The sequence below is a fragment of the Erythranthe guttata genome, chromosome 6, assembly GCF_056151865.1.
Source record: "Erythranthe guttata isolate IM_541 chromosome 6, IM_541, whole genome shotgun sequence".
Lineage (NCBI taxonomy): Eukaryota > Viridiplantae > Streptophyta > Magnoliopsida > Lamiales > Phrymaceae > Erythranthe > Erythranthe guttata.
The window spans coordinates 17,350,100-17,466,178 of record NC_142538.1 but is presented as its reverse complement, the minus strand read 5'-3'; the positions used below and the strand labels follow the sequence as shown (position 1 = coordinate 17,466,178).

Below are 116,079 nucleotides of genomic sequence, written 5' to 3'. Positions count from 1 at the left end.
TTAAAATGTATGAACTATGCTAAATTTAACAATCAAGAGCGCGTGTGAGTGACATTACTGAAAGTTATTTAAATCTCTTCGTGCGATCGCTATATGGACCGATGAATTTTAGAATGTTTCACGATTCCAATTTAAATTTAATTTAGGACATATTCAACAAAACAATTGTTTAGTTATGAAAAATATAAATTAAATCGATGGATTTGAATTGGTGGTTTCCAAGTCGGGAAAACTCAACTTTTAACTAAGTCATTTACTGTTAGTTTATATTATTTTACATCAGGTGAAATACATTGAATAAACATTGATATGTCTAATTGAGTCAACTTAATGGGCCTATAATTTATTTACCTACTGGTCCACGAGTTCAATATTGAAAACCACTACCACCGATGCCCAAACACTTGAAATAAGGTTTGAGGTTTAGGCCCGACAATCTCAACTAGGGTATAAATAAATATTTGAACTCATTCCTTAAGGTACGTGCTATTATCTAAGCAATACTACCAACTGTATTATATGGACTATTTTCATTATCCGCACGTCTGACTTGAGTGTCGGAGGGGTTTCCGCTGCATCATCCCCGGCCTAGTTCACGTGTTCTATGATCACAGGTATCTCAAGGTCATCAAGCTCGTGAGCCAGTGATCCACTTTGCTCTTCCATCTCATCCTACTACAGCTTTCTAAAGTGATCTAACTCTAGCATCATCAAACATATATAACAAAAACATCCACAATGGCGTGTATAAATCAACTATCAAAATTCACCCACCGTTTTTCCATATACGTAACCCATTTGCTTAAAAACCAATTCTTATTTTGAGTCGACAAATAGTTGACCCCCTTGTAAAAAAAACACAAATAGTTGACCGGATTAAGTGGGTCGTTGACCATATGACATGCGGTCATATATTTAGGATGATTGGATAATAAATCGAAACAAGGTGGACCATATTGATATACATCTAAAATAATAGCCTCGAAATGAAATTACTACACTCGAGTCTACCGTATACACTATACAGTACACACACTAACTCCCATTCGAAAACACGCACAAAAGATGATGGGAAGATGCTGTTCGTCGATCCCGTCGGCAAATCCGAGCGAAACGAAGTCGTTTCAGACCATAAAAGGATTGCAAAACCTCGCTGAATCTCGCCGATTCAAGGTATTGCTGTACTTTCGTTTTTTTTTTCCGTCGAAATCATGTAATTGATACTTTTTTTTTTTTTTTTTTTTTTTTATTTATTTATGATGCTCCTTTTGATTTTCTAGGTTTAATTTTATTATTCAGTTGTGCGTTTTGCAATCCAATTCAATTGGTTACCGTATTGTGTTTGTGATTAATTAGATTTTTTTTTTGCTCTCAATCTATTTTTAAGAACTTTTGCTTTTGCTTCTTTTAAAATAAGTAATTTTAAGCTACAATCTGTTAAGCACTGATGACCCTATTTTTTTCTGTTTAATTTGATTTTCCAGTAAGTTTGTTAACAACCCCAACTTTTAGAAATAAACACTTAAAATCAACTTAACTCGCAATCCATAACTTCTGCTTTTAAATAAGCTTTTGCAAACACTACGTTAGAAGCATAGCTATTTTACTTGATTGTCAAGTGAGGCAGAGCACACGAAAATCGAAATAGTAGAATGCTTATTTTTTTTACTTGCTTTGGCTTCGTGTTTGGGGTATCTGTTAATGATTTCGGTAAATATGTTAAAGCCAATGTCATCTATATTTAAAAATTAAAATTAGTATTTAAGTTAAAACTCGTGGAATGGTGTATTTATTTATTTTAATTTATGTTTTACGATGACATGGGAGCAGGCATGGTTCTTGGATCAGTTTGGAGTCCTACATGACGGGAAGCAGCCATACCCAGGTGCCGTCACTACATGTATGTTTTCAAATGTTAGCTTTCGCATTTTGGTAAGGTTGATTTTTTTTTGTCAATAACTATTATCTCTGTAACTTTACTGGCAAAATCGACTTAAGATCTTGTGATCTTTTGTGGCTATCTTTATGTATGCATTCGAGTACAGTAGAAAAGCTGGCGAATTGTGGTGCAAAGATGGTGGTCATAAGTAATTCCTCGAGGCGTGCATCAACAACCATCGAGAAGTTGGGTAGCCTTGGGTTTAATCCGTCTCTCTTTTTGGGAGCCATTACCAGTGGGGAGTTAACTCACCAGTACCTTCTGAGGTACAGTTGACTCGAATAAATTTTATTTATATTGCAATTGTAGAAGTTCCTTTTGAATTTATTTTTTCTTTTTCTTTTTTTAATTTCAATTTCTTTGATGTACTAAGTTGAGTTATACTTCGGGGCTAACACGACATGCCTTAGTCATTCTTACTTTTGTTGTCAAACTGTTCTGATGTTAATTCTGCTTGGGCGTAAATATAGTGGATAATGCATTGAATCGTACTCCTTTGCATATTCTACTTGAGAATACTGCTGTTGCAGAAATTAAGGAGGGTGATTAATTATCCCGACTTTGTCTTACAAATTTAATATTATAACTTCCAAGTTTAGCATGTACGTATCAACCACATGTTTCACGTTTAATGACCCTAATGACTAGTTGGTGGGTTTTGCAGTTTTCTCGACATGTTATTGTTTTTTTCCTCATAAAAATTCTCAAGTCTAAATGTTTCAACTATTATGCTGAGGAATAATACAGCGGATGAACTTTGTTAGCATGATTTGAAACCTTAAGTGGCCAAAAAGGTCGTATTTATTTTTTATTTGTTTAGCCAAAAGATTATTTATTAGGAAATTGTTTTAAACAGGAGAGACGATCCATGGTTTGCTGGACTAGGAAGCTCCTGCATTCACATGACCTGGAGTGATCGGGGTGCTATATCTCTTGAGGTATGCTAAAATGTTTTCTTAAACTAATTGATTTTCAAGCTAACCTTTTCACTCTCACCGTTTCTTGATCAAATGTTATTAGATTTCTCTTCCTTCAGATTATTCGGAAACAATTGATAAATGATAAAATCTTCTGTCCTTGATATTTATTTCCTACGTTTTGTTCCAGTATGCCTGCCACTTCGACTTCAGTCTCTAAAATTTAAGAATTGTTGTATAGGTAGTGTTTTTCATTTTCAAATACCAATCACGAGTATTATGTTCAAATTTTCTATTTCCGGAATTTGTACGAAAGTGTCGGAATATTTCTGTAACCTCCTAATTCTTATTTGCTGACTTTTGATGGTTAAATATATTTGTTTTAGGGCTTAGGGCTCCAAGTAGTCGATAATGTCAAAGAAGCAGAGTTTATTCTGGCTCATGGTACTGAAGCCTTGGGGCGTTCATCTGGAGATGCACTTCCGATGAAACTCGAGGAACTTAACAAAATCTTGGAGCAGTGTGCTGTTAAAAAGATTCCTATGGTTGTAGCAAATCCAGATTTTGTTACCGTTGAGGCTAGAGCTCTACGGGTGATGCCTGGTAAACGATTATTAATCTGTCCAAAGTATCGTCTTGTCTTAATTTGATTATTAATCGGCACCCATTTTTTTTTTTTTTTGTATTCTAACAGGAACACTGGCAGCTACATACGAGAAGCTTGGTGGGGAAGTGAAGTGGATGGGCAAGCCCGGTGAGGTAATTCTTTACTTGAATGTTTCAGACACATGCTTTTTGAAATATGCGTAAAATTGATGTTACTGTAATAAAAGTGGATTTAGTGTGAAAAAAATGTTTGTATGGCAAACAGATCATATATAAATCAGCCATGGAAATGGTTGGTGTAGATGCTGCTGACTGTATTGCTGTTGGAGACTCGCTACATCACGATATAAAAGGCGCAAATACAGCTGGAATATCTTCGGCTTTCGTAACCTGTGGGATCCATGCAAGTGAACTTGGATTGGATAAATTTGGAGAAAGTGCAACAGATTCTTCGGTTAATTCTCTTGCCACGAAATACGATGCTTATCCTACATATGTGCTTCGTTCATTCACATGGTAACATCCGTAATATCGTGGTAAGAGCATTTTGGCTTTCCCAGATTTCGAAGAACTTTTAGTTTTTACGTCAACGATCTGTTTTTATCGGTATCGATTCACGTTTTATTTTAATACGCCGAATGGCTTTCCTCTGTGTGGAATCTTGCAGGTCCACCTCATTTTTTTTAGTTCAAGAGCACATTGACTCCGTTTTTTGTTGTTCACGATATTCTTGCACCATTTCATGCACTTGAGCTACTTGTAATTCACCGATGATTTAAGATATTTATGAGGATAAATTAAAACTACTCTTCTCTTCACGGGAGGTGTAATTATAGTTAGACCTCCTCATGTTTGAAAAATAATATATAGTTTAACAAATACCATGGGGTGTATGTGCAATTACACTTAACCTCGATTACACTAGACGAAAAGAACGATGAGTGTCGTTTACCCTATTTCATATTATTCCTGCTTTCGTCACATGTTGAAACAAATGCAAAACAGTTTATATGTTCATTCAAGTGCAAGCTTAGGAAAATTGAACTTCGAACGAGTGTTTCGACAGCAGTTGCCTCCATAATGAAAGATTAAGCCAGACTACACAAATGTGCATTCAACAAATACATGGTAAAAATTGATCAATACAAAAAAAATACTTAAATATTTAGGTCAAATTTTGGCCCAAAAAGATAACATGACAATTACAGATCACATCAACAAATGCAACCATTGTCAACTTATTGGATGGTGTGTAAGAAAAATACAAAGTAACCGTTCACACATCGATCACTATTAACAACAGACGAAAATGGGCACAGCCCGATCTGAAATAATTAAATAATACACACACAAACTTCGGCCGTCCGTTTCGAAAAGAAAAAAAACCTCACGATTTTAGATGGAAAAACCAATAACTTTTAGAATAAACAATATATATATAACTAAACCTGCACAAAGCTTGCATATTTGGCACCTAGAAAGAGCCTTTGGATGCAGAGCAAGGCATTCTTAGTAACCTCTGCATTCTCATGGTTCATCAATTTCATAACCCGATCCTTGGCTTTGAGGTCGGTCACAATTATTCGACCAGCAGGATGGTTCTGAATGAACTGCGACAGATCATAGCAAGCTACAGCAAGTGTTCTTGGATCAGATGATGTGTCCAAGATTGTGATCAGAACCCTCAGAATCTGCACAATTGTGTTAAAAGTTAAAACCATCGATTGCGAGAAGGAGAATGAAAAAAAAAAATTGAATAAGAATAGAAAGTTTCTTAGGATGCATTTGATTGCAAAATCCGAACGAGCTACAACGTTCAATATTCGGAAACTGCTCGTAGCCATTCGCCATTCAGATATTTATTCAGAATTCAACACTTCATCAACTGAACCACCTTTTGAGGCAAGTACTGCTTTCCGTTTTCGACAATTCCACCTCATTGTTTTAGACTTTTAGTACTATAGCTGACATATTCATACCTATTTTCTTGATTGGCTCATTCATCAGATACTTATTTTTACACTAATATAGGAGTCTGAGGTCTGTAAAAGGCAGTTTGTAATATAGAAATCGTTTCATTGGTTGTTAAAACATTCAAACATAATTGAAGATTTTTCCCCTCTTATATAGCACATACACACCATCTAGTCACATGTTTCATAATTACTAGTAGTACATTTATGCCAAGAAGGAATGGTACCTGAAAATCATGTTCTTCAAAGCTCGTAATGTTTTCCCGCCAGAATATAAGATCTTTATGCATAGGTGACCAATCCAGATGTCCGAGGAGGACTTCCTGCTTATACTTATCGAATGAACTTAGCTTCTTGATGTTATCTTTCATTCCTTCTTCCAGTTGATTCAGAGATTCCAGCAGATCCTGTGAAGAAAAATGCAAGTTTGGCAGTTACATATCAAGGGCCTTGAAGGTACTGGGAAAATCATCTAAGCATAAAAGAAACAACAGACTGCGAGTAAGATATACTATGTCAGCATTGAGTAAAGTACAACATACTGAAAGCAATTGAATAAGCGTACAACTGCAGCACTAGTTGAACTTCAAACGTAGGGCCTATAAAGAGGAGAATTTTCTTTTTTACCACTTAAAACAAGGCTATAGTTAGCTTCTTATGTCATTTGACATCCCAAACAGAAAAATCAGGGACAAAAAGAGCCCATAGAAAAAAGGAAAATAATGAAATACTGCATGCACTCGTCATTATTATCTTGACACTTCGCATCATTTCCGTTCTTGCTAAAACATACTGTGTTGCACATCCATGAAATACTAACTCATGAAAAAACATTATCACATGTAAATCAATATTGGCATGTTAAAAGTATACACAGCTGCTCAGGCAGAAAAAGAATATACAGGCACCAGAAGAGAGAACTTCGGCCATATTCCAGTTGTATTTAGTTATGAAATAAACAAACCCTTTTCTGACATCCTGTTTATTTTACCACTTTATTGTGGAAAAAATAAAGAGACCAATATAAGGGACGCAAGGAACATATTTTCATACCTCGTCACTCCATGCCTGAGCTTTTAAATTCTGAACAACCTGAGGCAATCCCAGGTCTACCATCTGAGCACCAAATGTACCTTTGTGCAGCAAATTCCTAAGAGTCAGAATAACTACCCTGACAACCTACATAAGTTGATGATAAGAAATCTCAGAGGCATGTTTGAGTTTTAACAAGAGAAAAATCAACACAGAAACTCGGGAATACATAAACTGAAGATACGGCAGACCATCAAACTGATAAGAAGGCAACCCATTGATTTGACTAAAATACATAAACTAAGTAAAGATTTAAAATAGGAAATACAGGTTAATATCAAGAAATAATAACAAGAGACTAAGGTAAACCATTGATTAGACTAAAATATAAACTTGGTGGACATTTTAAAAAGGAAATATAGGTTCATTGCAAGAAATAATAACAAAGAAACGTACTTTTTCCTTTGTCGAGCCTTTAACAACTTCAATCAACCGTGGCAAGGATCTAGAAGTGGCCAAGTACTCAATTGCAGGTTCATAGTATGATAGGAGCCATACACAAAGGCAGGTTTCATAAAGGAGCTGTTTCAAAGGTAAAAGTAAAGGTTATCAAGCTATACTGATAACACATCAGACATAACAGTTACAAAGCCAATGTCAACTTCCCATGATCATATATAAGAATCAGAAACCGTTACAACAATTGAATAGATTCCCATATGTAAGTTGGGAATACAAACTAAACGTTTTTCCATTCAGCAATCATGAAGTACCTGGATGGATTGTTGATTGGCTGCTGGAGTAATTAGAGGAATCAGCAACTTCACTCCATCTGCTTGAACAAATGAAGATCGCACAACAGGCTCTTTCAGTAAAGTTGCAAGGCAATTAATAGCTGTTGGAATGCCACGACTGGGATGAGATGGGTTCTTCAGCTGTGCAAGCAGAAAGGTTTAAGTGTAAGGATCTCTTGCTAATAAACTGACATCAAATTACAGCAGCAAGGTGTAAGAATAAGGATCTCATGCCGATAAATGACATAAAATTGAAGTGTTTCCTTGTTAAGAGAAATATATTGCAACGCTCACCCATATATTCCTGAATTGAGTTGAAGATAATACCCTCAATCACCGATATAACTGTACGATTTACCTTCCAACATTTTTTTGTGATGGTCAGCTTATAAGCAGCAAGAAGTAATAAAAAAATGCCCCAACCTCAACAAGCCCATTTGCTCTTTGCCTCTTTCTTATTAAAAAAATGGGATCACCTAAAAGTACTCCTATCTTTATCATTCTGCAAATGGTTATTAGATAAGACTCCCAGGAAATCTTGAAACTTCTATTTTCTAGTGCTCGAGAAACCTAAACAACTATTCCATCACTAAGAAATACCCACACATCAATACCTATGCAATGGCCAAACCATTTACAATTTGTAGATGCCTTTCAGAACTTAGTTTACCAGCTTCTTTTTATACGCTTATTTGCTAGGATTTCTATTTCTCTAGTCATCAAGTGAATAATTCTATGACTGCTTGTATAATTTCCACTGACATTAGCATTCCCTCTAACTGAAATTCTTAAGATCTAATTTGCATTGATAGTAAGAACGAATACAGACTAGCACCCAACTTTTTGTAAGATACGCCTTTTCGAGTCTACTAGAACATAACTAATTAAATAAAGAATGGAAAAACAAACCTGTGTACACAACCACTCAACTAGTCCCTTCAATACATCATTTATAGTAGTGGTTGTCTGCTTTGAACTTGACTCCCCATTAGCATTGGCATCTTGGGATTTTGGCCTTCCGCTGGAATTAACAAACGTAGGAATGTCACAAAGAAGACAAACCATTTGGCCATATGACAAAGACATGGGAGTAGTTCACACCTTACTATCAAAGAGAGTATCTTACAGCTCTTCTCTTGAATAAACCAGTTACCTTTCCAGAGTAATCTGCAAAAGAAAAAAGAGTGACCAGTCAGATTGTCATCATTCTAAGGACGTGGAATAACTACATCACAAAATATGTAGTAGTTTAATTAACAGTTTAAATAAAGAACAGTACTGAGACGTGAGAGAAGTTTACAAGGTTCCTTCGTTTCATAATGTTTTTCAATTATATTGGGTGGGCTAAGTGTTGTTAGGTGACCAAGGATATTTGAATCCAGAGTAACACTTACAGGAGATTTTAGCAGAATAATAAAAACTAAAAAGCCTCTACTAAGAAACCTAATTAAATGCAATAACAATAGGGTGCAACAATTATCAAGGGCAGATCATTGCCTTATGAAAGGTTCGTATAGATCCTCGCCAGCAAGAGACTTGTCATGAAACAGTCTTGCTCTTTTGGGGTTTGCTGCCATGCAGAAGAAGGAGAAAAAAAGAGATTAGCTACTTGATTGTAAAAATTAACTATATCCCATGTTGAAAAGTAACTTACCAGAAAGCATTTCATCAATCAGAGCCAAAACATACTCTACAGTTTCTTCCTTGAATATGTCACGCAAAATGCTAACAAAAACATGAATATAAGCCGGACCATCCTGAAACAATTTTATCACTGGTCAAGTACACAGGCAATGTTTATATCTAAGCCCTTCACAGAATCCAACTTTATTGTTCTTAATCATCAAAAAACAATAAATAAGAACCTAAAATCATTTGTAACTACAACGAAACATTTGCTTACACCACGGCAACAAACATATGAAACTAACTATTGCCCACAGCTTGTGTGCATCAGTGCAATAAATCACGGTTCCAATTGATAGAAAATCACAACTAACTAACTGACCTACTTGTAAGACCTTACCATAGTGAAACCTATTGAGTTCAGAGTTGCATAATCCTAGCAGAGGGAGCAAATCTTTTAAAATCAAGTACGAAGCAATTATTCATTACAAGCTAAAATTTTCACCCAAACAAGCCTAATAAATGACCAACTTTCTTGTGAAAAAAGCAACATATATATTTATTCAGCACCAATGCCTCAAAAAAAAAATCCAACACAGTAAACATATAGCAGTAAGAATTGTACATCATCAAGCAAATCAGCCTTCTTGTTCTCGGGTTTCTTATCGTATCGCCGCAGCAGCTGAAGCCCTGTCCCCGTGATCAGCTTAGTAGTCATATAAGTTTCCCATGGAATATCTCTACTCAAAACCTTGGAAACAACATAAACACAGTCAACATCCAAAATCAAACAGTTAATTAAAACAAAAAACCAAAAAAAATTCCAATGAATCCAACAAATAATTCCGACTTCAAATAATGTGAGAACAAAAAAGATGAAAATGATAAAATTAAACTTGGTTATAATTCCGAATTCAAATGATGTGAACATGTGATTATCAAACTGATGCCGCAGATCGTCGTTTGTGCCATCGAGATTGCATACCTCGTCGGTGGTGATTTCGGCTTGATCGGTGGGCATTGCGGAGAATCGATGACCGGGTAATCGGAAAATTGCTTGCGAATGGATCGAAATCTAGAGAGAGAAACGTCGGACTCTAGAGAGAGAGAGAAGAGCGTGATCAGCAGAAACCAAAATTAAATAAGATAAGTGGATGGAATAAATAATAAATAATAATTAAAATAAAAAATGGAACTGATACGGGTCGGGTTCTCGAGACTCGGGTTAAATATGAGCCCCGTTGGCATATATTGGGCTTTAATAAGCCCAATAGCTAAAAATAATATTCGTACATTATTACTCCGACTGAATATTTTTTTTTTCAATTATACACTTCACTATATAAAAAAAGAAAAACTCCACAATTAAAAATAAAATAAAAAAGATTAAATAAATAAAACGAAATGGAAACTAAGAGGAAAAAAAAATCGGAGGCAAGAGGAAGAAGACGCTCCACCATTATCGTCGATGTTCGTCCCAACTTTTCGCCTTTGCAGTAAAAATACTCGATACTTACTCATTCTCGTTTATCGTCGAAATTGATTTCTAACCTTAATTTTCGTCATTTCCAACGAAGAAGACGACATCTTCGGTACTAATGTTGCTCAGTTTCTCCTATACTGAATTATAACCAAAGTTTCTGCACCGATTTTTGTCTTATTTTTCAGTACGGAATATTTTTTACCATTTCCACTCAACACACACGCTGATGAAAGAAAGACGGCGGCTAAGGATTATTTAGTGTGGTGCGCTCTCGACGTCGGTTCTCGACTCCGAAAGGCTAGTGAACGGGCGGCAGACATGGTGGAGTACATATTTCTTTTCCGTAGAGCTTCCTCGATGTTACTTTCTTCGTTTCCATATTTTTTTCGTCTTAAATATTAATAATACATAAATAAGGGTATAATTGGAAGAAAAAATATGTCGACGGTGAAGTATAATGAGTAATTTGGTGGAATCCAAGTAGCCACAACCCAATCATGATTCATGTTGGTTTTTTCACATTATTAGCTCAAAATTAAACAAATTTATATTGGTTATGTAACATTATATTACTTTTAAAAATGTACTAATTAATATAAAAATAAGCATATTGAATTATTTTGTCCAATAGTTAAAGAACTGATCACTTGAATTACAAAATGTATTGTAAATGGTTATTTTTTTTTTAAATTATAGTTTTTTTAATCTTATATAATATGATTTAATATTATCCAAAAAAATAAATAATGGATATTTGAAAATAATAGCGCGGCAGCTGCAAATGCAATTCAATTATTCAGCTCAGAGAAAAAAGCTCCATTCTCACTCTCGAGGAAGAACAATTTTCCCCACACAGATCTCGGAAGCATTTTCTTCAGGTAAATTAACCTGTTCTTTTGTGTTTTGCTTTTAATATCTGTGATTTATCAGTGAATCTGTGAACGAATTTACGAAAAAAAATTGTAATTAAATATTTTTTAGGGTTTGAAAATTTTACGGAAGGAATTCGATGGATTCAGCAGTTGCAAGCCCTTCTACTCCGAAATGGAATGTAGATCGCCCTTTCCTAACGGGCCGATTCCACCAGGTTTTCATTTTTCAGTAATCACTTTCCGTTTTGGATTTGTCTTTTGAATTTATGTAAATTGTAATTTTTTTTTCTAATAGTTCTTACCGAAATTGATTTTTGTAGGAAAAGAAATCTGCATCTGGGGTTGCTGAATCAAAGGGTTTCTCAATGGATATTTTTGGGTATATGGGGGCAGATCCTGTTCGAGTTTTTTTCTTTTGTAAATTTCCAGTGTTCAAGCAATATACACTTCAGTGACTTTTCCTTTCATTATTTGTTCGATTTTTTCGTTACGAGTTGTGTCTTTTGTTTCCAGAAATATTCAATAAATTTGTTTTTCCATGCAAAGTTGTAATTGCCACTAGTGCACATCTATCATCATTTTATATAATGTTGTTGCTGTGTTGATTTTTTTTGCACGCAGTCCTGGCGTAGACAAGCCCATCGGTTGCTACCATGCAGCGATTCAGGTAAAGTTAAAAAAAAAAAATTCCTTACAACCATGTTTAATCCAATAGTTATTTATTTTTTGTGCTTTATAATACACGAAGCTGAAATTGATGGATTGTGTGCCTGGGATTATGTAGTGAAGTTAAAAAGTAAACTAATTACTATGGACACTGAGGCTTAACCCGCAGTTGGTCACCTGTTCTCGTTTTCTTTAGACCCATTTCATGTTATAGACTTTGTGCAACTATGAACATTTTCTGGCATTATATGTGCAGGAATTGATTGTTATTGATGATCTCTTGTCAGCTTTGGTTGGGATTGAAGGACGGTATATTTCAATTCGAAGAGTACATGGGAAGGAAGAAATTATAACATTCCAAGTTGATGCCTCTATGGATTTGGCACTTCAGGCAAGAAATTCGTGCTTTGCTTCTTTTCAGCCTAAATGAGATGAATGTGTTGCACTTTCTGCGTAAACAAATGTGTAATCGTGTGGTGGTGTGGTACTTCTGTTAACTTATTTTTATTATTCTAATGATTGCAGGAATCTGCAAAACGGATTTTTCCTCTGTGTGAGAGCTACTTACTAATTACTCAGTTCGTCGAATCAAGGTCCCAGTTCAAGAGTGGTCTTGTCAATCATGCTTTTGCATCTGCACTTAGAACACTGCTCCTGGTAGGTTCCTCTCTTTATTACTTTCTTTTTTTGGTTAATTTTGTTAACCTTTTCTTCTATAGCAGTCCGCTATTCTTTAAATTTGTATGACGCTCCTTTGTTTTCTGGAATGGCTTGTGTATACAAATGACGCTTTTCATTGGTTCCTACCGCTGTCAGTAAGCATATCATAGTTTGCTTGTCTTACCATTTGGCATGTTTGTAGGAATGTGATTCTTAGCAAAGTTTAGTGGGAGATAACAAAAGAGGAGGGATGTCACTCACCCTGTCACTGTTATCTGAAATTTTGCCAAGAAAAAGAGAGATTCATATTTGTTTCTCTACTTATGCTTTGGATACGGGCCTTGTTTAATACGTTTGTGTGTAATACTATAAGCTAGTTCATTTGTGTCTTCCTCATGTTCAACTGGTATAAAATGTGAGTGGTGCAGCGTATGTGATCCTATATGGATTATTACAGGAAGAGAACTAATATCTATTTAGTAAACATGATTCTAGGATTACCAAGCCATGGTGGCCCAGCTTGAACATCAATTTCGTTTGAGAAAACTTTCGGTTCAAGGATTATGGTTTTATTGCCAGGTTTGGCTTCTAAAACCTTTTTTTTATGTCTGTTTTGGCTCTTTAGTATCAGGTTTATACCAACTTGTTTCATCATTTCTTATAGCCAATGATCGGGTCAATGCAAGCCTTATCCATAGTGATAAGGAAGGCTTCATCTAATAATTTCATTGGCTCTGCTGTTCTTAACCTTTTGCAAAGCCAGGTACGGCATTACAAACACATTAATAGTCTAGAAAGCATAAAAATAACAGTTTTATGGTTTACTATGACAATCATATTTACTTAATAATTTCAGGCCAAGGCCATGGCTGGTGACCATGTGGTGCGATCTTTGTTGGAAAAGATGTCACAATGCGCAAGTCAAGCATATCTTGGAATATTAGAGAGGTATTTATGACGTGGTTCTTGAATGGTTTTACCAATATGGTATTGTAGTAGTTAGAAATGTCAGATTGGATTGGCTTGGCTAAAAACTTAACTGAGTGAAAAAACTGTGAAGTGTCAGCAAATAAAGAAATCAGCTTGTGATAGAGAGTCAGGAAAAGTGCATTTGACATTTAATAAGGAAAGTATGTTTCTTCAGTCGCTTAGAAGGCCAGAATATGTTTTTTAAGTTCAAATTAGTGACTTAGAAGTTGCCTATGCCAATTGGTAAAACTGTATTGGAGAGTCTTTAGCACTTCAGATTTTAAATGCATTTATGTCTTTCAAGGTAACAGTAAATTGTTATGCTGTAACAACACATCTCTGGTGGAAAAAATACAAGTGCAATATGAATGGGATGTACCATATTTTAGAAGAAACTTCTGGTAATACACATGCATAATTCAGGATCGTATATATACCAACTAAGCTTTAGTCTAGTGGTACCAAGAGCCTCTTCCATAGTGGTGTTTGGTGAAAGTTCGGAGGTTCGAATCCCTTCGGGCGTGTGTTGGGTGTGTGCGTTGTAAGACGTATATAAGGCCAAACTTTTTTTTTTCGTAAATTAAAAAAATTGAGGATCATATATGCCCTTCTGCATTATTTTGTTCACTGTAGTTAGTATTATTGCTGATGGAATATATTTTAATTACAGGTGGGTTTATGAGGGAGTGATTGATGATCCATATGGCGAATTTTTTATTGCTGAGAACAAGTCTCTTCAAAAGGTATGGCCTCATTTATAAGTGCATGGTCCAGACTTATGCTGTGGGAGCTCCACCTCATTTTACTCTTGACAGGAAAGTCTCACACGAGATTATGATACAAAGTATTGGCAAAAACGGTACAGCCTGAAAGATGACATTCCTAGTTTCCTTGCAAATGCCGCTGAAACAATTTTGACGACCGGAAAATATTTAAATGTTATGAGAGAATGTGGGCATAGTATTCAGGTTTATTTTGTGAAACTTTTGTTGTTTAGTTAATCCCTTCACTTGAATATTATAGTGTACACCCTTGATCAAATTGTTTTGAATAGGTTCCTGTATCTGAAAATTCAAAGTTAACGACAGTAGGGTCTAATCATCGTTACCTTGAGTGCATCAAAGCTGCTTATGATTTTGCTAGTGGAGAATTATTAAATCTCATAAAAGAAAAGGTCTGTAAAGAGATTCAATTTTCTCTTTCACTGCTTCCATTCCAATCCCCGTGCGAGATTAATTTATTTATGTTTTGTATTAATGGCAGTATGACTTAATGGGGAAACTGAGGTCAATCAAGCACTATCTTCTTCTTGATCAGGTATGACTAGTGTATAGATTATCAAATTATGGTTCATTATCAGTTCAGAAATGAGATTCAGAAGTTTCATGTGTATAATGGATATGCTTTAGAGAACTAATTGATATGGGATGCTAGGTGTTGTTATTTACTTTACTGCTAAAATATCTAAAGTAGTAAGAATGGAAGCATTTTGCAACTAAATCTTTTGCCGATTATCATTTGAGCCGATTGTAGGTGGTTGCATGCTACAAAGATCTCACCGCCGGCCTAATCTTTTAGAACTACAAAGCCAGCATTAAGAAGCTAATATATACCGAGTTTTTATATCTTTTCTTCTTCCATTTTTTGATATTGGTTGGCATTTAAAATTGGCTCTCTCCCAAATTGTTAGATAGTATATGGTTTCTGGCTATACCTTTCTTTTCTGGGTAGGGTTTGATACTGACTTTTCCCGTAGGATTATGGTTAGTATTAGAGGTTCATTGTGACAATTTAGAAAGACTGTTCATTTTTTTTCTCTTTTTCTTTTAAATTGATATTGCAGGGTGATTTTTTGGTTCACTTTATGGACATATCTCGGGAGGAGCTCATGAAAAAGCCAGATGAAATTTCTGTTGAGAAGCTGCAGGTCTGTCTTTACATGTATTATATGCAAATGGAAATTATGTTTCTCTTCTAATTTCTTGTAAGAATCTAGTATGAGTAAAATACTTGTCATACTCACTACTTGTTATACAAATTGTTTTCCATGTCCTATATAGTCTCTCCTGGATCTTGCGTTGCGATCCACAGCAGCAGTAGCAGATCCATGCCACGAGGACTTAACATGTTGTGTGGTTAGTGCTTAACCTTTTTTATATGGTTACACTTGTATGGCATGGAACTGTATTGCCGAACTTGCTCAACAAAAAATTACCGTATGCTACCAGGAAAGAACCACTCTGATGAAAAGGTTGAGTACACTCAAAGATCTTCAAACCAGCCAGACTGTTTCCAGTAGCAGTGATATTGAAGAACCTATCAGCATAACAGGCTTGGAGACATTTTCTTTGAGTTTCAAGGTTTGTAGTTGCTGTAAGAGATCCTCCCTTGTTCTGTATTTTTTGTTCCTTCTCCTTATATCTCAATAAAAATTAGTTTTGATTTCAGTGATGTTGTTTTATTTGCAATTATCTTAGTTTCAACCGTTGCATGGGATACATACTTTCGAGAATGAACTTTTCCTCAGTGTCTTTGTTGTCTCTGTGAGATAGATTTTGCCGTTACTCTTACTTGACTGGATAATATAATATGGTACATGGTGTTTTAAAAATTCAGGTAGTCTTAGCTCTACTGGTCAAATTTGTAATGATATTTTGTTTTACTGAAATTGTCTTTGTGCTGCTGAAACAACCAGTTTATTATTTAGGTAGTATATAAGAATGGTTTACATGATTTCTAAACAAAGATTTTTTAAATCAGTGCTGGTGTAGGAATTTCAGGAGTTTTGGACCATTTAAGATGTCCACTTACTGATGATAATCTCATTATAATTAAGTATTTAAGTCTCGTTATCACGTTACTGAAGTATGTCTTTCGTATTCAGGTCCGATGGCCATTATCCCTTGTTATCTCAAGAAAAGCTCTGACAAAATATCAGCTAATATTTCGGTTTCTATTTCACTGCAAGAATGTTAATCGGCAACTTTGCGCAGCATGGCAACTACATCAAGTATGAATCTTGAATTTTTTTTTGTTAGTCTCTCAGTAGCTACTCAGTTCACCGATTTTTATCTAAGATTGTGTATTGTAGGGTCTTCGCCGAGTTGATATGCAAGGGATAGCTATTTCTGTCTCATCTTTGCTGTGTCGAGATATGCTTAAATTTATCAATAGCCTTCTACATTATTTGACATTCGAGGCAGGTCTCCCTTATTTCTATTTAGAAGTGCATTGTTAAAATTATTTAGTAATTACCTAATTTTTTTACGCTCCCTAATCTGTTATGGGACAACTGTGTTGCTAACTTTTTCTTCAATTATATTTACGATCACTTTCAGGTTCTTGAGCCGAATTGGCATGTCATGCATAGTAGACTTCAGACTGCAAAGAGTATTGACGAGGTAGGATGAAATTCTGTTCATCGTAATAATATCAAGTAACACACCCTTACTATAGATTGCTATTAGTAAATTTCCATCTCCACTAACTCCACGATGCAGGTTATACAACACCACGATTTTTTTCTCGAGAAGTGTTTGAGGGAATGTTTGCTTCTTTCACCTGTTCTTCTCAAGGTATATTCGTCTCAACCATCACTCGTATTTTATTACCTTTTGGATAAGTACTCTAAAAATCTCATATTATGCGATTTGGGAGTTTTATTGTTGAACATTTTTCGTTTTTGTCGACAAATCATGTTATTGAATGATGAATTTTGTTGAGTACAGAAGCTGGAGAAGATGAAATCGATATGCCTTCAGTATGCAGCGGCAGCTCAATGGTTGATTAGTTATTCAAGTGACACTACAAATAGTGACAGCCCCAATTTGGAAAAATACAAACAGCTGAAATTAAGGACCCCATCTCAGAAACTGAAAGTAACCTCAGAAAATGCACAAGTTATTGAATCTATTCTGTATGTTCAACTCTCTCTCTCTCTCTCTCTCTCTCTCTCTCTCTCTCTCTCTCACACACACACACACACACACACACACACACACACACACACACACACACACACACACACACACACTGACATATACGATGTGCAGGAAATTTGAGAGGGAATTTTCTGGTGAGCTAGAGAGTCTAGGACCGATATTGAGCAGCAGTTCTCGTGCAGAGCCGTACTTGACTCATCTAGCACAGTGGCTTCTTGGTGTGGGAAGGGACTAAAAAAGTTGTATCTATCTATCTATCTATCAAGATGAAGATGTATGTATATAAGTTTGTTGATCGTGTGAGGATTTGCTCATTTACATGCAATTTCGTTCTCTCCGTGTGTTTTTTTCGCGCAATTTGTTTTTGTGATTTAGTTTTCTTCGTAACCTTATTCTTTGTGTCCCTGTGTTGTTGGAGCCTTATTGTTACACGAAATATGGATTCGATTTAAGATCTCTTTCGGCTGATTGGTTTTTCAGATGTGAAACTTTTCTCTACTGTCCAATTTTTAGTATTTGTGGTTTGGTCATGCACATAACGAGGAAATTAGATGCTACACCTGTTTATTTACGTCGGGTGAATTTGAACTGTAGATCTACACATAATCACACATACATACTCATGTGTATGTGTGGTTAGTGGGTAGTTACTTAATCAAATCTACGATTCAAATCCACCCGATATAAATAATCAGGTGTAGCATCTAACTCCCCGATAGTAGTAATACAAGTGAGGAAGGTTATATATAGATCCAAGATTTGAGTATTTGATTAGAGGATTGTGATGTAGCATAAGGAAGGGCGAAATGCATATAACTTAAAGTAGGAGGATTTATTTACACTTCTAGTCAGATTAAAATCAGTTCTAAAAAAAACTTTTCTCTTGTCTCTTGCCCAAAATACCCTCACAATATAATTCACATCAATTTCATCCAAAATGTCCCAATAGCAAATATTGCACTCCGATTTTAACAAATATATAATATTAACTCCCATTTTTACATTACGATTAACTCGGATGGAATCGTCACATGCGTCTTCGTATGTGATGTCTGTTTGGCAGTTAAACATGAGGTGTAGTGATATCTCATTCTCTTCCTCTATTTATATCCCAAAATTCTTAATTCCATAAATTCCATTTGAACGTAAACCCTACTCCGCAAATTTTTTTTTTGTCCTAAAATTGCGTAATGCAAGGATTCACACTTCACCTTTAATCGCACATATTAAGTGATGCAAGACTTTGAATTTTATATGAGATTGAGAGAGAAATCTGGTGGGCGACTTGATGACATAAGAAAGAACATCGGTATTCTAGGGTTTCAATGAAAGAAATTTTGGGAATTTGCGTGAGATAAACAAGGGAAGAGAATGAGGTGTTCCATCTCGATTTTGATTGCCAAATGGACGTTGCGTGACGATTCCATCGAAGTTAACCGATAAAACTTGACGGCCGAACAAAAAATTATCAAAAAATGGCAAGTTTGATGACTAATTCATGGTGGTGAAATTTTGAGGACTAAATTCATTTTAGTTGTCAAATATATGGACCAAAAGTACAATTAAGCGAGGTTTCCAAATCCGGATCCACATCCGCATTTAATCCGAATCCGATTTAATGGGTTTATTCGACCCGACCCGACCCGATTTACTTGTGGTTGACCCAATTTGGACTAAATAAAATATCTGAAACACAAATGAAGCTTCTATTCCCACTCCCGCGGTCTCTCTCTCTCTCATTTCGTTTTCTCTCTCTAGCTCAACCTCTCGAGCAGCACCAGGTTCTCTCTCCAAATCTCTCTCTCCCTCCTTCTTTCCATATATATACTTAATATGTATGTATGTATGTATGTATGTATGTATGTGTGTGTCTGTGTGTGTGTGTATTTGTGTTATAAATTTTACACAGTTGCAGATATTTTAATCCTTGTGCGTGGTTTAGGATTGGGATTGGTTGCTGTTCAATTTGAATTATCACGATAAGAAATTCAGTTCAACAAGTCATTATAAGTGTTGTATAGTTTCAGAGATTTTTTTTTAATCTTATCTTGTTTTGATATGCTTTTCATTTCGGTTGTAGGAAGGGGCAGAGTGTATATATACCTCAGTATCTTTGTGGAATCAAACAACAAAAATCTTTTTCGATGTTCTTACTATCGTATATCTCCCCATACAACGTCCCTTTTCCGAATCAGTGTCGCTCTGTATCGGCATCTCATGGTAGCAAAAACGAGCTTTTACGTAATAGTAATTGTAATAGTAATAGTAATAGTACGGCCGATCAGCCGATAAACTCCACCACAGTTGGCAATTGGCTTCAACGTTGTTCTAACGTTCGCGAGATTAGGGAAGTGCACGCTGTTGTTGTTAAGCGGTTGAAAGATCCGTTAGTGTTTGTCGACAATAACTTGATTAGTATGTATGTGAAATTCGGAGATCTGGCGGCGGCGCGTAAGGTGTTTGATGATATGTCTGAGAGAAACGTTGTTTCCTGGACTGCAATGCTTAATGGCTACCATAGGCATGGTATAGATTACGAAGCTTTGAGGTTGTTCATTGAGTTTGTTAACAATGGTTTCCGTGGGAATGTACAGACGTATGCTTGTGTTTTGAATTTGTGCGGCAGGAGCTTTGATAACGAGCTTGGAAGGCAACTGCATGCTTGTGTAATAAAGAGTCGGTTGAGTAATTTAATACTAGATTGTACTATTTTGCAATTCTATTCCCGATGTGGTGATTTGGACAGCGCTTATGAAGTGTTTGACAGAATGCAAGAAAGGGATGTGATTGCTTGGACAACCATGATTACAGCTTGTTCACAACACGGACGGGGGTACGACACATTTGCCATGCTGTCACAAATGTTGTACGATGGAGTTGACCCGAACGAATTTACCGTTTGCAGCGTGTTGAATGCTTGTGGGGAAGAGAAAGAACTAATATTCGGTGAACAACTACACAACATTGTTATCAAGAAGGCGTACGATTTGGATGTTTATGTTGCAACTTCATTGGTGGATTTGTATGCTAAATGTGGGAAAATCGAGAAATCGAGAACAATTTTTGATGGAATGAGAAGAAAAAATGCGATCACTTGGAGCACTATTATAGCAGGGTACGCTAGAAATGGCCTCGGAGGAGAGGCCATAAGTCTCTTCCGCACGATGAAAAGATTAAAAATGTTTGCCAACAGCTTAACCATGGTTAGCATACTCAGAGCCTGTGGTTTGATTAGGTCAGTGTCGACAGGTAAAGAAGTGCATGCGCAAATCTTCAAGAATTTTTCACCAAGCAATATTTTCGTGGGAAGTGCACTTGTTTGGCTTTATTGTAAATGCGGAGATTACGTTTCTGCATCTAAGGTGCTCGAGTATTTGCCTGATAAAGATGTGGTTTCATGGACTGCGATGATTTCTGGTTGTGCTCGGCTAGGTCACGAGTATGAGGCTCTTGAGTATTTAAAGGAGATGTTGAGTAAAGGTGTAGAACCGAACCCTTTTACTTATTCTTCAGTACTGAAAGCATGTGCGAAACTGGAAAATATAAACCAAGGTAAACTCATCCATTCCTCCATAAATAAGAGCCCTGCATTGTCGAACGTGTTTGTAGGCAGTGCTTTGGTTCATATGTATTCAAAGTGTGGGCATCTTTCGGAGGCAGCTCAAGTGTTTGAGAGTATGCCCGAGAGAAACTTGGTTTCTTGGAAGGCGATGATTGTAGCTTATGCGAAAAACGGGCAGTGTGGCGAGGCTTTGAAGCTCGTGTATCGAATGCAAGCTGAGGGAATTGGGGTAGATGATTACATCCTCTCGACTGTTCTTACAGCCTGTGGAGATTTTAAGTGGAATAACGAGTCGTCGTCAGAGCATTGTTTGCAGTCTTAAAAGATTTCGGGGAAAAAAAACAGAGTATGATTTTGTAGGTACGGAAAATGAATTTCGAAGGGCAGCTCAGTTTTTTGAACTTGGGGATTTGTTCGACTCGGTTCATGTGTGAAATCTCAGCTCGATGGAAATATGTATGAGGTCGAAGTTTGTAAAGTAAATATTCGTGTATAAATCAATTGCAGTTCATATCAGCGGAGTCAGGTTCATTTTTCTCCATCACTCGATTAGCTTAAACATTTAATTCAAAGTCATGACCGTTTCGACCTTCGTTTGTACTTATATCACACGATTTTCATACACATAACACAACTCAATAAGACAAAGCACTTCATCCGAGTGTAAAAGACAAAAACCTAAGAAGAAGAAGGATCATCTTTATTACATCTCATCATAGAAGCCTTCTTGTACCTAACTTTCTCAATCTCCTTCTCGAGATAATCAAGAACCGTATCGGTCACATGATTCGGCGCACACCCATCATCCAACATCTTCCTCAAAAACTTGTAAGCATCCTTTAACCGTCCGGCCTTACTATGCACCTCAATGAGCGTATTATAAGTCACCACATCGGGGTTTATTCCACTACTTTTCATTTGCCCAAAAAGCTCGTTCGCCTCATCCAACCTCCCATCTTTCCCAAGCGCGTTGATCAACGTATTGTACATCACAATATCCAAATATCCGCCTTCTTCCCTCAATTTCTCGAGAACCGAATTCGCAAGATCGGCCCTACCCATTTTCCCTAGCCCTTGGATGATCACGTTGTAAGTAGCTACATCCGTCGGATTTACCGTTTCACCCATCGCGTGTAGGACCCCCCAAGCCTCCTTGAAGTAGCCCTTTTTCACGAACGAGCTCATGATCGAGTTGTAAGTGTAGCTCGTGGGGTCCACGCCCATGTCTGTGAAAATCTCGAATAGCTTACACGCCAAACTAAGCTTCCCCTTAGCCAAGAAAATTGATAAATAGGTATTTACCATGTCTATATCGAATGAATCTTCGCCTTTAGCCATAACTCTTACCCCTCTAGACATCGAAAAAGATTGCGAAGGAGTATCACGAGAGACGAACTTATTCGCCAGCTCATCCATGTACGGCGAGGATGACCACTCGTCCTTTTCAACCTCCACACCTTCACAGTGGGTTTCGGAGGATTTCGCAAGATTCAAAATCTCGGCAATATTGCTAATTGGGGGGAAAAATGGAGTGAAGTCCCGTTTTTTGCTCTGTGGGCTTCTCAATGAAGCTTCCATTGATGACTTCCACTTGAGAAGGGAAGAAACCAAATTCCTATCTCTAATATACTTCATCAGCCCTTCGGTCGAATCCCACTGGCCCCGCCTGTAAAGTGCACTCAAAAGTGAAGTAATCGTAACCAAATCGACCACAAATCCACGAGCCTCCATTTCCTCCACCAATCGCACCGCTTCTTCGAGCTGATCTTCCCTACAAAGCTGCAATACTACAATGCTGTAGGAAACACCGTCGATAAAGTTGTTGCCTTTTCTCTTCAAGTCACAAAACATAGTATACGCAGCTTCAGCCCTCCCGTTTTTGTACAACCCGTCTATGAGAATATTATAAGTCCAGCACGTGGCTCTCGCACCATCATCATCCGCCATTTTCTCAAAAAGATTGCACGCTTCGACCAGCTTTCTTGATTTCAGTAATCCGTCAAGAAGTGAGTTGTAAACAACCGTTTCGGTTTTTATACCGTTGTACTGCATCTCGCTGAAGATTTTCACTGCCTCGTTTATTCGGTAAGATTTACAACACCCCTGTATGAGAATTCGGTAAGTGAATGCATCGGGCTCGTGGCCTGACGAAGCTTTAAGCTCCTCCCATACAATGAGGGCATCTTTAACTTTGCCAAGCAAGCAAAGAACATGTATTAGGCTGTTGTACGTACACAAATCGGGATTTAAACGGATGTTTGTTTCCCGCTTCATTTCTTTGAAGAGGTTTAAAGAAGTAGACAAGTCACCCCAACATCCTAGCGTGTGGATGCATATGTTGTAACCACATCTATCGAGTGGGTAAAGCTTCGTTTTTCGGAGTTTGGCGAAGACTTGTTTGAATTCGTCTTTCATGTCGGATTTCTTGAGAGCGACGAGTAATTCATTACAGGCGATAGCATCCGGGATTTCGGAGGAAGAAGAGTCCAATAACTTGAGGAAAATGGATAAAGCTATGGATATTTGATTCTTTCTTATGAGAGCTACAATGACAGGGCTGTATATATCAGGGCTGAGTGAGGTTGTTTGAATCAAATCTCTTTCCACACAGTCCAAAACTTCCAGAGCCGAATCATACTTGCCGGATCTGATGAAGCTGTTGAGAATCAGTTTAAGAGTCGGCGAATCGAGCGCCGCCGCATCGCCGCCGCTCGCCATCGAGGCGACGAGTTCGAGAATGTCGCTGTGGTGGTGGCGCGGGGAGAGGCAGATGGATTTGAACATCTGGTAGTAGGTGCCCGCCGAGTGTTTGAAGTTGGGCCTCAGAGAGCACCATCGGAAGAAATCCAACTTCCTGGCGGCGTCGAGGGAGCCGCGGCGGAGAACTTGGAGGACGAGATTCTCCGACAAGGGAATCGAGTCGGCGTCCTTCTCCAGAGAGTGGATTCCGCCGGGCTTCGACAGAGTTTTAGCTATGGCGGCAACTATTAGCAGGTTACCGAGCTCCGATGCAGTTCCGGATACGGCGCCGTTTGTCGATTTTGCTGCTGTAGTAAACCTAGATTTTGGGCAAAGGGGTCGTCGGAGAAAAGAGGCGGAATGGTGGAAAAGAGCCATTCTTTTTTCTCTCCGGCCATGGCGCATTATCCGTATACAGTAGTAGGGTAACAACTTAATCATGACGTACTACCGGCGAAGCCCTTGACGGCGGCGGCTCCGCCTGCTACGGCGGCGAACAGGTCCTCCATGGGCTTTATTTATATCTCTGGCCCAACACATAATATTTATATTTGCATTTTCATTTTCCACTAGATTTTATTATATTTTCATTTTGAACGCACTTATGGTGTGATTTTTCACGGTTTTCTTTTCATTCCAAGATTTTTTTTTTCGAAAAATGTCGATTCTACCCTTGCAAACGGGAAATTTCTTTATGTTAATATTTGAAGGCAAAAAAATTTATTCTTCTTAAATAACACCTTCACAATTCTTTAGTATTACCTTTACTCTTCCGAGGGTAATTTTTGTCTTTAAAAAGTAACATAAAGAAATGTCACGTGTGCAGGGGTAAAATTGGCATTTTTTGAGAAATATTACCTGTAGTAAAAAGGATTCCTTGAAAAATCACACCATCAAGAAGTCGGTGTAGGACTGAAACAAACGTTAGGGTAATTTTGATAATTACGGATTGATGGTCGTGTTTTTTGTAATTTAGCCTAGCTTCAGGGGATTTTCATAATTATTTACCCTAATTTCTTTTTCACATACATTACTTGGAGTGGGGACTGGGGAGCAGAGGAAACTGTAAAACACAGACTAATTAATTAACAACTGCATGCCCAAGATATCATAATTAGTAACTAAATTATAAAAATAATAATAGTAATAATTAAAAAAATAAAAAAAATAATAATTAGTTACTATGTTCATACTGTCATAATTGTAGAGTGCTAAACAATTAATTATTTAAAGCAGTTGATTTTTTTTTTTTCAGACAAGAAAAGTGGGCTCTTGTCTTCTAAGGCAAGTTTAATCATTTCTAGTAGCAAACTCATTTTTTCAACCTTTTCCTTTTTTTTTCTGCACTTTAATTACTATTCTACCCACCTCTTTCTATTTTTATTTATTTATTTTACATTATATATATTTTCTTGGTGTAATTTCTCTGTGTAGTGTAGCAATAGTGGTGGTTAAATTCTGTGCCAAACAATGATTGCTAATCTGGGATGATGGTAATATCTATCTGAGATTTTTAGTTATCTCCCTTGACAAGTGACCTGTTCTGAGAGAGAGAGAGAGAGAGAGAGAGAGAGAGAGAGAGAGAGAATCAGCTATGCGGCGGCTGTTCGTCTTGTCTCTGCTGGTTTTCTGTCGATGGATATATGTTAGTGATGCTACGACCAATCCACAAGATGGTAAATATTCAGTCTTTACTACTTCCGTCGCAGCTTAGCGACGATATTTCCGTTTCGTCGCGAAGGTTTTGATGCAAAGGCGGGATTTATACTTTTGCGACTAATGTGGTAGAAAACGTCGCCAGAACTGTGTTTTGGCCTAGTGAACATTTTCAAGAATGTGTACTCGTGTGTGCGTTTCTCCGTGTGTGTTCGTGTGTATATGTATTATATATATGTATATGTATGTATGTATGTATGTTGCATTGCATCCCATTCTAATTAGGGACTTAATTTGTTGCAGTTAATTTATTGCGTAAAAATTCTTCTGACTAATAAACGTAAAAAAAATAAAAATTGTTCGTCTTTTTGATTCAGCCGCTGTGCTCCGATCACTAAAAGACCAGTGGGGGAGCACGCCCCCTAGTTGGGATAAATCCGACGATCCTTGTTCAGATTGGGAAGGTGTTGCCTGTGACAAATCAAGAGTCACTTCTCTGTAAGCATATCAAATCCCATTATTCATACATAAACTTTTTTTTTTTTAATTAAATATACGAAACATCATTGATTTTTTTGTGTGCAGCGGCTTATCGACAATGGGATTAACCGGTAAAATGAGCGGTGACATTGGAGGCCTAACCGAGTTAATCTCGTTGTAAGTTCTTCACCTTTCAAGATTACAAGCTATACGAACATAAATAAATTTCTATATATATTTTTTTTCTTCAGAGATTTGTCGTTCAATCGTGGCCTCAGCGGTTCGTTGTCTCCTAGGCTTGGAGATCTGCATAAACTGACCATATTGTAAGAAAAATTTAATAGAAATTCATCGTAAAGTTCGAAAAAATAAATAGCGGAAAAATCCCTCAAGTATGCACTGATTTCACATTTGGCCCCTCATGTTTTAAATATTCAACGTTTTTAGTCCCTTTCCGTCAATTTTACGTTAAAAACTAACATAATCAAACGTGTTCGCATCACTACCTTAACTGACGTACTAACGGTAAATTGACGAAATGACCAATAGTGTCAAATTATTGAAACACGAGGGACCAAATGTGTTTTTTTGGAACATGGGGATCAAATGTGGAATTGTTGCAAACTTGGGATGAAAACTGTAAATTTCCGAATAAATAGCTAACATAAGTTTGTTTTGGCATATGTTGTTTGCAGAATTCTTGCTGGATGTAGTTTTACTAACAGCATACCAAGTGAACTCGGAAATCTTACGGAGCTAACTTTTCTGTAAGAACTTACTTATATATATTTTACGGCAATAATAATATTTAATTTTTATTCGATGAATTCGTGTTTATATTTATACGTGAAATGTGAATCGACGACAGAGCCCTGAATTCGAATAACTTAAGTGGCGAAATACCGGCATCTCTGGGTAGACTTTCGAAGCTGTATTGGCTCGATCTTGCGGAAAATCAGTTGACCGGTCAAATACCCGTTTCATCGGCTTTCGGTCCCGGATTAGACCAACTTAAAAAGGCCAAACACTTGTGAGTTATTTTATTTTATTTGCAAATCGACAGATCAGATCAGAAGTAACATTCTCGATTTTCCGAAAGTTAGAAACTATTGAATCACAATAGACGGAACTCGATTTTTTTTTTTATATACAAATACTAATAATGCATTCTTTAATGAATATAAAAGCTTAATTTATATATAATTTCGATTTTTTCGGTGTGCAGCCATTTCAACAAAAACCAGCTTTCGGGCGAGATTCCGAGCCAGCTTTTCAACTCGGACATGTCACTGATACATGTGTAAGTCAACGCCAAAAACAAACATGTTCTTCGATTTGGTCAATGATAATTCCGTTCTCGATTTTTCTTCGTTTAATTCCTATTTTTTAAATTATTCGGCAGACTATTTGACGGTAATAACTTCGAGGGCAGCATTCCCTCTACAGTTGAACTTGTACAGACACTTGAGGTTCTGTGAGTAAACTCATCATCTTACAACTTCATCTCGATTTTATTTTGTATTTTCCCAAACGAATAATTTAACGTCGTTTTTTTCTTTTCTTTTTTTATTTTTCCGATGCATGTATTCAGTCGGCTTGATCGAAATTCACTGAAAGAAAGTGTTCCATCAAACCTCAACAATCTCACTAACATCATAGAATTGTGAGTATATATCTTTTCAAGAAAATTCACTATATATAGCCTTTTTTTTTGTCTATTATTATTATTATTATTATTATTATTATTATTATTATTATTATTATTATTATTATTATTATTATTATTATTATTATTATTATTATTATTATTATTATTATTATTATTATTATTATTATTATTATTATTATTATTATTATTATTATTATTATTATTATTATTATTATTATTATTATTATTATTATTATTATTATTATTATTATTATTATTATTATTATTATTATTATTATTATTATTATTATTATTATTATTATTATTATTATTATTATTATTATTATTATTATTATTATTATTATTATTATTATTATTATTATTATTATTATTATTATTATTATTATTATTATTATTATTATTATTATTATTATTATTATTATTATTATTATTATTATTATTATTATTATTATTATTATTATTATTATTATTATTATTATTATTATTATTATTATTATTATTATTATTATTATTATTATTATTATTATTATTATTATTATTATTATTATTATTATTATTATTATTATTATTATTATTATTATTATTATTATTATTATTATTATTATTATTATTATTATTATTATTATTATTATTATTATTATTATTATTATTATTATTATTATTATTATTATTATTATTATTATTATTATTATTATTATTATTATTATTATTATTATTATTATTATTATTATTATTATTATTATTATTATTATTATTATTATTATTATTATTATTATTATTATTATTATTATTATTATTATTATTATTATTATTATTATTATTATTATTATTATTATTATTATTATTATTATTATTATTATTATTATTATTATTATTATTATTATTATTATTATTATTATTATTATTATTATTATTATTATTATTATTATTATTATTATTATTATTATTATTATTATTATTATTATTATTATTATTATTATTATTATTATTATTATTATTATTATTATTATTATTATTATTATTATTATTATTATTATTATTATTATTATTATTATTATTATTATTATTATTATTATTATTATTATTATTATTATTATTATTATTATTATTATTATTATTATTATTATTATTATTATTATTATTATTATTATTATTATTATTATTATTATTATTATTATTATTATTATTATTATTATTATTATTATTATTATTATTATTATTATTATTATTATTATTATTATTATTATTATTATTATTATTATTATTATTATTATTATTATTATTATTATTATTATTATTATTATTATTATTATTATTATTATTATTATTATTATTATTATTATTATTATTATTATTATTATTATTATTATTATTATTATTATTATTATTATTATTATTATTATTATTATTATTATTATTATTATTATTATTATTATTATTATTATTATTATTATTATTATTATTATTATTATTATTATTATTATTATTATTATTATTATTATTATTATTATTATTATTATTATTATTATTATTATTATTATTATTATTATTATTATTATTATTATTATTATTATTATTATTATTATTATTATTATTATTATTATTATTATTATTTATTTATTTTTAATATTTTTATGTAGGAATTTGGCTCATAATATGCTGTCTGGTGCATTACCAAACCTAACTGGAATGAACTCCCTCAATTATCTGTAAGAATTACACATTTTTTTGCTAGCAAAATAAATAAATAAATTAAATTAAACTAAACTCATAATTTAGTGAAGAAACAACTCTCGAGTTCATCACACGCATTTGTCGTTTTTTCGCAGGGATTTGAGCAACAACTCTTTCAAGAAATCCGAATCACCTCACTGGTTTTCGACTTTAACTTCACTTACTACATTGTGAGTATTCAATAAATTACCGACGGAAAAAATAAATAAACGTTAATTTAAACATGTTTTTTTTCTTCTTTTTTTGTGTGTGCTTATAGAATGATCGAATACGGACCGTTGGAAGGATCGGTCCCACCCGAAATTTTCAGTTTACCTCAGATTCAGCAAGTGTAAGTTGTATCTATCTATCTATGTGTAGTAACATTATTTTTTTGGCATTGTTAAATTCAAATTAAATAAATAAATAAATAAATAAAGGATCATTTAAATTTCTGATTTCGAGTGTATTAATTCTATACATTCTTGTACAGAAAACTGAAGAACAATGCATTTACTGAGAAATTAGACATGAGTGTCAACATCAGCCAACAACTCCAACTCGTCGATTTGCAGAACAACGACATTTCGTCACTAACGATCGGCTCGCAATACAAAAGCACTTTACTGTAAGAATTATTTGATCAAGAAGATATCTTATAGAAACATATATATGCAGACATTATATGATAATTAAAAAAACATGGGTAAATTACTAAAACCCCCTGAACTTAGGTTAAATAACGAAAAACACTCCCACCTATTCGTAATTACCAAAAAACCCTTGAGGTTTGTTTCCGTCTTACACCAACCTCTTCCAGTGTAACTTTTCACGGAATTTTTTTTATTACAGGGAATAGACTTTACGCAATTTCAGATATTTTCTTTTATTTCTCACCTATTTAATAAAAGTATAATAGACTGTACACATTTTCTGTTAAAAAACTCAATCAAAAATCAATCAGACGGACGTGTGGGGTGTTTTTCGTTATTTAGCCTTAGTTCAGAGGGGTTTTCGTAATTTACCCTAAAAAAATGTATATTTCTTTAATTGCAATCTTTTGGGGGGTGTTTATGTCTTTTTATGATTGGTCCAAGAGAAAAATCTGAATTGAGTTTAGTGTGCTTCTAAAAAACCATAAAACAGAGGGATTTTTGCTAGTTTTGTTTAACATAGGGACTTTTCTATAGTTTGCAATAAATTTAGTGGTACAAATTGCAATATACTAAAAAATATGAGGCCTTTTACAGATTAATTGGAAATCCGGTGTGCTCGGCTTCATTAGAAAACACAGTCTACTGTCAAATCCAGCAATCGGCGAAGCCTTACTCCACCAGCTTCGCAAACTGCGGCGGCCAAATATGCACCGCCGATCAGAAACTCGACCCGCAGAGCTGCGGCTGCGCTTACCCGTACGAAGGCACACTGTACTTCCGTGCACCCTCGTTCAGAGATTTGTCGAACGCAAGTTTGTTCCATTCGTTAGAAATGAGCCTTTGGGTGAAATTAGGGCTTTCTCCCGGCTCCGTTTCTCTGCAGAATCCGTTCTTCAATGTCGACGATTATCTCCAATTGCAGCTAGGGCTTTTCCCCTCGAATCAAAAGTTCTTCAACAGATCGGATGTTCAGAGGATCGGATTTTCGCTGAGTAATCAAACTTACAAGCCTCCGAAAGAGTTTGGGCCTTATTATTTCATCGCTTCGCCTTACGTTTTCGGAGGTAACAATTTAGGGTTTGTTTTATTGCATTCATGATTCATCCATGATGAAATTCTTTTTAGCAAACTACCCCTAAAAAAAATGAATCATAGGGGAGTTTTTTGGCAATTCGATATAATTAGGGGTGTTGAATGCAATAAACTTGGTGATAAGATATGTGGTAACTTTTAGTAGTTACATTTCGACATGTAGTTTTGTAACTAAGAGAATGTAGTACCGGAAAATTTTCAGGCGAAAATGGGGGTGGCCAGATCAGCAGAGGGGTGATTGCCGGAATAACGAGTGGATGTGCATTGGTGGTGGTGGTGCTAGCGGGATTAGGGGCTTACGCTATTAGGCAGAAACGGCGCGCGGAAGAAGCTATTTCACTGAGCAAGCCGTTTGGTGAGTTTTTACCCGTGAAAATGAGGGGTAAAATAGTTTATCCTTTTTTTTTTTTTGAAGAAATTGGATATTAAACGGGAATATTTGATAGTCGAATTCTTGATTTGATTCTTGTGGCAGCATCTTGGGGCCCGAGTGGGAAGGACAGTGGAGGGGCCCCACAGCTAAAAGGAGCAAGATGGTTCTCTTATGATGAGCTCAAGAAATGCACTAATAACTTCTCTCATACCAATCAGCTTGGCTCGGGTGGCTATGGCAAGGTTTGTTGCTTAAGCCATTGAAATACACACACACACACTGCACACACGCGCTCATGGTATATATATATATATATATATATATATATATATATATATATATATATATATATATATATATACACGCACACCCACACACTCATCTTTGTATACTTGCATGTTTTTGTATTTCTTGATTTCAGGTGTATAGAGGGGTTGTGTCAAGTGGACAAACAGTGGCAATAAAAAGGGCTCAACAAGGTTCCAATCAAGGCGGGCTCGAGTTCAAAAACGAAATCGAGTTGCTCTCGAGGGTTCATCACAAGAACCTCGTTGGCCTTGTAGGGTTCTGCTTCGAACAAGGTGAACAAATGCTGGTATATGAGTTCATGGCTAATGGAACACTCAGAGAAAGTTTATCAGGTAATCTAATTAATCTCACATTTCACATTAAAATCATCCCAAAAAAGCAAACATCAGCAGAAACAAACAATGCATGCTAATATATATTGTTGGATGATAATATGCGTATTGTGATATGTATTGTGACTGACAGGAAGGAGTGGAATAAATCTGGACTGGAAGAGAAGGATAAGGATCGCGTTGGGGTCCGCTAGAGGAATAGCGTATCTACACGAACTGGCGGACCCACCTATAATTCATAGGGACATCAAATCGACGAATATACTGTTGGATGAAAATCTCACGGCTAAGGTGGCTGATTTTGGATTGTCTAAGCTTGTTTCAGACAGTTCTAAAGGGCATGTTTCCACTCAAGTAAAAGGCACTCTGGTAAGCGATCACAGCCTATGCAGTAGGGGTGTAAATCGGGACGAATTTTTCGAATTCCATCAACTTTGATTAGAAAGTTTCTAATTTAGAACGATTTTTTCATTCGATTTCTAAAATTTTGATTTTCGATTTTTTTTTTCAATTTTTTTGGATCAGAATTGGAAATATTTATGAAATTTTCCATCCTCCAGTTCAAAGTTTCTAAGTTTAGAATGATAGTTATTTTTTTCGATTTCTAAAATTTCTATGTTCCGATATTTTCCGTCAAAATTAAAGTGATATATGAAATTCTGATTCTCGACCCAATCTTAATTTCTGAAAGTAATTCTATTGTTTTTGAAATTCTGTTCTCGAAAAATTACATTTATAACATTAATAAAATTGTGTATCTGAATAAAGTTTCTCAATTTTAATGATTCTGATCCGAAAATTAACAAGTTGAAAAAATAAAAAGATTCCATTCCAATTTCTAATTTTGTCAAAGAAATTCTGTTTTACATTTGATTAGTTTCTTACTTCCAAAAAACTCAAACTTTTCCCAAAATATGCTAATTCTCATCCGATTCGTTCAATATCCACATCTAGTACTCTATAGTCATTGCCTCGTTTGTAACTTCATATTTATCTCGAAAATTTGAATTATTTTCAGGGCTATTTAGATCCGGAGTACTACATGACACAACAACTAACAGAAAAGAGCGACGTATACAGCTTCGGCGTAGTAATGCTCGAGCTCATCACAGCCAAACAACCCATCGAGAAGGGAAAATACATTGTTCGCGAAGTGAAAATAGCATTCGACAGAAACGAGGACAGATACTATGGATTAAGGGAAATGATGGACCCCACCATAAGAAACACACCAAGTCATGACCTCATCGGATTCTTAAGGTTTGTTGAGCTGGCAATACAATGTGTTGAAGATTCGGCTTCGGATCGTCCGATGATGAGTGAAGTTGTCAAGTCCCTCGAAGCTATATTGCAGAATGACGGCATGAATATGTCAGCCTCCACGTCAGCATCTTCGTCTGCAACTCTTGAATTCGGAGCTGGTTTGTGTAATAAAGGTGCAATTAGATCACATCCTTATAATATTAATGGTGCTTTTGATTATAGTGGTGGGTATACACTTCAAGGTAAAGTTGAACCCAAGTAATATAATTAATGGGACAATATATATATATAAAACTATATTTTACTTATATATATTAGTTCTTTAATTTTTTGAAGATTTTTTAGTGAAATATGAAGAATGTTGTTTTGCTAAGTTGTGTTGTGTGGATGCGTTATTGCAATTAGTATCCCTTGAGTTATATGAATTGTTAAAAAATCACCCCATGTAATTTTTACTTGCAAAACCCCCCCTATGATTTTTTGTTTTTTGCAATTAGTACCCATGCTTGTTTAGGGGTTGTGTGCTAACTCATAGGGAATTTTTTGGCCAATAAAATAACATGTGAGTTTTTTTAACAATTCAAGCTAATACAAATGTACTAATTGGAATAAGGGTAAATTACGCATTAATCCCCGATGTATGTTAAAATAACTTTAAAGTTTATGTTGTATAATTAAAGCCACACCCATGGAATAATTACTAGAGCAAGATTTTATGTCATGTGGGTCGATATGCAATATATTTGTTTTCCGTGGAGCCGCTAATGCTATTATATACGGAAAATTATAAATCTTATATAAAATAATAAGGGTTTTAAGAAATATTTAGGAGAGCCACGTCACCCCCTAGTTCTATGTTGTTTTTGCCACTTACTGAAACTAATAGTCCGTAACAACTCTAACGGAATAATTTATCCAATGCATTATTTTTTAGGGTTGTTTGTAATTTCCGATACTACATGGACCTTAAAATTATTTTACCGTAGCTCAGGGGTGTAGGTGTAATTTGCCCTTTTTTGAAATAATATGGATGCCCCATTAATTACCCAATTGAAAAATAAACCGGGTCTAGACTCTACCGTAGAGTGTAGCCGCCCCTCCGGGTCAGCCTTTAAAATATCAACTCCAAGTGGGAGACCCTTTGAGCTTCAACAATGTTAATCTCACCCACAAGTGTACCTCCTCTTCCAACAACTAACTAACCTTGAATATATGGTTATTATATTATGAAAATATTGCCAAAAATATATTAATGTTTCACAAACATATGTGCAAAAACATATTTTGACATAAGCCGGTGGTAAAAAATAATAATAATAAAAAAAAAAATTAAAATCGACATTTTTTTTTGTATTTCTACTTTATTATTGAATGTTCGTAAAACTAGATTTAGAGCCCGTTTGGCTAAGCTTATCTAAAACATTTTATAAGTTCGTATATCTGATAAGATGTTGTAGGAATTGATAAGTTGTTAGATATTATTTTAAAAGTTATTTTTTAAGGTGTTTGGATATATAACTTATAAGCTACTTTTAATTTTTATAAGTTTGTTCAAGTGTTTTGAAATAAAATGTATGATTATCGCTATATGACAAAAAAGTACATGACATTACATTTACCTATCTTAAAATAAGTCGTATAGTACACCCTCGAGAGTAAAATATAATTGTAGTATAGTACAGCCTCGAGAGCAAAATATAATTACACCTACGTAAATAATTGAAAGTTGTATAAAATATTTACGCTCTTGTTATATTTTTATCTAAGTTCGATTTTGTCCTCTTTAATTATTTAAAATACTTATTTCTATTTGAATTATTAACAAATTGTTTCAATATACAAATCATAACAAATTTGACATCCGTGCATCGCACGAGTGATATACTAGTTTTTATAAAATTTTAGTATCAAAATCTATAATTACTATTTTCATTTATAGGATGTTTTAAAATATGATTTTTATCTTATTTTATAATTTATAATAGCAAATCATTTTAAAAGTCTTCTTAATTAACTAATATAACAATATGATACTTTTGTAAATATAATTAATTATTTATATATAAATTATGATATTATTATTATTATTATTATTATTATTATTATAATATATTATTTCCAGATTTAGTTGTTCAATAGATTTATGCCATATTGGGCGACTGTTAGCATTTAGCTAGCCAGCTTAAACTACAGTTTTTCTCTATCCCTGTGTTTGGAACCTAGAATCTAGAGAGAGAGAGAGAGAGAGAGAGAGAGAGAGAGAGAGATGGCGACGGCGGCGGCGGCGGTGTCACAGTGCCCAATCACCGGCGTAGAGAAGAAGAAAAACCGACTACATTTCAGCAATTTAAGCAGCAGAGTTCAATTTGGGGGGATTAATTTCAGGAACCACAAGCAATTACTGTTAGCCAATGCAGCGGTTAATGGCGGAAGCTCGGAAAATGGCGGTGCTGTTTCCGTCACTCGGAGCTCTTCTCCTTCTCCGCCGCCTCCCCCTGCTACCACTCGGTACATACATTTCGCGCGCGTCTGTCTGTGATTTTACTGTGCATGGATAAAATGATTTATTATTAAATTTTGTTTTAATCCTGAAAATTGGTTGGTGGCGTACTGTTTAATTGATTTTATTTATTCAATCAGGTGTTTGAATTGTAAGATTCGCTTGTTTTGTAACCCCAAGTGGGGTTTATTTAAGTAGTATGATTGTTTTCCTTTTTTTAAATTTCTTAAAAGATTTCTCTGTTTTGTAGTGATTGGCTTGGATTATTGATTTTGGCATTTGGTGGATTAATATTTAAACAAGATCGTGCTTCTCTGATGGAAAGAATATCTGTACTTTATTATGTTGTTTTTTTCTTAGAACTGTTTGTTGGTTTGAGGTTATATATTTAATTTTCCAGGAATTCAAATTTAATCTTGGGATATTATATTGTTGTTGGTAGAATATTCACGGAATTTGAATTAAAATCTCAGGGCAAAACGTCATACAATCTCAGTATTTGTTGGGGATGAAAGTGGTATAATAAACAGAATAGCCGGTGTGTTTGCTCGTCGAGGCTACAATATTGAGTCTCTTGCAGTTGGTCTGAATCAGGACAAGGCTTTGTTCACCATAGTTGTGTCTGGAACAGAAAAGGTTTTGCAACAAGTCGTGGAACAGCTCAACAAGCTTGTGAATGTCTTAAAGGTATGTCTCTACGTGTGAATTCATAATGCGATTCGATAATATAGTCCAACATACTTTCATTATGTAGAGCTCTTTTGGTTGTTTTCAAGAAAATTTATGTTATGTTATCTTTCGGTTAACTATCGGAAATTTATGTTGTGCTATGGGATTTATCTGTGTACAAGCACAGGCGGGGAAGCAACTTGACTGTAGTTAATGATGCTTAATAATGAAAATTGTGAGGGTTTTATTGTTTAGTCAATCTGAGGCATCTTTTCATATTCCAGGTAGAAGATTTGTCGAAAGAAGCCCAAGTAGAACGTGAACTAATGCTAATAAAGTTGAATGCAGATTCTAACACTAAAGGCGAAGTATGTGGAAGTTTTCCTTTCCTTTTTGTTTTAATTTTTTTTTTCTTTTTCAGGTTGGCTGTTCTTCTATTTTATCTGATATGTCTGTTGTTTTTATGCTTGGACTTGATTTTCAGATTATGTGGTTAGTAGACATCTTCAGGGCAAGCGTTGTGGACATATCAGAACACACTTTGACTATCGAGGTTAAGATTTATTTTATTTTCCATGTTTCTTTACTGAAGACTTGTATTATTTCACAATTGTGGAGCTAGTTATCTTAAATGTCATCCTCTAGTCTACGTTCGTGATTGGTGCATTTATCTTGGATCCTATCATTTTGTAACCTTATGCTATAATTCAGAGATTCTTGCTTCTGGCTGATATAGGTCACTGGAGATCCTGGAAAAATGGCAGCTGTCTTAAGAAACCTCAAAAAGTTTGGTATTAAAGAACTTGCAAGAACTGGGAAGGTATATCATTTATTTGGTTATGTGCATTAAGCCATTAACTGATAAACATACGAGTACGATTCTTACTTTTGTTTGAGCTTGACTTTAGCTATTGTATGGATGATAATTTCTGCATTGGGGGGTGGTGGCATGGATGTGGGTTAGGAGGATTATTCCATAACATAGTATTTGGAGTCTGGCAAAGTATTCCTAAAGGCCCACGCGTGCCATGATTTTAGGAGACTCCCTTATTATTCTTTAGTCTAAAAATGTTAAATATCTTCAAAGTATTTGTCCTTATCCCCCAAATTTGTAGTAGCTAATAGTTTTAAGTATATCTCTATATATGACTTTTAAAATTAATGGCACTTATAGATTGCATTGAGGAGGGAAAAGATGGGCGAGACAGCTCCATTTTGGAGGTTTTCTGCAGCTTCTTATCCAGATCTTGAAAGAACTGTACCCATTGAGGCTATTTCGGACGTTGCTGCTAAGCAAGTAAATGTTAAACACACTAATGGCAGCTTTATTCCTTCCTCGGGGGTACGTACTCAGAGTTAGTGTCTTACACTATTTATGTAATTGTGCATTTTTCTTATTCATTGCCTCTAAATGATCAGGGCGTTTGAGTTAATTTCAACTTTTGAGCATGAATCTGGTTCACATTAATAACTGTTCCGATTTTCAAAACATGGAACTGTTCACCGCAGTATCTTTTTTCCTTTGTTTTTGACCATATAAATTGTAAATCAAATTTAGCTTGGGTTGGTAAATGTTTACAATTTTATGCTTTGCCCCGCCATACAGCTTTTTCATTTTGGCGATTGTCAGTTAAACTCTATTACACCTTGAACTCACTGTCGTGTTAAGAGAAAAGTATTATTTTCCACAAAGAAATGTCATTCCACAATTGTTCTGTTGTCTAATCGGTTTGGCTCTGTTGTGCAATCATAAACTGTTTTGTTAGTGTGAAATCTGTAGTTTGGTATTTGCTATCCTCGGAACAGATGCTATTTAATGGTTAATGAGTGTATTAGGCAATCAAAATTTTCACATTTATTTTCTCCACGAGTTGCATTTTTCATTTAAATTGAGTTTCATGTGAATTAAGATATGTTCGTGATTGAAGGGTGATGTTTATCCTGTCGAACCTGACGGTGGCTTCTATAATCGAATTCTTGATGCTAACTGGGGAGTTCTCTACGATGAAGATGTAAGAATTTTATATAGTCATTTATTCATATGCTGAAACTTTTAACGTTCATGACTGTGATAGTATTGACTTATGTAGATCATATTTAAAAAAAAAAACGTTAAACTTTTGTTCTAATGCAACAGTCAAGTGGCCTTCAATCACACACTTTATCCATGGTCGTCAACAACTCCCCCGGAGTTTTGAACTTGATAACTGGTGTCATATCTCGAAGAGGATATAATATTCAGGTCAACTTGGTTCAATTTAATGCTCTGCTTTCGTTTACTGTAATATATATTAGAATCTTACACGATTTGCTTCATTTCCATGAAGATTCTCCGATTGTTGCCTAAATTAATTTGTGTGAAATTATGTTCAGAGTCTTGCTGTAGGCCCCGCAGAAAGCGAAGGGATTTCACGCATAACAACTGTTGTTCCTGGAACAGATGAAAGTATTGGAAAATTGGTTCAGCAATTCTATAAGTTGGTGGATATTCATGAGGTGAAGGATTTTCGTTTTCTCAGTTCTGAATTATTTAATAAGCTTTTCTGAATAAATTTTACTTCTCCCATTACGTAATTGGTGCCTTGAGATATATTACACTCTTCACAAACTTATCGTTTGTAGACTTATTGTTTTCATATTTGCCTCAACTAAATTTTTCTAACTGCTACAGTACTAGCTGATTTATTTCTTTATGTTATTTAATTTCTGAAAGGTGTTTATTTTTCCCATTTTTAACGAGAGACAAAAATAACTAACGAAAGAAATACATTGATGAACTGTTTCAGGTTCAAGATATGACACACTTGCCATTTGCCGAGCGTGAACTAATGCTGATTAAAATTGCTGCAAATGCTTCTGCAAGAAGGGATGTTCTTGACATAGCGAACATTTTCCGGGCTAAACCCGTTGATGTCTCTGATCATACAGTGACATTAGAGGTAATAGCTTTCTTTCGTCTCTCTAATTTAACCACTAATTTATTAATTTCTGGTGCATGAGACTGTTGCAAGTGTACTTGCTTTTGTTAGAGGTGGGGATATGTATTTTGTTTCCGAGTGACGCTAGCATGCGTGCATGATTAGGTTTGTGGAAAAAAGGAACTAAAAAGACTGTATTTACTTGTAACATTCTCAACAAATTAGTTGTGAAATTTATGAAGTCGGAATTTTCCTGTGGTGCGATTTGTAATTTTTTATGAATGAATATTTCAATTTATTTCTTCCAGGTGACGGGAGATTTCAATAAAATGCTTGCACTCCAGAATTTGTTGGAGCCTTACGGTATTTGTGAGGTGCGTTTTCCGAAATAACATCCTAATCGACTTTTTCCTTGCATGACTTCGATTTCTTAAGTATCATTTTGATTGTGCCAATTAAATTGAAATATTGTGTTTGAGAAACCTCGACTTGCGAAAATTGCTGTGTCACATTCTATAGATTATTGTAAAATTGAAATATTTCATTTATATCAAGGTGGCTAGGACCGGAAGGGTGGCGCTGGCTCGGGAATCTGGCGTAGATTCCAGATACCTCAGAGGATATTCTATTCCCTTGTAATAACAAGTAATGTATCCCTAATTTTATCTTTGCTTCTTTGTTTTCTCTCTCTTAACTTCCCACAAGCAAGAACTGCTGTTGTTTGTACAACAATAATAATAGATTTAGGCGAGCACCGTCGTCTCTCATGGTTTCTGATTCGTCGGAATAAAGAGATAGTTCCGAAAATGTTATTCTTGTTCTATTACTGATTAGGGTATATCACGGCCAACCTCCTGAGGCAAGGTCAAATTACGAAAACCCCCTCTTGTTTGGGTGATTACAACCACTCCTCATCTATGAATCTTCTTACACGTCAAATTCAACAAAATCTTCTTGATTCAGTGGAATGTTCTCTAGTTTGTACTCGTTTTGTGAAAAAATGGAGTTTCTAATGCACCACAATCTGATATATACAAGACAATAGACACATCTTATGATCATCTTGTTTCAGCGGTAAAACGGATACAAACTGAATATTCCACATAATCTAGAAGATTCCACTAAATTCGACATCGGAAGGATGGACATGTAAGAAAATTCATAGTGAAGGGGATGGTTGTAATTACCCGAACATGAGTGATTCTTTCGTAATTTGACCTTATTTCTTAATTTACCCTTGCTGATTATCAATAATAATATTTTTAAAATTAAATCTAATGGATATAAATTTATACTTATGTATGATGAATTGATGATTACTTTACAGGTGCATGCTCATCAGAAATATTACTTGTATTTTACATAGAAGCAAGATCAATTATAAATTTTTGAAAGTAATACAAATAAAAACATATTTTTATTGAATATGATAAACTATAAGTAGTACAAATAAAAATAAATGCATATTTTATTGAATATAATAAAATGAAAAATAATAATATGATAAATAGACAAATAAAACAGATCTCTCATTCATGAGCTACACAAATAACCTGCTTGCCAATATTTTTGCCAGAAAACAAACCAGCAAATGCAGAAGGCCCACTTTCCAATCCTTCATTAATATCTTCTAAATAAGTAATCTTTCCTTGTTTGTAAAGACCTCCGACTTTTTCGAGAAAACTCGGAAACAAATGCAAATAGTCGTGCTGCAGAAAACCCTGCATTCTTACGCGCTTCGAGATCAGATTGAATAAGTTTTTGATCCCTTTTTCATCGGACATTCCTTGCTGAGAAACCATCCCACAAACTGCGATTCTGCCGTGGATTCTCATGTTGACCAAAACTGCCTCCAGCATTGACCCCCCCACGTTTTCAAAGTATATGTCGATGCCTTGTGGAAAGTACCTAATTTCGTATTTCAAATGAATTCGTTAATTCAATGTGATGTGAGAGAGAACAAATGGTTGTGTCGATGGATGGATTTTCGTTTCTTCGGATTCGAAAATTTTCAATTATTTTCTTGAAATTCTAATTTGATTCATCCGATATCAGTTCTAATAAAATAATCGTAAGGTCAAAAAAAGGGATGCCGTGTTTATGTTTTTCTCGAGATTTATAACTAACCTTTTAAGAGCTGCATCAAGATCCGGTTCTTCCTTATAGTTGAAAGCTTCGTCGAATCCAAGCTTATGCTTCAGGAGATCAACCTCGACAAATCACAAGAATCAATAGTTTTTTAAATTCAAATGTATCACTAAATTCTGTATGCAACAAAAAAATACATAGCATTTTACACTCACTTTCTGGCTAGACCCTGCACTCCCAACAACGTAGCATCCGTGTAATTTTGCCAGTTGACCGACGAGTTGACCAACAGCTCCAGAGGCAGCAGAAACGAAGACATACTCGTTTTTCTTTGGGGCACAAACCTCGTAAAATCCTACGTAAGCTGTAAAACCTGGCATGCCTGTAATGAAGTTCTTGATCAAATGATTTCCCCAAGTAGTAGTATATAAAAAGCGTCCGCGCGCGCGCGCACACACACACACACACACACAACGTAAGTGTATAATGAAAGCAAAAGCTATTGTAGTTCAAGAGGACCGTCTAATTCTTAGGAAAGGACCATCTGTGAAAATCGGACGGATCGGATTAGAATTAACACTTTTGAAAAATAATTGAAAGAAATTGGAAATCGGAATTTCTGAAATGAGAATGCAAGAACTTGTTCCAAAATCGGAAATTTTCGAATTTGAATATGTGGAATTGGGAATTTCCAATTTTTTTTTTTTTTATCACCTATAATATATCACAAGTCCGGAAAAAAAATGGAATCTTTTGGAAATTAAAAATGAGTTTGGAAATCGGCATCTCATATGTATCCCAATTCCTTTGAGAAAACGGACATTGTAACTTTCGGAATTCGGTATAGAAAAATATTGTTCCGGAATCGGAAATATTCGGATCGAAAGCGGTGGAATATACCGAGGAGGCCAATAAAATATGAGAGAGGCATATTATCCGGCTCAACTTTCCTCAACTGCTCGGGTTTATGGATTAAGGTGTATTCTTCCCAACCCGTAAAACCCGAAACTATATCTCCTGGTTTGAAGTTCGGGTTATCCGAGTCGATTACTTTCGACACTCCAAATCCTTCGATAACCTATTTTTCCCCAAAAAATAAAATAAAAAAAATCAATGGTTAGGTATTGGAAGTGATAAAATATATATATAAAAACCACGGTATCGAAAGCTCGATTGCTAAACAAACCATGCTCGGACACATTTTTTCGTGATATAAAAATAATCAAGATACTCGAGCTCGATTCTTAATCAAACAAAATGCAAATACAATTTTATAAACTTCGTAAAAATTTCGAACACGTGTAAACAATCATACATTCAGCTCGACTCCGACCGATCAAACTCAAAAAGATACTAAAAGAAGTGCAGACACTAAACAATAGTCACCAAAATTAACTTATTCTGAAACCATTAACTAATGTTCAAGATTACAAACAAAGAAGTAAAATGTGTGTGTGTGTGTGTGTATGTGAGAGAGAGAGAGAGAGAGAGAGAGAGAGAGAGAGAGAGAGAGAGAGAGAGAGAGAGAGAGAGAGAGAGAGAGAGAGAGAGAGAGAGATTCTTACAGAACCGGGGAGAAAGGGGGGAATGTAGGAGCCATGGAAATCCCTCATACGACCACGCATGTAAGGATCACAAGAGAGATAAAGATTCTTGACCAAGAAAGAACCAGACCCTTTTGGAGCCTCCATTTTCATCTTCTTCCCTAACCTCAACTCCATATCTGTTTCTTTTGGTGTTCCTTGTATGTACCCTTTGAATATTATCTGCTTATTCTCTACTGTTTCTCCCACCATTTTCCCTTCTTTCTTTTCTACCTCCCACAATTAAAAAAATTAAAAAAAAATTGAAAATCAAGCAAGAAACTTTGACAACCTTGTTGAAGATTTTTGTATTTGTGGGAGGGCAACACTTGTTTCCGTTCGAATCAATTGGATTTATAATTTGGTACTGTGAGTTAGGTGCACATAAGAATTATCTAAAATTGTAATTTTTGCCCCTATATTTTGATCTCTTTAGGAATTTAGTCCTATAAGTTATCATATTTCAATTTTACATGCAATAATTATGCAAAAGTAGTATTTTTAGTCATATTTCACTCGAATTTTGAATTTTAGCCACCGTTTAATGATGTACCTAACAAACTCGTACGTTTATATGGACACTTAAAAACTATAAATACTCTTCTAATTTGAGTTATAGAAGAATCGTGCCACATAATTAAAGTTCTACAAATGATAAGTTAGATGTCAAATTTATAAATTTCCAAGCGTCCATACAAGTAAACTGCGTCAGGTTTATTTGTCGCGTCATCAAATTAAAAATCATGCAACAAATGACTAAAAATACTATATTTGCAAAGTTATTGCATGTAAAATTAAAACATGATAAGTTAAAGGATTAAATTCTTAAATAGAAATAACACAGAGGACCAAACTACAATTTTCCCTGAAAAAGAATTCAGATGACTCCAATTAATTGTCATTATTTTTACTTGTGTCGGTACAACTTACTACGTGGCGAAAAGTTGTTGGAAGAAGGAAACTACTACAAAGGCTAAAAGTTAGTTGGGATAGGAGTAAGATAGTACAATTTTTTAATATTTTCTTTTTTCTCGTAAACTCAGCATGTTTCAATTGACTCAAGTTCGAATCTCTTTGCCAACGATCCTTAGGTCGAACTTATCGTACTTGAATCATGATATACTTTAGATTATGATTTTCGATCCTATTTTGATTTTGGGAAAAAAACCAAAAAAGTAGTATTTCCCGAAAAATATTATTAATATGTATGCTTGGTTAGTTGACCAGCGCGAACATTGCGGATTTCAATCCGAAAATTTCTAATTTTGAAACATTTCTTTTCATTCCAATTTCTAAAATTTCCGACAACGGAATTGGAACTACTTTTTTTTACTTTTGAAAAATAGACATTTTAAGAGTTTTCGTTAGATTTCATCGTTAGTTTTAGGAGGTAAATTTAGTTTTGCAAATAAGAGGGGAATTTTGTAATATTGACATAACCTTAATGATTTATTTGTAACTTATATGTTTTCTTTAGGGGCAATTTGAACATTTTATACTTATTAGTATCTGTTAAGAGTTTTTTTTTTTTCCTTTCTTTCTGATTGTTGAAAAAACTGCTGTTTATATGCAAAAATAAAATATTTACAGCAAGGGCAAATTACGGCCACACCTGATTTATGGTCAAATTACGAAAAAACTCCTCTTGTTTGGGTAATTACAGCCACCACCTCTTTTTAAATATTTTTACATAAAATTTATGTAATTCGTTTAATTACCGAACCAAATCGTATATTCAGTTCGGTAAACGATATGAAATGTTGACGTACCAAAATTTTGGTTCGATTTTACCAATTTAACATCCCTAAATTTACCTCTTGAGTAGTATCTTCATAAGATAATACATAGTTGAAGGGAGTGACTGTAATTATCCAAACATGAGGGAGTTTTCGTAATTTAACAATAACTCAGGTCGCCGTAATTTGCCCTTACAACAAAGATAAAAAATGATAAACAAAATCTCAACTATTGAATTATTTCAATTAATCCCTATCCACATCACTCAATTGTACACACACACACACACACACACACACACACACACACACACACACACACACACACTCACTCAATACAAATAAAAGAAAAAAAATCAAATGACAACACAAAGGCAGAGAAAAACTAAAACACTTTCTCTACCCAGGCTGTTTGTTATTTAATTCATAAAAAATTACTCTTACAACAAATTTCACTTACCTCTGTCAGCAAAAACCACTCTGTATTCCTCCTAACTCAAACCTCAAAAACCAACTTCCCGAACGTTGCTACTGAAGAAGATCGTATATACATCCTATATACACATTTGCTTCCATACGATTGGACCAAACGAAAAACGAGTAAAATAGTGAAAAATACTATCTTCAACCAATAGAACGGTACAGTAACAAAGATTCGAACACTCTGTCCATCAAGGACTATCTAGATTTATCAAGTGGTCAACAAAATCACAAGAACCACTTAGTTGTTGAAAATCGGATCGGTGAAGCATATTTGATTGGACTGGGACGGGGGTATTATCGTCTTTGCGGATCATAGGTGTCAGTTTACCGGTAATGCTGTAGCGCACGCGTATTCGATGGAATTTGGGATCTACTGTGCATCTCCCTTGCACTTTTACTAATAGAACTACTTCCTTGTCCCTCGAATCTTCGCACCAAAAGTTTTGTGGGACCCCGTCGACGAATTCTTCTAAAGTTTGGTATTCGTCTGCACGGATTGATATTTCAGCGATTTGATCTGCTTCAATAATTCCAGCTGCAGGGCTGACCTGTTTACATATGAAACTCATGATAAATAATATGAAGAAAAAAAAAAGTATTTAATTTTAAGGGTAAATTACAACCACCCCTGAGGTATGGTCAAATTACGAAAAAACCCCTCCTATTTGTATAATTACATCTACCCCTCAACTATGAATCTTCTTAGATCTCCACCCTTATGGTGTCAAATTCAACATAATCATCTAAATTCCGTGGAATGTTCTCTAGTTTGAACTCGTTTTGTGCAAAAATACAGTTTTTTATGCACAACAATCTGATATATACAAGCCAAAAAACACATCTTATGATCATCTAGCTTCAAAATGTGGAGCTCGAATGGGACAAAACGGGTCCAAAATTGAGAATATTCCATATAATCTAGAAGATTCCACTAAATTTGAAACCGCAAGGTTGGACGTGTAAGAAGATTTATAGTTGAGGGGTGGTTGTAATTACCCAAACAAGAGGGGGGCTTTCGTAATTTAACCATACCTCAGGGGTGGTTGTAATTTACCCTAATTTTAATCATTCCGGGCAAGTGGCTACATATAAAAGATTATAAAGTGTAAGACCGTATAAATTAGAAAATTACCTCAAGCCACATTGGGAAGCCAAAAGAACCTCTTGGGCGATGATCGGTTGCTTGTCCATCCTCGATAGTAGACAGACCTTCACAAACGATTTCATATAGAGCTCTGTCTTTCTTCGATTTATTACTGATTCGCAAAATGGATATGTCCTGGTTCTGAAGGATTATGTTATTCGTACTGACAAATGCTTCTGGGACTTTGGTTAGTTCTTTAATCAAACGTTTGATTTTGTCGTTTGATTTAATGATTTCTCCAAACTCTTGTCTTCTTACTGTCTCGTCGACTCGAGCCACCTCCACATTTAATATGCAACGGACGGGCTTGTGGTCGCTATCGGTAACATCCATGCAGGCTTCGTACCTGTCGAAAGATGTTAGCCTTAAAACGAGTAGGAAAATAAAGAGACGATTTGTAATAATTTATGCAACTGAAAATAGGATGATAATATGATTTTTTTTCACGAGCAACTTACTGCAATATTGAGGCGGCCACAGGGCAGTCTAAGCTGCAGGTAGATGCTGAAGTCGAACGGCTATCACGATATAAAATTCTATCGCACCAAGCAGGAACCCGTTTCTTCTCTCCAGAATCGTACCCTTAGCAAGAATTATCGAATCAAAGTCAGACTTCTAAAGAAACGAAGAAAGATAAACAGAATTTTGCCCTAATATAGATATGTACGCAATTTATTGTCGAATCGAGAAATTTCTGGATCACCTGCCAAACCAGGTTGATTCCTTTCAAATTTGTATGTTGGAGGAAACTTGATAACAGCTTCCCGCATTCCTTGGAAGACGTGTCCAGCTTCCATTTCTGCTCGCAACTGATCCTTTTCTCTAAGCCAGTCGAAGCATCTTTGCGAAACGAAATCCCTCGCTTCGTCGTAAGATATGCCATCGAGTCTATAATTGAAGTCCCCCAGAAACACAACCATGTCTGCCTCAGAAATCTCTGGCGTTCCTTCCACGGTGTTGATCCCCATAGTCTGTATAATCAAATACGGGTTATATTAGATTATATAATAAGCATAGAAAACCTGAAACAAGAAAGTTAAGAAGGAAACATACGTTTGTACGAAGCATTTGAACTGCAGATGAAACACCAGCTGCAATTGAAAGGACCAATGGGAGGCTCGAACAGTAAAACAAGTGATAAAAACAAAATCAAGCAGGCTAGGAAAAAAAATATAAGAGTAAATGCAGCACCGTACCAGCCACAACGTTCAAATTATTAGACGGCCGACTAAAAATCATTGTTCGATATACATGATCGAAATCCGCATTCCGGCGATTAATAGCCTCTAAGTGCGCGGCAAAATGACAGTTCACGAAGCACATCACTCTACCATACACTCTCATCCTCAGCCCAACAGCTCCCTGCCAAGAGAACCTTAAGTTTTCATAACAAAGATGAAGAAGCAGCAAATCATTTGAAAATAGACTCTTGAGATAAAAGGAATAATACTTTATTTCCGATAGCTCGTCCGAAACCACAAGGAACTGCTGCAACATCAACATCCCCAACATGGGCCTGGATGTTGTTTCGAACCCTGAAACATTATGAATAAACTGAATCTGGCATCATTATGAATTAACTGTTCCCAGATCAAACACCTATGAGTCGAACTGACAAACAAGATATGGAAAATGGATTTAACTTTGAATGGCACAATTAATGCAACAGTACTAACCACACAGAGATAAGAAGCCCTGCCAACTGCCGGGAGCCAACACTTGAAAAGGTAGAACCCTCGTCCAATGTTTTTGCAATCATATCTAGCCACCATTGTCCTGCAGAACTACCCTCAAGACCCATCTGCAAGTGTCGCATGAGTAGACATTAACATGTTTGAAAACAAAAGTGAACCGAATGATCCACAAGAAAAAGGATAAGGAAGAAGAAGGCAGTATTTGAAGCTAACAGCACCTTCAAACCATATTTTACCACTCTTGATGGAACATTTGATCGTATAAAAAACTTCAGATTTTGGAACAATATTTTTCATTCCGAATCCCGGAAATTCCAATTTCCATTTTTTTGAATCAGAATTGGAATATATATACGAGATTCCGATTTCCAATCAAATTAAATTTTAAAAAATAATTCTGAAAATTACATTTTCTCCCAAAAATTACGCTTACAATATTAATATTATTAGTTATGTTATATTATAGATGAATAAAAAATGGATTTTCTATTTTTGTTTATCTCGATCTGAAAAATTCTAATTATGCAATACATTTTTTAGATCCAATTCCCAAAATGCCAATTTTTATTTTTTCGGAATGGAATAAGAATTAGTTTTTCATTTCCAAAAAAAAAATGGAATTTTTCCGAAAGTGCTAATACTGATCTGATCCGTCCGGTTTCCGAAAACGATTCTTAGTTTGTGAGCTAGAGTCGAAATGCGAAATTATATGGGATCAAAATAATTTTGCACTTATATGCACAGCCACTCAAGACTTGTACAGATTGTAAAGATTTCTTTTACCAATTAAAACAAATGAACTAAAACATAAAAAAATGAAATAGAGGTACCATACAGTTTCTTTAGCAGCCGACACGGCGAGAAAACCAGCACCCATTTCCACCTCCTGCAACCCAACGACTATAATATCAACGTCTGCAGCAGCCGAGCCAAGCCACGATATAAAGGAATCCGGAGCTGCTCTTTCTTGTCCAACATTCCATGTTCCAGCCAAGATTTTCAGATTCTCGAGCCTCGTGTATAAAAACTCCTTTCCAGCCAACTCTGCACGAAACACGTTATCAAGTGGTCCGGGAGAGGTGATGCTCCACCCTCGTATACCACCATGATTAGCCAAGGTAAAAACATAACCAGCCCCAACAGCTAAATCAATCACAGGGCTACTATGAGCTACCCATTGTCCAAGCACATCACCGTTGAGATCCAAAACTTGCACAGTGCCACTCGTGTACCCTACCCATATTCGAGCCCCAACTGTGCAGAGGCTTTGAACTGCAAAAGAATGGTGTTGGATATCTTGCAAGCGGGTCCCGTTTCCATCCCACTGCAGAAGTGAACCATTTGAGCATCCGATCCAAATCATTCCGTCGGACGTTGCCACCAGTGCTTCGACCCTCCGGCTGTCATCTCCAAAAGCTCCTTTTACTGCAGCTCGACGAACAGCATCTGCTGCTCCTAATATAACGTTACGCGATCGTTGAAAGAAATTAAAAGAATTTTGTGTCTTTTCCTTTGAATTACTAGATACGTATTTCATCCTCATCTCATCCTCCGCCAAAGAATCGAGTGACATATTCTCAATCTGGCCGTCAATGTTAAATACTTTCAGTAACTCTCGGGTTCGAGCATCCCTGTTAAAGAAGAATGGAATACATAACTACTAAAAACACGCAAAAGTACTGTGAACTGATGCTTTAAGCACTCATAACTGTGAACTACACCACTTTATCCACTCTACAAACTTCATTTTCTTCACCAATTATCCATTTTCGTGAATATAGAAGAATCTCAAGTTTGAACTACTTGTTCGACTGAGAATGCTCAAGAACATGGTAATCGTGATTTGAAGTTGTACAAAGCACCTACTCAAGAAAGAAATAGAATCACATATTACAAGCAAATGTCCAATTTTCTTTTTTTTTTTACTACAATGTCTTATCAGCCACTAAGAAGAGTCCGAGAAGATCCAACAGATTCTCTATTGATGCATTGAAGCATATCCTAGTACTGATTTTCCTTAACAATACTAGACAATAGTAATCCACACAACCACAGTTACCAGATGTGGTAATTAGCATAAAACCCAATTTAAGATTAATTTTCTATCAGCTAATAATTATAGAATAATGACTTTAATAATGACATACCACAAAGCGAATGACTGATAACCGGCAGTCCACACCTTGGCCACAGAATGATCCGATAACATATACTTGACATCTGAAGTAAATATGTTACTGTAGATGCTATTCTGGCTCCTGAGGTCAATGTATGACCTTTCTACCGATAAAGACGCCATGTGCCTTTCCCCAGTTGTCAGTGCAAGTGATTTCTCAATAGCTTCCCAAGGCCAAATCTTAATCGCACCACCCTCAGACCCGCACCATAAATCCCCTGGACAAAAAAGAAAAATAATGCATGATCTATGAATATTACTTTAACTTAAGATAGTTAAAAATCATTTATCGTAATTTCAATACCCAAAACAATTCTTGGAACAATCATCGACAAAACAAATGTGGGAAAACGGAACTTCGTGATGTAATACCTCCTAGAACAAAGCCAAGAAGATCTATGGTTCGGCAATAAATTACTTGTGAGATACAAGGAAGATCCAAACAAAATGTACTGTGTAGCAAGGAGGCATGAATAAAGGGAGAGAAAATCAACTGAATATTGTGCACACAAGAAACAAAGGCCCTAGAATCTTGAATTATCTGTTTCTCTCTCTTTGAGATAAAGTTCCTTAACAGTTACAGATGAATAGAAGATACTTAATGTTCTTTAATTTCAACTCGAAGCTTGACAATATCCCCTCCACCGCTCGATTTTATCCAGCAGCGGCAGGCTCGCAAAACATCAAATTGTGCCATTTGTGGAACACCAATCAGTGGAGAGAGATGCAAAATTTGGCCTAATGTAATGACTAAAGATAAAACCCAACAACAAAGACATTCCAAACTAACCAATTCAACAAAATTCACTTTTTTACTCGTTCCAAAATCATTTCTCAGCACGGATGCAATCAATTCGAAGTTCCATAACATACACGAAGCTGAACCGAAAGAAACAAAAAAAATAGCAAGATTACCATAAGAGCTTACAACCATGGAGAGCACAGGCCCTCGGTGCGCCTGCCAAGACAACAACTCCTGAAACTCGTTACCCGAATCCCCATTCCCCCGACCGTTCGAAAAATCCAACATCTTCCAACACATAATCCTCCCATCCTTATGCCCACTCCACACCAATCTATTTCCTCCATCACCCACCACACACAGGGCGGCAGCCGCCACCTGTGCCGACTCCCGGAATCTAACTGTTCCGTCCTCTTCCCCCTCCACAATCCCACCATAAATATCATTCTTCAAATCCCATACCCGGAGACCACATTCCGACCCGGCCCACAATTGTGACCCATCACCATCGCTTACGCAAACAACATTCCTAAGGAATCGCCCCACTTGAGTTTCTCTCAAAGGGTGTGGCCTTATCTCGAGACTAACCGGCCGGTTCGGGTGGACCGGGCCCCGAATTGGGGGTTTGAATACCCCGATCCCGCCGCCAGAACCAGTGAATTCCGGCAACGGCTGGCTGTTGGAGGAAGAAGTGGACAGCTTCCGGTCGAGGAATTGGAGCATGTAGTCCAGCCGCCGCTGGTAATTGGAAGAGCTGGCGGCGTCTTCCTCATCGTCCTCCTCCTCCGACGACGAGTTGTAAAACCGGTCGAAGATCCGCGGCGCCTTCTGGTGATTCGACGAGGCGTCGTCGAAGCTGAAATTAGCGCCGCCGTCGGCCGATTCCTCGTCGGAATCGGAGCGGAAAGCGAACTTCTCCGAGTAGCAGTGGTAATTCGACCCGGGGAGCAAAGCGTCGTCGTTTTGGCCGTCCATTGGCAGCGGGAATATAGCGATTCGCGGATGATTTTTTTTCCGGACAATCGGAGCGATTACAGCGGAAGAATCGGAAGAGAATTTCTAATTTTGTCAAGGGCTTTTCAGTAATTTTACGTTTCAGCAATGTGAGCTTTCTCTAATGGCGGAATAAGACGACGTCGTTTTCAGGTTGAGAGACCCGCCAAACTGAAAGAGCAACAAACTACCACGCGCCGGCCAGGTGTGTATGTATAATGTCAACTATTCACCAAACTATTAATTACTTATTTTTATGATATGGTGGGTTGATTGGATTAAATATTATTTGGTTGAATTAATTTATATTGAATTGATTAAAATAATTTCATATTTACTAACTAATTATTTAATTTTGTATATTAGAACTGTAATAAAATTAATGTAGCACGGACACGAGAACGAGGACATGGGAGAAACTCGTTTTTCAACAAGTTTGATACATGAATGTGGGGAAACGTGTAAACAGTAAAAATATGTTGATACATTTGCGATTTCTATACAATATTATAACGTTTAACTTATATATAATTTACAAGTTCCAATATCAGAATTATCATTCCACAAATTACAATTAGGGCATACAAATGCATTTCAGCATCAATTAGCATCTACAAACAATATTAAAACACCACTAAAAGTGAAAAGGAGACATAAGATTTAAGATTTCTTAAGCGTAAGCAATTCCGAGTCTTAATTTAAAATGGGTTTTGGAATTTCTTTTCTCGGTGGAAACGGACACTCATTACTACAAGAAACGTCCCCAAAACTTTTAAAATGTCTACGAAAACAGCCTCAAAATATTTTAGACATGTATTATGGTGTTTCGATTTCCAAAATATATGCGACGCATGTGTATAAAAGTTTCAGTGCATCATACATAAATTAGAATATTAAATATGCAAAACCAATTGAATTGTGACGTAGGCCCTCACATATTTTGATTTATATGGCAAAAGAGAAGTATATAATAATAGTTGAAATTAGGGGATTCATTACTTTTCAAACATGATTTTGGTTAGTGTCCCACTTCCTAATGTGGATAAGAAACACTAATTAGGTAAATGATAGCAAAATTTATTGCCCCATAGCATTACATGTAATATTACTTAGAATTTTGAAGCAATATTTCACTGTTAATTTGACCATTTTATGGGAAGCAAACATGTCATCTTCTCCATTGTTTGATATTTTGATTTAAAAAAAAAAAATTGAAGTGTGCGCGAGTCATTAATTTGCGAGAATATAACTAGTGCGTTCAAAACGAGTTTATAATGTGCAGGTTTACAATATGCTGGTGTATAAGTAGGTTCGTGGTTGAGCTCTGAGTAAAAGTAAATTATCAGATCATTTACATCTCTTGTATGGTTCGCGGAGCTTCTCCATGAGATCGAGTGGAGGTTTACTAACCAATGTATATGGTTGGTTGTGTGTTCATTTATTACCAACAAAAAAAAAGTTTATTAGGAGGGCCGATTTTCTTGTGAAATTAAACAATAGTGGGATTGTTAAATTGTTGTTTTTTACAATAATTCATAAATATATGCAAAAAAAAAAAAAAAGTAATATTTATAAATTTTATTTAAAATAGTATAAGTTTTAACCATAATATTTTATGTTGTAATGATAATATGAAAAAGTAAACAAATTTACATGACAATATGGAGAAAATGAAGAAAATTGAAGGGTCAAAATCATATTTATAAGAGATTGGGGGTCAAAACCTATATTTTAAAAATATTGAACATTAGATATGACATAGCTGCAAGAGGGGTTTAAATTTTAATTAAATTGCTAGGTAGGAGTTTGGTCATCAAACTAGAGGAATTCTAGATGGTTAATTTTCTAAGTGATTATTATTTAATTTGTATGTATATGGAATGTAAATACCTACATTGACTTTTTGTACTATGTCGACTGCTCTAGATTCAATTATTTCTTTATTGATGAATTAGAAAGTCAATTATTAGGGTCTTTGTTTGATAGGTAGCACAACTTTTTAACGTTTTAGTGTTTCGATCATTTCGTGACGAAAATTCGAACACACCTGCCAGACAATTTATGGGTCATTTTATAATTAATAAAAAGTTAGAAACATGTTTGGATAGTAAATTTTTAAATATTTTTGTTGTTTCCCTAATTAATTACATGATTTAATGATCAATTGCAAATTGATAGTTGATAATTTAATTTATTTTGAATATGTAGGTATGAAAATATATAAAAAGAGTTTATATATAAATAAAAACTTGTACACGTTTATATAGTTTATTTATAAATATACCCTTATACTTTTAATATTTACATGTTTCCCTCAAGTTTCCGTATCTCCATTTTCGGGACATGTCGGTTCCCCGTGTCCGTTACTCTGTTTTCCCGTATCGCCGTTTCTGTATCCGTGTTACATAGCTTCCTTGTATTAAGTTCGTATTAAAACCGTTAAATTTAATATTAAATGTGACTTTCAATAATATCCCTAACTTATCAATAATTATATCCTACTTTATAGTATTTAATACAAAATTGTGATGTTTATTTATAGTCATTATCTACAAAATTAATCGTTGGTACTAATTTTATTGAAAGCAAAACTTTGGGTAAATTACAACCATTTTCCTGAGGTAAAGTGCAATTATAAAAATACATCCATATAAAATGGTGTTAATGTAAGAAGTGTACAAGTAACAGCGGATGGATGTAATTATGAAAAAAAAATAGAAGATTTTTCGTAAATAGATATTACCTTAGAGGGCGATTGTAATTTACCCTAAAAATTTAATGCGGACATGTGTAAGGTTGAAATTTACCGGTCAAAATCAAGATTTGAATTCTTCCTCATTCATCGTATAATCTAAAGAAATTATTGTAGAATCTCGTAAATTTAATAACGTTGCTTAAATAATAATTTATTCATGTCCCGATTCGTTAAAAACGTACTACATTATTAGTTGGATAAATCAATAAAATTTTGCAAAATCAATAAAAAAAAAATTAATCCAATTATATTTATTTATCGAGGTTTAACCGTACAATATTTAGGTATAATAAAGCTAGTTTGGGAAGGTCATGATGCTGCTGCCTGGTCAGGGCAAAATGGGTCAAATGTTGGGCCTTTTGTTTGCTGACCCATTTAGATTTTCGGGCTCAAAACATAATTTAATTGGGCCCGAATTAAGCAAATGATAACCTTGTAAGCCCGGATAATATTATTTCCGGCCTCGTTTGATAGCCGAAATAGGATTATACTACATAAAATAATTCTTACTATAAATTAATTAGACACGTACTTCTGGAATTTCGATTTCGTACTTTTATAAAATTATTTAAAAAGGTTCTGAAATTAACTAATTTTACCAAAGCCTTCCTCGTTTTGTTGGGGATGTTAATAATTGTTGTTAACTAAATAATAGAACTTTGTATGATATTAGAAAACTTTTTTTCTTACAGATTCCGATAACATAATTGAAATGAACCCGATAACATAATTGAATTTTCATTAAATTATTTAATGGTATCTGAACTAATTTTTATTTAATTATAATACCAATTTTGTGCAAGGTGGAAAAAATTTCAATAGTAAAATCCAATAACTGTTGAAAAAAGTGTATACACACTGTGAGCACACGCACAAACATGTGTATCTGTGTGTGCGCGTGTCGATCGGTGTCTCTGTGTGTATCTTTGACCATGCAGTAATTTTGACTTACTGAGAGAGATATATAGAAAGAGAAACAGCAACAAGAAAAAAAAAAGAAAAAAAAAACACCTTCCAACTCAGCAAAATTGAGTGTGTGTGTGTGTGTGAGAGAGAGAGAGAGAGAGAGAGAGAGAGAGAGAGAGAGAGAGAGAGAGAGAGAGATAATACAGCACACAGTACACACAAATAGTCTCTGCATCATAAGCAACAAAAGTCGTCCACAGGATAGTTGGTGTACAATTCACATATATTTATATATATTAATTTATTATTTTAAAATAAAAATAGTAATAAAAGAAAATGAATTTCAAAAAGAGAGGGAGACAAAAGGGATGTAGTTGTAGTAGTAATTAAGGAAGAAAGAGAGAAAAGGTGTAAGAGAAGATGTATTCCTCTCATGATATGTTGTTTTCTCACCCCCCCCCCCCCCCCCCCCCCCTTAATTCCACCCCCACCCCCACCCCCTTAATCCCACCCCCACCCACCCCCCACCCCACCAGGTTGGTTGTTATTGCCTATTAATAATTTTGTAGGAAAATGTGCAGTGAAATGCCCAACTCCAAGAAATTGAAGAATAGAGAAAGGAATAGTCAAGAGCCTGCAAGATTTAATTAATTTGCATTTTCTCTAGAGAGTGGGAAAAACAAAAAAAAAAAAAAAGTACAAGGATTAGTCAATTCTAAAACAAAATAAATCATATATTGAAACCTAGCCAGCTAGTATAAAAGTTTGGATCGTCGATTAAATGTGCATTATATAATCGCATAAAGCTTTTGACTGTTTTGACGAGCTCGAGCTCTTCGAGTATTATTTTTTTTGAGTTCGAGTTCGAGTCTGAGCCCATTTAATACATTTTTTAAGGGTTAAATACAAAAACACCCTTGTATTATGCATTTTGTATTATGTACCCTCTTGTACTACACATAAATACAAAAATCTACATACCATTACATTTTTTTCAAAATCTGATGAAAATACCCCTGCTAAAGCCGATAAATATTACGGTTTGTTTGAGCTATTTTCCACTATATTTTTAATTTTTTCTGTCAATTTTACTTGTTAATTTTGGTATTTTTATTTTTTTCCAACAAAACATCTAATTGCTTAGATTTAAAAAAAAAAATTCTGAATAAAACCTTTTATTTTTGTCATTTTGAATTGCTTCATTTTTTTTAAATGTCTTTCGGTAGTTTAAATTCTCAACAATCATAAGATTGTAAAGATGTTTGTAACTTAAGATATTTGAACTACCGGAAGACATTTAAGAAAAAAAATAATAAAAAACTCATAATGACGAAAATAAAAGATATATTCAGAAAATAAAAAAAATAAAAAAAAAGCAATTAGATGTTTTGGAGAAAAAAAATATAAATACAAAATTTCCCAAGTAAAATGGACTGAGAATGTTAAAAATATAGTGGAAATGGCTCAAACAAACCCTTATATATATATATATATATATATATATATATATATATATATATATATATATATATATATATATATATATATGCTCTAGGAGGGGTAATTTCGTCATATTTTTTTAAAAAATATAATAGTATCGGGTTTTTGTATTTATGTGTAGTACAACTGTACAAGGGAGTATATGATACAAAGTTCATAGTATATAGGTGTTTTTGTATTGGGCGAATGGCAAAAAGGCCTATCACATGGGACTTAAATGCATTTTGGTCCACAAAAAAAACAGTCTCTCAATTAAACCCATCCCCATATCTTTAGTCTAAAATACCCTCCATAATATAATTCTTATTAATTCCACCCATTATGCTCTAACTTCCTTAATATTACACTTTGACCCCGGATTTAAACAAATATATCACATTAACCCCCAATTTTTTTTTTTCAGAATTTTTTTTTTTCTGAAATATTTTTTTTCCGGCCAGATTCCGGCGTTGACTTTTTTTTTTTTTTCTTTGAAAACTTTTTTTTTTCTGAAATTTTTTTCCGGTCGGTCAACCACCGTTGACCGCCGGTCTCCGGCGTTGATTTTTTTTTTTTGAATTTTTTTTTCTTAGAAATAAATATTTTAATTAATATTACTATCTTGACTACTAAATTACTGTCTCAGACAGTAATATTATGAATATTAGTTTCTTGAACAGTAATATTATTAATATTATTGTCTAAGACAGTTAAATTACTGTTGGAGACAGTAATTTAGCAGCCAAGGCAGTAATATTAATTAAAATAATTTATAAAAAAAAAAAAAAAAAAAAAGTCAATTAACAGTTAAATTACTGTCTCCGACAATTAAATAACTGCTGGAGACAGTAATTTAGCAACGAATACAGTAATATTAATTAAAAATATTTTTTTTAAGAATAAAAAAAGTTAATTAACAGTTAAATTACTATCTCCGACAGTTAAATAACTGCTGGAGACAGTAATTTAGTAGCAAAGACAATAATATTAATTAAAATATTTTTGAAGAAAAAAAAAAGTCAATTTACAGTTAAATTACTGTCTCCGACAGTTAAATAACTGCCGGAGACAGTAATTTAGCAGCCATGACAGTAATATTAATTAAAATATTTTTTTTAAGAGAAAACAAAATTATAAAAAAAAAAAAAAAAAGTCAACGCCGGAGATCGCAGTCAACGGTAGTTGATCGGCCGGAAAAAAATTCTGGGGAAAAAAAAAATTTCAAAAAAAAAAAAAAAGAAGTCAACGCCGGAGACCGACCGGCGGTCTCCGGTGGTGGCGGGTCAAAATTTGGGTCAAAATTGAAATTAGGGTTAAAATTGGTTAATTGATGAAATTTGGCTAAATTGTGGTGTAAATTATGAAATTGGAGTTAAATTGAGTTTCAATGAATTGGGGGTAATTTTGGTATATATAAAGGGATTTTCCTTATTTGCAAATAAGTTTGAATGGGCTGGATTTTTTTGAAAGACAAAAAAGTTGGATGTCCCTCTTTTAATTAAGTTCCATTGTCATGGGCTTATTTGCCATTTACCCTTTTGTATTTAAACTTTTTTCTTAAATATGTATTAATATTATGGCAAATTACGGCCAACCCCTGAGGTATGACCAAGTTACGAACAAATCCCTCTTATTTGTTCAAACAGTATGAAATGTTGGCGTACCGAAATTTCGGTTCGATTTTACTGAATTAACATCCCTTAATTACCTCTGGAAGGGTATTTTCAGGGAATATCTATGCTACACCTGGTGAATATAATCATGCACCCTAATTGATAAGATTTCCACTACGAGTTTAGTTATGGCCCATGGGGTTTTAGAAATATAATTATAAAATAAATAAAAAAAGGACACATGTCAAGAAAAGAGCCACCCGGTGAAAATCACCGGGTGTAGCATCGTATTCCCCGTATTTTCATAAGATAATACATGGTTAATAGGGGTGGTTGTAATTACGCAAATAAAAAGGAATTTGCGTATACTCAGGGGTGACCGTAATTTGCCGAGAATATATATATATATCGGAACTAAAAGGTTACTAACCATTTTTGCTAGAATTAGCGTTCAGTTATTTGAGACCAATAGAAAATAACAACCTGGTTCTCATATCAATTCAAAATTAATCATTACATCTATATATATATTTTAAATAGGAGTATATACATACATACATACAAATTTTCAAAATGTATATTATATATCGAGATTATTATCCATCTCTTTAGAGAGAGAGAGTAGAGAGAGAGAGAGAGAGAGAGAGAGAGAGAGAGCATGGTACGTGTTGGCACTGTCCAATAAATGCAGCTAGCGATGGAGGGGGGTCACTGATGAGTAGTGCAAAACGGATGTAAGTAAATTCTTTGCATGATATGTAATGTAATGTCTTGTAACTTAGTGCTGCTGCTGCTGTATCTGTATCTATACATATATATATATTGATATAGAGAGAGAAAGAGGAGAGAGAGAGAAGGGAGGGGGGTGATTGCAGAGGGGTGGGGTGGGGGTGGGGGGGGTCAGAGGGACAACCCGAAATAAATGCTACTTTTCCTTTTGGTATTTGGCTTCGTTAGGCGTGCATCTGTCGGGATATCCCCCTACCTTTAAAACCGTCCCTTTCACTTCATGCACACACATTTTATATATTTTATATTTTATATTATTATGTACACATGCACCGATATCAAACACACACTCAAAACTTTATCTTTTTACTTTTTTTTTTCCTTTTTTTTTAGAGTAAATTACAACCATCTCTCGAGTTGTGGTCAGTTACAAAAAACTCTGTTCTGTTTGGGTAATTACAACCTTTTCACTAACAAAATTATAAATCTTCTTACACGTTCATCCTTGGGTTTCATATTTAGTAGAATCCTCTAGATTATATGGAATATTCTTAATTTTGTACCCGTTTTTATCTCATTCGAGCTCCACGTTTTGAAGCAAGATGATCATAAGATCTGTGTTTTTTTGGCTTGTATATATCAGACTGTGGTGCATCAGTATATTTTTGCCAAAACGAGAACAAACCAGAGAACATTCCACGGAATCTAGATGATTATGTTGAATTTAACATCATAAGGATGGACGTTAAAAATAGTTGAGGGGTGCAGTTGTAATTATCCAAACATAAGGGGTTTTTTCATAATTTAAGCATACCTAGGAGGATGGTTGTAATTTACACTTTTATTTATAAGTATAAGATTTCAATTATTTTTATTTTTATTATTTTATTTTTAGGGGCTAGTATGAAAATCACCCCTAAAATAATTAGTATTTCGTTCAATTTACAAATATACCCTCACATTTTTGTCGATTTAAAGTTCATAGGAATAATGCATCCCGTAAATAGTACGGGTGCGATAGTTAACCCCGTAGAAATTTAACCATTACATCTATATTGTTAGTCGTAAGTTTCTTCATTCCATCTCCTCAAATAGGAGCCAATGATTATTTATATATACGAGAGTGTAAGTTTACCTACAGTTGACTGCGAGTTCCTTCATTACAAAAAAAAATACTATGACCATTTTGCAACCACATCCTCGAAATAATGGTTCCTTCATTAACATTGTTACAAATATTTCAGTGTTTAAGTAAAAAGAAAAAACAATAGTCTTCATTACGAATTTTAGTAATTAGAATGGCAAAGGAAATTAGAAGAATCAAAATCAAAATTATAAATCTTGAGTCAAATTCAAAAATAACTTTATTCAAATGCTAATTCAAAATTATTGTTTTTAATTCTTACCCATAAATATAGCTAGAAACTATTTTTATATTATTATTGGTACTAATAATTTATTATTTGCATAAAAATAATGGGAAAAACATAAATAGAGGAATGTGGTTGTCAAATAATGAATACCAAATTTTTAAATATTTGAGGCGGTTGTTGAAAATATTATAAATCAAGAAAGAGGGATTTCAAAATTTAAAATTAAATATTTGAAAAATATTTTATGCAAATTACCTATATTCCCTGTGTTTGGAATTTCACAATAAATGCAAATGTGACATTTCACCTAATTAATTAGAGTCGTGAGAGATTCTGCGCCCATATGGAGCTTTAATTGTTACAAATAAATGTGGAATTCAATCCGTTATATTCCCGATTTTCTATTAAATTAAATTCACCTCTATAACTTGTATTCGATTCAATACTAATTTAATAAACGGTTTATACCATGCTGCATCGGAAGATATACATCGAGTGAATCTTCACACAACCATGCATATAACCCACATTGGTGCGTGTAGACCAACGAAACAAATCTACACGATGTAATCAGCAGGTGTAGTACAAAAATAACCCTAATTAAACCCTATTTCGATCTGAAAAACTAATGTTGCAGTCGATCTTTTGACCAATTTTGACCGAATCAGTAGGTAAACTATATTTAATGCACTCTTAGTACGATATTTTAGACAAAGATGTTGAAATATGTGAGTATATATATATTCTTAACATGAATTTGGATTATTTAGTTTTTCTTCTAATAAATTGTGAAATTGATCAACTAGATATTGATTTGATAAATTAAACACAGAATAATCTTGTTTAACGTGTTTTTTGTATTCTCTTGCGAACTTCATTTCGTTTACTTTAGTTAACTATTTCAAGATTCTTCGTATCGCAATTCGATCGTTTAGATAAAACTTAGGATATAATTAATTATAATACAGTACTTAATAATTTAAAAAAAAAACACATAGTATATATTCGATCAGTCATTTTAATTTAGATTAAACAGAGGATATAATTAATTACAATCACCGTACTCAATAATTTACGAAAAAACACATGTTATTCGATTACAATGATCGCAACGCTCTACAACATATAGAAATAACAACCCAAGAAAATATGGAAGATTTTTTTTTTATTATTAGAATTCTCAAGGCTGTGTATTAATAAATTTCCAATAACACGTATTTAAAACAAAAATAAAAATAAATAAAATAATAAAAAAGTAATAAAATGAAAAAGGAGTAATAACTAGGAACATATATGGGTCGGACCCATATACCAAAACAAACTAATAGCTATGTTTTAGGGTTGTAAGTTTCTTACCCAATCTCTCTCTCTCTCTCTCTCTCTCTCTCTCTCTCTCTCTCTCTCTCTCTCTCTCTCTCTCTCTCTCTCTCTCTCTCTCTCTCTCCCCATAACATTCGCTGACCTAACATAATAACACCAACCACGTACCCCCCAACCCACCCCCTACCCCACTGAAAATACAAAATGGACTCTTCCTGTTTGTTCTCTTTTAATAAGTCTCTTCTGATCATAGATCAGATCAATGAAACTCGTGCAGTATGTACACACACACATACACGCTCATGTAGGTGTGTGTATGTATACTATACTATACACACATACAGAACACACACACGTACAGTAGCGCCACAGAGGAGAGAGAGAGATGGGAAACAATGGCGTGAGCAGTAATACCCCTGATGTACATGCATAGTAGAGAGAGAGAGGAGAGAGAGAGAGAGAGAGAGAGAGAGAGACCCACTGGCGAATGCATTAAAAGCTTGTGCATCATTACACAGGTACGTCATCATTGTCCATGCATTTGTATTTTGTTTTTCCTAATTATATATATGTTTTTTTAAATTAATATATTATACTTAATTAATTGGTGGAAATTGAAAAAATTAAAGAAAAATATACATATAAATTATAATTGTAATATTATTCAAGAGTAGGTTAAATTAATTAAATGAATAAATTAATGGGCAACACATTCGGTTTGTTCCTTGTTTTTGGCGAATTCGAGCTCTTATTTGTTTTTTGGTTCGAGTTCGAGTTCCAGTTCGAGCCATTTTGTGTTTTTGTTTATTTATTTATTAGTATTGTTAGAATTTTATCATATTATTATAAACTATAATAAATTTGAAATAAAAAATGACCTCCAATTTTTTATTTTTTTAATTACTTTATGAATTTATTTTTTATTTTATACTAATTATTATATTTAAAATAACAATTAACAAGAAGCTCACGAGCTTACGGACAACTAAGAATGAGCTCGGGATCAACTCGTTGGAAAAGTTCGAGCTCAAGCTCGAAAAATTCGAGTTCGAGTTTTTATCGAGTCGGTTCGTTAGTTGGCTCAGCTCCACTATAACCTAATAATTTAATATCATATTAGCGAAGAAACTTAGGTTATTAAAATGTGTAAAATAAAATAACTAAACAAAAACAAAAATATCTTCTATTAAAAAAAAGTAAAACTACCAATTTTCATTTCTACTTAATAAATTTTGATTGAACAAGCTATTTTCGTTCTTTACATGGACGAAACCAAAACCGAAACTGGATTGAAACCGAAACCTGAAAACCGCTTATCGTTCGTTGAACTGGCTTATATATAAACTACTAGGCACTAGCTTATGTAATAAGTTTGTATCATATTTTTTATGTACATATTTAATTATGGATCTACTAGAAAAAATATAAATCAATCTATTAAAAAAATATTAATTAATATATATAGATATTAATAATCCCGAATTATATTTTTCATTAGATTGACTAATTAGAAAATTAAATTAAATTAAAACGAATAGAGATATCACAAATATATAATGTTATAATTAAACACTAAAAAAACAAGAAAATTAAAATAACGAATAACAACAACAATTAAATAGAACAAAGTTTTTTTTTTTTTTTTTTTACTTTTTTACTTTTACCTATATAATCCCGTTCTTGGCTTTTACTCACTTACCGGTGATAACATAAATCACCCTAAGAGGGTTCAACCGGCGTCCGGCGACCATCCGCCGCCGCACCCGCCGCCCTGGTCTGCTGAAACCCACTCAGCTGCCCAATACTGGCGGACATATTCATAGCAAGTAGGCTTCCGGCGGCGTCGTACCCATTTCCGCCGTCGAAGGCGGCCCTGATCACCTGGTGGTTCTGGTGGTTGACGGGGAAGAGCTGGTGGTGGAAGTGGTGGTGGTCTCGGGCGCCGCCGCCGAGGAGGTTGATCCCCTGGTGGTGGGCGGCGGCGGCGGCGATGAGGCCGTGGCTGGAGATCCCGCCGAGGTTCTGGTACTTGGAGAGCTCCGACTTGGCGCAGGTGAGATCCATCTGCAGCTGCCGGAGCTGGTGCTGGAGGAGGGAGATTACGCCGACGCAGCCGTACACGGGGTCGCGCAGCCGCATGTCCGCCTCGTAGGCGAGGGAGTTGACGGCGTCCTCCCTCTGGTGCGGCTGCAGCTCGTTGAGTAGCTTCGTCACGTTGCTTGCGCCGAACACTTTGTGGACGTTCGCGAACTTCTGCGGCTGGTCCGGAGGGAAGTATGGCGCGAACACGCACTCCGGCTGGCATTTCCGCCGCAGGAACTTGCACGCCGCGCATGGCGATGTCGACGAAGAGGCCATTTTAATTTCCGCCGCCTCGACTCGATCGATCGATCTCGTTAATTCTGCGTCTATATATATTATATTTGTCTTCGTAATTTCTTGGATCTATTTCTCGAACCTTAAACCAAAAAAAAAAAGGTTACAAATAATAATTTTTTAAATTACAGAAATTAATAAAATTCCAACCCAAAAAAAAAATTAAGAAAAAAAATAGAGCAATATTGAATAATGGGGAAGATGGGTAATTAATTAATGAAATTTTAAATTAAATATTTTGTATAGGGTAAATAAATGAAAATATTCAGGGCATGATTGGTAACAAACAGCTAGGAATTTAAGACATAAAATTAGCTAGACAAACCAAATCATTGACAGCTTTAATGAAACAAAAAACAATAAAGGTTGATTGGAAATTAATAAAGATGGAAATTAAATTACAGAATTAAAAATAAAATAAAAAATAAAGAATCTGACCCAAATCTGGAAAAATTAATTGAATGTATTGATCTACCTGCCCTTTATATGCGTAGTAGGATCTCTCAATCTTTCTGTATATGTATATATTAAATAAATTGATTATAGCTGTAATTATGTTATATCTATAGCTTCTGTATTCTATATATTCATATTTATATATAGATAGATACACACATATATTTCTTCCTGGTAATTATAAGCTATGAAAAAAAGAAAAAAAGAAATGTTGTAATCAATCCCCGAAAAATACGGGTTTCAAATATTCTTGAAATATTATTTAGAAATGGTGCTGCTCTTAGAACCCTAAAGAAGTTTTTCATGCCATTGTTTTAGAGAGAGAGAGGAGAGAGAGAAAGGGAGAGAGAGAGAGAGAGAGAGAGAGAGAGAGAGGGGAAGCATTGTATTGTAATTATTAGGGTTTTATTAAAATTAAGAGAAGAAAGATTTTGGAATTGGATCTCGTGAAAGTGAGGGTCTATTAATTATTTTATTTTTTTAAATTAATTATAAAGATGCTACTGATATCAATGTTAGTCTTGTAATAATCAGAGAGATCTTGCTTAAAATTCATTTCATTCTCACATGTTAGCGAGTGACCAAGAAACTATAAAAAATACATACACACACATAATATATACATACACATCTCTCTCTCTCTCTAGAGAGAGAGAGATTGCTTCTGTATAAATATATTTTACCTATGAAAATGAGACTTTTAAGAGAAAGCCAGTTGTTTCCTTTAACTTGGATATTGCAAAAACACACACACACACAAGCAAGTAGTAGATAGATATAGAATATATATATGTATGTATGTGTGGCCGTGCGCAATGTGAAAATACTACATATTCAAGAGAGAGAGAGAGAGAGAGAGAGAGAGAGAGAGAGAGAGTGAGTGGTATATACCTAGAAGGGATAAATAAGTTTGTTAAACAGCCGTGTAATTCTCTTCTCTTCTCTTCTTTCTTCTTGGCAAAAATAATAAAAAATTAACAGTGCGCCTCGATTTCTGCGGTCAAATACTAAAAATTTCCACACTTTGACAAAAAACAGATCAAAACCCACTTCGGATCTTGCCCTTTTTTCTTCAACGAGGAGAGAGAGAGAGAGAGAGAGAGAGAGAGAGAGAGAGAGAGAGAGAGAGAGAGAGAGAGAGAGAGAGAGAGAGAGAGAGAGAGATTATGCAGAGGCACAGCCTTTGGTGAAGAAGAAGAGATTTTGCAAAGTACTGACCTTTTTTGGGTTGTCTGTAATACCCTAATGATATGATAATAATACTATAGATCTTCTTTTCTCTTTTTTTTATTCTTAGAAAGAATCATGCAAAAAGGGCCTTTCTTTAGTGGGGGGTGGGGGGTTTAATTGCAATCTTTTGGGAGAGAGGGAGCAAAAAGAGAGAAGTTGTGCATATAAAGATGGTGCTGCGGAAGAAAAGGAATAGCCCTTATCTCATGAGTGAAGAGAGAGAGAGAGAGATATATGTAGAGAGAGAGAAAGAGAGAGAGAGAGATGTTAGAAAGAGACAGAATGTGTGTGTGTGTTTCCACTGTGTGTAAATGTGTGTTTTTTGAGGTGAAGGCGGAGGAAATTCCCCCAAGACCAGAGGCTATGGAAACGGGGAGAAAGCAAATAACAAATTTTAATTTAATTTAAATTAAATAAATAAAAGAACACACACACACACACACACACACACACACACACAAACTATATAGCTAGCAATTAGTAGTAGGAAATATAGCAAAAAGAACAAAGCTCACTCACTCACACTCACAGTGTATGTATGTATTTCTAGAGAGAGAAACTGTACTGTATTATATATATTGTCTCTCTGTGTGTATGTATGTGTGTGTGTCTTCTTGTATGTATGTTATAATATGTATGTATATATCCATAGAAGCAAAGGGTTGAACTTTGAAGTGAATTATTGTATGTTATGGGGGTGGGTGGGGGGTGGGGGTGGGGGGTGGAATTAAGGGTATAAGTATAATCACTATGACTATCTTACAGATTTCAGAGTGCAGAGATTTGAGAGCGAGTTGTCTACTGTCTTGATATGACCTTTCCTTTTACAATTTTTTTTTTATTTATTTATATATATTTTTGTGTTTTTTTGAAATAATATTTTTGTGGGGGGGGGGGGGGGGGGGGGGGGGGGGGGGGGGTAGGGTTAGTATTGTGGGATGTTGCCCTTTATTTTGTGTTCTGGCCTGGGGTTTGAGTCATCTACCCTAATCCCTAAATGCCTATTTATGGCAATTGAGGTTTTGATGCCTAACCTATTACATCATTTTTTTTAGGGCTTTTTTTTTTTTTTTTTTTTTTTTTTGGAGGGAATTAGTTTGCATATATGTATCTCAATTGAAAAAAAACATCATAGTATAAGTTACACAAAACGAAACTATGTGCGCGAGTCTCGCAACGGTGAGGGGACCGCGCCCGACGAAGCTAATTGTCGATTTCCAAATACTTGTTATCGTTAATTTTTAGAAGTTCGTTGACTATTTTCAGCCGTGTTACTCAAATTTTTGCAAGTGCACTGTGAAAATTAGTTCATTGCTATGTTGTTCCGTGAAAATTAAAAGTCATATTTATTAACATTGAAATAAAGGACAAAAAATACGAAAAAATAGGGTAAATGACAAACAATACACACTTAAATCCCAATCCAATAGATTCTATGAACAACTCAATTTGCAGAATTGAGATTTCATTTTTCTATTAGAAATGATTACATTTTGAAAACTTACCTAACATCGGAAAAAATGCGATTTGAAGGCCTAAACGACGTTAAATTGCATAAATCGAATGTGCTTCAACAGTTAAGGTATCGAGTTTGGTACGGTACATTTTTGTCGTTTTTTCTTCAAATAAGCTTAAGCGCACATCAATTAATCATAAGGATAAAATAAAGGGTAATGTAAGCGTTAAACATATTTAAATACTAGTTAAATGACTTTTAGCAAATGAAAATTCACTAAAGGAGATTAAGCTTAATATAAAAAAAAAAACGTTAATTTGTTGTTTATATTTTTGGTAATGAAGAAACGGCAACTAACCATATAGGTAATCGGTAAACTTACAATCTAGTGCAATAGCTCGCAATCGTACCAAAAGATGTAAACAAAACTATGTTAAATTATATGTGACAAGTTCGGCCTAAAGAATATTGACAACAAAACTATTTTTTTCTATTTGAGTTCTATATCAGGGAATAGTAGGTAATTTTTTCTTGAAATAATCAATTATGATATTAACATTGTAGAACCAAATAAAAAAAAACAATGATTCCAACTGTTAAATAAAATATTTAAGTAAATAGTAAAATCATGTTCTAATATTAGAGAAATTCAATTCAATATGGGGTGGGTAGTTGAAATTGGGCCGGGTTTGCGTTTTCTTTAATGTTGGGCTTATCTCTATTATGGGTTCCATGGGCCCAAATAATATAATATAGTGTCACATCCGAAAATAAATAAATTAGAGAAAATAGCTAAAAAAAAAAAAAAAAAAAAGAAGAAAGAAAAAGAATGATAATTTAAACCCACCCCCCCATATATATATAATATAAAAAGAGGATCTATGCCCTCAATGATTGACATGTGGCAAATGATGATGTCATTTATCAAAATTGCTTAGTTGGAGTTCAATTGATGAGGTGGATTCTTCAATTGATGTGTTGTCAATTTTATTTTGGTATGTATTTAAGTTATTTCCTATTTAACATTTATACACTCATTTTAACAATTACCACGTGTATATATATTATTTCCGAAATTAATATTTTATAAATTCGAAATAAAAAATCTTATTTACATTTCCAGTATTTCAAAATATATTTATTGGTAGTCTTTTTAAAAAAAAAATCAGAATATTCAAATAATTTTCAGAAAAAAAAAAACATTTTTTTTAATATTCAAATATTAAAATAAAGAAATACAATTTTTTTTTCAATATTCTGGAATATTCGAATATCCATTCAATAAAAGAAATTAAAATAATATATTAATATTGTTTAATAATGCATTAAAATTCGATTTCAAATTAACATATTAATAATATATTATGAAATTTATAATTTTATTATTAAAATAGAAAAAAAGGACAAAAAAAAAACGAGTATATTTTATTTATTTTAAAATTTCTAAAGTAAGAATATACATTTTATGATATGAAATTTGATTTCTTACCTATTTAAGATGATTATATTTAATGATATTGTTAGTTTAATGAAAATATTCAATAACCATAAATATTGTTTAATATTTTAAAATTAATTCCTAATCAATAGTAATCAAATCATCCGAATTGAATTGATTTGATTTCTTACCTTTTTTTTCCCACCTATAATTATGTTTGAAATTTGAATTCAAAAAATTTCCTAATTACTATATACTTATCAAAACTATATAAACCCCCATCTATTTATTTCACCATACACTATTCTTCTTCATCCATTCCATTCGAGTTGTTTTTGTTTTTCGTTTTTCGTTTTCTCTTTTTGGTTTTTTTTTTTTGTAATTTTTTTTCAATTGATTTTATGCATTTATCGTATTATAATTTAATTTAGATGGTTTAAATCCGTTTAATATTTTTATTTAACAGCAGAACTATGCTAATACTTTTTCTTTATGTATTTCTTGCAGGTGTTGTTTACGAATCCAACTTATGTCATATGTGCTACATTGTTATGGTTTGCATATAATTTTTGTAATTTCATTTATTTATTTTTTCTATGTAAAAGTTTGTATTTTGTTTTTTTACTTTAATTGACTTATATATTTATCTTTATCCAAAAATCGATTATTGTTTTGTCAAACATAAATGAAAGAAAATCGACATTGAATCATGTATTACATGTGGAAACGTGGAAATCAAAGAGTTTTTTTTTATTTTTCTTTGATTTTCAATTTGAAAAGAGGATTGGACAATATTGTTGCATGTACAAGTTTCACCACAATTGACATGTATCATCTTTTGAATGTTTTTTTTTTTAATAATAAAGACAAACAATTTATGTACATTTGCTTAATTAGTGCTATTTTGGAGTTTTATTTTATTTTCTTATAGTTAACATATTTTACATTCATTATACTTTTCTATTTTATGTTTCAATCTTATTTTTTTTGGATAAATTACTACATTAACATTAAGAATATTCAAATATATTCGTTTGAACGTCTATTTTTTATGAATATACATATAAATTTTAGGAATTTTTTTCATTGTAATAATCGACTAATTTTAATAATTAAATATATACATATTTTTTTAATTTTCGTAATCATAGAATATCGGAATATGCATTCAATAAATTATATTTTTTTTAAACTACAACATATAAATATTTTTATTATTTCACTATTTCATTTCATAGAATATAATCATATATTAATAAAATTCAATAATGTACAATAAAAAAAATTCTTTCCTTTTTTCTGAAAAATATATAATATTTTTTTTTGCAATAGATAAAATTTCCATATGAGTATTACTTTCTCTTTCAAAAAACAAAACAAATATATATATATATATATATATATATATATATATATATATATATATATATATATATATATATATATATATATATAAATATATTCAATTAGCTCTATTTTAAGATATGATTCATTCAAATCAACTTTATTTTTTATTTTTCGTTCCAGATTATCTGTATATATCAAATCATGACAATTTTTACATATTTTTTCATAATTATATTTTTTTTTCCATATTATATGGATCATAAAATAGGATAAATTATGTATTTTATTGTGGCTTCACTTTTCTCGGATTAGGTGGCTCAATTAGTTGTCAATTAGTAGCAGTAGAATTAGAATCATAATTAGCATTAGTATATTAAGATTAGAATTAGTATTGGCATTAGAATTCGCATATTAGTATTAGTTTAGTATTATTATTAATACTAATATTTGTATTAGCATTAGGATTAAGATTATGATTAGCATTAGCATTACCGTTAGCATATTACAATTAATATTAATATGAATATCAGTATGCATATTAGTATGAATATTAACATTATAATTATGGTCCATATTAGTATTAGCATTATGATTAGAATTATTATTGAAAATTAGCATTAGCATTGTCCTTAGCATTAGCATATTAGTGTTAGCATTAGCATATTTGCATTTCTATAATGATTAGAATTATGATTCGTATTATTATTAGAATTAGGATTATAATTAGAATTAATATTAGAATTAAGATTTGCATTACTATTATGATTAGGATTGGGATTATGATTAGGATTAAAATTATAATTGAAATTAGTATTAGGATTACAATTAGGGTTAGTATTAGTATTTTTGTTAGGATTATGATTAATGTTAGTACTATGATTAGGATTGTCATTAGAATTACTAATAGTTATAGTATTATTATCATATTAGTCTTAATATTAGTATATTACTATTAGTATTAGTAATGGTAATGGTAATTGTAAAGGTAAAGGTAATGGTAATGATTGATATTGGTATCAATATTGATATTGGTCCTATAATATTGATATTGATCCTGGTATTGATGTTAGTATTGGTAATGGTAATGGTAATGATAATGGTAATGGTAATGCTAATGATATTAGTATTGGTGATGGTAATGGCAATGGTAACAGTAATGATAACGATAATTGTAATGGTAATGGTAATGGTAATGGTAATGGTAATGGTAATGATAATGGTATTGATAATGGTATTGATATTGATATTAATATTAGTATTTTTATTGATATTGGTATTAGTATCGGTAATGTTATTGAAATTGAATTTGTATTGATATTGATATTGGTATTGGTATTGGTATTGGTATATATTGGTATTGATATTGGTATTGGTATTGGTATTGGTATTGGTATTGGTATTGGTATTGGTATTGGTATTGGTATTGGTATTGGTATTGGTATTGGTATTGGTATGTGTATTGGTATGGGTATATATTGGTATTGGTATTGGTATTGATATTGGTATTGGTATTGGTATTGATATTGGTATTGGTATATTAGTATTGGTATTAGTATATTAGTATTAATATTAGTATTAGTATTAGTATTAGTATATTAGTATCACTATTAGTATTTTAGTATTAGTATATTAGTATATTAGTATTAGTATTATTATCTTAGTATTAGTATTAGTATTACCATTTGTATATTAATAACACTAGCGAATTAATATTAGTAATAATATTAGTATATTAGGATTAGTATTAGCATTAGCATATAAGTATTAGTATTAGTGTTACTTAGTATTATGATTAAGATTAGAATTAGTATTAACATATTAGAATTGATATTAGTATGAATATTAGTATTCAGATTAGCATTATAATTAGGATTAGTATTAATATCGGCATTATGATTAGAATTATAATTAGAATTAGGATTTGCATTACCATTAGCATTAGCATATAAAGATTGGTATTAAAATTACCGTTAGTATTAGCATATTGCATTTCTACAGGGATTGGAATTATGATTCGTATTATTATTAGGAGTAAGATTATAATTAAAATTAGTGTTAAAATTAAGATTGTCATTACCATTAGGATTACAATTTGGATTAGAACAATGAATGAGATTAGTATTAGAATTAAGATTAGTGTTAACACCAGGATTAGGATTAGCAATAACATTAGAATTACTAACGCTAATAGTAATAGTATTATTATCATATTAGTATTAGTTTTAGCATTAGTAATGAAAATGGTAATGGTATTGGTATTGGTGACGGTAACTGCAATGGTAATGGTCATGGTAATGGTATTGATATTCGTGATGGTAATGATAACGGTAATAGTATTGGTATTTGTATTCATATTGGTATTGATACTGGTATTCATTAGTTACACAATATAGAATATATTTTTTTTATTTTCTTTTACTTTCTACTAATTTGTATTGCATATCATTGATCTTACTATTTCGAGGACTCTTTTTTAAATAAAATATTATTTTTTACGACGAATACCCCGTGCAACGCACGGGTGAAGTACTAGAACAATGTATTAGTATTATTATTAATATTTATCGTTGTATTAGTATTAGTATTATTATTAGTATTAATATAAGTATTAGTAATAGTATCAGTATCAATATTAGTATAAATAGTAGTATTAATATTTGTATCAATATTAATATTAGTATTAGTATTAGTATTAGTATAAGTATTAGTATTAGTATTAGTATGATATTAGTATTAGTATCAGTATCAGTATTACTATCAATATCATTATTGTATCAGTATCACTATCAGTATTAATATCATTATCAATAACAACATGAGTCTCAGTATGAGTATGAGTATCAGTATCAATATATGTATCAATATATGTATGATTATTGGTATGACTATTGGTATGAATATTAATATTGGTATTAGTATTGGTATTAGTATTAGTATCAGTATCAGTATGGGTATCGGTACCGGTATCAATTTCAATATCAGTATCAATATGTGTATGTGTATCAATATGTATATTAGTATTAGTATCAGTATTAATATCAGTAATAGTATCATTATCAGTATCGATATCAATATCAGTATTATTATCATAGTTATTATCATTATTATTATTATTATTATCATTATTAAATTATTATTAGGATTCAAATTCATATTAGTATTGGCGTATTAACATTAACATTAGCATTAGCATTAGTCTTAATATTAATATTAATATTAATATTTATATTAGTATTAGTATTAGTATTAGTATTAATATTAGTATTAGCATTAGTATTAGTATTATTATTATTGTTCGTATAAATATTGGCGTATTAGTTTTAACATTAAATATTCGTATTCGAATAGGCGTATTATTATTAATATTAGTGTTGATATTAATAGTAGTATTAATCATCGTATTAATATTAGGATTGGTATTAATATTAGTATTATACTATTATTAATGTTGGTTTTAGTATTAATATTAGTATTGTATTAGCATTATCCTGAGGTGGTAAGTTGGTGCAATGTCCTAGGATCGAATCCTGGCAGCCGCAGTGTGGGAATTTCAACTCCAAATGAGGGTTGGTTCCTTATGGGCACCAGGTCCGGATCCGCTACCTTAACGGGCCGTTGAGTTACCATGATTTACATCCTCCATCAATCATTGTCGGGTCAAGGGATGGGGGCCCTGGGGGCGAGGGATTCGCCTTTTGGTGCATTATCAATGTTGGTTTTAATATTAGTAGCAGTAGTGGTTGTTGTTAGTAATATTAGTGTTAATATTAGGGTGGCATAGATAATTGTACGCCGCAATGTCTAGAGTTAAAAGTAGATTTGAGATAAATATATCTATCAATTCAGAATCGGGCGATATGACTAAATTACGAGCAATGTTGTGTGCACAAAATATTTTCAGCGAATATGAAGGTAAATCACAAATAAATGTATATCTTGATTCAATAAAACATTTTCATTTGTAATATTTACATGTATATCAACTGTTCAAATTTTTCGTTCTTTTTATTTTATCCAAATTTTTTTCTAAAAAAAGTTGATCCCGTGCATCGCACGGGTGAATTACTAGTATATATATAATTAACAAATTTAAATTACTAAATTTTAAAAGATGGTCAAACAAAAATTTTATATATAATTATTTTTATGTGTATTTTAGCTAGCTGGAAGCGAGTTTGTATAAATTACAGTCGAGAAACGCGATTAAGTTTGACGGAAAAATTAACCGAAAGTCCGAAACTACACCCTACATCAGGGTACATCTGCAAAAGCTTGTAACTATGGGGGATTAAGTGCAATTTAATAAGTATTTTATTTCTGACCAATAAAGGAAAAAAGAAAAAGAAAAAAAATTAATTAATGAAATTCACTTCTTCATCAAGGTCCAGTCATCTAGGTTAACATTTAACGGCGTCAGTGTATATTTGTGTGTAGTTAGGTTTTCAATTGACGGCCGTCCTCTATTTATCCGGCGACAATCTATCTCTCAATCTCCGACGTCAAGCTATGGGTTCCGAATCCGAAGGGAAGAAGAAGCAAAAAAGTGCGAAGAAAAACAAGAAGAATAGTGGTGGTAATGGAACGGCGAAGGATGTTGGCGGCGGCGGCGGCGGCGGCGGTGGTGGTAAACATATCACCGATGATCGATTCGCGTCGGCGCAATCCGACCCTCGCTTCATGGAAGCTCCGAAGAAGCGTTCGAAGGTGGAGATTGATTCTCGCTTCACGCGCGTGTTTACCGACAGAAGGTTCACTTCCTCCAATGCTCGAATTGACAAGCGCGGCAAGCCGAAGAAGAACGATGATAAATCCGCCGCCTCTCTGAGTCACTACTACCGTCTTCAACAACCGGAGGAAGAAAAAAAAGCGTCTCCAGTTAAGGAAGAAGAAGTAGAAGAAGAAGAAGAAGATAGCGACGCTGTGAGTGAAAGCCACCAAATTGGCGACGAGACTGAAAGTGAAAGTGAAAGTGAGAAATTGAATGAGAAAATTGAGGAAAGTGACGACGATGAAGATCAACAAAGTGTTGATGAATCATCATCTACTAGTACAGGTTCAGATTCTGATTCAGATGTCGAATCTGTGGACGAAGAGGATGATGATTTTTTGCAGCCGGTGAGAACGCTAAACCCTAAATCTCCTGCCCCTCCCCTGTTTTCGCATTCGTATAGGATTCAATTTTCGAAGAAAAGGGAAAAAAAAGAGTACTTTGAAATTTTGTAAATTTTCTCTAACTTCCTTTTTTTATTGTCAATGGTGTGTGCAGGAGAGCAATATACCGATAATTGATAAAGAAACAAACAGACTTGCAGTTGTTAATTTGGACTGGAGTCAAGTGAGGGTGGGTATTATCAATTTTATTTACTATTTGCATTTCTCTTCAAGATCAATGTATATGTTGTTTTCTGCTATCCCGTATCTATTATTCTCACACATGAATAACACGATGGATCTCCATTATTTATACTTCTTTGAAATGGTCAATAGCTTCTGATTGCTTTCTCCAAGTGCATGCATAGTTATATTTATATATCATAGTTTTCTATTGAGTATTAGGGATACTGGCTTCGTTCCAATCATTTCTGGATTGAATGAGATTGAATGATATGTCAGCTCGTGTGGTGTGATTTTCTAAGTAACATAGGCTGGGTGGCTTGTGCGTATATTGTTTTGTATGTATACTTTCATTGTAGTAGTTTACATTGTTTGGTTAGAATTGTATATAATTTTTGGAACTTGCTACGGGAAGCTGTTGTAGTCCAGTATACTATATTGTACTTCTGTCTTCTGGTGCTTGCCATGTAGACTGTCGTTTAAAGATTTATATGTAAAGTTTTAAATTTGGAAGTTCAGTTTGGAAGTAATACAGCTCTGCTTTCATTGATTCTGCGTTCATGCAGTCCCCGTGTCTATTTATATTGTTGTATCTCTATGCTGTTAGTTTCATACTGAGAACTTCTTTGATTTTGTAGGCTGTTGACTTGTACGTTTTGATGAGTTCCTGTGTTCCAAAAGGAGGACAAATTGTGTCTGTAACTGTGTATCCATCTGAGTTTGGACTTAAGCGCATGGAGGAGGAGGCTGTACGTGGTCCCGTTGGATTATTTGACGATGACGAAGAGGAAAGTGATGGGGAGGATGATGAGATTGATAACACTAAGCTACGTGCTTATGAATTAAGTAGGCTAAGGTATCAATTTCTTATATGTCTACTAGATCTGCGGTTTTTATTTGGTTATGTTTGTATTCTTGAAAGTTTGTTAGGTTATGGCTGTATTTGTATTCTTGAATGTTTTTGTAATTATCTAAGCATGACTAATCATTTGTTTAAAGGATAAAAATGGTTCTCTGTAAGCTGCAACAAGGAGGGGTATTTATGGTGTGTTATCAATCAATTAATTACAGTGTCTTATCTTACATTTATGGTTTAGGTACTATTATGCTGTTGTGGAATGCGATTCAGTTGCTACAGCAGATTACATTTACAAAACTTGTGACGGGATTGAGTTCGAAAGATCAGCCAATAAGTTGGATCTGAGATTTATTCCAGACTCTATGGAGTTTAAGCATCAGCCTCGTGATACTGCTACTGAGGTAATTTCCGCCTCTAGATCAGCAGATGCAACAATTCTTTTTTTTTTCTTTGTTTCTTCCATTATGGTTAAGATTCATAGTTTCTCACTCTAGTCCGGTTCCTGATTAAGATGTAATCAACAATTCATATATTTGAAATAGACTATTCAGTCTGTAAAAGTGTATGTCTAACTTATAAGGATTGCCTTTTTGGGGATACCAGAGACTCGAACAAAACCCTGGCTGTTTTAAAGAAATTCTGATAAATTTTACAAATGAACTTTTCCAAGACTTACTGATTCTTTCTGCTATTTTAGGCACCAGCTGATTACGAAGGTATAGATTTTCAAACTCGAGCACTGCAACACAGTAACATTCATCTCACATGGGATGAAGATGAACCTCAGCGTGTAAAGACCATGAAGAGAAAACTCAATGATGGACAGGTTGGTTCATGTGAAACGTTTAAAACATAGAATATCAGTTTTTTTTTTTTATATGTATATGCAAGTTTGTTACTAGGTATCCACCTCCATTTGGTTGCACGTATGTCTATATATTCATTATTTTAATCCAAAAGTGAACAGGGGGAAGTCAAACCGGAGCACGGAAACCGATAAATCATAATTATTCTAATTAGTTAGCATTGCAACTGCAAGATAATTAACTCAAACAGGGTGCATTATCTGAACGGAACTGTGGACTTGTTTGTAAATTTTATCAAAGTTCTGTTTTATGTCTCCTATATAATAATATTTCGACTATTTTTCTTTTCTTTCAGCTTGCTGAGTTGGAAATGAAAGAGTTTTTGGCATCTGATGACAGTGAATCCGATGAAGAAGATAATGTTGATAACACAGAAGAAAAATCTCTGAAAAAATGCAGCAAACGAGATAAGTACCGAGCTCTGGTCCAATCAGGTGACGGCTCAGACGAAGATAACGAAGATGATAGTGATCAACAGGACATGGAAGTTACTTTCAACACCGACTTAGAAGACATAAGCAAACGTATATTAGAAAAGAAGAACAAAGAAGCAGAGACTGTGTGGGAGTCTTATCTCCGAAAGAGAAAGGAGAAAAAGAAAGCATCGAAAAAGGGGTCCAAGTATTCTTCATCAGATGATGAAGGTATTGATCATACTGAACGTGAACAAGTAGATGATTTCTTTGTTGAAGATGAGCCTTCGGTTATTGGGAGTACTAGAAAAAGGAAGGCTGGTCAAGAAACAGCAGAAGAAGCCGAAGAAGCCGAAGAAGCAAGCAGAGCAGAACTTGAGCTTTTAACTGCTGACGACAATGGAGAGGCCAACTTAAAGGGCTACAATTTGAAACCTAAGAAGATCAAAGGAAAGAAAGGGAAGGGAGTTCAAGATGAGGCGAAAATACCGACTTTCGAGGTTGAAGATCCGCGTTTTTCAGCTATATTGACATCTAGCCACTTTTCTATCGATCCAACTGACCCACAATACAAAAGGTACGTAGTAAATCATTTTATTGTGTTTTATTTAATAAACATGAAGATTTGATCAAGAAATATAAATAACAGCAACCCATGAGGCATGGTCTAATTACGAAAAAATACGAAAAAACCCTCCTTGTTTGCATAATTACAACCACCCCTGCAAATAACCCTTACGGAGTTAGCACTAGCGGAATCATGAAGATTCTATGGAATATTCGTTATGAATTGACACTTGGACGCCTATCCTATTAAAAATATGGTGTCCCAATTCCCATAATACGGTTAGGGGTCTAAATGTGATGTTTTGAAATATGGAGAGTTTTTTTTATGAAGTTTTTAATTTCTTTTTAAAAATTTATGCCCATAATATACCCTTAGGGGTCGACATGTGATGTTTTCCATTTTCGATATTTCAAGAGAGATGCCATTATTTTGCTAATAAGACTACGGTTAACAATGATTTCTTGCATCGTTTTTTGCTGATACAGGAGTGCAACTTATGTTCGGCAAGTTGCACAAAAACAGAAGATTGGTGACAAGAAAAACTCGGAACAAACGGATCACTTTGAGATTCCCGACGAGCCTTCAATGCACAAACACGACAAGGTAATATCTGAGGAATCTACTAAAAGAAAAGAGAAGAATGAGCTATCTTCACTAGTCAAGTCAATCAAAATGAAGTCGAGTAAATTATCTTTAGCCTCTCAAGCTAAAGTACCTCAGAAACGCACAAATTTGCAGTTCAATGCAAAGAGACAAAAAAAGTAGGTAAAAAATTGATGCGACTGTGTGCTACATTGTGTTACCAAAACGAGAGTTTGAGGATGCAAGAGAAAAACGGATATTTATTGATTAAGGTTTTTGGCAAAGATGATGATGGATTGTTGTTTTTGTACGAGACAGGACTTGCCCGTTTTACTGTTTGTCTCGAGAATTTCGCAGTTTTGATATTGAAGTTCATTTTTCTTAATGTCACATTATTTCATTGTGATTCTACAAAATTTGACTATGTTGTATTGTATGGATAATTGGATAACTCAGTTTTCTGTTGCTTTTATTTGGACGAAAACTCGAAAATACTTCTTTTTTAATTTTCCAATTTTTTTTTCCATTTCCTTAAAAATGGATTTAAAAAACTCGTCTATCTTAGCTTTAATGGTCACGGTCGAGCACCAACTCTCCTAATGAGGGTTGGGTTAGGATCGATTGTTTTTCACCGATTTTAAAAAAAGTTTACTATTATTTTTTGTTTAAAACACTTAAAACAGAAATTTAATGTCGATTTTAACAAGTTACTCTCATATGTTTTTTTAATAAACTTTAATTTTCATAAGCTCATATCAAATTTCAGAAGTCCACCTATTTTGCAGAAATTCAATATTCAAATTGGGCTAAACCAATTTTTCAGAATTCCGCGGTCAATTTTCTTTTTATAGATTTCTTCTACATAAAATCAATTTCAAGAACACATAATGCAACGTAAAAAAAAAAAAAATGAAATCAACATAAAATGGTTACAAGATTCATTTTTTTTTTTTAGTAAAAAAGTAACTTTTTAGTACCTTTGAACACAAACCATTAAAAATAGCATGAAAAATATCCATCGTTAAAAAAAGAAACGGCAAGAAAAGCAAATCAGAACCACATGACCAAGCGAAAAATGCAAGAGTTTCCACAACTTGCGGAGTCTTTGCCTAAAAATATCCACACAAATACACATATAAAACACCCTCCCCATTCTCCATTATAAAAGAACAAACACCCTTCCACGGACAATCAATCCAATCATTCAATAAAACCAAACCAATTAATAAAACATCGGATTGTCGAAAAAAGAAAAAAACCAAAAAAACCCAAAAAAAAAAAAAAAAAACAAAACAAATGATGGGCAGGGTGAATTCACTACTAGCAATATTACTAGTAGTTTCCACCACATCATTATTATCGGATCTTGCCTATTGCGAAGATCCATACGTTTACCAAACATGGGACGTAAAATACGCAACCCTCTCCCCGTTGGGCGTCCCGCAACAAGTCATCACGATCAACGGCCAATTCCCGGGCCCGAAGATCAACTGCACCTCCAACAACAACATCGTCGTCAACGTCTTCAACAACCTCGACGAGCCGTTGCTGCTGACGTGGAACGGCGTCCAGCAGAGGAAGAACTCGTGGCAAGAGGGTACATTGGGCACTAACTGCCCGATCCTACCGGGGACTAACTACACGTACAAGTTCCAGGTCAAGGATCAGATCGGCAGCTACTACTACTACCCCACCACCCCTCTCCACCGCGCAATGGGGGGTTACGGCCCCCTTGCCGTCCACAGCCGTGACCTCATCCCTGTCCCGTTCGATCTCCCCGAGGACGATTATTTTGTTTTCGTTGGTGATTGGTACAAGAAGGGCCACGCTTCGTTGAGGAAGCTTCTTGATGGGGGCCGGTCGCTCGGCCGCCCTGACGGTGTGATCATCAACGGGAAGGGTAGTTTCGGAACTGGAAATAAGAGCGGGGGCGACGATTCTCCCATGTTCACCATGATCGCGAAGAAGACGTACAGATACCGATTCTGCAACGTCGGGATGAAGGATTCGGTCAACGTGAGGATCCAGGGCCACACGATGAAGATCGTCGAGATCGAGGGCTCCCACACGGTGCAGAACGTTTACGACTCCCTCGACGTGCATCTCGGCCAGTGCTACTCTGTCCTGGTGACCGCCGACCAGAAGCCCGAGAACGACTACTACCTGGTGGCGTCCACCAGGTTCTCGAAGAAGGCCCTCACTTCCACCGCCATCATCCGATACGTCGGTGGGGGTCAGGTGCCTCCGTCACCGGAGCTGCCTCCAGCTCCGGTGGGTCTCCCCTGGTCGATCAACCAGTTCAGATCGTTCAGGTGGAACCTGACCGCCAGCGCGGCCAGGCCGAACCCACAGGGGTCGTACCACTACGGGAAAATCGACATCACGCGCACGATCAAGTTCGTGCTGAAGCCGTTCAGCAAGGTCGGTGGGAAGCGCAGGTACTCGATCAACGGGGTCTCACACGTGGATCCAGAAACCCCCTTGAAGCTGGCTGAGTACTACGGAGTGGCCGACAAGGTTTTCAAGTACGACATGATCAAAGACCAGCCGTCCGACAGCGACCTCGCCGCGGAAGTCATCGTTGCGCCCAATGTGATCAATGGGACCTTCAGGAACTTCGTCGAGATCATACTGGAGAACCACGACAAGAGCGTGCAGACTTTCCACGTGTCCGGATATTCTTTCTTCGCAGTCGCGTAAGTAAAAACCACCACATATACATACATAAATAAATATGACATCGAATAGCAACATAATTTACGTACGCATGCATGCATGCATGCATGCAATATATATGAACAGGGTTGAGCCGGGGAGGTGGACAGAGGAGAAGAGGAAGAACTACAACCTGATAGATGCAATAAGCAAACACACAGTGCAGGTGTACCCGAACAGCTGGACAGCGATTATGACAACGTTGGACAATGCCGGAATGTGGAACATGAGATCAATGTCTTTGGAGAGACAGTATTTGGGGGAGCAAATCTACGTAAGCGTTCTCTCCCCGAATCGATCCCTTCGCGACGAATACAATCTCCCGGATACGCAGTTGCTCTGCGGGATTGTCAAGGACATGCCAAAGCCACCACCATACAGTTCTTGATCCATTATATACTTATTAATTATCATCACTACTTCAACTGGGATTTTTTCAATTTTATATAATATATAAGTATATCTATATATATGTGTGTGTGTGTGTGTGTGTATTGTTCTACTATGAAGAAATAAAAGAAGAATGTAATAATTATTAAGGTATTATTAATTAGAGAAACAATAAGGGAAGAAGAAGAAGAAAAAAAGGGAAGACAATGTAATAGTGGTTTGGTGTGATAATTAATCCAGGGCCACCGTCACGTGAGTTTTGGTAGAATAGGGTTTTTATTTGTAATTTGTTGTACTTTTTCCTCATTATTTTTATTTATTTTTCTTTTCCCCGTGATTAATAATTTATATTTACTTTATTTTATTAAATCGACCTCATTCTAACACACAACATTCACAGTACTCTATATGTATTGAATTGTGTGTAAGATAGGTTTTTTTTTTTTTATTCATGCTCTGTAAGATGTTTAAGAGCTTATAATAAAGATTTTAAAATTCTTAAAAAAATAAGTTGTTAGAGGGGAAAGATCTGTTTTTCACGTAACAACTTATCAGCTCTTAAAACATCTTAGCAAATGTAAGAGCTCATTTCTCCAATCTTGTATTCAACCGTCCTTAGAGTTTGCAAGAATTTGTAATTTTCTTGACAATATTGGTGACTCGGACACAAGTAATTAATTACTTGTGTATCCATTTTTTTTTATATAAGAATAGCATGTTTGCAGTAAATCATTTATGTGTGATTGGTAGTTATTTTTTTTTTTTTTTTGATCGGTAAATGTGAAATATATAGATCAAAACGGACTTTACAAATACACTGGGCATACCCAGGCAGTGTAATCAAAAAAATATATATCAATGCCTATACATGAACAAGACCCCATTGGTAGTTATGATCTATGTTACGAGTGAACAAGCAGAATTCTCAACGAGTGTTGTTTCTAGAACTGTATCTGTTCTGTTTAGTGCATCAGCAAAAATAATAATGCTGACAAGGTTGGTTGATTCGACCTCTCGCCTTTTTCCTATCATGCGTACATACTATGTTTGGTGGATTTGTGATAATTTATCAGAAGATGCTACTCCGATAGAAATGAATAAGGTAGTGCGTATATCCTTGCAACTTTCGTATTTGTGCTCATTCACAAAGGCCACTCCAGTGACATTGCGCAGAGGGGATGCTTTGAAGTTTGAATACAAGCTTTCTTTGTGAATACCAGATCTCACACTCCTATTATTTCATTTTCGATTGTTGTTTTGTTGATTCTCCCGAGATTCTCTGTATGCACTTCTTATCTCGTTGTTTATTACTCAATGGTGCGAAATACACACGATTTATTTTTTGCCATAATGCAATCAATCGTCCACATTTGCCAAAATTTGCAAGGATTGTAATAGCATTAGTAGCCCAAGGATAAAGTGATATATATTCTCAGCAAATTCTCATTTTGGAAGCAGGATAACTACATCAAGTTCCCTTTTGTCTACCAAGGTTAAAAAAGCTCCTGTTTATCTACCAAGGTTAAAAAAATTTGTTTACTATGAATTTTATTACACTTTCACCCTTGCATCTACGAAGGTTAAAAAAATTTGTTTACTATGAATTTTATTACACTTTCACCATTGCAGTGTCAAATTTAGTGGAATCTTCTAGATTATATGGAATATTATCAAATTTGTACCCATTTATCCAATTCAAGCTCTACATTTTAAAGCAAGATGACCATAAGATATGTTTTTTGGCTTGTAAATATCAGATTGTGGTGCATCAGAAACTGCATTTTTGCACAAAACAAGTACAAACTAGAGAACATTCCACAGAATCTAGAAGATTATGTTGAATTTGACACCATAAGGGTGAACGTATAAGAAGATTCATAGTTAAGGAATAGTTGTAATTATCCAAACATTAGGGTTTTTTTCGTAATTTAACCATACCTCAGAGAGTTGACTGTAATTTACCTTAATATTAATAGCGTTCGACAAGATGATGGTGTAAGAATAATAAACATCCAACGGTCAATAGTAAATGCTCTTTCATCATTCTACAAAAAAATTTACACGAGTCGAAAACCTGACTCAGTAAAAAGTAAAAACACATCCTATTCCATTTTTCCTTTCCATATCTATATTATATAACACCATAATCTTGTAGAAGTAAGAAATACCAAAGATCTGCAGAAACAGAAGTCGAACAATAAAAAGAGAATAATAATACAAACCGAAGGGGAAAAAATTGACTCTTCTCCGACTAAATTTCCAAACACGATATTACCCATGTTGAGAGAGTTAGTCGAACTTTCTGACCTATCCGGAAGAAGAAATTTCATGTGGCAACAGTCTGTTCAACTGCATCCTAAAAAGGTCAGTAAGTGCAGCACGAACTTCCATCTGCAAAAGGGACTTTGTTATTAACCCGAGCATAGATATTTAAAAACCATCAAAATTTAACAGCTCAATAGGAGCGTCGTGTCGCTTTACCTGGTCACAGCAGACAAGTTTCGTAATCAAAGGATAGAAGTCCCGGAAGTGATTTCTGAAAATCTGAGCATTCATTTGGCACATGCTTTTCAGCACCTGGAATACGAAAAAATAAGCTTACAAGTCACAATTAAAAACCAAACACCTTGTATCGCGAATATAAGCGATCCTCAAACCGAACACCTGGCATCTTGATTTATTTACGGATGATACAGATTTTACGGATCCCTCACTAAAAGCCATAACTCACTAGGATATTGATGACCATTTAATTTAATCACGTCTATAACTCAAGTTTAGACAGTACACTTTAATTTTTTTCTAACCATCTTCCCCAACCTAAAAGCAAAGAGAAGAAAGTAATTCGTACCTTTACAATAATAGGAGATCTAAGTTCTAGAACTCGATGAATATCCATATTAGACACCTCTTCCATGCTAGATTGAAAATCAGATGCCTCTTTCAGCACATGTTCACAAAAAAACACAAGCTTTCCTTCAGCTATTCCTTCAAGTTTCTCTTCTTTAACGTCTTCTTCTTTCTGAATATCAACTGTTTCTGTCGTCTTTTGGAGGATATCCAGATAGATACAAGTTCCAGCCAACTCCTGACGGAGAAGATTCAGCGGTGGTCTATTCAGGGGGAAAAAAAACCATGTCTTAACAGAAAAATCATAACGTGGAAGCAGCCAGCTCAAAGCTAATGAATTTGCAAACTCCAAGTCAGAAGCACATATCAGCTAACCTTTCTGCGGGAATTAGGTGCATTCGTGATCTGAGATTAGTAAAAGAATTGTACGAGGCAGCAAAATCAAGGACAGAGAACAAAATTTCCATAATGGTGATCTTCTGGTGCGTGTTCAACTTGTACCAGTACTTCTTCTGCAAATGTAACATTACGTAGATAATGTAATCTATTAAATCCTAAGAGTTTCATAGCAACTTAATGTCATTTTTTAAAGTCAGCATGTATGAGATAGATTAAGCAATTGAGGAAGCAGTAGTAGATTTTAACAGTCCCCAGTAACAGAAGGCTTATGACTTACTGTCACATGCAAGTAGGATTTGACCAATCAAATAGAAACTATAATAAATCACTTAATTTGGAAATAAGATATCTTAAGTACCTGAATACTATCAATGGCACCTAACAGTAACAATTGCGTTACGCATTTACTCCTAATGGTCCCCAGCATTAGACTTTGCTCCTCGGCTCTGGAATCAGGCTCCACACTAGCATCAGGAGACTACAGAACAAACAAAAGAAAAGGTCAAAACCAGTTCCTATCATATTTAATACATCTTGAAGGTATTTAATGAAGTAAATGTCATCGACTGTTACTGCAAGAAAAATATCATTTATGAATACTTGTGTCTTGAGAATCAAGCCAATCATTTCATACACTAAACACTACCGAAGACCAACAGGTCTGGTAATTTACTAAAACTGTTCACCATGTAGAAGGGCTCAAATATGTTATTGTGATAGTCCTTGCATACAGCAGCTGCGCATCTAATGTATCCTTCACAATTACATATTAAGAAATGAGTGTGCACATTAAACAAATAAGGCCAAAAAGGATATGTTAGATGCGCACTACAATATACAAGGAGTACCATATAAATTTGCAAAAACTTGAATGCAATACCAACCTTGGATGGAGAAGATGGTATCATTACATCAGATGCACGGTCTTTTGGCTTTGAGGTAAAACTTCTCACAAACATGTTGTCCATCATATTCCCCATGAATTTTTGTCCAAATGTTTGACTACGTTGAAGACTTCCATCGTCAGTAGCTCTAGTAGTACGCCCAGATGGTGATGGTGTACCTACAGAAAGACGTCAAAATTTAAGCTTATAATATATTTATTATTTACTGTCAACTTCAATATAGTTACCAGACAATAAATTGTATAGCATATCAACATGCTAACCTTCAGATCCTTCCATGTCCACTGGACGCACAATTTCTTGATTGTGATCCAGTGCATTTCCATTAATATTGGTATCTATTCCCACCGTATTCCCATTTTCATAGACAGTATCTTGACGGCTGTATGAAAAATTACCACCAGAGGCTACGGGTGATGCGTTGTCCAAGTCTCTGGCCAATACTTTATGATGTTTATTGCTCTCAAAACCCAGATTACTGAGAAGCTCAAGGGGTTGGGTTGTGTATGAAGCATCCCTGGTCAAAAATAAGACGCTCGGTGAAACCAAAATAACATCACCATACAAAAAAAGAATGCAACTCACAATTTAATAGCGAAAACAAATTAAAATCTCAGTTTCTCTCTTCAGTGTGTGAGTGTGAGATTGAGAAAGTCTGTGAGTATATATATGTATATATGTTTTCATGTGTACCTTATACTTTTCAACAAAGTATCCCAGTCATTATCAGTGAACTGATGTCCTCCAACTTCAATAAGATGCACTAATGCACCCAAAGATATTGAAACTACTGATTGATCTGTTTTCTTGGCACAATCCAATAGTAAGCTGAGCAGTGGAGGTAGCATAAAACACACATCCTACATAAATGAGACATCAATTATCACAAAACTAGTTTAAGCCTTGAAGAGCAATTCTCAAATATGAAAGGCTGTTGGAATCATCAAAAGTAGTTTCTACTCCAGACGGCAACCATGTTTCATGGATGACTTTTGAGTTACCTTGTAGAAAGTGTTGAAAAGATTGCATAACAATTGTAGTGAATGAACGCTGCTTTCACGAAGCCATTCATCCCCAGAAGGCATAAAACTCTCTTTTCCGGCATGCCTCACATTATCGAATATAGGAAACAGGACTCGTTGGAAGATATTCTCCCAGAATGAAGATGAGAATTTGCTCCCTCTCTCATTCAGCAAGTCGAACAAAACTTCAAGTGCACAATTTCTGACCTCAGCTCTTGGATCAGAAGTCAGATCAGAAAGACCAGCCAGCATAGGGAACCAGTAATGCTCAGTAACATCACAAGTTTCGTCTGCAGTTATGTCAATAGGTTTCAGTGCACCACCTGGTATAAGGCCCTGGAATGAGAAAAAAGAAAAGAAATTACTCATGTATGCCTCAGTAAATATATTTTAGCTTTCGAGCCATCACTGTTATAGATAATTTTCTTTTCATGCAACCAGACGAATTAAATCAACGAGACATTCCTTCTAGGGTTTTTGCCATTCTGAACACTTGGATTTTTTCTATCCCAAACAAGGTTACTGTAATACATAGATGCTAGTCATGATTATTAATTTCATGAAAAGTTTCTACAGCAAATTGAGGTCCAGCAGGAAATGAAACATCCGCCCGAGCTGCATTTACTCGGACAGTGAGAGTAGCATATAAGACCATAGAAATAAGGAAAACGTCCAATATCAGCATTAGTAGGGAAATCTCCATCTTATAGGAGTTCTAGCATATATCAGCTATGCCGGGGGTTAATAATCGACAAATTAACGCAGATTACGTGCAAAATAACAAAATAAGATTCAGTATTTGCTCCTTGTTCAATCCATGATATGAGTCGGCAAATGCAGCCATACAATACCAATGCACTTATGTAAGATTCCATTTCATCAATGACCACAACTATAATATATGTCAAGAAAGTAGAGAAATAAATATTAGAAACACACATCATGACTGAAAACACAAATTCTTCAATAAATGTAAAAAATAAAAATACTTGACAATAAACCTCTGCAAGACGATCCTCGCAAATGCGGAGCAGAGCAATGGCCTTCAAACTTATACGAGGAGAACTTTTGTTATTCGCAAATCCGATAAGGCAGTTGACACAATCCATAAAGCAATCCCCGACAACCTGATCGAAGTGTTCCAGTACAACTGCACCATTACTCTGTGTTAGACATAACTTCCTAACACATTACAAATTTGTTAAAATATATCTAACAACAAAAACAGGAAACAGAGAAGTAGTTCCAACCCTGTTCGACATTTTCAAATGCACTTTCAACTGTGAGTTCCAAGTCATCATCTGCGGCAGCAGTGAAAATCATGAACACGCTTCGCCAGCCGGACTTTATGCTTCCAACTTTAGATTTTATCATCTGTTCTACCCACTCAAATATTTTATTATCCAATAACACAAAAAAAAAAAAGGAAAAACATAATATCTGGCTGACATACCTGAACAATGCAATCCACTATAAGCCTGCGTATATTATCACTTCTACTGCTTCGTATGAGAACAACAAATGGCTTTAAAATATCATTCTGGAAAGTGAAATTTGCAAGTTCAGCACGTTCCAAATATTTCATAGCAAGTTGCCTTAGAGAATCTATGGCATACATAGCAACTTTTTCATCAGGATGGCTTCCAGCAAAGATGAAATGATGGGCCAAGACAGACCATATTCTAGCCCAAACCTGAAAATATATCAAATGTACTATGATATCGAGCAGGCTTGCATTCATAAAATTCATCCACGTGCATACAGAGATTTGCATATCCATGTCAACAAGGTAATAAACCAAGTCTCGGGAAGTAAAAATATATTTATAAATAGTATGTCGATGAGATAATGACTGAATACGTGGAAGTATTACCAGGCACGTGTACAGAGCTAAAACTAGCGTAACTAAGGAATCTAAAAAATGTAAGCTATCGTAGAAGCATACAGAAAAGCATTGAAAAAATCAAAATAAACATAATATGAGGTGAAGAAATTACCATGCGTATACGAGCCATATTATAGTAGCTGATTTCAACAACCTTTTGCAAGCTAAAAACGCGAGCTGGATGCTGTTTTAATTCCTCAGCTGACACACTGCACAAAGCAGTAAAAAACTCCACCACTGTTTCACTGGGTAATTTGCTGCTGTTCACAAATACTTGCTCAGTTGGTTTGCCAGCCAGCTCTCTCAGAGATTGAAGGGTAGCTTCTCTGGAGATCTGATTTGATCCTTGCATGACAGTTGCAGTCATAGCAGGCCATGATACCGTATATTCAAGACGGGAAATGCATTCCAGGATGGCAAACCAAGAGTCTTGAAAGGCATAGATATCAGTATCACATAAAGTAAGTAGCGTACGTAGTGCCTCTACATTTTTCCCACGCATATCTCTTGGTGCATGCAAAAAGTTGTACCTGCAATTCATTTTCAGAAGCATCATATCACACTTAGCAAAAGTTTTTATATTGTCAACATGTAGGTAGAAAAGTTAAGCAGATCAATTGCTATTATACATGTGTTATCAGCAACAATAATCAACACGCGGCACTTCCCTTTTTCTTTGTTTTTTTAGGTTTCCTGATCTTCATGACCCAATACAAAATTATTTACTACATTTTCTTTAAAAATGGAAAGGGTGTTGATATGTCCTATCCAAATTGGAAGCTCACCCTCTTCCACACATTACCAGTGGATGTTACAAAGTAGAACCACTATCTAAAGCTTCAGTTAACTTCTGCAAGTTAAAAAACTTATAATACTTTTCATAGACACAATGTCACTACATGGACAAATTCATAAGAGATCCAAGAATTTTAGGATCAAATTAGATGATAAAAAGAAAAGAAAAGAAAAAAGAGTGACGCTTAAGCAATCAGACACAAGAAATAAGACGAGAAAATGATGAAATGAGATTTACCTTATCAATGAAGTCAAAAAGGCATAGCGCATAGTGTCCATTCCGAGAACATGTGTTATGTGAATACCTTCTCTGAATCCTTCCATACAAAGACCAACTCTGGGTTTGTTATCTATTTCACCCATGGTAACAGCAAAAATAGCAAGTAATGGCCATCCGACAGCTTCAACCATGAGGCGTACGAGTTCAATTCTATGCGAAGTGTAAAAGACCCCCCTTTTCCCCCCTTTATCCTTTATTATAGCCTGAAGTTGCTTGACAATTGTCTCGTTCTCAGGTTTGGATTCATTTGAAGAACTCCTTTTGGGAATAGCAAGGTTGAGAATATTGATGAGACCGCTCTCCTCCACTTCTGGCTTTTGCTTACTGTTTTTCAAAGCTCCAGCAGGATCATCTTTCATTTTTATCTCCTCTTTTACAATGGAATCATATATTTCCTCCAAGAGTTCCTGAGGAGCAGATTCTTCTGCATCATTCGTGGCATTTATACGTACAAAATCACTTTTGGACATCTTCGGCCACACCATTGGATTATGAGCATCAGTATTCAACATAATAACTGCATAAGCAAGAACATAAGCTGTGTCTGCATTCTTGAATAGACCAGGATTGTCTGCGCAGTAGCTGCAACGGAATAACACATTGTTATAATATGGAAATACCAGCAAATGGCTAATAGTTTCACTGCCTCAATGTTGCAAATATAGGCATATAGCATTGCATTACTTCATATATACTCTCTGAGTAGAATGCATGTATCAATACTTGATTTTTCTTGACATTAAAGCTTTCAATCATCAATCTCCCAAGCAATGCTATGTTACATGTCAGGGTGTAATAACAAATGTTAACATCTTTACAGACTTCCTTGAGTTTTAATTTAGATTAAATGTCCAATCCATGCTCAATTCAATGACCTTTTTACCCTCCATAATTTTTTGTTGTAAATTACACCAACCTCCCTTGAAGTTGAATTTTGGAAAACAGTTAATCCTATTTAATTGTTGATTTGTTATAGAAATAAACGATAATAAATAAAAAAATGCTCATGAACATAACTGAGGATCTCTTTTCTAGTCAACTATCCGTTTCATCCTGAACATAGTATGAACTATGTAGCCTCAACTAACTTCAGCAACAAATATGTAAAGAAGGGCACCAGTACTAAGATGTAGTTCAATATTGGTGCAAAAGTAAAACAAAATTCTACTTACCAAAGAAATAAATAAAAACAAGTTGCCCATTTCACGGGACTTCTGTGAAGCAAGTGGGAGGCAACACGGGCTGCTTGTAATTACAGAAAACAAATATTGAATCCTCATTAAAGTCCTTTTGAGTGTGCATCATCAAAATGCTTCAATTTTTTGAAGGTGATTAAATATTTTAGCTTTATGCAAGATCCAATTCTGTCCTCATCATCAATTTTATGTGATTCATTCATGTTTGAACTGTCTTTTCTCTTGTATGAAGCTGGATAGCATGCAAGTTTGATGCTCTTGATGCATAAATGAATGCAGAAATATAGAGAACATACCGCTCTGCAAATTTTTCCATTATCCGATCTATCTTCTGAGCTTCCCCTGGAAGTCGAAACCCTTTAAGGAATTCACGAATTGCCCTGTCAAACTTCATTTCAGAAAAGTTCATAGAATCCACATATGCATGCATAACAGCAAGCGGGAACTCCTCGTGCTGGCCTAAGTAATCCCCAAGCATAGCCTGGAAATACAAGCCAGTAAGATGCTCTCTCTGGTAACTCTATCAATTAACAGAACTACAAATCCAAAAGCAGGATATAAATTTCTACCTTGTCTAAATTTGGAGTATTTCGTAGAAACTGAGCAACTGCAGCTGGAGTTTTCTCCACCAACCCACTCGAGATTAGATGTTCTATCCCCTTCCCTGGCTTCCGATTGAACTATAATATTTGAAGCAAGCAGTTAAGAGTCCGTCAAAAGAACTCAAAAGTATATTTTGGATTAAATAGTCCAAAATTCTCAGTTCAAAGCAGCTCATAGTAGGAAAACAAAAGTATGGCATATTCACACACCTCAGCCACAACAGATTCAATAGTGGATTTATGAGCCTTCAACTTCTCAAAGTTGTTTGATGAATTTTCCCTACTTTTTAATTCATCAAATTCTCTAGATGAAACTTCTTCCTCAGAGGAATCCTTGTCCTTATTCTGCTTTACTGATTCTCTGTGAGACTTTTCCCAAACCACTAGCGATTTAAGAACATTTACGAGACCCTGAAAATATCAACATGTTCCAATCAGCCAATTCAAATAGGTGATGCTGCAGACTAAGCAAAAAGAACAAAAATCATAAGGTGCTTTAACGATAGGCAAATCATAAGATATACCTGAAGGGATGATGTTTTTATTGATCCGATCTGCGATGTGGCAGCAGACTTTGGGTCCACATTTTGAGTACCTTGAGCAATTTTGGATAATGTCGAAATCTAAATAGGAGGAGATCATAGAATGAGGAAGTTTTAACCGTAAACTAGAAGTGTCATATGTTTGAAGAAGAAAACATACCACTCGTTCAAACAAGTTTGGTGCATCAAGATCACAATCATAGTTCACATAAAGGTCAACAAGCATCTGAGAATCCTTGCATACTTTCTCCAGCATCCTGATAAGTTAGATAGACGAAAAATACTGCAATTAGAATCTAAAGAGCATCATGAGCTGCAACAGCATCAGATATATGGCACACTGTCAAGCAGAGTAGTCTTTTATGAGGATGGTAGAGGATAAAAGTCAAGCTACATGATGACATACACTATGCTTATATTGGAAACCAACATTGTTTAAAGGACAAAAGACATACCGAAGAACATTTAATTTTTGGTTAAGATCTGAGCTATCCAGAGATCGTAAAATAATCACAGGAAAGAAGACTCCAATTTCAGCCTGAAAGGGATTGATGCATCAGCTCGAAGAACAAGTGATCAATTGTTTCTTTCTTTTTTTTTTTTTTTTTTTTTTTTTTTTGAAAAAAAAAGTAGATGAAACAAAATTCAGGTCTAGTCATACTTTGAGAATTTCCCTAAACCGCAACAGAAGAATTGCAAAAATTCCTGTTGCATACTGCAAAAAGGGCCAAAAAAAAAAGAAAAAGAAAACCATTAGCACTATACTGCAAAAGATTTTTCAGATATAACACACAAAAAAAAAAAAAAAAAAAAAATCAAAAGGACGTAATAAACTATACCTGAAATATTACAGGAGACTGAGACACTGATGCTCGTAATAATGTATATGAAAGGTGAGCTTTGATCGAGTCAATGAATTGAAAGTTCTTTGTGAATGAGTAACTAACACCCTCCAATAAGCCCTGCGTTTAACGTACATAGCAGTGAATCATCATCTTTGCTACATGATCTATTCCAATTTTACGGTCATAATTTATCAAAGCACAAGCAAACCTGTTGCTTAAACTTAAATAAATCCAGCCAATGGAATCTCGATGTGTATCCACAATATATGTAACAGAACAACTAACATTACATACAAAACAAATAAAATAATTTCTCTAGAAAGCAGAAATTGAGAGTTTTCCACCCATTCCAACCATAAAATCCCACTCTATCAAACCCAAAATTCAAAATCGGTAAATTCTTTACTTCTCTCCTTATCTTCAATGTAGTTATTCAACAAGAACAGAAAATTATCTTTCTCGAACAGCTATAAATGCATGATGGAACATAATTTCAGAAGTTAAAAGTTTCCGTCCTACAATATTTGTCTTTTTGGAACTTTTTTTGTCCCAAATTATTTGTCACTTTAGAATTCCAATATAATTGGACCTTTTTCAATTTTGCCCTTTATCACCCTTAATTAATCAAAAGATAATTAGTTCAAAAGATCTAGGCCAATGTGTCAAAATCTTGAAACAAACATTAAAAAGGTGAAACAAAAAATCATTCGGTGGCAAGAAAAGGCAGGTGGTATCAGGGAAAAAAGTTAAGAACTAGAGGGCTTATTCTGCTAAAACACTAATATAGAGCACCATCATGTAGTAAGTTCAAAAGAAATAATAGGTCCTTCAAATTTATTGTTTCTCTAACCCTCCAAAAAACTATGTTAACGCCAAGTGCCATCCTTGCAAGAATACACAACAAGTATGGAAAAAAAAGTTGGCACATATTCAAGCATATTGGTTACAGAATAAACACCAATGTAGATCCTAAGACATTGAAATCAGTGAAATAAAGAAGAGTTCTCAATTTTCCTACTAAGAAGGACAAAATTTCTACAAGCAGAAGGATCTCAAAACTAACCTGCAGAAGCTCCAGTGACAGAATACGTGTTTTTGTAGTAACTTCATCATTATCCTCCTTCATACCCATCTGAATGCACATTATATGATTCAGTAAATCTGGTAAGACAGAGAATCTTTGAACTAGATAAAGAAGATGATTAAGAGACAAACCTTACAGAGAGTACGGAAAAGAAGTAAAGCATCACGTTCTCCAACACTCATGCTATCTGGTCCCATCCCTCTAAAAAGATATAACAAATTAAGGTTTCAAAACCCCAAGTATAAATAAAAGTAGTAAGAGCATGAGATAGTTTTAAGTAAAATTTCTCAGAAGGTGAAGATAAGTGAACTCCAAATATTTGATCCCTGCACTCCCCAGTTTGGGTGTCTTTGCAGGGTGAACAATTCACATAATAAAATTTGTATATTAATTCTTCTCCAACGTATTCGATCTCAACTTCAGATTTGTACCCATACCTAGTGACCTTTCCACCATCTTCCAGATCCACAGCCTTCTCGAGAACAGCCTCTAAACCCTATACAGGAATGAATTTCAAACCAAGGCATATTAGATATCCGAATCGCAGAAACTGCAGACACAGAACATATTTGGTAAAAAGGGAAAGAGACAGAAGTAAAGTGAATTATCATGTAGACATGGCCCAGCCAAGTAATTACCACTATACCTTTATGTCGTTGCCACCAACAAGATTGTGGATTTCTTTAACAGAAGCAGGAGATGCAACCGTGGACAGTTCTTCACCCAAAGTCATGCTTGGTTCATTATGATCACTGGATGAAACTTCTTCAACCATTGGATTCGACCCATCCTCCACGTAAGAGTCTGCCGGCTCAAGATTGGGAGAAACCTGAATCACCACAGATTAATTACTTACTGTGTATAAATAAGTTCAGTCCATCTACTCCATCACGCGACCAAAAGATTTCTAGAGATTATTCAATCAAATTACCACATCTGTTTCCATCCGTCTAAAAATGGTACTGAGCATTTGTGTTAGCATGGCCTTTGATGTCATCTGGTTTATAGGACTCTTGCTAACCATTTAAAAAATTGTTATAATCACTAAATATTATATAAATCAAATTGACAAGGAAACTTTTCAAAGAATACCTATTAAGAGCAATATTATAGCACACTCTAATGACTCCCAGCAGTGGTTCACCATGAACTGCATAAGAATGTATTCAAGTGAGTCAATCAAATCACAGGAAAGTATAAATAGATTAGGAATTAATGATGTAGGTCTACATCGTAGAAGAATATTTGTACCGAGAGTCAAGTTTAGGAGATAAAGATGTGTATTCATTGAGTTACGAAAGCTCCCGTTAGCGATGACAAAAATTGAGGATCAAAATGTTTCAAGGTCTTAGTTCAAAGATGTAAGTTTGCAGTTATTGGATAGCCATGAGATTATTGTAAAAATGCAAATAGCAAAATTTAAAATAGAATTCAAATGTAACAAATAATATGCAATGAAATCTATGAATTGTGGCCGAACCTCCACGATTCGCTAATACCATTGAAGGTAAAGATAAAATTCAAGATGCAGAATGGTTGAGGAAGAAGAGAAAGTATTGGTTACAAAATAGAGGTTCAGTCCCCTACTGAAAAGAGATCCAAAACCATAAGAAGTTGAAAAAAAGCCACGGGTGCAAGGCCATTGGAAAAGGGTGTGGCGATTGGTCTAGAAGGAATAAGAGGATAGCCAAGATATCAAGAATTTAAAGGAAAATCATCGGAGTACTAAGTGACTGCATCTTTATCCACAAATTAAAAACAAAAATCAATATATATCTTTTTAACTTATTCGGTTTTAATACAAAATGAAGTTTTCCATTGAGATTGTGTATGAAGTCCAATGACTAGCTAAGTTCCTCCACAAACACTTGTGGACTCCATTAGCATGGTTTCTTTCCGCTTTTCCAATGCTATATAGATTTTTATATGCAAAACTCCAACTGACTTATGGACAAAAGAACGCTCTTACTGGACAAAGTTCAGGATTCAAACAAATAAGTTATTATATGAACAAATACCATAACCACCTATTGACAGAATGAGAACAGCACAGTGTTAAAGTCATAACAGAAATTTGTGATGAATAAGGTAGTAAGCAACTGGGCAAAATATATAAAAATGAGGACCATTGGGGAGTAACAAAGAAGGTTAAAATGGCAAACCTCGCATCTTTGTTGATGCTACGGCAGTAAGAAGAACTTTCAATACTTGGAGGGTGGTACTGCATTTTATTTCCACGAGAATATAGTGAGGAATTTCAAAGATACAGAAAAATATCAATTTCAATCTATCAGCAAAAAGGTACCTGTCAGGTGATGAATTATCCACAGAATTGCAAACCATGTTGAGGATTTCTGTAAATAAACGCGCATTTTTACCACCATCAAGACCAGGGTCACCCTCGAGGTGATTGTATCCAATAAGTTTCTGCATTTAGAAGAGATAAGAATTATGCTAAATTATCCCCCACAACATTTGAAACTCGTCCATGAGAAATTTCTAATTATTTAAAAACTTATATTGATGAGCATAACGGGTGATGTTTGTACTCAAGGAGATGGGGCCTGGAAAAACATCGATTTCTAATTTACTCCCTCCATTTCATATTAAGTTCACTTTGACAATATTCTTTTTTCTCATATTAAGTGTCACTTTAGAATTTCAAGGTAAGACAAATTTTTTTTATTTGGTCCAACTTACCTGACATTGATGAACTGATAAAAGAGAAAATAAAAAACCACAAACGGGTAAATTTGTCAAATATGGACTTTTTTCACCTAAAATCGAGGCTATTTAATAACTTCCCTAATTAATGTGCATCAACCTTGAACAACACTTAATATGAAACGGAGGTAGTAACGCCACATATCACCTAGAAGTGGAATACGAAAAGGCTCAGAGTGGGGACAGAAAAGAGAATATAAGGAACCAACATCAACCGCAAATATCAACTTCTTTATTGGCAAGTCTTGAAAGTTACTCACCCTAACTGCAAAAGAAACTTTCTAAAACTCAACAACTATGAACAAAATGAACACCTACATGAAGACAATCCAAAGCAAGCTCCACAAGTCTTATGTTTTTCGTTTCAAATGCAAGCTTAAGTGGACTAAGAACAAGTTCAGCCTCAGCTCCCCCTAAAGTGTGGCCTGCATTTGCCAAGACTGTCGCGATCGATTCACTACTGGTTGTAGGCCTGCCCACAGGTGCAACCTCCTCAGCACCAGATGGAGTGCTAATTGAAGAATCATCTCCAGTGTTTTCAGCCCCAGCCTCAGGCTCTGAACTACTAAAAGAATTTGCAGCAAAATATCAAACCATATGTGAGCAAAGATGTAGAAATAGGAATACTGTAAACATGGAGACTAGTTCATCTGGAGTACCATTCTCTCTCAGTGAACTAAAACAAAGTCAGTTCCCAGTCTTAACATCGATGAACAAACAGATCAAAACAGTTCCATCACAAACTAAACCACATCCTAGATGCTCATAGAGGGTGATAGATCCACTAATGCTTCATCAGAAGACATTTTACTTTATCTATCTAAACAGACATTCTTCCCCGCACGGGATAAATATTCAATAATCTGAAGTGAACACCAATCAGTTCTCAACCCTGATTTCATTGACAAACAAATTAGTTTAGTGTACTTGTATCTAAATGCACGTTTCACATCAGTAATGTCATTAGGGCACACGGTGAATACCAAATTAACTGGCCCCAGATTTTGTAACCTTTTCGATTTGATCCTAAGACATTCAGGCTGATCTAGAAACAGTTACGCATGCAAACACAGAAAGAGATTTTGAAACGTCCAACGCTTCTCCCCCACAATACAGAAACAACAAAAGGTATTAATATCTAAACAGAACAGATTATCTTGGAGACCAACTCGAATATGATACTCAAGCATATATAGGTTTGCTATAAGTGCACTTTTTTTTCATTAATCTAACAACTATTCATTAGTTTCTTTAAAGCATGCTCTGCTCAAATATCAATATTTTTTTATCTAATGCTCATCTGGAATTCAGCTGTCGCATTGCCTATTGTGTACTTAGTTCCTTCTTATGTAATATGTATTATACTTGGCACCAATTTGAAGGAAGGGTACAGTGCACAGATATAAGAAAAGGGAGCACCGGAACTCATAAATTCTCGATGTAGTTAAAACACCTTTCAGTTGAAGCTGCTGACAAAGCTCCAGTAGTCTCAGCAATGTTTGACTGTTGATTGGCGTTCTTTTCACTGTCTGAAAGGTCAAAAAAAAAAAGTTAAACAATGAAGTTTAATCCTAGGAGCACCAATTCACATCACAACGAAAAAAACATAAAATATAACTACGATAAAGTAGTTAATATAAACAAATCTGTCAAGTACAAGCAAAGAAGCATTGAATAGAGCTACACTGCAAGCAAAACAATTAATGGAAACATAACTGTCAAGTAAAAGCACAGAAGTATTGAATAAAGCATCACTGCAAGCAAAGACTCCATGTACGTCATACGCCAGAGGTAAAGCACCAAAAAGATAGTGCATAAAGAGATATGTCAATATCACCCAAACCATGTCCAAGAAAAGAAACTAACGGGTGAAATCAAATACATAAAAGGAAAAAGAAAGATAGTTTATACTTCCTCCTTTAACTGACTTGTTTTTCCTTCCGTACATGAAACTTTCAAGTCCTGAAATTGCAAATGAATACCCATATTCGAATAGGTTCTCTATCAAACCATGTATCCGACCTTATCAATGACCTATCCCCTGCATTTACCCTCACTAGCATTCATTTGACGAATTCAAAGTAGTTTTCTCCACTTAATGCATACCGCACATCAATTTAGCATCTCTATACAGAAGTGGTCTAAAATTCCCGCAAAAGACACTAGGCCTTCAAGAGAATTTGATTCTCGCACTCGAAGGCCAAACCAACCAAACAGACACGAAATTCTCCTTCTCTTTTATGCATACAAGAAGAGAGTAAAACAACTCTAAAGTTGATTATGCATCTTTACAAAGGGCCAACTCCTATCCTCGTAAACCATATTCAAATGATTGTGTGCAGATCTACAGTCGATGCTATTATCAGCTATACTTATATTTAACACACTATCAACAATAGAAATATTGGTAAAGGGAGTGGCCAAGCCTCTAAATCTCAAAATTACACGGAACCATAGTCAAGCACAGTAATACCAGGTTTAGAGGTTACAGGTTTTTCTGTAAGAGTGATGGAAGTACTAATCCTAATGTTCCCGAAACTTAAAAATTTTGCCTTCCGTTCATTGTGAAATACTAAGACATTCGGTTGAGAGAGATAAGAGCTTAGTGTGCCCTGAACCTATCATTTTTATACACTATTTGGTATATCAAAACACATTTGATACACCAGTACTGAAAGAACTCGAGCAACAAAGAAAAACTATGACCGATTACTGAAGTTCCCCACAGCCATCCCCTCCATTCATTGTAAATTCAAAGACTGAAAATAGCATAACATTCGAAATTCAAGTATAGTGTGCGTCCTGATTTTTTCATGTTATAAACTTTTTTGGGCAGATAATTAACGTTTTAATCAAGCACGAAAGTAATTAGATAAACTACTACTGAGAGAACTCAAGCAACAGAGAGGAAAAAAAAACTGTGATCAATTAACAGAGCTCCAGTAATTGCAATCCAAAGACTGAAAACAGCATTGCATTCGAAATTCTCGAGTAAGGAGATCTACGTTCAGCATAGGAGGAGTGTACCGTAATAAGCCTGAATGGCGGACTGGAGAGCAGCACTGTGTTTCTTGTTAGCACACTCTTTGAGCATCGACTCAAATGCTCGCGTGACGAACCCTCCCGCCGCACCACCCGCCATTTTTCACTCCTCAACTTAGTTCAACTCAATCTCCTGCCCAGAAAATTTGCAGTGGGATCGGACTGGATCGAGAGCACGGAATTGCGAACACTGTTAGGGTAATCGATTTGAGATCTAAGGAAATATAATTGGGGATTTTTTTTTTCTTTTCGAAATTACCAAGTGTTTGAGGGAGGTTTGCGCAAAAATCTAAATTGTTGAGAGAGAGAGAATCAGAGATCTGCCATGGAAGAAAGAGGACAGAGAAAGAAGAGAGAGAGAGAGAGAGAAGACTGGAGCGTGAAAATAGCGCTTTTTGTGTTAGATTCGGACTGCTAAGAAACGTAAAGAGAAAGTCGCGTTCTTTTCAATACTATCTAGTTTTTTTTAGTTATTATGCATTTTTATTGAGTAATAAAATATATTTCCCCCCTATTACTATTGGTTGCATCGATTTGCGCCCCCTGTATTTGAAAATTTGTTTTTATGTGGCCCTCAGCGATAGTTTTCAGACATTAGCATCGTCTGATCTAAGAGGGTGTTTGGCTAAGTTATTTTAAATAGTTGATAAGCTCTTACGTCTGATAAGATGTTTTTAGAGCTGATAAGATGTTACATCTTATTTTTATGATTAATTTTTAGAGTGTTTGAATAATGAGCTTATTTCTTATTTTTACTCATTATAAGATCTTAAATAAAAAGGTGGGGTAGAGGTACTTATTTAAAAAGATCTTATTTTGTCTCCAACAGCTTATTTTAAAAAAAAATTAAGATTTTTTTTTTAAATTTACCAAACACTTTAGAAGAACTTATAAGCTCTAAAACATCTTATAAGCTCATTTTAACATCTTATAAGCTTAGCCAAACACCCTCTAAGTCTGAAAATTCCAAAAAAGCCGCTCCTCGCACTTTAAATAATTATAAAAAAAAATTTGTGACTAGCATCGTAGACTATGTTTTCTCGTTGTCTTGATTTTATTATTATTGTTTAAAAATTATTTAAACTGAGAGAAGTGACGTTTTTGTAATTTCAGAGCTTAAATCAAACAATGTTGAGGTCAAATGTCTGACAACTAACAACGAGGGGCACATTGAGACAATTTTTCAAATACGGGGGCCAAATCGATGCAATCGAGAGTTGAAGGGGGTAAAGTGATATCGAGCAAAAGTATAAGGGGCGAAAGTTGAATTTACCGCTTTTCATTTTATTTTTTTAATCAATAACTTGGTTTTATTTATGTATTTGCCAATCTATTATAGGGTAATTTGCGTATACATCCCGTGAACTTTGATCTTTTGGCAACTACACCACAAAAAAATGATCATTTGGTACATACGTCCCCGCCATTTATTTTTGTTAATGGTCCGTTAGGTCAGAGACCTTCATCGTGCAGAAAATAGTATACCATATAGGTGACGCGTTCAGAATAACACCTTCTACCGAACAACCCAAAATCTATGGGTGGTTGATTTTTATTTTTATTTGTTTATATTATAGCAGCTAGTATACTGTATGACATCAAGAAAAAAATATTGATAATTAAAAGCTTTTTCTTAATAAATTGATAATTGTTACTAATGGTCAAACAAGCAGATAAAGTGTTTCAATACATTACTTTGAAAAGAAATGTTCGCTCTTTAGTCAATATGTATTGTATTTCTTTTCAACCAAAAAATTAACTGGAAATGAGTGTGTGGTTGCCGAAGTTGGGGGTGATTCATGTATATTACTCTTATCGTTTCTAAAGTTAAGGGTAAATATGTATTTTCTAGCCAAAATTAACGGTTCCTTAACGAAAAAATGTATAGAGGGGCCGAGGGGGTGTGCATGCCAAAAGACCAAATGTTTGGGGTGTGGTTGCCAAAAGACCAAAGTTAAGAGGAGGTGGATGCAAATTACCCAATCTATGAATGATATAATATTTTTTTCATTTGGGCTTGGGCTTGGATATTGAGCCTATTGGCTCATGGTCCAATATGAAACATATAAAATATAATTCATTATATTATTTGTTTATCTATATCATAGTGATATGCCTAATTGGGCCAACCCAATGGGCCTACAATTTCTTTACCTACTGGGCTACGAGCCCAATATCGAAGACCAATATCACCGAGGCCCAAATACCTTCAAGCAAGGCTTGGGCCCAACAAAGCAAACCCAACCCAATAAACGACATATAAATAGAGGTTTTACTCATTTTATTAAGGTACGTCCTATTAACTGAGCAATACACAATGTATATTCTCTGAACTATTTCTATGATCAGCACGTCTGACTTGAGCGTCGGAGGGGTTTCCGCCGGATCAACCCCCGGCTTAGTTCATGTGTTCTATGATCGCAGGTACCTTTGGATCATCAAGTTGTCAAGCTACTGATCTGCTTTGCTCTCCCAGTTCATTTTCTACACCACCCTAGGTGAGCTATATTTTAGCATCATCATTTTGGCGCCGTCTGTGGGAACGATGCAAACCAGATCACGTAGCCAACAAGATCCTCCTGAGGCGTCTGCTCGGAGAGAAAATGACACAGCTAACGACCTCCCACCTCGTTGAGGCTCTGGCTTGCCACCTCCTCTACATCCCATGGATCCGCCTCGCGAGGTTCAGGTGATCCCCCTCGGGACCCACCACTCGCCGATCCACCACTCCCTGCTCCTCGAATGGTTCAAATAACCGGGGATGCGCTTCAACGCATGATAGCAGAAGCTTCAACTCGCGCAGCCACAGAGGCCGTGACCCAATATATCGCTACGATGGGAGCAGATGCTCCCAACGCGATACCAGCACCTGCTCCACAAATGGAGCCACCTATGGCACCACCGCCATCGACTCCCTGGGGGCTTACATCTGCCCCCAAAATATTTCGCTCGCCAAGGGTTATCGACTCCCTGGGGGCTTACATCGCCCCCAAAATATTTCGTTCGCCAAGGGTTATCGACTCCCTGGGGCTTACATCTGCTCCCAAAATATTTCGTTCGCCAAGGGTTATCGACTCCCTGAGGGTTCACATCGCCCCCAAAACATTTCATTCGTCATAGCAGGAGCCAACGCTCCTCCTCGTGAGGCCCCACTGGGTCCCACCCAGTGGGGTCCTCAACATGATCAATTTCTACTTACTTCTCGAACGGTTCAGATAACCGAAGAAGACCTTCAGCGTATGATCACGGAAGATTCAACTCGTGCTGCCACTGAATCAGTGGCACCATATATCGCCAAGGTGGGGCATCTCACCCCAGTGGTTCGTGATCGCCTCATCATAAATGGGGGGTTATCCCATCCTAAAGTTGGGCATCTCATCTCAAGGGTGGTACATCCACTGACCTTTCAACCCCAAGGGGTTTCACATCCCATCAAGTGTTTCACGTCCCTACTTCAAAAACAGAAAAAATGGTCTGACGCGCACGCACAAACCAATGACACAACCGTGCGCATCAACCTCAGACCATAGGTCTCGAGCGCCTCATCCTACAGTGGACAGTTATCCCCATCCTAAGGTTGGGCATCACCCTTACCTTTCAACCCTAAGTGGGTTCACATCACATCTCAAGAGACGAGTATAATCTCCCTACTCAAAAAATAGAACATCCCCAAGCGGGTGCACATCCCATCTCAAGGAACGAGGATAATCTCTGTACTCAAAAAATAGAACATCCCCAAGGGGACGCACATCCCATCTCAAGGAACGAGAATAATCTTCCTATTCAAAGAATAGAACATCCCCAAGGGGGTGCACATCCCATCTCAAGGAACGAGGATAATCTCTCTACTCAAAAAATAGAACATCCCAAGGGGACGCACATCCCATCTCAAGGAACGAGAATAATCTCCCTATTCAAATAATAGAACATCCCCAAGGGGGTGAATATCAACCAAATAAAAAAGAAAAAGAAAAAAGATGAAGATGAAAAAATAGAAGAAAAAAGAAGATGATGAAAAAAGAGAAGAAGAAAGAATAAGAAAAAAGAAGATGAAAAAATAGAAGAAAAAAGAAGATGATGAAAAAAGAGAAGAAGAAAGAAGAACAAAAAAGAAGATGAAAAAATACAATAACAAGAAGAAGACAGAATAAGCCAAGCCGCGCCATCGCCCACCAAGCCGCGCGCGCGCCAAGCCACGCGCAGCCTTATTTTCGGGGCGCGCGCGCGTCAACATAAAGCCAAAAAAAAAAAAACAAAAAAAAAAAAAAACAAAAGTGCAAAAGTGCTGTCAAAGCGCGCGCGCGTGCAGCACACGCGCCAGACGCGCGCCGCCCTCAGTACGCGCGCGCGCTGGGAGCGAAAAAAAAAAGGCAAATGGATGCAGCGCGTGCACAGTAGCGCGCTAGGGGCAACGCACACCTGGAAAAGTCACGCCTCGATCCGCGCGCACGAGTGAGACAAAATAAATAAATAAAAAAAAAGAAAAAAAAAATTAAAAAGGGCAGCAAAGCAGGCACGCACCTGCTAATGCTGAGCCACCCATCACATCATTGCCATCTTTTCTACACTTTGTGTCAGGCCTCCCATCACACTCCCGTGCGTGCCCCCTATACCATATTAAATCGCGCGCGTTTTCCCATACCACATTAATTTGCGCGCGTCTCCACTTTACTTACCAAATCGCGTGTATATTTTGACGCGCTTTACCAAATTGCGCGCGAATTTCATCACGATCCACCAAATTGCATGCCGATTTCACCCCGTTTTATCAAATCGCGCGAGAATTTCAACGCGCTCTACCAAATCGTGTGCTTTCTCCAAATAAAAAATATTATTTCTCCATGCCACACCAACGATTAACGAAACACTACAGCACAGATCTACTCTCGATACGATCCGATATCATTTTCGACTAGGCTCCCACATCGAATCGAGAGTGGGGGGCTTGCGAGACAAACCCACCGCGAGACAACTCCCACGAGGAGCAAACTCGCTCGGCCCTACACACCCGTTGCGAGGCAACTCCCACGAGGAGCCAACTCCCTCGGTACTACAACTCACAGCGAGATAACTCCTACGAGGAGACAACTCGCTCGGTCCTACAAACCCGTTGCGAGACAACTCCCATGAGGAGCCAACTCCGTCGGTATTACGAATCCACAGCGAGACAACTCCCACGAGGAGCCAACTCGCTCGGAACTACAACTCGTAGCGAGACAACTCCCACGAGGAGATAACTCGCACGGTCATATAACCCGTTGCGAGGCAACTCCCACGAGGAGCCGCCTCGCTCGGGTCTACGAAATCACAGCGAGATAACTCCCACGAGGAGATAACTCGCTCAATCATATAACCCGTTGCGAACTCCCACGAGGAGCCACCCCGCTCGGCACTACAAATCCGTTGCAAGGCAACTCCCACGAAGAGCTACCTCGCCGCCAAACAACTCCCACGATGAGACAACTCGCTCAGAGCGACCTCGATACGCACGCTCCTCAGTCGCGCGTCATCCAATGCTTCTACAACTTCGTTGCGAGACAACTCCCATGAGGAGACAACTCGCCCGAAATTCAATATATAATCGCAAGCTCAAGATAGCACGATTACGACCCTAGAAACACTTAGAAATATTATGGGAATCTATATAGCCTGACCAGCTTGATTACTCAAATTTATCTACTTGTTTTCGATGGGTCCTTCATTAAAACGTGGCCACGGTCCAAACATACTTACGACCCACGAGGTCTAACAAAGGGCACGATCCCCATATAAAAATCTTGAGAGCCTGATCCCCTCCTCAAGTACATCACGCAGAAGGCTATATGTAAACACATACAAGCAACGCGTCAAAACATTGAAATGTCGAAAAATAACAACTCCCACGAGGAGAATACTAGCTCCGTGCTACTACATTATCGTGAGACAACTTCCACGATGACGTAACTCGATCAACTCGATTACCCCAGACACAACTCCCACGAGGAGATTACTTGATCCGTGCTACTATATTATCGCGAGACAACTCCCACGAGGAGATAACTCGATCAACACTATTACCCCGCGACAAGACAACTCCCACAAGGAGATAATTCGCTACTACATCGTCGCGGGACAAAACCGACGACTCAATTAACTTATATCGCGGCAACTTTGTCGCGCTATGCGCCAACGCGCATTCACACCCCTCCGACACACGCTCCAACGCGTTTTCGCATACCATTAAGCCATACGCCAACGATCGACTTCTACAATTTTTACTCTCAACACGATCTGAGACCCATCACAACATGGCCCCCACATCGACTCGAGAGTGGGGGGCTTAATGATATGCCTAATTGGGCCAACCCAATGGGCCTACAATTTCTTTACCTACTGGGCTACGAGCCCAATATCGAAGACCAATATCACCGAGGCCCAAATACCTTCAAGCAAGGCTTGGGCCCAACAAAGCAAACCCAACCCAATAAACGACATATAAATAGAGGTTTTACTCATTTTATTAAGGTACGTCCTATTAACTGAGCAATACTACAATGTATATTCTCTGAACTATTTCTATGATCAGCACGTCTGACTTGAGCGTCGGAGGGGTTTCCGCCGGATCAACCCCCGGCTTAGTTCATGTGTTCTATGATCGCAGGTACCTTTGGATCATCAAGTTGTCAAGCTACTGATCTGCTTTGCTCTCCCAGTTCATTTTCTACACCACCCTAGGTGAGCTATATTTTAGCATCATCACATAGTAATATAATTATTCGAGCATTAATCAGAAAAAATAAAATAAATTATATATATATATATATATATATATATATATATATATATATATATATAATCATGGGACCATATAAAATTGAAAAGCAAATGAAATGCAAAAAGTATGGCACGAAAGGAACACTACAAAGAACAAGTGGAAAAAATTTGATGATCCTTTTTTTTTTTTTTTTTACTTTTTTTAGTGCAAAAAGATATACACATTAATAACAATGATTCTTAATTAATATTAGTAAGTTTGTACTAAAATGGATTTTACCAATCAAGTTTACTCCAAAAAAAATAGTGGAAAACTCATACATTTAATAAGTTTATTTTAAATAACTTATAAGCTCTTATATATAATAAGCTATTTTAAGGTGGTGTTTGCAAATGATTATTTAAAAGCAGAAGTTAGTGATTGATATTTAAGTTAGAGGGTGTTTGGCTAAGCTTATTTTAAACATCTGATAAGCTCATACGTCTGATAAGCTCCTACGTCTGATAAGATGTTTTAAGAGCTGATAAGCTGTTACATCTTATTTTTAAGATTATTTTTTAGAGTGTTTGGATAATTAGCTTATTTCCTATTTTTACTTATTGTAAGATCTTAAATAAAAAGGTGGGGTGGATGTACTTTTTTAAAAAGATCTTATTTGCTCTCCAAAAGCTTATTTAAAAAAAAATAAAGATCTTCTTAAAAAAAAAATACCAAACACTTTGGAAGAGCTTATAAGCTCTAAAACATCTTATAAGCTCATTTTAACATCTTATAAGCTTAGCCAAACACCCTCTTAGTTTTAAGTGCTTATTTCTAATTTGGAGGTCTTAAAAGTTGGAGGTGTTTGCAAATATTTCGGAAAATGAACTAATTTTGAAAAAGCAGGGTTAGAGTTGCTTTTAAAAAAATAGCTTAAAACAGATTATTTTAAGAGAAGCAAAAGCAAAAATTGATTTTGCAAACACCTAAAAACAGATTATGAGCAAAAAAACCGCATAATCATTTTCAAAAAGCATTTGCAAACACCACCTAATAATTAATAAGTTGTTACGTCTTATTTTTAGAATTAATTTTAAAGTGTGGATAATAATTTTAAATAATTTCCTCATTTATTACTCTAGAGAGAGAGAGCGCGCTAGAGAGAGAGAGAGAGAGGAGAGAGAAAATGAGAACACGTGCAGAGAAGGTGGTAACTGCAGCAGGTGGCCTAATTCCAAAGGCAAGATTTCCTCGGTAACGTGTCTTTCTCCCACCTTTCTTCATTTCAAGCACAAGAATCAAACCAACAAAGCAAAACAAAAAAACAATAAACCCCGATTCAAGAGAGAGAAAGAAATTTCAAGAAAAAAATCAGAATCGAACTTACTTTCGACCAGAAACAGCACATCTGCATGCATGAAGATGCCCTAAAGGCGCCATCTTTCTTGAATAAAGAGAGGCGAAAAAATAAAGTGTCCGCCCAATTAGTTTTTTTTTTTAATTTATAAAATCGATTGTTTGTATTAGGGTTTTCTGAATTTCACGCCACAGTTGTAACAATGGCGGAGGTTCCAGTGGATTTTGTGGTGGAAATAGAGGGAGATAATAACGGAGATGGGGAAGTAGTGTGTATTACAGAGGATGAATCAAAAACCCTCGAGGATATTATTGGAATTTCACATAAAGATCATCCCACTTCTAATTCTTCAGGTAATTTTTCCGGGCTTTTGATCTCAGTTTGTATGTATGTTATTTCTTTTGGGGGGTACAAACTGTTATGCTCAGGGTACAACTCCTGTTGGGCATTGGTAATTCTACTGTTTTTTTTTTTTTTTTTTTTTTTTTTAATGATTTTGTGGAGTTCACATTAGGCACTTGTTTGAAGGGTGCAAAGAGAAGGAACAATTAGTAAATAATACTGATGTGATTAAGCTAAATGATTTGTGTGCATATACGAAGATAAATCATCGGTACATCAGAAAAAAAATGGAGATAAACATTTGTTGTTTGGATAGTTTATAATTTAATCAAATTCAGCTTCCAAATTCGGATACGTTATGTACATTTGATGAAATAAGAAAACACTACGAATTGCATGAATTTGTTTAAAGTTTATATACTCTGTTTTTATCAGGTGATTTCGTTATTCGTGATTCGATTATGGTTTAGCTTAGGCCGTACAGTATTTGGTTTATAAGATGTTTTAGTGCATTAATTTTTATTTTATTAAAAAATCTAATCTGCATTTCTTAGGATCTATCGACAGGAATCCGCCTCGTCAGAAAATCGAGTGCGTGGAGAAATCAATTGAAGACCAATCAAACCCTTCCTCCAGTCATCTTACTACGATCGAGAAAAACAATTCAAACCACTCTCGTTTTGTTCTGGCAAAAAAGTTTTTAGATGATAAAATCCCCATAAAAAAGAAGGTCGACTTCAATATGATAATATGCATGTTTTTTGCGTGTGATCGTAAAATTAGGACTTGTAATATTTTAATATTTAATATTCCGTCTTTTTCGAACAGCTGAAATGGTTGAAGAAATATGCGACCGTTCAACAAGACGGGACTGTGAAATTCGAAGTACCGGGAGATGTTAAACATCAAACTCTCGATTTCGGCACTGGAGTAATATATGATGGTGATAATATTATAGATAAAGTAAACGCAGATACTACGGAAGATGCTTTGTTCTTGCCTCCACTTCAAATAGTGATGCTTATTGTCGGAACTAGGGGAGATGTACAGCCGTTTATTGCCATTGGAAAACGCTTACAGGTTAGAATATACGGGTTATTTTCGTGTGTTTCTTTTCGTCTCCAAATATTAACCTCTCAGCATTTGATAAAAACAAAAATGTTTCTCTTCGGGTTTTTTTTTTTTTTGTGTGTGTGTGTGTGTGTGTGTGTGTGTGTGTGAAATCTTGTGTTGAAAAAATAATGGTGGAGGTATTTTGGGCAGGCAGATGGTCATAGAGTGAGACTAGCGACTCACTCGAACTTCAAAGAATTTGTCTTATCGGCCGGATTGGAATTTTTCCCTCTCGGTGGAGACCCGAAAGTCCTCGCTGCTTGTGAGTTCTTGATCATAATATTATATTAATTTTTCCCTCTTTTTTTTTTTCTTAACCTTTTTATTGTTTCAAATATTCAAAAAAAGTAATTCAGACATGTACGATTTTTTTTTTCACAGACATGGTGAAGAATAAAGGGTTCTTGCCATCTGGACCGTCTGAAATACCTATACAACGGAACCAAATAAAAGATATTATTTTCTCCCTACTTCCTGCATGCACAGATCCCGATCCCGACACGAATGTTTCGTTCAAAGTCGATGCAATAATTGCCAATCCACCTGCATATGGTATAACTTTGTATCTCGTCTTTTCTCACTTTCTGTCTCGTAGGCTCGTCGTTTTTATTTTTTTATTTTTTTTTAAAGAAGACAAAATCTACTAGTAGGGTCTCGTATAATGTATAAACCTATTTATTCAGGACACACACATGTTGCCGAGGCGTTGAAAGTACCACTACACATAATATTCACTATGCCGTGGACGTAAGTATCTCATGCAATTTTATTTTATTATTATTTTTTTGTTTCTTGTTATTGGTTAATGAAGAAAGTTTCTCATCTTACGAGTCGACTATTTTTCCGATCATATAAATACATGCAGTCCCACGAGTGAATTTCCACATCCTCTTTCTCGTGTTAAGCAGCAAGTTGGTTATAGAGTGAGTACATTACTACACTAATGATTATTTACGTCAGTATACGGCACTCGTAATTTGCTTCTTTTTAAAACAAATTTTTTTGCAGTTATCGTATCAAATTGTTGATTCACTAATCTGGCTGGGAATACGCGATATGATAAACGAGTTCAGGAAGAAAAAACTAAGACTAAGGCCTGTGACATATTTAAGTGGCTCGTATAGTTCTCCTCCGGATATTCCTTACGCGTATATTTGGAGTCCTCACCTTGTTCCTAAACCCAAAGGTGAGTTCTTTTCTAGGCATCGTACTTGATGAAATTAATTTATTTAAAAAAAATCATTTAATGAGTTTAAATTCAATTTTTAGTTAAAAATTAAACCTTACGGGAGCCATTTGTAATCTTTTTTGAAATACGAGGAGTCTATATATAATTAAATCTAACACCACGGGAGGAAAATGTAATTTACTCGATGTTTGGTTAAGGGTAAAATTGAAAACTTCAAAAAAGTCAAATGGTCAAGTGGGTTTAGTGTTGGCTAATATCAAACCTTGAAGGAGGTATGCGTAATTTTTCAAACCAAAGGGGGTTTATCTGTAATTAATTTATTTGCGTAGTTTTGCTGATTCTTCTGAGGTGTATGTATGCAGATTGGGGACCGAAAATTGATGTGGTGGGATTTTGTTTCTTGGATCTTGCTTCGAATTATGTACCGCCGGACTCACTTTTGGAGTGGCTAAAAAACGATAAAGAGCCTATTTACATTGGTTTTGGAAGTCTTGTATGCATCATACTCTTCGTATTTTAATTGATTTATCGCATTTTGTTCTTCTAATTCGAGACGAAAAGCGCCACGTCATATATATACATACATACATACATATTTTACTTTATTTTTTCTGATTTTTTTTTCAGCCTGTGGTGGATCCTGAAAAGATGACTCGGATAATTGTACGAGCTCTTGAAATTACGGGACAACGTGGTATCATTAACAAAGGATGGGGTGGCTTGGGAAACTGTATGTTCTCTTGTATTTTTTTTTACAATCTAAAATGTTTATTTTCATATTTATAAAAAAATCTATAGACTTTCGACACTCTAAATATTTTTTTCCTCAGTGGCAGAGCCGAAAGACTTCATCTACTTGCTGGATAATTGTCCACATGATTGGTTGTTCACTCGATGTGCAGCCGTGGTAAGTCAACCCATATATATATATATATATATATATATATATATATATATATATATAATGCTCGAGGATCTAATTTTTTAAGTTTTGGTGTTTATTTGAAAGGTTCATCATGGAGGTGCTGGAACAACGGCTGCTGGTCTTAAAGCTGCAGTAATTAACGTTTTTTTCCTCACTAATTAAAGCTAGTTCACGAATTATGCTTTTTTTTTTTTTTTTTTTTTTACTGTATCATTTTTTTTTAGTGCCCGACGACTGTGGTACCTTTCTTCGGAGACCAACCATTTTGGGGAGAGCGAGTGCATGCTAGGGGAGTGGGTCCCGCACCCATCCCTGTCGATGAATTTTCCCTCGATAAATTGGTTTCTGCCATACGGTTCATGCTAGATCCTAAGGTACCAAATATTAGATCTCTCTCTCTCTCTCTCTCTCTCTATATATATATATATATATATATATATTGAAATATCTAATTTATTAAATCTAAGGGTGGAAATTTGGATTTGGTCGATTCCGATCCGATTTTCTTCAATTTTGAAACAATATTTTTCATTCCGAATTCGAAAAGTGCTTAATTTTTTCGGACGGAAATTGGAATACATACTAGATTCCGATTTCCAATTTGATTTTAATTTCCGGAAATTTAGGCTTTTTTTCTTTCGAAATTATACCTACAATACCAATATTACTATGTATTTTTGTTACTTTTGCATTATAAAATAGGGTAAATTACACCCACACCCCTGATGTATGCTTAAATAATTTTAAGGTCCCTATGGTATCAATAATTACACTCACCCCCTTGAAACGTAGTTAGAAACTCTAACGAGATAATGCATCGGATACATTATTCCGATAGGGTTCTAATGGACTATTACTTTTAGCTAGTGGTGGAGATAACATAGAGTTATGGGGTGACATGGCTCCCCCAATATTTCTTAAATCACCCATAACTCTTTGTTGTCTCCATCACTTCCATCACTTCCTGAAACCAATAGTCCGTTAGAACTCTATCGTAAATAACGTATCCAATGTATTATCCCATTAGAGTTTATAACTACGTTTCAAGGGGGTGAATGTAATTTCCGATACCACAGGGACCTTAAAGTTATTTAAGCATACCTCAGGGGTGTGAGTGTAATTTACCCTATAAAATATTTGGAATTTTCGAATTCCGCCGATTCTGCCATGTAAATTTCAGATTTTGGAACAAGTTTTTTCATTCCGATTTTTTTCAGAACGCAATTGGTATTAGTTCTCGTATTCCGATTTTATCTTTTTTGGAATTTTCCCGAAAGTGCTACTTCCAGTCCATCCGGTCTGTTTCCACCCCTAATCAAATCTGAATGGAGTAGTACACTTTCTTTTTTCAATTTCAATTTAAAATTTTATTTTCGTAGTACGAATGAATAATGTGTTATTCAACAAATGAAGGTAAAACATCGAGCGGTAGAACTTTCAAAAGCAATGGAAAACGAAGACGGTGTAACAGGTGCAGTGCAAGCTTTCTATAAACATTTCCCGCTGAAAAGCCTAAAACCCGAGCCTGAAAATTCACATTCTTCGTCGAGTTTTTTTTCTTTCAGACACTGCTTTGGTTGTTCCAAATCTTGACTTTTTCTTGTCGCTGTTTTTTCACATTTGACAATTTCTTACGAATTGTCCGTTTTCGATCAACTTGTGAATGTATATATATGTATGTATTATTGTATACAAGCTTTCTTGTTGTAGCTTCTTACCCAGAATTTTTTGCCACTTTTTTCCCCCTTCTTTTTTGTTAACAAAATCAGAGAACTTAATGGTGATGATTACCAGTGAGTTTATATAAAAATATAAAAAACTTTGTACAATAGCATTAACGGTCTCCCCTCGTATTCTTTTTAATGCATTCGGCCCCCTCGGATTTAAAATCCTGGCTGTACTAATGACGGTTGCTGCAAGGGTGGAAGGTGGAACACAATTTTCAATTTCCGCCAAATCCGATAATAATATTTTTTTGATTTTGGAACGATATTTTTCATTCGAAACTCCAAAAACTTGATTCCAATTTTTTTTTGGAATTCTTTGGATCAGAATTGGAATACATATGAGATTTCCCATTTCCGATCTGATATTTCATTTTACAAAAATAATTCTGAAATTTCCGATTTTTTTTTCCTTCCGAAATTTACACTTATAATATCAATATCATTATACATTTTATATTTGAAGTCACTAAAAAAATTTGTACTTTCTTATTCCCGCCGATTCCGATTCGAATATTTGCTATTTCGGAATAAGTTTTTTCATTCAGATTTCTAAATTTTCGATTTTCGATTTTTCTGATTGTTTTGGAACATAATTGAAATGGATCTTTCACCTCCGAAAAAAATAGAATTTCTCCGGAAGTACTCATTACAATCCGACCGCGATTTCCACCCCTACACATGAATGTGCAAAATTCTATAGTGGACTTAAATTTACTAAAAAAAAAAAACAAAAAAAGCAACAACAACAATTGTATATAATAAGGAAAACATAACTAGATAAATAATTCATCAATCTCCGGAAAATAAATAAAAAAAAACAATATTTTTAGCAATTTCTAATAAGAAAGAAAATAAAGTAAAGCAATAGCTTTCACAACAAAGTACATGAACAAAAATCCATGAATCTCTTTGGATAAAAAAATAAAATTATAAAATCCATAAATCTCTCAAGAACAACATCGAATCCCTTAGCCAAGAAAGTAAGTTCGATTTTCTACGTCGATCGGCCTTCTCCCATACCTAAAAGGAAAATCGAAAAAACGAACATTTTTCATATTATAAAACTTTCACTTAATTCATATAAATAATATAAGAAATTAATGCCAAGTATTATTGAAATGGAATTTTTACCATTTCCTTTGGTTGCATTGAAAATGCGTAGATGTGGATCCATAGGAAGACCAATTTCTTCATACCTCTTATCATAAATTGTGTATCTGGAAAATCCAATTTCATTTCATTAATTACCAAAAAAAAAAAAAAAAAAAATTATAATGTATATATACTAGAATTTTACTATATTTAAAACGTAAAAAATACAATTTTATTTTACCTTTCCTCAGTAGTAGCATGCGAGCTCGAGCTCTGTCCTTGATCTCCCTGCCCGAAACGACTCCACCTTCTGCGAACCGGAGCATTTTCCTCATAGCATAACATTTTCCTCTGCACAATAAGAGAAGCTCGAAAATGGTAAATACTTCGTTTTATAAATATTTATTTTTATTAAAAAAAAAATAAAAATCAAGGAAGTATGTGCAACTTAATTAGCTAACCTTTATCTATAAACAAGCCAATTTTTAAGGGTAATTATGTAATTTGTCCTATTTTGGTCATCTATATTTGGTATATTTGGTATTCATACAGTAAAATCTCTATAAATTAATAATCTCGTTTAAATAATACATTTTTCCGGTCCCAACTTGATAACAACATGCTAATAATATTTCGATAAATTAATATTTGACTGAATTAATAGTATTCTATTGGTCCCAACTGTATTAATTTATAGACATTTAAATGTACGTACGGGTATAACAACAAATTACCTTCTGTCTTGAATGTGTAGTAGCTTGGTTTTGGTATGAGCTGTCATCTTCTTCATTGAAAACAATATTTGGTGAATTTATAATTGGACTTGGAATATTTTCTTGATTATTTCCATCCAATCTACAATAATTTTCACAAATTTTGGATTAGCAATGGAAAAAAGATTAATTAAGGTAATTGCTAATTAATTAAATACAAAGAGATGCAATAGTTATTGCAGATGTTGCACTTAGTGAAATACACTGCATAGATTTTGTATCGTAAATCTACGCACAATCACACACATACATGTGTGTAGAGTTATATATATTGTTAGTTTCTAAACAAATGCTTTCAATATTAATCACATACTACAATTTTTTTTTTTAATTATTTACCTCACGATTTAATTAATTAATTAATTAATTACCTTGATGGAAGTGAGGATCCTTCCATGTTGATA

At 34.8% G+C, this 116,079-nt stretch overlaps 14 protein-coding genes across 18 annotated transcripts; 8 read left to right on the top strand and 6 right to left on the bottom strand.

Annotated features, from left to right (window-relative positions):
* Positions 1-998: 998 nt before the first annotated feature.
* Positions 999-4,268, top strand: LOC105955633 (Haloacid dehalogenase-like hydrolase (HAD) superfamily protein). The gene is made up of 8 exons (XM_012979397.2): positions 999-1,173; positions 1,831-1,900; positions 2,046-2,205; positions 2,796-2,877; positions 3,243-3,459; positions 3,551-3,615; positions 3,728-3,998; positions 4,130-4,268. The coding sequence occupies exons 1-7, from the start codon at positions 1,066-1,068 to the stop codon at positions 3,980-3,982; spliced, it is 957 nt and encodes a 318-aa protein (XP_012834851.2). The 5' UTR covers positions 999-1,065; the 3' UTR covers positions 3,983-3,998; positions 4,130-4,268.
* A 329-nt stretch (positions 4,269-4,597) lies between these two features.
* Positions 4,598-10,048, bottom strand: LOC105955632 (V-type proton ATPase subunit H). The gene is made up of 11 exons (XM_012979395.2): positions 9,873-10,048; positions 9,513-9,638; positions 8,916-9,018; positions 8,759-8,831; positions 8,363-8,428; positions 8,171-8,282; positions 7,241-7,402; positions 6,924-7,049; positions 6,489-6,614; positions 5,663-5,842; positions 4,598-5,153 (listed from the first exon to the last, which is right to left on the bottom strand). The coding sequence occupies exons 1-11, from the start codon at positions 9,906-9,908 to the stop codon at positions 4,905-4,907; spliced, it is 1,359 nt and encodes a 452-aa protein (XP_012834849.1). The 5' UTR covers positions 9,909-10,048; the 3' UTR covers positions 4,598-4,904.
* Positions 10,049-10,992: 944 nt separating this feature from the next.
* On the top strand, positions 10,993-17,966 carry LOC105955353 (Spc97 / Spc98 family of spindle pole body (SBP) component). Its single transcript, XM_088820036.1, has 22 exons — positions 10,993-11,248; positions 11,352-11,457; positions 11,563-11,621; positions 11,864-11,909; positions 12,165-12,299; positions 12,434-12,565; positions 13,064-13,147; positions 13,233-13,331; positions 13,425-13,516; positions 14,208-14,280; positions 14,353-14,505; positions 14,592-14,711; positions 14,801-14,854; positions 15,381-15,464; positions 15,598-15,672; positions 15,766-15,897; positions 16,422-16,547; positions 16,629-16,736; positions 16,876-16,938; positions 17,038-17,112; positions 17,266-17,453; positions 17,590-17,966. The coding sequence occupies exons 2-22, from the start codon at positions 11,380-11,382 to the stop codon at positions 17,711-17,713; spliced, it is 2,100 nt and encodes a 699-aa protein (XP_088676162.1). The 5' UTR covers positions 10,993-11,248; positions 11,352-11,379; the 3' UTR covers positions 17,714-17,966.
* Positions 17,967-19,160: 1,194 nt separating this feature from the next.
* Positions 19,161-24,281, top strand: LOC105955635 (Pentatricopeptide repeat (PPR) superfamily protein). Of its 2 annotated transcripts, XM_088820037.1 has the most exons (3): positions 19,161-19,259; positions 19,421-19,488; positions 19,559-24,281. In XM_088820037.1, exons 1-3 carry the CDS (start codon positions 19,176-19,178, stop codon positions 21,360-21,362), a joined length of 1,956 nt encoding a protein of 651 aa, XP_088676163.1. In that variant the 5' UTR covers positions 19,161-19,175; the 3' UTR covers positions 21,363-24,281. The 2 variants fall into 2 exon arrangements, with proteins under 2 accessions (XP_088676163.1, XP_012834854.1); XM_012979400.2 differs by lacking the exon at positions 19,421-19,488 and having other exon boundaries at positions 19,167-19,259.
* LOC105955634 (Tetratricopeptide repeat (TPR)-like superfamily protein) lies at positions 21,511-24,220 on the bottom strand. Its single transcript, XM_012979398.2, has one exon. The coding sequence runs from the start codon at positions 24,218-24,220 to the stop codon at positions 21,719-21,721; it is 2,502 nt and encodes an 833-aa protein (XP_012834852.2). The 3' UTR covers positions 21,511-21,718.
* Positions 24,282-25,065: 784 nt separating the features above from the next.
* LOC105955637 (leucine-rich repeat receptor protein kinase HPCA1) lies at positions 25,066-33,695 on the top strand. Of its 2 annotated transcripts, XM_012979401.2 has the most exons (19): positions 25,066-25,455; positions 25,813-25,933; positions 26,021-26,092; positions 26,167-26,241; positions 26,611-26,682; positions 26,784-26,945; positions 27,141-27,215; positions 27,318-27,389; positions 27,507-27,578; positions 29,225-29,293; positions 29,414-29,488; positions 29,578-29,649; positions 29,791-29,925; positions 30,548-31,017; positions 31,248-31,400; positions 31,521-31,660; positions 31,840-32,059; positions 32,193-32,428; positions 33,078-33,695. In XM_012979401.2, the coding sequence occupies exons 1-19, from the start codon at positions 25,374-25,376 to the stop codon at positions 33,582-33,584; spliced, it is 2,880 nt and encodes a 959-aa protein (XP_012834855.2). In that variant the 5' UTR covers positions 25,066-25,373; the 3' UTR covers positions 33,585-33,695. The 2 variants fall into 2 exon arrangements, with proteins under 2 accessions (XP_012834855.2, XP_012834856.2); XM_012979402.2 differs by lacking the exon at positions 26,167-26,241 and having other exon boundaries at positions 25,308-25,455.
* Positions 33,696-35,468: 1,773 nt separating this feature from the next.
* Positions 35,469-40,216, top strand: VAT1 (VALINE-TOLERANT 1). The gene is made up of 12 exons (XM_012979405.2): positions 35,469-35,830; positions 36,296-36,509; positions 36,776-36,859; positions 36,976-37,044; positions 37,228-37,311; positions 37,666-37,833; positions 38,420-38,503; positions 38,629-38,733; positions 38,865-38,987; positions 39,278-39,430; positions 39,718-39,783; positions 39,965-40,216. The coding sequence occupies exons 1-12, from the start codon at positions 35,589-35,591 to the stop codon at positions 40,046-40,048; spliced, it is 1,476 nt and encodes a 491-aa protein (XP_012834859.2). The 5' UTR covers positions 35,469-35,588; the 3' UTR covers positions 40,049-40,216.
* A 595-nt stretch (positions 40,217-40,811) lies between these two features.
* Positions 40,812-43,464, bottom strand: LOC105955640 (Zinc-binding dehydrogenase family protein). Its single transcript, XM_012979406.2, has 5 exons — positions 43,063-43,464; positions 42,398-42,575; positions 41,713-41,879; positions 41,537-41,619; positions 40,812-41,317 (listed from the first exon to the last, which is right to left on the bottom strand). The coding sequence occupies exons 1-5, from the start codon at positions 43,291-43,293 to the stop codon at positions 40,939-40,941; spliced, it is 1,038 nt and encodes a 345-aa protein (XP_012834860.2). The 5' UTR covers positions 43,294-43,464; the 3' UTR covers positions 40,812-40,938.
* A 1,563-nt stretch (positions 43,465-45,027) lies between these two features.
* LOC105955638 (type II inositol polyphosphate 5-phosphatase 15) lies at positions 45,028-52,297 on the bottom strand. The gene is made up of 11 exons (XM_012979404.2): positions 51,229-52,297; positions 50,285-50,531; positions 48,973-49,768; positions 48,120-48,244; positions 47,894-47,978; positions 47,640-47,805; positions 47,497-47,534; positions 47,147-47,414; positions 46,902-47,025; positions 46,432-46,789; positions 45,028-45,847 (listed from the first exon to the last, which is right to left on the bottom strand). The coding sequence occupies exons 1-11, from the start codon at positions 52,028-52,030 to the stop codon at positions 45,488-45,490; spliced, it is 3,369 nt and encodes a 1,122-aa protein (XP_012834858.2). The 5' UTR covers positions 52,031-52,297; the 3' UTR covers positions 45,028-45,487.
* Positions 52,298-63,730: 11,433 nt separating this feature from the next.
* On the bottom strand, positions 63,731-66,105 carry AS2 (Lateral organ boundaries (LOB) domain family protein). Of its 2 annotated transcripts, none has more exons than XM_088820031.1 (2): positions 65,947-66,105; positions 63,731-64,681 (listed from the first exon to the last, which is right to left on the bottom strand). In XM_088820031.1, the coding sequence occupies exon 2, from the start codon at positions 64,579-64,581 to the stop codon at positions 63,943-63,945; it is 639 nt and encodes a 212-aa protein (XP_088676157.1). In that variant the 5' UTR covers positions 64,582-64,681; positions 65,947-66,105; the 3' UTR covers positions 63,731-63,942. The 2 variants fall into 2 exon arrangements, with proteins under 2 accessions (XP_088676157.1, XP_088676158.1); XM_088820032.1 differs by lacking the exon at positions 65,947-66,105 and adding an exon at positions 65,075-65,694.
* An 8,729-nt stretch (positions 66,106-74,834) lies between these two features.
* On the top strand, positions 74,835-79,640 carry LOC105955354 (pre-rRNA-processing ESF1-like protein). The gene is made up of 7 exons (XM_088820034.1): positions 74,835-75,641; positions 75,793-75,867; positions 76,499-76,716; positions 76,958-77,120; positions 77,417-77,545; positions 77,881-78,575; positions 79,052-79,640. Exons 1-7 carry the CDS (start codon positions 75,033-75,035, stop codon positions 79,329-79,331), a joined length of 2,169 nt encoding a protein of 722 aa, XP_088676160.1. The 5' UTR covers positions 74,835-75,032; the 3' UTR covers positions 79,332-79,640.
* Positions 79,641-80,203: 563 nt separating this feature from the next.
* Positions 80,204-82,622, top strand: LOC105955642 (L-ascorbate oxidase homolog). The gene is made up of 2 exons (XM_012979407.2): positions 80,204-81,844; positions 81,951-82,622. The coding sequence occupies exons 1-2, from the start codon at positions 80,445-80,447 to the stop codon at positions 82,249-82,251; spliced, it is 1,701 nt and encodes a 566-aa protein (XP_012834861.2). The 5' UTR covers positions 80,204-80,444; the 3' UTR covers positions 82,252-82,622.
* Positions 82,623-84,241: 1,619 nt separating this feature from the next.
* On the bottom strand, positions 84,242-100,882 carry ATMIN7 (HOPM interactor 7). Of its 2 annotated transcripts, none has more exons than XM_012979408.2 (33): positions 100,410-100,882; positions 98,836-98,911; positions 97,701-97,947; positions 96,964-97,085; positions 96,821-96,879; positions 95,751-95,808; positions 95,590-95,674; positions 95,305-95,487; positions 95,096-95,154; positions 94,790-94,859; positions 94,638-94,706; positions 93,569-93,691; positions 93,391-93,444; positions 93,185-93,267; positions 92,890-92,986; positions 92,712-92,810; positions 92,398-92,598; positions 92,155-92,265; positions 91,882-92,066; positions 90,348-90,971; positions 89,427-89,844; positions 88,883-89,122; positions 88,680-88,803; positions 88,431-88,579; positions 87,409-87,765; positions 87,101-87,267; positions 86,671-86,924; positions 86,387-86,565; positions 85,861-85,980; positions 85,479-85,615; positions 85,105-85,366; positions 84,735-84,830; positions 84,242-84,644 (listed from the first exon to the last, which is right to left on the bottom strand). In XM_012979408.2, the coding sequence occupies exons 1-33, from the start codon at positions 100,522-100,524 to the stop codon at positions 84,561-84,563; spliced, it is 5,307 nt and encodes a 1,768-aa protein (XP_012834862.2). In that variant the 5' UTR covers positions 100,525-100,882; the 3' UTR covers positions 84,242-84,560. The 2 variants fall into 2 exon arrangements, with proteins under 2 accessions (XP_012834862.2, XP_012834865.2); XM_012979411.2 differs by having other exon boundaries at positions 97,701-97,944; positions 100,410-100,867.
* A 7,397-nt stretch (positions 100,883-108,279) lies between these two features.
* On the top strand, positions 108,280-113,807 carry LOC105955644 (sterol 3-beta-glucosyltransferase UGT80A2). The gene is made up of 15 exons (XM_088820030.1): positions 108,280-108,411; positions 108,685-108,867; positions 109,411-109,586; positions 109,685-109,936; positions 110,120-110,231; positions 110,351-110,521; positions 110,653-110,716; positions 110,835-110,892; positions 110,978-111,155; positions 111,521-111,651; positions 111,786-111,888; positions 111,989-112,065; positions 112,168-112,215; positions 112,308-112,457; positions 113,497-113,807. The coding sequence occupies exons 2-15, from the start codon at positions 108,717-108,719 to the stop codon at positions 113,674-113,676; spliced, it is 1,851 nt and encodes a 616-aa protein (XP_088676156.1). The 5' UTR covers positions 108,280-108,411; positions 108,685-108,716; the 3' UTR covers positions 113,677-113,807.
* Positions 113,808-116,079: the final 2,272 nt, after the last annotated feature.

Excerpts from the sequence above, each read along its gene's own strand:
- LOC105955633 (XM_012979397.2), top strand. The coding sequence starts at position 1,066 with ATGATGGGAAGATGCTGTTCGTCGATCCCGTCGGCAAATCCGAGCGAA. Across the intron at positions 1,901-2,045 it reads CCCAGGTGCCGTCACTACAT|TAGAAAAGCTGGCGAATTGT; the intron begins GTATGTTTTCAA and ends ATTCGAGTACAG. Across the intron at positions 3,616-3,727 it reads GGATGGGCAAGCCCGGTGAG|ATCATATATAAATCAGCCAT; the intron begins GTAATTCTTTAC and ends TATGGCAAACAG.
- LOC105955353 (XM_088820036.1), top strand. The coding sequence starts at position 11,380 with ATGGATTCAGCAGTTGCAAGCCCTTCTACTCCGAAATGGAATGTAGAT. Across the intron at positions 13,332-13,424 it reads TTAACCTTTTGCAAAGCCAG|GCCAAGGCCATGGCTGGTGA; the intron begins GTACGGCATTAC and ends TAATAATTTCAG. Across the intron at positions 14,855-15,380 it reads ACTATCTTCTTCTTGATCAG|GGTGATTTTTTGGTTCACTT; the intron begins GTATGACTAGTG and ends TTGATATTGCAG.
- AS2 (XM_088820031.1), bottom strand. The coding sequence starts at position 64,581 with ATGGCCTCTTCGTCGACATCGCCATGCGCGGCGTGCAAGTTCCTGCGG.
- LOC105955634 (XM_012979398.2), bottom strand. The coding sequence starts at position 24,220 with ATGATTAAGTTGTTACCCTACTACTGTATACGGATAATGCGCCATGGC.
- LOC105955638 (XM_012979404.2), bottom strand. The coding sequence starts at position 52,030 with ATGGACGGCCAAAACGACGACGCTTTGCTCCCCGGGTCGAATTACCAC. Across the intron at positions 47,415-47,496 it reads TTCAAATGCTTCGTACAAAC|ACTATGGGGATCAACACCGT; the intron begins GTATGTTTCCTT and ends TTGATTATACAG. Across the intron at positions 46,790-46,901 it reads GTGGCCGCCTCAATATTGCA|GTACGAAGCCTGCATGGATG; the intron begins GTAAGTTGCTCG and ends ATCTTTCGACAG.
- LOC105955354 (XM_088820034.1), top strand. The coding sequence starts at position 75,033 with ATGGGTTCCGAATCCGAAGGGAAGAAGAAGCAAAAAAGTGCGAAGAAA. Across the intron at positions 75,868-76,498 it reads TGGACTGGAGTCAAGTGAGG|GCTGTTGACTTGTACGTTTT; the intron begins GTGGGTATTATC and ends TTGATTTTGTAG. Across the intron at positions 78,576-79,051 it reads ACTGACCCACAATACAAAAG|GAGTGCAACTTATGTTCGGC; the intron begins GTACGTAGTAAA and ends TTGCTGATACAG.
- VAT1 (XM_012979405.2), top strand. The coding sequence starts at position 35,589 with ATGGCGACGGCGGCGGCGGCGGTGTCACAGTGCCCAATCACCGGCGTA. Across the intron at positions 38,504-38,628 it reads GAGTTCTCTACGATGAAGAT|TCAAGTGGCCTTCAATCACA; the intron begins GTAAGAATTTTA and ends CTAATGCAACAG. Across the intron at positions 39,784-39,964 it reads AGCCTTACGGTATTTGTGAG|GTGGCTAGGACCGGAAGGGT; the intron begins GTGCGTTTTCCG and ends ATTTATATCAAG.
- LOC105955632 (XM_012979395.2), bottom strand. The coding sequence starts at position 9,908 with ATGCCCACCGATCAAGCCGAAATCACCACCGACGAG. Across the intron at positions 8,283-8,362 it reads ATACTCTCTTTGATAGTAAG|CGGAAGGCCAAAATCCCAAG; the intron begins GTGTGAACTACT and ends TGTTAATTCCAG. Across the intron at positions 5,154-5,662 it reads TTGAAGAACATGATTTTCAG|ATTCTGAGGGTTCTGATCAC; the intron begins GTACCATTCCTT and ends ACAATTGTGCAG.
- LOC105955642 (XM_012979407.2), top strand. The coding sequence starts at position 80,445 with ATGATGGGCAGGGTGAATTCACTACTAGCAATATTACTAGTAGTTTCC. Across the intron at positions 81,845-81,950 it reads TATTCTTTCTTCGCAGTCGC|GGTTGAGCCGGGGAGGTGGA; the intron begins GTAAGTAAAAAC and ends ATATATGAACAG.
- ATMIN7 (XM_012979408.2), bottom strand. The coding sequence starts at position 100,524 with ATGGCGGGTGGTGCGGCGGGAGGGTTCGTCACGCGAGCATTTGAGTCG. Across the intron at positions 90,972-91,881 it reads ATGGAAAAATTTGCAGAGCG|CTACTGCGCAGACAATCCTG; the intron begins GTATGTTCTCTA and ends ATTCCGTTGCAG. Across the intron at positions 86,566-86,670 it reads GGACATGGAAGGATCTGAAG|GTACACCATCACCATCTGGG; the intron begins GTTAGCATGTTG and ends GTCTTTCTGTAG.
- LOC105955635 (XM_088820037.1), top strand. The coding sequence starts at position 19,176 with ATGAAGCTTCTATTCCCACTCCCGCGGTCTCTCTCTCTCTCATTTCGT. Across the intron at positions 19,260-19,420 it reads AACCTCTCGAGCAGCACCAG|GATTGGGATTGGTTGCTGTT; the intron begins GTTCTCTCTCCA and ends TGCGTGGTTTAG. Across the intron at positions 19,489-19,558 it reads AGTTCAACAAGTCATTATAA|GAAGGGGCAGAGTGTATATA; the intron begins GTGTTGTATAGT and ends TTTCGGTTGTAG.
- LOC105955637 (XM_012979401.2), top strand. The coding sequence starts at position 25,374 with ATGCGGCGGCTGTTCGTCTTGTCTCTGCTGGTTTTCTGTCGATGGATA. Across the intron at positions 27,390-27,506 it reads GTACAGACACTTGAGGTTCT|TCGGCTTGATCGAAATTCAC; the intron begins GTGAGTAAACTC and ends GCATGTATTCAG. Across the intron at positions 29,489-29,577 it reads TTAACTTCACTTACTACATT|AATGATCGAATACGGACCGT; the intron begins GTGAGTATTCAA and ends GTGTGCTTATAG.
- LOC105955640 (XM_012979406.2), bottom strand. The coding sequence starts at position 43,293 with ATGGTGGGAGAAACAGTAGAGAATAAGCAGATAATATTCAAAGGGTAC. Across the intron at positions 41,880-42,397 it reads ATATTTTATTGGCCTCCTCG|GCATGCCAGGTTTTACAGCT; the intron begins GTATATTCCACC and ends ACTTCATTACAG. Across the intron at positions 41,620-41,712 it reads GTGCAGGGTCTAGCCAGAAA|GTTGATCTCCTGAAGCATAA; the intron begins GTGAGTGTAAAA and ends TGATTTGTCGAG.
- LOC105955644 (XM_088820030.1), top strand. The coding sequence starts at position 108,717 with ATGGCGGAGGTTCCAGTGGATTTTGTGGTGGAAATAGAGGGAGATAAT. Across the intron at positions 109,937-110,119 it reads CCATTGGAAAACGCTTACAG|GCAGATGGTCATAGAGTGAG; the intron begins GTTAGAATATAC and ends TATTTTGGGCAG. Across the intron at positions 111,889-111,988 it reads ATGGGGTGGCTTGGGAAACT|TGGCAGAGCCGAAAGACTTC; the intron begins GTATGTTCTCTT and ends TTTTTTCCTCAG.